At 43.7% G+C, this 144179-nt stretch overlaps 1 protein-coding gene across 2 annotated transcripts; it reads right to left on the bottom strand.

Annotated features, from left to right (window-relative positions):
* Positions 1–37876: 37876 nt before the first annotated feature.
* Positions 37877–109639, bottom strand: FAM107B (family with sequence similarity 107 member B). Of its 2 annotated transcripts, none has more exons than XM_064142605.1 (4): positions 109477–109639; positions 50326–50509; positions 44245–44398; positions 37877–41021 (listed from the first exon to the last, which is right to left on the bottom strand). In XM_064142605.1, exons 2-4 carry the CDS (start codon positions 50451–50453, stop codon positions 40905–40907), a joined length of 399 nt encoding a protein of 132 aa, XP_063998675.1. In that variant the 5' UTR covers positions 50454–50509; positions 109477–109639; the 3' UTR covers positions 37877–40904. The 2 variants fall into 2 exon arrangements, with proteins under 2 accessions (XP_063998675.1, XP_063998674.1); XM_064142604.1 differs by lacking the exon at positions 109477–109639 and adding an exon at positions 107461–107547.
* Positions 109640–144179: the final 34540 nt, after the last annotated feature.

Raw genomic sequence — 144179 nt, 5'->3', positions numbered from 1 at the left:
TCTATTTTGGTATTCTTCAGTCATGTAATTTGAACACCTGGCTTTACAGATGGTCAAGCAATAAAAAATGGAAAGCTATTCCTGGTACTTCTGCTTAAATATTTGCAAACTAGTGTCTCCTTATAAATAAAAGTATATGTAGCCTATTGCTAATATTGCTAATATTCTTCATTTATAATAACTTCCAAAGGCATCACACAGGTGATACTTGCTGAGTGCTGTGGTGGAGAGCACACTGTCTTGAAAAGCTCATCCCAAAGATTAGGGTAGATTGTAGATTAGGCTACAGAACTAGAAGGGGACACAGAGAGACACAGAAGAGGGTAATGGAGTACCTTGTTCACAGAAATTGTCAACTGAAGGGCTGGAAATGAGACTCAAGTCTTCAAACTGATCACTCTTTTATATGCCCCTTCTTTTCCTTTTGTCCATCTTCCTGGGTTTACTGGGATATCTGTTGAACAATACAGAAGTCCTCTGATGTTAGATTTTGCTTTTGCTAGAATTATGAAGCATAAAGTTACCATTTTTATCTTACATCATTAAACCCTTTATTTTCCATCTCTCCATCATACATGATTCTCCCTTGGATTTCTTCCTAGTACTGTATTTGTGTAAGGGCTGATGCTGAGCACCACAATGCTGCCCTAAATCCATGTGTCTGGAAGTGGATAGGGAAAACATGTTCTTGGATTAGTTTTATGCAAAAAAAAGCAATATTGCTGACTTTCAAAATTAAACTTTCCTCTCAGCAAAGCAGACTGGGAGCCTTCTTTGGAGAACTCAGCAGGAAGGTATTTGCACCAAAAAAACAGCAAATGGATATCTATGACACCAAGCTGTGTGGCACAGTCAACTTGCTAAAGGGCAGGGATGCCCTCCAGAGGAACCTGGACAGGCTGGAGAGGTGGGCCTAGGCCAACCTCATGACATTCAACAAGGCCAAGTGTAAGGTCCTGCACCTGGGTCAGTGCAATTCCAAGCACAGATACAGGCTGGGTGGTGAATGGCTGAGAGCAGCTCTGAGGAAAAGAACCTGAGGATCTGGGTTGATGAAAAGCTCAACATGAGCTGGCAGTGTGCACATGCAGCCCAGACAGCAACCATGTCCTGGGCTGCATCAAGAGAAGCGTGGCCAGCAGGGCAAGGGAGGTGATACTCCCCCTTTACTCTGCTCTTGTGAGACCCCACCTGGACTACTGTGTTCATTCTGGAGCCCCCAACACAAGAAGGACATGGAACTGTTGGTGCAAGTCCAAAGGAAGGCCACAAGGATGATCAGAGAGCTGGGGCAGCTCTGCTGTGAGGACAGGCTATAAGAGGTGGGGCTCTTCAGCCTGGAGAAGAGAAGGCTTCGAGGAGACCTTGTAAGTGGCTTTCCAGTATCTGAAGGGGGCCTATAGGAGGGCTGGGGGAGGGATTTACAAGAGCTTGTAATAACAGGATGAGGAGTAATGGGTTTAAACTGACAGAGGAGAGATTAAAACTAAATGTTAGGAAGAAGTTCTATACAGTGAGGGTGGTGAAACACTAGAACAGATTGCCCAGGGAGACTGTGGATGCTCTCTCCCTGGAGGTGGTCAGAGCTAGGTTAGATAAGGCCTTGAGCAACCTCTTCTAATGGAAGGTTGGAACTAGATGATCTTTGAGATCATTTTCAACCTAAACCATTTTGTGATTCTGTGATTCTATGATATTTGATTCTACTTGTAGGAACACAGGACAGCAGGGACCCCTTGACTCTATCTGGAGACAGACGTTGTTCTGGTGGGCAGTGGTGCCATATAGTCTCTTTCAACAGTTTGAATTTTCTGTCAGTTCTATATTTGGCAACCACCCTAGGTGGAGGAAAGAAGATTGCCAAAGCCAGAGCCTCAGGCAGGCTCATTGGATATGAAAAAGAGAACTCTCTGCACAGCTTTCTCCTGTCCCTGTCTACATGATAAACCAGTTACTTATCCCTTGACATATTCAATGAGTCTGCTATTTATAGCACAGTAGTCCCCCAATTCCATCTTCACATAATCTCTTCATCTCTGGAGAAAGTCTGACACATTTAACCTAAATACACACTTTTCCAGACAGAGGGGGGCTTCAAATCCACATAGCTGGTGTTTCAGGTATGAGAGTTAATGATTTTCCTGCATCTCCTGACATTCACTCTCCTTATATGAGCCCCACCCGTTGCAATGACTGGACATCCACTGAGCCCCTTGGTGGCTGTGCTATCCCCTCATATGCAGAGCACAGTGGTAGACATAAAAGCAGCTTTAAACAGTGGCAGCTCAGCTTGCACAAGTGACAGTCTGGGAGAGATCTGCTCACAATCTGGCATATTTTAATAACTCTTTCTCCTACCCCTGGTGCCTGCAATTGAAACACAACTAGTTTAATGGGAAGGCAAACCACAGGCAGAGTGAGTGGGGACTAAAGAAACAAATCTATTTAATATATAAAATAAAGCTTTTTATATTGTGGTGCCAAACAGATTATCCAGGAGAATGTGCTGAAAGGAAACAAGCATCTCCCCATTCAATATTTATACATCCCTAGATAACAGCCTTCATGGAGATAGATTTGTCAGAGTTATAGTGCTGAGCATCCTTTTATGGTTAGTTTCTCAGTTTTATGCCTAACAATAAATGGCAGCGACGCATTCTATTAGAAATGCACAACAGCTGGATTTGGCATGAAGTTCAAAATCTACTTCCAAAAATGGCAGCAATTTATGAAGCTTTGACAAAAATACATAATTGCAGTAAGAAAATATTGATTCTTCTGACTTGACTTCACAGATTTGACATGTGCACTTATGGCCCAATATAAATGAATAATAGCAACAGTAATAATGATTAATTTCCTTCTCAGTTTTCAGACTTCACCTTTGAAACTCTGCACAGCTTTTTCTTACCTCCATTACTGCTCAGATTCCCTGGCGTTAATCTTTTAATATTATTGGTTATATTGCAACATCTCCAGAGGTTGCAGGAGTTTAAGGCTTCATTGTAAAAGAATGGGATATATTTGTTCTCTATTGCCAACACATACAGTCTCCATAGCAAAGAGTTTATGACTTCACTACAGGTAAGATAGAAGCAGTCAAACACATACAGCATGCAAACATTTCCCATTGTCTGTTGTAATCTGCCGTAATTCCTTGTTTCTCTGTTTTATTTTACTTGTCACACCTCTCTTGGATGAGATGTCTTCTCATCATTGGTGTCACAATTTGCATTGGTTTAATTCAGACCTTATCTTAAAGTACAGTTCTTTGTAAAGCAACTCGTTACCAACAAACACAACTTCGTGCAGAGAGATGAATCGTGGTTAGGATCTTAAATTTGGATAGGATCTTAATTAGGACTTTAAATATTTGGCATCAGCTGGTCTTGGCATCATAACTTTACCTGGACAAGAATTTGCTTGTGACACAAATAAAATGTGAGATAATATTGACCAGAAGCGCTGATAAGAACCATTGCTTCTCGTTCCACAGTTTACTTTGAACAAATAAGCTAGAGTCTGGGGAATCTGCATTAATTTTTCAGCCAAGTTTAAGACAGTTTGCCCTGAGTGGTAACTTCAGCTGACTCAAAGAAAGAAGGAAAAAATTCTGTAGTTCTCCAGATCAAAGAGAAAAGCTCAAAGAAGCAAGATATATAAAATCCAGGAGATATATGAAAAAACACCTTTCTTTCTTATTTATCCTCTTAATTGTTGGACTTTCTGGATGCTTTTGTAAGGGCATAGATCTGACAGGATGGAAGTTCAGATTCTTGGTTTGGGAATCAAAAAGAACTTTAAAAAAACTTAGGATTTGCCACAATTTTTGTTGAGTTGGAGACTGCACAAAAACAGTGTTTGACTGGATGTTCTTGATCAGTGCTGAAAACAGGCAAGTCCATAGACATCCCCAGAAGAATTCATTAAAAAGAAGCCACGGAGCTTTTTTTTCTGACCACAATTGAAGAGTTTAGAACAAAGTCTTGTCTTTTTAGCTAGAAATTAGAGACTCTTAAAACTTGCAATTTATTAAAAAGACTTTAAAAGGCTGGAAAATTGACATCAAAGAAGAAGCAAATGAAATGCCCAAGAAGAGAGATGACTCGTAGCTTTTTAAAACATTGCTGAAATCCAACATACTGAATACAAATATTGCCATGAGGCTCAGCATTTCTGCCTTGTTTTTGGTGTGATGTCATTAACTGTCTTTCCTACACTTGGGGACAAAAATTGCTCCAAAAAGTGCTTTGATAGACTTATTATGTTTCTACTTTTTTAATAAACATTGAAATATGTTTAGAATATGCATCAAAGATTGCTGAGTCACTCTCTGAAACCACAAAGCAGAAGTACTGAATGTATTAAGACAGCAAAAATAATAGGCATCATATTGAGGGGAAGAAAGACAAAAGAACTTCCAGGTTTCTTGTTATGCACGGAGAGAAGAGAATCACAGGGAAAAATCCCAATTAATTTCTTTCTTTATGAGTTACCTTTGACTACATCAGAATGTTGCTGCTGAGCTGGAGGTGACAACTGCATCACATTTTGTCCACTCTGCTGATTGTTACTGTTTTCTTACTGCTCTCCTGGTAAGAGAGACAGTAGGAGACAACAAAAGCTCAGCAGTCAACAGCTTTGCAGTGAAATTGCTGGGTGCCTTTGGACTTCATTCCTAAATCATTCACATCCACTTCAGAGCAGCTTATTGATTTCATCCAATGCCAGGGGATTATTTGTAAGGTAGTTTAAGCTCCACCAACTGAAACTAACTTCTGGAGTGCATATAATGATTGGATTGCCTTTTGAGGGCAGATGACTGCCCTCAGAGAGAAGAGGAGGCTCAGGGGTGACCTCATTGCTGTCTATAACTACCTGAAGGGAGGCTGTAGCCGGGTGGAGAGTGGCCTCTTCTGCCAGGCAACCAGCAATAGAACAAGAGAACACAGTCTTAAGTTGTGCCCGGGGAGGTATAGGCTGAATGTTAGGAGGAACTTCTTCACAAAGAGAGTGATTTCCCATTGGAATGGGCTGCCCAGGGAGATGGTGGAGTTGCCATCCCTGGAGGTGTTAAAAAAAAGACTGGATGAGGCACTTAGTGCCATGGTCTAGTTGATTGTCTAGGGCTGGGTGCTAGGTTGGACTGGATGATCTTGAAGGTCTCTTCCAACGTGGTTGATTCTATGATTCTATGACTGCAAAACTCTATGTTTTAAACTATGATTTTAGAAAGGGAGAGAGATAAAGACAAGAATTTGACAGCTATGTTAATCATGCAGCTTGCACAACAGGTCTGTGGGTTTTTTTAACACGTCAGGTCTTTGTGGATGTTTCTGAGGGATCAGTTTATTCATTGGTATTCTAGAGGGGCTCTACAGGAGTTCAACTCATATTTCTTCCGTCAACACATTTTTCAGCAACTTCTTAGCATGTCTGACATATTATGAATACATAGTTGTGGAATCAGGACCGAAACGATCATGTCTGACACTCGCCATACAAACTGGAGGTATTTTACTCTCAGAGGAATCTCAGTACCCTTTCTAGAAATGTCAGTCATAAGAGAAGAGAACCCTGTACATTTCCTAGCAGGCATTTTCTATATTGAAAATAGTACTTAAATACATATTTAATTTCCTCTCAATTCCAGTAGCTCGTATAACACTCCTTTTGATTAGAAAAATGTGCTATTTTATTATAGTAATGAGGTTTGCAGTGTTGCAAATGTGAAAACAATAAAATCTTCTGATTCCATTAAATTCTGTTTTCATAGAATCATAGAAATCAACCAGGTTGGAAGAGACCTCCAAGATCATCCAGTTCAACCTAGCACCCAGCCCTATCCAGTCATCTAGACCATGGCACTAAGTGCCTCATCCAGGCTTTTCTTGAAGACCTCAAGAGACGGTGCCTCCAACACCTCCCTGGGCAGCCCATTCCAATGCCACTCACTCTCTGGCAAGAACTTCCTCCTAACATCCAGCCTAGATTTCCCCTGGCACAACTTGAGACTGTGTCCCCTTGTTCTATTGCTGGTTGCCTAGGAGGAGAGGCCACCCCCCACCTGGCTACAACCTCCCTTCAGGTAGTTGTAGACAGCAATGAGGTCACCCCTGAGCCTCCTCTTCTCCAGGCTAAACACCCCCAGCTCCCTCAGCCTCTCCGCATAGGATTTGTGTTCCAGGCCTTTCATCAGCTTTGTTGCCCTTCTCTGGACACGCACCAGCACCTCAATGTCTCTCTTGAATAGAAAGTGGTGTTTCATGTCACTGCTTTCTACAGAACTAGGAAGACCATGGAATTTCCTCCTACACATTTTTGCCTAGGTTTTAAAGCTAATTTGCTATCTGCTTTTCATGGAAATAAAAAGACCTTGTCTTACAAGTGAGTTGATTGAAGATTTCCTACAGAAAAAAAATGAATCTTTAGCTATGCCCCCTGACAGATTAGGGAAGCTGGGGGTGCAGTGATAGAAGCTGGAGTTAAAGGTGATTGTGTGGGGAAGAAATAATGAATATCCTGACTTTATACTGCAGCATTCATAATGCCATGGCATTTAAAAAATAGTCTTTCTTTACAACAAGATCTGGTTTGGATCTTGCTGTTCAGTGATTACAGATTTTTACAGTTTACAGAAATGCCTACAGTTTGCTAAGGAAAAATTGTTCTTAGTGTCTCAGGATTAGTCTGAGCAAAATTTCCTCTGCGGTGCAGTCTTTCCTTCCTAGAGAAGGCTGTGGGCTGAGTGTTGTGATTAGCTGGCTGGAGGATGCTGCCTCTGATTCAGTTAGAGGGCTAATAGTTTAGCAACTCAGCTTAAATTCAAGGCTCAGGCTTCCACTTACATTGGGCTTGCTAAGTTCAAGCAGTTAATAATCACTAGCCTAGATGTACCTGTTGTCAACACCTCATTCCCCTGCCTATGTATTCAGGCTGGAGTCATTCCTCTGCATGGTAAAAGCTTGGAATTGATAAACACAGGTTTTCATGGGATAATCATCACAGCAACTATCTTAATGGGTTTCTGCAGCAGTGAGGACTAAGATAAGGTTCTCCAATGTGATTTGCTGAAATGGGCATAAGACATTTGAACAGCCCTGATAGTTTGGACCAAAGTTCAGCTGATGTAGTTTTTTTACAGCAGCTAATACTGGATATTAAGAGAGGAGATAAGAAATTGTATGATCCTTATCTTTGGCAAGCTCCACAAGCAGCAGAGGCACTGCTGAATCTCACACTGCTGGTAGGCCATCGTGTTTAAGAGTGCAGGACAGATGGATTTGCCATGGACCTAGCTCCTTTTTGAACACATTTATACTTTTTATTCCTTGATAACTTGTTTCTACCAGATATTTGTTGGTGTTTTGAGAATGCATATTTCCATTGATAATTTTAAATGTACTGCTCAGATATTTTGAAGCCAGCCCCTGAGTACCATGCAATAAAAGTGTAAGAATGGATACATGGGTGAAGACCAAACAAGAGCCAAGCCAAATACTGTCTTTGACAGTGACCACAAGTTTTCCATGGAAGAGCACAAGAGTAGGACACTCAGAGGGTTGTAAACCATCCCTGAATATTTTTCCTAGACACATAAATCTGTGGTCTAAGGGCATGCTAACTCAGATGGGTCTTTGAATTTAAAAGTCTTTAATAGATTTTTCTTCTTGCCCAATTTCTCCTTGAACCCTTGTACATTTTCAAGATCGTCCTGCAGTGAGGAATAATTTAAGTCTATGTTGTGTGAAAAAAAAAGCTTTGTCCCTGCAATATACCCTTGCTGCTGTGGACTCTTAATGCATGGCTGTTAATGTGTCCTTCAGCTTGGTTTTCAGAAGCCTAGCACTTGCAGGTCTCTTTTGGTGCAACCTCAACATTGAAAGAGAAAGCAGGTGGGCCTTAGGTACCTTGTGCTTTCCACTGAAACTCTACAGCTTTGCCCAGCTCAGACTGCTCAGTTATTCTGTAGTCTAAAGCTCTGAGACTCCTGAAAAGCTCTGGGACATCTGTGATACATGATTTCTCTCTACAGAAGTCTTGCCTATTCTCCTCTATTTATTCTTGTCTCCACTGATTATTTTATATTACAGTTCCAGATGATTTTCTGGTCTGGAAATCAACTACACTCATCAGATGCAGTAGTAAACAGACATACTTGCACAGGTATAGTAAATAACTATTTCAGTCCAAGTAATAGTTCCCCGGACACCCCAGAGTCCTTTCTAATGCAGAACTGATTTTTAACAGGATTTCTCTGCTAGTGCAATTGATTGTAGTGATAGGCTACACAGCACTGCAGGTAGTTTAGCTATTTCCTACCAGAGTTCCTCTAAACTGAAAATCTCCTTTAGCTCACTTCCATCCACATACCCTTCAGAAGGACTGTAAACCAAAAATTCAGCAATCATTGAAGAATAGAGATACTTTTCCCTAGTGCTAAGTGTAAAGTCCTCTCTGGTCCCAAGCAGCTTCTGATCAGTACAGAAGAGCACGATCAGCGTACACTTGCATTCCATTATCAGAAGCAATTCAGGCATTTAGGTCCTAACTAATATCCTTTTTCACTTGAATCGTCATCTTCAGTGGCAAGTAATTGAGTGTGGAGGGATACCAGGAGATGAAAGCTGTCAGTGGTGAGACCCCTGTAATTCTACTACAGGCAGTTTAGGGCGATTCAGTTTAGTCCAGTGCCTTGCCCTGAAAGTTCCCATCACACAAGTGTCTTCAGAATATCTAGAGGGACATCATTGTTATCACTGGACCCATGAGGACATGGAGAGTGTTAACAATGGTAGCAGAGCTTGTATGTTCTCCAGAAGTTCAACGCAGGCACACCAAACCCAATCAGAAAACACCTTGTGGACTACCAATGGGGGATTCACTTCAAAATCTCACCACGGCTCTGAAGAAAACAGCTAATGTGGCTACACCTTGAGCCCATGCTCTTTTTGCATAGAAGTCTGTATTTTACCAAAGCAAGACTTTGATCCTTGCTGGGGTGTCTGCATGCTACTTTGGTACACATTGCCATCTCAAAAATGCCACTCTGTCTCTTGGGAGCAATGTTAGATCTGATTTTGCTTCTGTTTGTGCTAACTAAAATAGGAATAGCTCTATTTCCAGGGCCTAGAAGGAGTTCTTGCATCTTCACCTGTGCAGTTTATGGGATTTCTAAGAGGCTTGTAGAAAAATTCCCAAAACTCCCATCCTTATTCAACATCTTATTGCTCAACAGTTTCTTTATCTTGCCCAGTGTGAGTCCACATGGTTCCTATATTTATCCACATCTTCCCCATCAGAAAGCTGATCCTAGTGGGTGGCCTCTCCTTTGTTGGTTGAAAGTTTGCTGCTTTGCTAGGCAGCTTTGGAAAGAAAACTGGAGAGGAAACAGGGCACAGTCCTGTCTCCTTGAGTAGGAACTCAATAGCACTAAGATGACTCAAAAGCCTCAGATCCTTTCTCAGTTTTATTCTTTGCCACTGTCTGTTTCTGCAGCCAGCTGTAGGCATCCTGGGTGGCCCCAGGCTTCCTGCACTGTGGAAGGAGAGGTGGGTTTTCCCGTGGGGTAGGCTGAGTCCTTCTGGGTGGTAGATGTTAGGAGTTTCCTACGCCTCTCTGTTTGCCAGTCAGGAGGCCTGAGGCAACAAACTTACTTCCAGGCTCTGGAAACCCAAAAGAAATCTGAGCAGAGATGGGCTGTTTTGGGATCTTTTTCAACCCTTCAGATGGAGATGCTAGAGTTGTCCTAGGGAGACATAGGATACAGCTCTGCAGAGCTGTATTTGGTTTCTGTAATCACAGAATTAAACCCTATATGCTGTCCTTGCACTCACCCACAGCTGCAAGCAGCAAGGCAGGATACTCTCAGCTACTAACCCAAACTTACTCATTGCATTGCATGAAAATTATGATCAATCTGGCATTGAAAGTATTGTATCAGTGCACACGACAAGGATCAGACTGAGTTACAACATTCACTCTACTCTCTCCTAGTTTTAAAGGCCTCATTTCTTCCAAATAATGTTTCAAAGCTGCATTTTACACTCTATGTGCAGGAGTTACATATTTATGAACCCTTCCCTGTGCATCGTGGCCAGAAAGAGTAGGAAAGTGATCATGCCCCTGTACTCAGTGCTTGAATACTGTGTTCCATTTTGGAGCTACAAAAAAGGACACTGAGGTGCGGAAGCATGTCCAGAGAATGCCAACAAAGCTGGTGAAGGGTCTGGAGAACAGGTCTTATGAGGAGTGGCTGAGAGCTCAGATTGTTTAGTCTGGAATAGAGAAGGCTGAGGGGAGGCCTCATTGCTGTCTACAACTCCCTGAAAGGAGGTTATAATGTGGTGAGAGTCCATCTCTTCTCCCTAGTATCAAGTGATTCAACAAGAGTAAATGGCCTGAAATTGTGCCAGGAGAGGTTTAGACTGGCTATTAGGAAAAAATTACTGGAAGGATGGTGAGGTATTGGAATATGTTGCCCAGGGATGTGGTGAAGCCACCATCCCTGGAGGTGTTAAAAAAATGTGTAGATGTGGCACCTAGAGGTGTGTTTTAGTGGCTATGATGGAGCTAGGTCAGTGTTTGGACTCAATGATTTTAGAGGTCTTTTCCAACTGAAACAATTCTGTAATTCTATGATCTGCACCTAAAGCAACACTCTCTGTGTGTATCAGTTGCTTGGACCACTGTCCACAATGACAAAGCTTCGATACACTGAACCCTCCTCTCCTTTTGCAGACATCTCCTAATCAGTGGACAGCTCCTCAATAGGGCCAAAGGACAAAGCAGCTCTGCCACCTCCCTCAGACCCGCCACCATGCCAGTGTCCTTTTAAGAGTAAGATGTTCATGGATGACAAATAGGAGAGGGATAAAGGGAGCACAATGGGGGAGGAGGGAAAAGAAGAAAGCAGCAGTGCTCATTAGAGGCAGAGGGAAATGATGCCTTTCATACCTGCTTCGCTCCCTTTTGCTCCTTCCATTCTTCAGACAAATGAGATACCCACGGCACATGCTGCGTGCTGGCCTGCTTCCTCAATTATTAATGGGAGATGCTTTGTTTTATTTAATGCCATGGTTTTGATTAGTTTATTCTCCTGGGGTAGGCTTTTTCTCCCTCCTGTACCTTATCTCTTTGTTTCCTCCTCCTTTCTCTGGTCTACCTTTAATCCATTTTTTTTTTCTTGCACTAATGATGCACCTACTGTTGCTGCTTCTGCCATCAACTGCTTTGCTGAAGCCAGCTCTGGTGAGGCAAACAGGCACCATGCTTCTCCAAAAGGCCATATACTGCCAGATCCCCTTCTTAGGAGATGGTGAGGCTTGCTAGAAAATAATGAGAACTGGCAGGTCTGATGATCCAAAGCTGAGAAACATATGCCTGGCCTGCCTCTTTCATCTCTGTAATTGGGTTTTTCCACTCCTGTCAATTAGGGTTTTTTTTTCCTCTTCCTTCAGCCCCAGCATGTCTCCTTTCACAGAACACAGTGTGAGTGTCTGAATGGTTGATCACAAGGGTGGCCCTGGGGTAACCAGCACCAAGGTGATGTGCAGAGGTTAAGTCTGCATGGGATCACAGAAACTGCTGGAAAATCGTACAGATACTTTGACATAAGAAGGAAGACTGTTTCTGACAGAAAGTGATGACATCTCTGGGCACATGCAAGTGAAGGTCTGATTTTGTCTTCTCGTCTCCAGAACAGCCTGGGTGCTACATGATGACATATTTAAAGATGAGGCAAGGATTTTCCTACTCCTACTTTTCACAGTCATATAATGTATATGGTTTGAAAAGACACTCAAAGATCATCTAGTGTCAGTGCTCTACCACTGTGACTGAAAAAAAATCCTTTATATCTTCTCTAAATCCACCCTCTTTTAGTTTAAAACCATCACCCCTTATCCTGTCATAACAGACCCTGCTAAAAAGATTGCTCCCATCTTATAGGCCCCCTTAAATTATTTTAAGGCATTGATAAAGTCTCCTTAGAGTGTTCTCTTCTTGAGGATGAGCACAATCACAGAAACACAGTATTAGAGATTGGAAGGGACCTTACAAGATCATCAAGTACAATCCACCTGCCAAAGCAGGATCACCCAGGGCAGACCACACAGGAACAACCTCAGACTTCCAGTCATGATGCTTATTCCCAGTAATTTCGTTTTAGCTACAGCAAGTCCCTTGCCCCTGCCAAAGAGTGGCTTATTACAGGTAGCATTGCTTTTGGGAAAACAGTGTCTGCACAGGATGACTTCTTACCTCCCTTGACCTTGAGGCTACTAGCACCAAGTAAACCAACCTGCCAGAGCTGAGGAAGTCTATGGGAATTTAGCTTGTGTGAATGACGCATCCTGCCAATGGCCCATAACGACAAGCCAGGTAGAAAGAACTTTTCTTGCCCTGATTTTTATTTCTCAAGCCTTTTTAAAAATCACCAATTTCTTTCCATGAACCTGTACCCTAGTGGGACAATGTCAAATTTAACAGTTCAAAAGCCAATAGGAAAAGTATTTAAAATCTGAGCAGGACAAAAGCTCACTGCTTTATTTCCCATTGCAGTTCATTTCAAACTGGAATTCAGGTCTGGAGATTTCAGCTACAAGGCTGGAGGTAGTGACTCTGTGTTGGCTGCAGCAGTCACTACTCTGGTCACCAGTTCAGTCACCTGTGACTCAGCTCAGCACACATTGTTACCATTCTGCTTGTACTTTTTGATCTGATGTTCAGAAGTCTGCTGAAAATATCTGATAGTTCGTGATTCAGGGACCTTTCATAGAATCATAGAATCAACCAGGTTGGAAGAAACCTCCAAGATGGTCCAGTCCAACCTAGCACCAAGCCCTATCCAATCAACTAGACCATGGTGCTAAGTGCCTCAGCCAGGCTTTTCTTGAACACCTCCAGGGACGGTGACTCCACCACCTCCCTGGGCAGCCCATTCCAATGGCAAATCACTCTCTCTGTGAAGAACTTCCTCCTAACATCCAGCCTAGATGTCCCCCACCACAACTTGAGACTGTATCCCCTTGTTCTGTTGCTGGTTGCCTGGGAGAAGAGACCAACTCCCACCCAGCTACAGCCTCCCTTCAGGTAGCTGCAGACAGCTGTAGACAGTTTTGTGGGATAGTTCCCTTTAATCACTTAAGCTGTTACTCACACATCTTCATTCTCCTTTACCACGCATCTGACAGCTGGGTGTTTGCAGCTCTGAATCCAGATGGGTCCAAACCTTTCACAGCTGCCCAAATGAAAGGAGATCTGGGCTATATTACAATTCTTGTGGCCACTGTAGCTAAAGCTCTCCTCTCTTAACCAAATACATTGAAGTCACAAATTAGACTTAGAAGACTGCTTTATGCTATATAAAAAAGAATTCAGCTGGACTATGTCCATAAGGAGCACATAAGTGTGGATGGCTGTGCTCATCTGTGTCTGCAGCAAAGGAGATAGCACACAGGCTCCTTACCCTCCACCAATTTTTCATCTGAAAAAATGCTGAAATGACTAAATACTACTGCATGTCATATAATGCTCATCTTTGCACAAGTAAATAGGTTTATCAGAGTAGCTGTCAGCTGGGACCTGGATGACTGAAAAATGTGTCCAAATTCAGGCAGGAATAATTATTTCACAAGCTTCAACAACAATTAAATGTGTGTTTCATTTTCATATGATATATTGCAGGTGCTGTAAATAGAGTGAAGGGCATACTGCTGTCTCCTCATCTGTATAATTTAATTGATGAATACTTAATAAAAAGATTAAGGGGGGGGGAGGGGGAGGATGGGATAACTGCCCACCCTACTATGGGCCAGGAACACAGGCTCATTTAGTGCTTAGGAGAAAGGTTGACATGCTTACAAGTAATAGATGTTTATCTCATTTACATCAAGACAAGTACACAGTAATGCTTCCCAGTTTGGGGAGTCACTCTGGAATATACTTGGAAGTCAACTCTGCATTCAAAGGTGACTTTTCACAGATTGCTCTCCAGGTAGATCACAGCCAGTCTGCGTGCACATCTTGACTCTTTCTGAACAGTAGCTCACAAATAGCACATTCCTATTGAGGCCTTGGGCAACTAAGCCTAGTTTAGAGGCATCCCTGCCCACTAGTTTAGAGGCATCCCTGCCCACAGCAGAGGTGTTGAAGTAGATAATCTCTGAGATCCCTTCCAACCTAAGCCATTCTATATGTGATTTCCCCCCCAGCCTGATCTGATCCTCACCAGAAGCAGTAAGAGCAATACACCAGCAAAATATGGGCTGCTCTCCAGAGCTTTGCTCTGAGCACACATGCAGAGATGTGCTGGTTTTCCAGCTAGTCATAGGTACCAGTGACAAGGAGGCACCATTTGGAAGGCATGAAAAAGGGACTTCCCAGAAGTGAGCACTGGAGTAATTAACGTTTCTGAAGAATGAGCTCCAAGGAGTCTGTGACTGAGAATTGAGACGTGCTGACATGTCTGTCTAATCAGGGCAGAGGAAATTAAGAGATCCACAGAGTCCATATAGAACTAATTCCACTCAAAGGAGGTGACTGAAATTACACCAGACTCTCCCAAATCTTGAGGAATTATTCTAGTACTCTAAGAAAAAGAGTACCTGCAGATGACTGATATATCTCCAAACCTCTTGAGAGCAGGTAAAAATGAGGGAACTGAATGCTACCGCTGAGACCTTCTGCTGATACACAACTACATAGTTAGGCTAAAATCTTTAATGCAATGCCAAGATAAAGCACCTGTTGTTCTTGCCAGCTACTCTACCCAAACACTAGGAATGCAAAGAAAGAGCCACAAAATAGCTACTCTACCCAAACACCAGGAATGCAAAGAAAGAGCCACAAAATCAGAAGACAGCAGCTTGAATAATAAGCTCTAGCTGGTGTCATGCTGTCAACCCAAAGTGGTCATCTGTACTTTTTTTTTTTCTATTAGCAACAAAATATCAGTTGAAAATCCAACTTTGAATGTTTGTTAAGAGGAAATAAGGGTCTATTAACAGCTGGAATTGTATGTATTGGGCCTTCAGATCATAGAATAATAGAATCAACCAGGTTGGAAGAGATCATTTGCACTTTTAAAGATACATATAATAATTTTATAATGCTTTACATTTGCTCTCCCTCTCAAGCATTCTCATTTATTTTCTCTTCTTCCATCATCTCAATTATCATAGAAAGTGGATAAATGCCAGCAGAGACAGACACAGCTTATGACATCTCTAAATGCCCAAGAGGTGGGTAAGTCCCTGGGGAGTCAGGAGCCTTGAGTTCAATGGAAATTTCAAGTGAAGCAGAGAAAGAACCAGCACCTGGATCTTTCACACTCAAGAGAATGATCTAATTGCTGGCTGTTAGTCCTCTGTATAACTCAAAAATCTGGCTGTGCCCAATGCCTTTTCCTCTTACCAAATCTAAGCCTAGGAACTAATCACTGGAAATTGGAATTAGATGCTTAAATGGTGCTGTGGATGTGACAATAACTTTCTCCTCACCTCAAGCCTAAATTTCCCCTGACGTAGCTTGAGGCTGTGTCCTCTCGTTCTGGTGCTGGCCACCTGAGCATTTAATAACTGAGAAATGTGCAGCAGTCAAGGAATGGCTTTGAATTTTAGCCAGTCAGGATGCCCCTCTGGGTGGTTTTTTTTTTCTTTCTAATGCTCATTTTTTTCTTTTTAACTACAGGCATTTTAAATACTTGTGTGAATAAACAAGGACTTAGGAAAAGATCTGGTACCCCCAACACAAGAAGGACGTAAAGGAGAAGGTGTAGATGAGGGCTACGAGAATGATCAGGGTGCTGGAACACCTCTGTTATGAGGATGGGTTGAGGAAGCTGAGGTTGTTCAACCTAGAGAAGAGAAGGCTCCAGGCAGACTTAGTACCGACCCTGCAGTACCTGAAAAGGCCTACAAGAAGGCTGCAGAGGGACTGTTTACAAAGACCTGGAGTCATAGGACAGGGGGCAACAGTTTGAAATTAGAGAAGAGTAGATTTAGGTTGGATGTTAGGAAAAAGAGTGCAGTGGAATACTGAAGCAGGTTTCCCAGGGAGGAAACTGAGGCCCTATCTTTGGAGACATTCAAGGTGCGGATATCCCTGTTGATTGCAGGGGGATTGGACTAGGTGACCTTTGGAGGTTCTTTCCAACACAAATTGTTCTATGATCTGCCACAACATGGAAAGAAAATGTATTTTTATGCATCAGACCAAGAAATAAACCATGAGAAGACATGGTACAGCCCCCTCTCAATAGCAGCCATTCATAAAACCAGGCTGAACATTCACATTCTGTGGGGCACTTCACTGTCCCTTGGTGTACTCTACTATTTGCAGCTCCCAAATGAAAATGTTCTTGTGCTCAAAAGTCCCAGGGAGGAAATATCAAGAAAGGAAAATTCTCCCACTTGCTACCAAACCAAAAGTCAGAGGCAAGACACCCAAAACCCTTCCAAGCCTTTCAACAAGCTGTAGGGTGACATATAAAGTGCTCTTCCAAGATCTGAAGTCCAAGTAGTTACTAGATATTCTGTTATAATTTGGGAGAAAAGAAAAAGAAGCAGGGGGAAAAAAGCAGTTAAGAGATTCCTGCTCTACTTTAGAACATTGTCTTTGATTCCTAACTGAATTAAACATTAAAGCAAAATACAGTCTCTTCAAATGTGAACAATATTTTAGTTGTCTTTCCAGATTAGATTTTTTTTTGCATTTAAAGAAATCAAATCAAGGCAAAAGAAAGTGCTAAATTACTTAAAGCAAGCTGATCGATGTGTATCTGCTATAGACATAGCACTTACTCTTCTTTTATATCTTCTCCTTTCAGAATGTAGACCAGAGAAGAAAAAGAAGAGGAAGAAGAAGAGGAAGAGGAGGAAGAGGAGGAAGAGGAGGAGGAAGAGGAAGAAGAAGAGAAAGAAGAAGGAGGAGGAGGAAGAGGAGGAAGAGGAAGAGGAAGAGGAAGAGGAAGAGGAAGAGGAAAAGGAAAAGGAAAAGGAAAAGGAAAAGGAAAAGGAAAAGGAAAAGGAAAAGGAAAAGGAAAAGGAAAAGGAAAAGGAAAAGGAAAAGGAAAAGGAAAAGGAAAAGGAAAAGGAAAAGGAAAAGAAAAAGGAAAAGGGCTCATTAGGTGATGAAGAATAAATCAGAACTGCTCCAGTACTGGAGCTTGATGCATTCTGTGAGATTTTAAGATCACCTTGTGACACAGAAATGATTCCAAGAAATACTACACTTCATACTTCTGCAGCTGGATTAAGTGTTTTATTACTTACCACTGAGGACATTTCTGTTTGACACAAATATATTTGTTAGAGTATTTTATTAAATTACAGCAAACATCTGAATTCAGAGTGGGGCTATTGAGAAGCTAAATGTAAGAAGAACTGACATTACGACGTCTCAGCAGCAGCAAAGCTATAATCAGTTTTGACAGATCTAACTCATGTGCTTTATGCTCAATAAGAAGTTGTTCAGATACCACCACAGTGAAGCAGAAAAGAAAGAAATATCAGGAGCTCCCTAGAAATGCAGCACTATGGCAAAAGATGCTCCAGAGATTCTTCTCACTACTTCTTTAACACTAACAGCACAAAAGTGAGGGCTGCATGTAAATTACTGGTGAATACATTTTTATGTAGAAGGAACTGGCATATTTGCTAATAGTCTTGATCATGGGCCTTATATGACTGCATGGACAGCTTATCTTTCATTTCAAATCAGATTCTAGCCTCTAGAGCTGTTGACAAATTGTAGGCAGAAAATTATTCCCCTGAGTGTTTTTCAAGCTATTTTTGAAGACTTGTTTCATGAGTTTTGGATTTTTTTAATGATTTGGACCAATAACTTTAGGTCCTTTCAAACAAGAGAACTAAAAAGAGCTAGCTCTTGGTTCCTGCTGTATCCTAAAACAGTCTGCCACAGCCTAGAATGGCCAAGTCCCGGGTAAGGGCAGTTGAAGGATAGTGGCAGGTTCTTCTCCCTTGGACATGAAAGGGAGAAAGAGAAGTATAAAAAATAATTGACATCTCTCTCATTGCTGTCTACAGCTACCTGGAGGAAGGCTGTAGCTGGGTGGGAATCGGTTCTCTTCTCCCAGGCAACCAGCAACAGAACAAGGGGACACAGTCTCAAGTTGTGCTGGTGGAGGTCTAGGATTGATATTAGGAGGAAGTTTTTCACAGAGAGAGTGATTTGTCATTGGAATGGGCTGCCCAGGGAGGTGGTGGAGTCACTGTCCCTGGAGGTGTTCAAGAAAAGCCTGGATGAGGCACTTAGTGCCATGGTCTAGATGACTGGATAGGGCTGGGTGCTAGGTTGGACTGGATGATCTTGGAGGTCTCTTCCATCCTGGTTGATTCTATGATTCTACAATGAGTGATCTCTAGTGGGATCCTCTGCTCAGATTTAAGTAACTGTTAATCCCAGACTGGAAGGAAATTATATTCTGGCACAATTAGACCAGTGCTCTGTAATGATGGGATGCAATACCACCCCCAGCTCTCACATGAGAGCTATCATTCAGGGAACATTTTTCACCTCTGCAGTCTGTAGGAAGCATTTCCAAGGGTTAAAGTCTTCTCTCTCATCACAAGACAATGTATTTCCCAGAGGAATGTTCTCAAGCTCATCTCTTATTCCTTTCACTCTGCTTTACAATGCTGAGAATCATGAGAGCACAGGCACAGCTCAAGACATTTTTGAAATACCATAGGAATTACACAGCTGAGATTACTCCACCAGGTAGATCATTCCTAAAAGGGTTCCCCTGGAAAACAATTCCAATTTCCCCCAAGGCTCTTTAATTTGTCAGGGATCAAAATGCTTGTGATAATTGAATGAGCCCAGAGAAGAGCAATAACGCTGGTGATGGGGCTGGAGCACAATCCCTGTGAGGAACAGCTGAGGGATCTGGGGATGTTCAGCCTGGAGAAGAGGAGGCTCAAGGAAGACCTCACTGCTGTCTACAACTACCTGAAAGGAGATTGTAGCCAGGTGCAAGTTGGTCTCTTCTCCCAGGCACCCAGTGACAGAGTTACAGGACACAGCCTCAAACTGCACCAGGGCAGGTTTAGGCTGGACTTTAGGAAGGAATTCTTCAGAGAAAGAGTGATTGCTGATTGGAATGGGCTACCCAGGGAGGTGGTGGAGTCACCATCCCTGGAGGTGTTTAAAAGGAGGCTGGATGAGGCACTTAGAGCCATGGTTCAGTTAATTAGAAGGGTTAGGTGATAGGTTGGACTCGATGATCCTAGAGGTCTTTTCCAACATGGTTAATTCTGTCATTCTGTGATGAATACAGAGATGTTTAAACCCAGAGTACTTTCAGGTGGCAGCAGATATTTCTCCTCTTACCTTCATTTTTTTTCTCATTCTTCTTACCCATTCATTAGACCTTCACCGAGCCCAAAACTCAGAAATCTTTAAAGGGTTGCTCAGTGTCTTAGTGTGATGGAACAAACCAATTTCTCTGCAAAATTCACTTAGGCACCAACTGATTACCTGCAAATTGATGTTGCGGACAAGTTTGTTATTCATAGAAAACTTGGACTTTTATTTTCCCTACTCAGTTGTATGTAGTCAAGAGTAAGTCTTGCAGTGAGCTTCATCCCAACAAGCTCAGTGATGCAGGATTACTAGGAAGTAACTATTTATTGTGAAGGTGGTGGAATACTAGAACAGTCTGCCCAAAGCTGTAGATGCCCCTTCCCTGGAAGTGTTCAGGGCCAGACTGGATAGGGCTTTGAGTAACATGGTCTAGTGGAAGGTGTTCCTGTATATGCCAGATGGGTTGGAACTAGGTGATCTTTAAGGTCCTTTCCAACACAAAACACTCGATGAGTCTGTGATTATCGTCAGATGTCTGCTAAGGATCTGTTGAAATGTCTTGACCATAAGCATGCCCTTGCTGGAACATGTCCAGAGAAGGGCAGCAAGGCTGGGGAAGGGCCTGGAACACAAACCCTATGAGGAGAGGCTGAAGGAGCTGGGGTTGTTTATCCTGGAGAAGAGGAGGCTCAGGGCTGACCTCCTTGCTGTCTACAACTACCTGAAGGGAAGTTGTGGACAGGTGGGGGTTGGTCTCTTCTCCCAGATAACCAGCAATAGAACAAGGGGACACAGTCTCAAGCTGTGCTGGGTAGGTCTAGGTTGGATGTTAGGAGGAAGTTCTTCCCAGAGAGAGTGATTGGCATTGGAATGGGCTGCCCAGGGAGGTGGTGGAGTCACTGTCCCTGGAGGTGTTACAGAAAAGCCTGGATGAGGCACTTAGTGCCATGGTCTAGTTGACTGGCTAGGGCTGGGTGCTAGGTAGGACTGGATGATCTTGGAGGTTGATTCTATGATTCTAACAGCAGGTGCCAGGTGTATTGAACTAGGTACTACACATTTGCTTGTAATGAAACATCCTCTTCAAGCATCCAAAACCCTTGCGTGGTCAACAGAAAGATAATGGAAGACTTGGAAGGTTGGTAGGGATCTTGGAAGATTTCTAGGGATCAAACCCAAGTGAAGACCCTTGCTTGATCACATGTCCTTGAAAACAGACAGAAGTGGTCTCTTGTAAGGTTATTTGTCTTTCTAGATGGTCACAATAGATGCATGCTCCTGTTCCAGAAATTTCAAGACAAATCAAAGGCCCAGACCCAGATCACTAGCAAATTGCATTTTGGCCATGCACATAAGGACTGAGATTTACATAATGAAGCAAAAGCATTTCAAATTCTCTGATTGTTTCCAAATTCAGACAAACTGACAGCTCTTTGGGCTGGGTTTTCTGCCCAGTGCCAAGCACGCAGGCTATACTAGCAGGGAAGGAGCTGCTCCATTGACTATCTCCACAGGGAGTCCTTCCTCCAGACTTTGTTTTGTTGCTTCACAAAAATAAAACTGCTACAGTTCATGCAGGACCTTTAGCTCCTGGATGCCTCCCTCAAAATAAAGGTGACTGATAAAGTTCTGCATTGTTTTTCCTGGGTTTAGCCAGCTCTAGTCAATGTCACTGGAAATGATAGCACCGTGCAGATGAGTTCAAAGGTCTAACGCAACAAAGGACCTCTGTGTTCAGCTCTTTCTCTCCCTTACAGGATCAATGTCTTATTCTTTCTTAGTCTCCTCTTTGGAGAGAGCTTTGTTTAAAATTCTGTTTGTACATTTCTCTTTTTTTTGGTCTAGTGCCTTTGGGCCTTCAGAAATCTGGAAGCTCAAGAATTCAAACTTCAAGGAGGTTGTTTAGAAAAACTTCAGTGTGCTACAGCATTTTGTAAACCCCAGACACAGGCTGGTGCCTTTGATTATTGATGCTTGCCATTCTTTTTTATTTCCACATTATTGGGTGAAAATTCCCCCATCCAGCAGTTGCCTTGTGAAGCAGAAAACACCAGTGTTTGTGTTTGCTGTGGTGCACCTCCATCAGGACAAAGAAAGAGGGTCTGTGCTGGGAAATAATAGTGTGGTCAACCCTTCCTTTTCAGGTGGAAGATGCACCTATATCACATTTTTATATAATCACTGTAGGTTAGTCTCAGCAGAGAATAAAGAGCTTGAATTTATGGCTTGCCTGACTGTGCTTATTCCCTGCAGCTCATCATGTTCCACACTGTCACCCCTCCACACAGCTGAGGGCATCACCAGTCAGAGGAGAAACCCTTGGTCATGTTATAAACTAAACATTATACATGAAATATCTGTATTGTCATAATAATGACAGAAAATATTTATATATATATTTATATATATATATATATATATATATATTAAATCTCAAAAACTCCTTGCAAAGAGATTTTGACTGCTATGTCCTGCTCAGGTTGTAGCTCCAGTCTTGACCAAAGCTTCAGCTGATTGAAAAGCCAGAATCAGTGTAAGACCTCTGCTGCAGCTCTGCTAGTGCATAGCATGATGGACTGGCAGCATCTTCTTCCTTTTCACCCCACCCAAGCAGCATACATGTGAGCTCTTATTCACTGAACCCAAGCCTGGTGTTACCCACATGCCTCAAGCAGCAAAGCTCACCAGCTGGAAGGAGACTTGTTCCTTGCTGGTCACAGAGTACCTGTGAAGCTGCAAGGCCACAGAGACTTTGGCCTGGTTGCAGACACAAAAGATGTTGTGTCACTCTAACCTCATAGACGTCCACCTGAGTGGCTGTCCATGACCTCCTGTCATGTGCCTTAAGCACCTGCTTGATGCCAACAGATCAGCATCCACTACATGCAAGCACTTTTGAGATGCTTTCCTCCTTTGAAGATAGTGTCACCTCCTGCTATTGTTGCTTCCCAGACAATGGCCCTGAGAAAGTCCCATAGCATCCAAAGTCATGTCTCTTCCAGTGAGCCCAGAATGCACTTCCACAGCACCAGTGTTGTTGCAGAAGGACAGCACTACAAGGATGGTAACAGTGCTAAGCCAAACTGCTGCTTCCCACAGGTGCAGCCCAACAGCATGGAGATCTTCCCCAGGAATATTTTCTTGTCCTTAGCTGCTATATAACATTAAGCTATTCCCACACACAGCCCCCATGCAAGCTTGCAAGCCTGTGTTACCTGAAGTGACAGCCCCAACTGGTACTTAAAATGGTATCAGATAACAATGTTTAGGCAACTTAGATCAGTCAATGCCCTTACCTATATGAGTCCAAACAGGAATCCTGAAAAGCAAGAAAGGTTCCAAACTGAAGAGTGAAGAATGTCATGTGGCACTGGAGCAGTCTGCTCCAAGAGGTTCTTAAAATTTCCATTGCTGGAGATATTAAAAACTCGGCTGGAAGAAGATGTAACTTCCCCTAAGCTGACTCTGATTTTTTGTCTCACCAGAGACACACAGAAATCCCTTCCAACCTGAATTGTGCTACAAGACACGGTAAGTCAAGATGAGGACTACAGGAAGCACCGTGAGATTGGGTAGCTGGTGGTAGGCCTTGTGCTGGCCCCTCCAGAAGACAGAGAGGGAATCATAAATCAACCAGGTTGGAAGAGACCTCCAAGATCATCCAGTCCAACCTATCCCCCAGCCCTAGACAATCAACTAGACTATGGCACTAAATGCCTCATCCAGGTTTTTCATGAACACCTCCAGGGACGGTGCCTCCACCACCTCCCCGGGCAGCCCATTCCAATGGCAAATCACTCTCTCTGTGAAGAACTTCTTCCTAACATCCAGCCTAGACCTCCCCCAGCACAACTTGAGACTGTGTCCCCTTGTTCTGTTGCTGCTTGCCTGGAAGAAGAGACTGACCCCCACCTGGCTACAACCTCCCTTCACATAGATGTACATCTTTCTCAGTGTTGTGATATGGTTTGATTTTGTAGAGAGAAACTACAGCTTCAGAACAAGAACACTTGTTTTTCACTAGCTAGGCACAGGAACAACCCACATCATTTGAACCTTCCTCTTGCTTTGCAACTTTACAGACTTTTTTTCAGAAAGTTTCTGAAATTTAGAACTATTCCCAGGCAATCTTCCAAAACTCAGAAAGTAGAGAATATTGAACACTGCTGAACTTCCTCTAGATTACCTCATAAACTTTAATCATCAGGGAGTGTATTTTAAAAGGGCTCTCAGAAGCAGATGAATCACATCAAAAAGCAAAGGGATTTCCATCCCTAAACCCCCATGACCAGCTTTAAATCATACCTGAAGGCAGCTCGTTTTTTTTGTCCAGGAAAAGAACAAGACATAAGGAAGAGCTGTGGGTGCAGGCACGAGTCTGAAGCATTCTTACCTGAAGCATTCTTACACTTTCTGTCGAGGGAGGTGGTGCAGTCACCATCCCTGCAGGTGTTCAAGAAATAAGTGGACATGGCACTTCAGGACATGGTTTAATGGCCATGGTGGTCTTAGGTTGAAGTTTGGATTCGATGATCTTAGAGGTCTCTTCCAACTGAAATGATTTTATGATTCACAAGCCCTGTGAGGAGAGGCTGAGGGAGCTGGGGTTGTTTAGCCTGGAGAAGAGGATGCTCAGGGGCAAACTCATTACTGTCTACAACTACCTGAAGGGAGGCTATAGCCAGGTGGGGCCCAGGCAATCATCAACAGAACAAGGGGACACAGTCTCAAGTTGTGGTGGGGGACATCTAGGCTGGATGTTAGGAGGAAGTTCTTCACAGAGAAAGTGATTGGTATTGGAATGGGCTGCCCAGGGAGGTGGTGGAGTCACCATCCCTGGAGGTGTTACAGAAAAGCCTGGCTGAGGCACTTAGTGCCATGGTCTAGTTGACTGGACAGGGCTGGGTGACAGTTTGGCCTGGATGATCTTGGAGGTCTCTTCCAACCTGGTTGACTCTATGATTCTATTCTATGAACTAGGAAGGACCCCAGGACCTGTGTCACAGAATCACAGAATGGTAGGGATTGGAAGTGACCTTTGGAGGTACTGTAGTCCAAACCCTCCTGACAAAGTAGGTTTGTCTCATGCAGGCTGCACAGGAGTGCATCCTGCAGGACCTCTGCATAACCTGGTTGTTGCTACCTACTCCATGAAGCATCCACTCCACACACCACCAGAGGCTTGCTGGTGTCTGAACACAGGGTGAAACAACAGATGTTAACTCAGCAGGTGCACGACTGTGTAAAAAAATCCATCAGCCAAACTGCCATCTATCTTCTTAGCACTGCAGACAAAGTGTCACTTAACTGGAATTCTAAACTTGCCTTCTCGTGCTGCATTTTTGTTTTAATTGAACCTCATTAGTTTTTGCCTTCTTAGTTATTACAAATGGCAATGAGACACCCAGTTGTAAGTATAATAACCTCCAGTTTTCATACACACTCATTTTTTTTCACCCTGGATATGGGATATACCCAACATATTAACACCAGAACACTTGATACTAGAAGATTAAGACTGAAACACAAAAACGTTTAGTCTATTGACTTCCCATTAAACTCAGTCAGCTGTTCAGAGTCTTAATAGAAGCAAAGAGCTGCAATGGTTGGCTGAATCAGTCTCAAGGAGGCAGCCAAGACCACACAGTGAGTTAGAAAGAGTGCCAAGAATAAAACCCAGGAGCTTCTTAGCTCTTTGTTCCTCATTCAGCACATGGGGTCAGGCTTCCTCCCTCCACCAATTTCCTGTAAGAACAATAAGAGATGGCACCAGAAGGCTACATACACAATTTGGGAATGGCCTGTGCATCTTTGCAGTGACTGATGCTCCAGGTAACAACAGAAATTATTTGAGGGGAAGAATATACCCAAATCTGAACACACCTACTGGAGAGAAAATAAAACAGAGAACACAAAGAACTTAGGTTGAAAGATGAGATCTAAATTAATATAATCCATAGATCATATTATTTGGTACAGAAATATGTGACTAAACAATCATAGAATTGTAGAATGGCTTACATTGGAAGAGAACTTAGAGATCTTCTACTCCCACCTTCCTGCCATGGGCAGGGATGCCTCACAACTAAACTTGGCTGCTTCCTGGGCAATCTGTTTCAGAATCTCACCACCCTCATATTGAAGAACTTCTTCCTAAGATCTAGTCTAAATCTACTCTCCCTCAGCTTCAAACCATTCCCCCTTGTCCTGTCACTAGACACTCTAATGAAAAGTCCCCCTCCAGCCCTCCTATAGGATCCCTTCAGATAATGGAAGTGAGCTATAAGATCCTCCCAAAGTATTCTCTTCTCCAGGCTGAACAACCTCAGCTTCCTCAGCCTGTCCTCACAACAGAGGTGATCCGGCCCTTGGATCATCTTTGTGGCCCTCCTCTGGACTCACTCCAATTGTTCTGTGCCCTTCTTATGATGAAGACATCAGAACTCGCTGCAGTACTTGAGTTGGGGTCTCACAAGACCAGAGTAAGGTGCAGAATCACCTCTCTTAACTTGCTGGTCACACTCCTCTTGATGCATCCTAGGATACAATTTGCCTTCTGGGCTACGTGAGTGCACTGACAGCTCCTCTTTAGCTTCTCATCAGTGAACACCCTTCTCTTTCTTCAGAGCTACTCTCAAACCGCTCTGCACCAAGCCTGTATTTGTACCTGGGGTTGACCCAGCCCAGAAGCATGGACTTTGGAAAAAGTGACATTGGTGGATTTGCAGGACCATGTTTCCTCAACCCTCCTTATGAAACAGAAATGGTAACATACATAAAAAGGAACACTGAATTTTTAACAGAATAAACTGCTAAAGTGGCTGCTCATGACACAAAATCACTGATTAAAGCTTCTTTTCTTTTAGCACAAAGGAAACTAGCTACACTTAGAAGATGATCCAAAGAGGGACCTTTGCTTTGTTTCTCTTAATGAATTTTCTTGAGGCACACACACACACACAAAACTTCACACTGTGTGTATCATGCTTGTGCTGCTGTGGACTCAAGCCACATTTAAGCACAATGGGGAGTGCTGAAGCCACGTGTGCATGGAGCACCACCTGCAAACATCTCCAGCCTCACTCCTAGCAACTTAGGAAAAACATTGATCTTCATGCTGACTGCAGTGTAAATCTTTCTGAACTTCAACAACAGGTGAAACAGTTCTTAAACTAATACAATGCTCTTTCCCTGCACTAACCCGTCTCAAAAGAGGTGGAACCTGGGATCACAAATACCATCTAGTCATGGCCTTGTTACATTTGTGATAATCATGTCATTTTCAAGACAATGAGTGATTTTTGGAAGTTCCTTGACTGAATGCTGGCCTTTATGAAGACAGCTGCTTTGAAGGAGTTGCACATACAAAATGCCTTTACTGAATAACATCACTTAACTATGCAGGCATTTTTCTTGGATGCTTTCCCCTTATTTGGAAGTTAGACATTCCAAATATTTTCAATTTTAAATTACAGAGTCACAGAATGTTAGGAGTTGGAAGGGACCTCCAGAGATCATTGAGTCCAAACCCCCCACCAAAGCAGGATCCCCCAGGGCAGGTCGCACAGAAACACATTCAGGTGGGTTTTGAATGTCTCCAGAGACAGAGACTCCACAAACTCTCTAGACAGCCTGTTACAGTGCTCCATCAACCTCACAGTAAAGAAGTGTCTCCTCATATTGAGGTAGAACCTCCTGTGTTCTAGCTTGTACTTGTTCCTTGCCCTATCACTGAGCACCATGGAAAAGAGACTGGAACCTTCATTTTGACACCCTACTCCTCAGATATTTATAGACACTGCTAAGATCACCACTCAGCCTTCTCTCGAGACTAAACAGCCCCACTTCTCTCTGTCTTTCTTCATAGGAGAGATGTTCAAGTCCATTAATCATCCTTGTAGCTCTCCACTGGACTTTCTCCTGCAGCTCCCTGTTTGTCTTGAATTGGGGAGCCCAAAACTGGACACAATATTCTAGGTGTGGTCTCACCAAGGCAGAGTAGAAGGGGAGGAGAACCTCAGACCTGCTAGATATGCTTTTCTTGATGCACCCCAGAATGCTGTTGGCCCTCTTGGCCACAAGGGCACATTGCTGTGCCATGGATAACATGCTGTCCACTAGAACTCCAAGGTCTTTCTCCATGAAGCTACTTTCCAGAAGGACAAGCCCTAGTCTTTACTGATGCTTGTTGTTATTCCTCCCCAGGTGCAACACTCCACACTTGTCCTTATTGAACTTCATGAGGTTCACCTTCACCCAGATCTCCAGCCTGCTCAGATCTTGTCCAGATTTCTGCACGGCCCTCCAGTGAAACACTTCTTAGGTCTGAAACTTGCAGTGAGAGGATAAAAAAGGCACATGAGCTACCAGGGCTATCTTTTTCTCCTCCCTACTAATAACCATACATACCATGATGAGTTAAAAACTGGAAATGGCAAGAAGAACAATAACTTTATCACAGTATCACAGTACCACCAAGGTTGGAAGAGACCTCACAGATCATCAAGTCCAACCCTTTACCACAGAGCTCAAGGATAGACCATGGCACCAAGTGCCACGTCCAATCCTGCCTTGAACAGCTCCAGGGACGGCGACTCCACCACCTCCCCAGGCAGCCCATTCCAGTGTCCAATGACTCTCTCAGTGAAGAACTTTCTCCTCACCTCAAGCCTAAATTTCCCCTGGCGCAGCCTGAGACTGTGTCCTCTCATTCTGGTGCTGGCCACCTGAGAGAAGAGAGCAACCTCCTCCTGGCCACAACAACCCCTCAGGTAGTTGTAGACAGCAATAAGATCACCCCTGAGCCTCCTCTTCTCCAGGCTAAACAATCCCAGCTCCCTCAGCCTCTCCTCGTAGGGCTTGTGCTCAAGGCCTCTCACCAGCCTCATCACCCTTTATGTAGCCTGCTCTTATCAAAAGGGTCCTTGATTTGTGATTTAAGGTATTAAACTCATTTGGGGAATTGCTGGCTCAAGACAGGTTCTGCCCAATTCTTTCTGAAAAAAAATCAACAATAAAAACAAACAAAACCCCCCAAAACAAACAAAAACCCCAAACTACCACTCCAAATTTGAAAGTTTCTGCTAACACCCAAACTATAAACCATGCAATGGTAATGTCTTCGGTTTAATCTCACTGGGGTTGGAATAAGTTTTTAGAAGAAATCTTGGGTTGGCCAAGCAATAGATCATGGATTGGTAGAATAGGAAGCCCAAGATTATCCTAATCAAGAACCATTGAACGAGTCTATGGAAGAGTCTGTCCTTATGGGAAATGGTGCACAGCACCAAGTGGGTCCAAATACTTTGTCTATGTGACCAGGTGACTCTCAGGCGCTTTGTTGTGAGATCAGATGGGCAGTGCTCAAACTAAAGAGGAACGAAGGGCCTCAGGCTATGAGAGAGCAAGGATACTTTTCAGAAATGTGATGTTTTCCTCCAGAAGTCTTGAAAAGGCAGGAGAAAAGCTAGGATCCATTGAACATTCTTATTTGGATGGTCTCAAAGAAATTCTTCTTTAGATGCCTTCTCCCAGGAAAATAGGCTAAGCAGGAGCACTAGTGTCAAGGCAATATTATTGGGATTCCTTCTGTTTCAGTGGGTGAGTGAATTTTGATCAAAGGATACCTTCTGTGTAGCAGACCATGTCATTCCTTGGCTGGCTGCTCTTGCCCCTGTCTCTGGGAGGGCAGGGTCCCAATGCTGGAGAGGGCAGGTCAGCACAACTGAAGCTAGAGATTTGGCTGGCAAGTAGTAGATTTGTCAACTGATCAACGTTAAGGACAAGAACACCTGGGCTGGCTCTCTGCTGTGCAAGAGTGTACATTCTGGTCTCCACAGCTCCCTGCTGAGTCTGCTTAGGGGCATAGTGCACATCTCCAAGCCCACAGCAAAATACAGAAGGTCTCTGCTTAAGGAATTAAACCTTTGCCTGGCAATAAAATCTGTAGCACTTAGCAGTTTTGTTAAAGATACCCTCAGTTCTTTTTGGAGGATGGAAAACTCAGCACAAAGGGGCACCATCCCCCGTGGCCACAGGAAGAACATATGCTTCCTACTGATACAAGAGTGGCAGTAGCCACCCAAAACTTGTCTCAAGCCTTTTCCTAGTTATCAAAACCAGGCTGTGTGAAAAGCCCATCTGCACTCTGAGACAAAACCGTTTTGTACCTAAAAGCCAGTTTAGAAAGAGAAAAGCTCAGTAGCTTTGGAATAGGAGAGTTCTGGAAGCCAGCAAAATGAACAGAAAGAACAGTTCTTTAACCCAAAACTACATATATATAGAAGTAAATTTATCTTGTAGTTGAGGCCACAAACCCACCAAAATTATCTGTAGCTGATATGCAATTCCAGCTTCAGGCAAGACTGCAAAACCATCTCACTGCTATGAGGAACGGAAATTGCCCTGAGGATTCTGGCTATCTTTTTAATTTGATGTTTTTGAAGTTATTTCACTTCAGTTAGTGAGGATCAGACACAAATGTCAAGAAGCTGGAGAATTTAAAAATGCACACAAGTGTACTTTTGGGGAACAAGCGCTTATGAGGTCTCTTTGAATGCATCTAGGCACTTCACTTGTCACACAGACATGGACAGCACTGGAGGAGTGCAATACTTGAGGACTGCCAGCTCATCAGAGGAAAATTCATGATTTAATGTTTGTTTTGTGGGACCCTCAAATTTCCCCTGACCTGGAGCCTGGCATGCAAAATGCTCCAGGTAAAATGTGAGCTAGAGCACTTTGATATCCAGAGGTGATGAGATGTAGAGCACATGGTGTGGTGTCCTATCAGCCTGGCATGAGCCAAGGAGGCTGTCCTAGATCTCCTTCAGCCTGGTGGTCAGAAGTCCTTGTGATGAGCCCCATGAAGAGCAGCCTGCCCAAGGCAAGGGTAGAACTGAAGCTCAACAGGGATGAGGATCTTGGTGACGCTTTCCCTGCTGGAGAGAAACTAGATATTTTCCACCTGTGTCTTTCAGCCTGCTGCTGAAAGCCCTCTGAAAACCTTAGAGAAACTACTTTAAATAGAAGTCACAACCCAGGGTAGAAAAGGCACCACAACTACTTAGTTATTGCTGGGTTTCGCAAGGTCCAGAGCTCAAACATGGCAAAGCTGTTTTTTGCACTCTCTGCAGCAACAAGCTCTGTCTGCAGCATCCTCTATCTATCTTGCAGTCACCCAACACCAGCAGCTGCTACATGAGCTGGGTGTGAAGTTCAGACCACAGGACTGAAGAAGCCAGAGCCTTTGCTTTAGAATTACTTTTTTCTCCCCTGCATTTTTGTTACCTTCCAGCTTTCAGACTAGAACAGGATACATCCCTGGACACAACTTTTCCATGTTATTTCAAGCAATCCTCTTGTTTTCACGTATTCAGAACTTAATCTGTATGGGTTTTATGGGCTAAACCAAGTAGTGTTTTGGCTCAGAGGGTGTGTGGGACAGTAAATGTGGCCCATGCCATGTGTGTGGATCCATCTAGGGGGCTGAAATTGTGCATGGAAGGGGAGGGAGGCACATGGGAGTTGCAGAGGGCCAGCAGCCCCCAAAGGGAGAAATCAGCCCCTTATTGGCAGATGGTGAAGGCTTGAGGAGGAAGCAAGTGTGTTCACACATAGGGAGGTGATTTGGATGCAGGCAGGGAAGAGTGGCAGGGTCTGGTCGATTTGGCCAGGCTGCTGCTCGTTGTTATAGCAACAGGAGTAGTCTGCTGTCAGCCTAGAGGATGGAACTGAGGATGAGGAAGTGAGACATTTTTAGAAAGCAAAGGAGGGAGTTTGAATGGGTGACGAGAGGGAGACCAGCATGGAAACTGCAGAGGGATGAATGGAATATGTGGGAATGGATGGTTCTCCCCACCTGCATTCAGATGGTGTCACATTGATCCCTTCCTAGGGGCAGAGTGAGGGTTTATCCACGGTCTCTGTCCTGCTAGGAATGGCTGTCTGGCCATGAAGAGTACAGCAATGCTCTCCACAGTGGCAGCAGAACAAATACAGTTTCTGGCAGGGTAGCCAGTGGGAAGGAGGCAGAGGGGCAGCTGCACCGACATGTTGTGCTTGTTGCTGGAATTGCAATGGTAAGTAAATGCTCTGCAAGGACTCCTGAGTAGTTGGAGCTGTGACTTACAATAAAGGAACGGCCACTGGAGAAGGCTGTCCCAGCCACAACCCTGGTACATCTGGGCTTATTACACCGCCAAAATCTCCACAGCCATCTGGCAATGCAAAAGGGCCCTGGAGACTGCAACAGAAACCAAGGCACCACAAAATGCTTTGTGAATTAAGCTCCTGAGTTAACTGAGATCTTGAAACACACTTAAGGCTTTCCAGCATGATGTCTCACTGCAGTGGAATCATTAATGACATTTGCATAACAACAATCACTAAATAATCTTGCATTTCCCCAAGAAAGCACCAGCTGACAAGGCAGCAAGTCTCAAGAGCTCAGCACTGCTGTTTTTGGAGGAAAGCTTTGGCGAGGGAAGGAGGGTAAGCCTCTACAGGGGCATCTTGCAGGGCGAAGTCATCCAAGCCACTGGGTACGGTAGGGTAAATGGATGGACCTGATAATCTCAAAGGTCTTTTCCAACCTGAATGATTCTATGATAATGATTCTAACAGTACACCAATAGCAGCTTGCTTCCCTGTACAAACCTATTTGAGTTTATAATATACACAAGTAAATTTTGTGTCTCTATAGCGTTTCCCCTTTGCCTTTTTACAACACATCTCACACTCTTAATTGTAGCACAGCACTGCATGGTGTTGTGATGGCAATACCATTTTGCCTTACCTTAATGGTTCCAGAGGGTCCTGCAGTTGGGTCACAACAACCTCAAGTATCAGGCTTGGGAAAGAATGGCTGGAAAGCTGCCCAGTAGGGAAAGACCTTGGGGTGTGGATGGACAGATGGCTGAACATGAGCCAGCAGTGTGTTCAGGTGGGAAAGAAGACCAATAGCATCCTGGCCTATATCAAGAATAGTGTGGTCAGCAGGACCGGGGGTGTGATCATGTTCCTACACTTGGCACTGGTGAGGCCACATCCTGAGTGCTGTGTTCAGCTTTGGGGCCCTCAGCACAAGGACATTGAGCTGCTGGAGCAGGTCGAGAGAAGGGCAACGAAGTTGGTGAAGGGTCTGGGGAACAGGTCTGGAGGGTTTTTAAAATGCACAGAAATGCGGTGTTAAGGGACACGGTTTGGCGTCAGATAACGGTTGCTCTTGGTGGTCTTTGAGGTCTTTTCCAACCAAACCGAGCGTCCGAGTTTCCCGTTAGCACACCCCGCTCCGCACGGCTTCGTCCAGGAGATGGCAGCAGAGTGCGGCAGTGCAGAGCCGGGCGGCGGGAGCCAGCCCGGCCCCGGCCGCGGCAGGGCCGCTCGGGGCTCCGCAGACTGGTGCCTTCCCCTGGGGAAGCGGGAATCAGTAATACGCATCGTAAATCGCCCAGAGGTTTCTTATTGTGCCAGGGAAGACTCAGGTTGGACATTAGGATGAATTTCTGCTCTACAGGGATTGTCAAACCCTGGAAAGGGCTGACCTGGGGAGTGGTGGAGTTACCATCGCTGCAGGGGTTCAAGACATGCGTGGACACGGCACTCCGGTAGCGGTTTAGTGGCCACGGTGGTCTAGGTTGATAGCTGCACTCAACGATCTTACATTTTTTTCCAACCCAAACAATTCTATGGCTTCACCCAGGGATTGCCTCCATCTGTTTTTGGCTGTTAAACATGCAACATACTTCTTCCACCCTCCTTCACACTGCTTTTTGGGGGCTTTTATCATCATGGCCCTCCTTTTGAAGTGGGGCTGTGAGACTAAAACTTTGCTACAACCACACCAGTTCTCATTTCTGCTCACTCAAACATACACACAGGCATTTTCATTCCTAACAGCTCCATCCCCCTGCACTCAGTATTTCTCATTTCCACTCCCCACATGCCGAGGACTCTGGCTGGGTTTCCCTTTACTCTGCATGTCAGTGCTGTCATCAGCCTCGAATACCCATTTCATGATCTATCCAAGGATTGCTCACTAATTAAAAGCTTTTCTTTACAAACCATCCCTGGGAAATAATCCAAAGGCAGAGAGGCCTGAACAAGCAGCAAGAGCATGGGGTGAAACAATAAGAGAGTAATCAAATACACAAGGAGGCCTTGAAGGGGTAAAAAAGACTTACATGTATCAGATGTGAACACAGGCTGTGAATCATCCTCAAACTTACTATTTAACCTTGGGTACAAGGTGCAAATCTCCATCAGGCAGGCACTCACCTTCCACTGTTTATTCCTCTTTTTAGCACCATTTTTTCTCCTTCCCAGTCAGCAATCCCTGCTCTTCAGCATCACGACAGAGCAGATATGCCCACAAAGGGGGCTTCTAACCCTGTAGATAGTTTGCAGTTCTCTTTGGGCCTAGCTATCAGCACCTGATAGGCAGGGAATAGACTTCTTCACCTCAACACAAGGAGACACTTTATAGTGAGGGTGATGGAGCACTGGAATAGGCTGCCATGAGAGCTTGTGGAGTTTCCTTCTCTGGAGTCTTTCAAAACCCACTTGGATGTGTTCATGTGTGGCCTGCCCTGGTTGATCCTGCTCTGGCAAGGGCCTGGACTTGATCTCTGGAGGTCCCTTCCAGCCCCTAACATTCTCTAATTATTGGTGCAAAAGAGAAGACAAAACATGCACAATCTGTGCAATTTTTGCAGATAATTTCCTCTTTGATATTGAATGAGTTTGTACTGGAAGGGAGACAAAACTTTCCCTCACAAAGCAGTGGGTGTGGAATACTGAGCTCACAATGCTTAGAAAACTTCCCAAAGCCACCTTTTTGCTGAGCTCAGCTCATCAAGTTGGTACCCTGAGACTGTAGAGAGAATTCACCTGGCCAATTAGCATAGAAATAAAGCTGGATGAAGCTAAGTGCTGGGAATGTACCTCAGGGGAAATCACTCCGTATGGTCCATGAGTGAAGTGTCTTCTGGGTTTGACAGTGTACATCTGAAGGGCCTCTCTCTCTTCTGCACCTACTGACAGAAGCAAATTCCTGATCAGCTTTCCACTGGAGAATCTTTTAGGCTTCACTGATGACAGGAGAGTTCAGACATATGTCCTGTTGGACACAACCTCTTCTTCAGGGAGACCACTTCAGAGGGGCCAGCTGCCATGCCTCGACTACAGGCAGGGCTCAGTGCTCCTTAGGCCTCTCCCTCTGCCTTTCATAGAATCATAGAATCAACCAGGTTGGAAGAGACCTCCAAGATCATCCAGGCCAACCTAGCACCCAGCCCTAGCCAGTCAACCAGACCATAGCACCAAGTGCCTCAGCCAGGCTTTTCTTGAACACCTCCAGGGACGGTGACTCCACCACCTCCCTGGGCAGCCCATTCCAATGCCAATCACTCTCTCTGTGAAGAACTTCCTCCTAACATCCAGCCTGTACTTCCCCCAGCACAACTTGAGACTGTGTCCCCTTGTTCTCTTGCTGGGTGCCTGGGAGAAGAGACCAACCCCCACCTGGGTACAGCTTCCCTTCAGGTAGTTGTAGACAGCAATGAGGTCCCCCCTGAGCCTCCTCTTCTCCAGGCTGCACACCCCCAGCTCCCTCAGCCTCTCCTCGTAGGGTTTGTGTTCTAGGCCTCTCACCAGCTTCGCCGCCCTTCTCTGCACACCTTGCAGCAGCTCAGCGTCTCGCTTGCCTTTCAGTGAAGAGCAACGCATGCTTCAGAGTCCAGGGGTCCTCACACTCTTTAAGCAGGGGCCGGTCACTGTGCCTCAGACGCTGCCGGGGGCCGGACTACGGCTCGGCTGCAGCGCAGTGCCGGCGGGCGCTCGGGCGGCCGCGGAGCGGCAGAAGCGGCTGCTTGGTTTCCCGCCCAAGCCCCGGCGCGGTGGGGGCGGGAGGGCTCTGTGCACACCGGCAGGCCGCACTGACTGCCCTGGGGTCCGTAACCGGCCCGCGGGCCCTAGTTTGAGGAGCCCTGCTTTAGACCAACCCTGCTGAGGGCTTAGGCTTGCTGGGTGCCCTTTAATTTTCGAGCCCGATGAAGCAGACTCGGTATTTCAGCTGCATTATGAAAGGTTTGCTTCTGAACGGCTGCAGAGGGAGAAAGGAGAACATTTCTTCTTCCCACCTAATCAGGCTGAAGTTTCCCGGTGCCAGCCTCAATCTGTGTTAAATTGCTCATGCCCTCCACCGGAGAGATTAAACTTGGGTATATGAGAGAAGTTCATTGCAGAAGTGATTACGCAGATAATTAATTACTACAGCTGTAGTGAGAGGTTCTGGCTTCTGAATCTCTTTCTCACATGCTTTGTCCTCCTCCTTCCCTCCTCACCACAGTGGAGACGCTACCTTCCCTACCAGTGGCTAGAGCTTGGTCCCTTTTCCCCAGCCCCCTGGCGCTCTGTTCTCCTCTAGCATCTCAGGGGCTCCACTGAGGACTCCATGGCACCAAGCACAGTGGAGAGACAACAGCTCCTCATCAGCTTGTGAACCACACAGAGATTAAGGGCCAAGTTTACTAATGGTATTCAGGTGCTTCATCTTTCCCAGGGAGCAAAACCCCTGAACAAGAACAGGTGGCATTTGAATTACCCAGCTTCAAAGTCCTTGGAAGGCAGATGCTGTTTGCTCCTCGTCAGGCACAGCAAGATCCTTTGCAGTCAAAGAAGGGAGCCCTGCTCCACGGGGCTGAATTCTCTTCACTGATACTGATGAAATTACCTCAAATACATCTCTCTGAGATTCAGCAAAATGGACTCCTGGGTATGTACCCCAGTTAAGCATTTAACCTTGAAATGGCAATGCAAACAGCATGATGGATCCTGCACAGCCTCTACCTAGGTCTAAAGCAATGTCAACAAATGGTCTGTGAAAACAAGAACTGGAGTCAGGATGTCTGTGTTCTGTGACCATCACTAAATAGTTCATCTGGCTGTGGCTTCCACCACCTCCATCAAGGACAGGCATCCTTAATACTGACAAGGGCACCACAAACTTTTACTCCAACAGATGAAAAGTTTCAAGTAGAAGACAGTTTAATGTGGTGGGGAGAGGGAAAAGGTATCTTGTGTTTCCATTCTTCCAGATCTCATTAAGTGTTTCTGATCTTCCTGTGTCTTAGGAACCCAACTTATCCTCCTGTTCTTCACCTCAAAGAGATCAGGTCTGATCCCATGGAAACTGCACAACTGAGGCTGTTGTGTCTCCAGATATCTCATTCCTTTTCTTAAGTACAACTCATCACAAGTACCATCAGCCATTTTAGGCTGTGAATGCCATCCAGAGACCCTACAACAGCAGCCAGGAGACCTCGAGGTACTTAATCCCACATAGCTCTGGCATGACACAACCCACCTGCATATGACCACAGAAGCACAAGCAAAGCCCCCAGCATCTCAATGCTTGCATGACAAAATGTATTAGCTCAACACAACCCAAAAGAGCACATACAAGGAAGATCTTTCCTGCTGGACATGCTACAAAAGCAGCTCATGTGCCCTCACTGTTTTCTTTCTGGAGCTGGAGTGAAATATCAAAGAATAATTCAAACCACACTTGGATATATTTGAAGTAAAAGAGCACAGGGCAGTCTCTCCACCAGGCCAAAGAAACCCAGCCCTTATTAACTCTGTTGTTTCTTACCTCCGTCACATCTGACAGCTCCTGGAGCAGGTCCAGCACCATTGCGAGCAGTACTGCCAGAAGCCACTCCACATGCTAGGCAGTTTCTGAAGAGATAAGCATTTCCTGACACCTGTTCTGAATTCACTGCTCTTCTTCTCCACACTCCACTTTGTTTCACCCTTGCTCTTCTTCGGCTTTCCCTCCGTCACCACCTGTTCGCAGCTAACCAGGGATAACAAGAGCAAGCTGAGGATCTTTGTTGAGAATTGATGACCCACACCTGTTCCAGCCTGTTCCTCTGCCTGCTAATTTTCACTGTGCAGTTGACACAGGGTTTTGCTTTCAGAAATGGCACAGATAATCTGGCATTAACCCACCAAATAATTTTCACATGTCCAAATCTTCCCTGCTAGAACCACAGGTTTGAGCACTGGCTAAATTAAAAGCACCTTTGCAGAACTGAACCCAGGACCAGTCTCATTACCCTTTCCTCGATCCCCTTTAGGATGGAGCTGTTGCTCCATCTGGTTCTAAGACTGAATATTGCCTGGTGCACTGTGATGAAGTTTGCAGTATGGAGAGTTGTTTCTGATGGGAATCAAGTAATTGTGGAAGTTTCTCCTCATGCACCACCTCACCCTGCATTAGCAGAACAGCTCCACAGACCTTTGAAAAGTTTTCTGCTTCAAAAATATTCAAAGACAAAGAGACACAACAGCTTTTGGCTTGTTTTCTGACAGCTAATTTGCCAATGACTTTGTACATATAAGCAGGAATGCAGTTTGAAGGAACCAAAAGTCCTTGTGGTCTTGATAGCTCCCCTCTGCATTGCAGAATTCTAAACAACCTGGATTATCTCAGCACAGTCCTGAGGTTTTGGGTGTTGGCAGGAGATAAGAGACACCACCACAGACACCAAGCATGTAGCAGATTTTATTAAGCATAACTTTGGTTCTAAGTAATCCACCCTCATTCTCATAATACCTTTAGTTAAAAACAATTATCCAAGAGCAAATACAAAAAATATTAAATTATGAAAACAAATCCATTAAGGCTCCCTTTTTATATTTATGTATATTTATATATGTACACTCAAACAAGTGCAGATATTAACAGAAGGTTAAAGCCACCAAAAAAAAAAGCTAAAAGTTTTACTACTACACTATCGAAAGCAGGAGCTTTAAAAAAGTACAAAGTGGTAAGTTAGCCATTTTCAAATCACTGAAGTATTTGCTGGATTGCATCAAACCCCACACAGCTAAAGGGCAGATCAGGAATTCCTTATGCTCACTGGCAAGCAGTTTCCTACTTGGTTAGCCACACAGAACATTTGTGGTATGACCAGCTGACTAACCATTGAAGGGTTGCCCACTCTACCCCAATTCTGACTTTTAAAGGCGAGCTTTTGCCTCTCAAATTGCCATGGTGACTGGGATTCCTAGACTAAAGGGTCAGCAGAATTCAAAGATGTTCCATCACACACATCGATGTTCTGTTCACACAGAAAACTAATTCCAACTGAAAACAAAAAAACTACTTCGTGCTCTATGTACAAGGGAGTTTTCTGGCTTCCTGTGTTCAGAAACTGTTCTGAATCACAAGCTAATATGGAGAGAAAGCAGAATGACCAGCCCTGAAGGGTCCAATCCAACCCAGTCCCTGAAGCCAAAGAGAGGTCAGTGTCCTCTACTGACTCCAGTGCTATTTGGATTACACCAGCTTCATTTGACTGTTCATACACGGTAGGATTGCCATGTTCACCGAGGGGAAAACACTGAAAAGGTTGAATCAGAGGAAAGTTCCCTCACCAACTTCTAGACATTTCCATATTAAGCAGGAGTGGAAACCAAGAGGCATGAAGTTTGGTAGGCTGGGAACAGCTAAGATAAAACATAAGCATGGTGTAGAAAGTTTGTGTATAGTGCTGTCTGAACAACAAAAACCAAACTCCATCAGTGCAAGTGTTTGAATAATGTGCTGCCAGAAAGGAAGAGCCTCTCCTTCCAGAAGAAGGGAAGGAGAGAGGGAAGAAGTTGCAGCACTGAGGATGTTCCTTTGTTGTGAAAACACATGGAAGAACCTTACATTTGGCCTTTTGAATATCCATAATCTGAAGTCTGGTGGACCATCTTCACATTTAATCTTCTAGATATGAGTCACACTGCAAGTTTAAATCAATGGCAATACACTTATCACAATTCAATTTACTCTCAACCTGATTATGTCCTCATAAAAAAAATGCCAGGATCTTGACATACTGAAGTCTGTATCTAGGAAACATCTCTAACTGTGAGCGTTTTGTCCCAAGTGCTATGCTGAAATCGTATTTAAAATACCAAGCACAGGAAAGGCAAAAGGAACTAAAAACCAAACTAACAAACCCTCCCCCACCACCTTGTACAAACACATCACTGCTGATATTAATAGAAAAGTGTTCTCAAACAGGTATGTCAAATGTAATTACAAAGTAGAAATTATTTTGTTTAGCATCCTAAGGCAAAAACTAAGATTAGATCCTCAGCTGATACAGATGAACACAGCTTCAGTGAGAGCTAGGGCTGCGCTGACCTAAGAAGATGAGGATTTATCCCCAGCTTCTGAAGCTAAGATATCTGCACCCATTCACACCAGGTTAAAAATTCACTTCTATAATCCTACATGAGTAATCTGCCCCACTCTGTTCCCCTTTCCTCATCTCAGGCTTTCCTGGGTAACTAGTAGTCATAAGCGTGAAGGCCCAGGTTCTGCCATCCCTGTGCAAGTTAAGCAGTATTTTGTTTAATGGCAAGTCACAGGGGCAACTTATGGAAAGGCAGAAGGCAACAGAATTGGGCTCTAAGACTCAGTGATAACACACTTCCCTTCTTTCTTGAGGCTAAAGGAAGGATGGGATAAAATAAACCTCATTTTATGCCTCACTTTAGGGAAAAAATATCCATTTCAGTAGATTACAACGATCAGTTTGCTCTGGCTTAAATGCTGCTCCGTGCTGGAACTGCAACAAGTTCCTGCAAATGAAGAGCAGGAGCTGATGGCAGATCAGATTCCTGACTTCAGTCCCCGCAAATAAGTTTAAACACTATCAAGTAATGTGTCAGCACTGTACTCAGATCAGCATGTTCTTGCAGGAGAAAGGCCACAACAGCAAAGTAGGATTTCAATACAAAAAAGCAGAAGACAGGTCATTTTGCACTGAGAGGTAAGTTCACAGGTAGCACTGCACAGGCCTGTACACAATGGTGCAAGTTTAGAGACAGAGATCAATCAGCTTCTGGATTCTCCCTGGTGAGAGGATCAAGAGATTTCTGCTCTTTCATAGCCCAAATTCTGTATGCCAAACAGGGAGAAATGGGCTTTAAGGCTGCTTAACTTTTCACTGCTGGTGAATTTTAATCATTCTTGTCTTGCCCACACCTAGTAGGGATGGGCAGCAGTGACCAACATACCTCATGTCCTCCCCAGGTTTGATTAAAATCCCAACTAAACACAAATCAGCATGGGATACACACAGGCTGTAGGTCTAGATGGAGGAAATCTACCTGCACGGCAAAGCTTTGTAAGATATCACAGGAGGATTTTTGATCTGTTTTAAAGCAAAATATAATCTGTGTATCTCCACTAAATTAGGATCACAAGAGATAAAGCAGTGCAACACTGAAGGTGTTTCTCTAGTATCCCTGGTTAAAATCTCTGAGTAAGCACATCAGACTGGTCCATGACACTGAACTGACAAACAGACTCCTGATCCATCCATGCTGGGACTGCGTTTGGCAAGTCGATCTGTTTCTGGAACTGTCCTTTTAATCCACATGTCCCAGGAACTAAAGATCTCCTCTTCAGTGTCAGCTGAATGCCCTTGTTTTCCCTCTTGAGCGGCAAGTCGGAGACAACTTGCAAAAGCCTCTCTCTGCAGGAAAGCTGGAAGTCTTAGCAGGTGCTGGCTCTATGAGTCTGGTGCTTCTGTTGTCTCCTGGACCGTCCTCCTCAAGTTGCCCTTGACTTTGACAAATTCAGGTGCATTTTCCTGCTCTTCCTGTATCTTCTGTTGCTCCAGTTCAAGCTTAAAAGGAAAAAAAAATAAATGTATAAACCTGATAATTGAAATACAAGATGAAAAATTAAAGGCCATGCATAATTCTTTTAACAGCTTCCTTTCTCTCATGGAAAAGATGAACTTCCCTTTCTTTGGGAGCATCTGTTCTCATAAATGACAAATCTTTTCAAATCCTTGGCTCTAGCTTGCTCCAGATGTCCGTCCACCTTTGCCAGATGGACAAGAACTCTGCAAGCCCAGTAGAAGAACTTCAAACTAGAGAAGAGCAGATTTAGATTGGATGTTAGGAACAAGTTCTGTAGTGTGAGGGTTGGACTTGATGATCTGTGAGGTCTCTTCCAACCCTGATGATACTGTGTGAATACTGGTAGTGGAACACTGGAGCAGGTTGCCCCAGCGAGGTAGCTGAGACCCCATCCCTGGAGATACCCAAGGTCAAGCTCAACAGAGCCCTGGGCAACCTGATCTAGTGGAGGATGTCCCTCCTCACTGCAGGGGGAGTTGGACTAGATGACCTTTGGAAGTCTCTTCCAACCCAGACAATTTTGTGACTCTATAAGAACAAGATGAAGCATTTTTAAAGTAATGGTTAGGTATCTTCATTAAAGTAACACTAATTCCTTTCTCTGGCTTTTGCAACAGTGCAAAGACAAATGTGTGCTGTGAGAGAACACAAGCAAAGAGCCACTACTGAGCACACTTGCAGGATTTATTTCTGAGTGTTTAGGTATGAAGTTTCTGTATTTAACTTGAGCGTCTTTTGCTGTTATCTATTTCATCCATTGCAAACAGCAACTGAAAAAAACAACAACATAAAAATTCTCCTTGTCCCTCAGTTGTTCATTTTTGACATTCATAGACATTTTTAATGCAGCTGGAGCTCCTGATCATGCAGACACTTACATGGGAGGTAAGATGCTCTGCTCTGTGAGGCAAGGCCTCACAGTGCCCACATAGAACATGTTTTGCCCATCACAAAATAGGGATTACTTAGCAATCACAGAATCACAAAATATATCAGTTGGGAGGAACATCAAAGATCATCCAGTCCAACTCTTAACTCAGAACTGAATGGCTAACAGTAAACCATGTCCCTAAGCCCCAGGTCCACATGCCAATCGAACAACCCCCAGTGACTCCACCAGTGCCCTGAGCAGGCCATTCCAATGTTTGAGAACCCTTTCAGTGAACATTTTTTTTCTGATATCCTGCCTGGACTTCCCCTGACATAGCTTGTACTCATTTCTCCCAAGCAACCAGCAACAGAACAAGGGGACACAGTCTCAAGTTGTGCCAGGGGAGGTATAGGCTGGATGCTGACAGGAAGTTCTTGCCAGAGAGAGTGATTGGCATTGGAATGGGCTGCCCAGGGAGGTGGTGGAGGCACCGTCCCTGGAGATCTTCAAGAAAAGCCTGGATGAGGCACTTAGTGCCATGGTCTGGTTGGCTGGGTAGGGCTGGGTGCTAGGTTGGACTGGATGATCTCAGAGGTCTCTTCTAACCTGGTGGATTCTGTGATTTCCTCTAGTCCTGTCCTCAGTGAAGTCAGGTAAGTCAGCAGAAAGGAAGAAACAACCCTTTAGAAAATTAACAAAAGCTCCTCAAAGGACTGAAAGGAGCTTCTTGTTTTACTGTTTTTTTTTTACAGACCAAGGTCTCCTTGGTTAATGGGGACCACTTACAGCTCACCTAAATAAATCTGTCCTTTGCCTCTGGTTCACTGGCAAGGGACATGCCTTGTTACAGTAAATCATGATAACGTCCCTCCATGAGTTGTGTTGCTACTTAATGCCATTCCCATGACGTTTACAAAGTCATGGTGCTGTTTGCAAAGGCCAGGCTTTTCCTCCTCTAGCAGAATTTTCTATTCTATCTGTGTCCTTGGACAGCTCAGTTTCAAAAATCAAATCTTTCCACAAGCTGAACCATTTGAAGCTGGGCCCTTAAGAGCAGAAAGGAAAAGTGACAGGATAATACAATTAAACATATAACAGCTTTCTAAGTCCAGTTAAAAAAAAGGTACAATAAAAGCCCCAAAACAAAAACAATGATTGGATTCCACCTCACTTTCAACAGTCATTATTTTGGCTGAATTGATTTCCATTGAAAAAAATAGAATACAGAACAGAATACACTGTTTTAAAGCATTAATTTGTTTCAAAAGAAACGTGCTGCACAGTGATTTCCTTGCCTTAAGAGGCACAGAGACATTTGGCTGTCTGCACCTAGCAGTAAGCTTCACTACAATGAACTCAATGAACTCCAGCTCCACATCATCTCCACACTCAGGTCTGAGGACCTTTTCTTCATTTGAAACATCGGTGGGCTCATATGTTTGAAGAAAAGATCTTTTTAAAGTCACCTCATTTCTTACACAATCCAGATGAAAGAAATGTTTTGTGTCCATTTGGCATCTGTTTTTTATGCACTGCAGTCTTAAGGGCTGTTCTTAGTGGATTACCTCTTACTAGTTAGCCTAAAAAAGTTAACTAATGCACCACAGTTTAAATGGTTAAACGAGGTCAGTTCTCCACATACTCCTATTGTCTGGGACAGGATTCATTTGAACAAGGCAGACACCATATGCAGTTCCTATACAGTAAGTGACAACAAATTTGTCATTGTAGAGCGTGAGTTGATTTGCGCTCAAAAAGATGCCTGTGTGTCTTGGGTTCTACTTCAAATTCCTAGAGACCCTAATAAATTTGATAGACCCAATAACAATTTGTAGAGTGTCCTCCCCTCTTCCCCTTCTTTCCCAATGGAAGGGGATTAGATATAGGGAGAGGCAGAGGTAAACACACCCGAATAAATCAATCTCACTCGATTTGGAAGTTAAAAGGAAGAGTTTAACAATAACTTAGAAAGGTATTGGAGGTAGGGAAGTTTACAAAGGACAGGGAAGGGAAAATAGCAAAATACAAAAGGTATAAATACAACCCGAGTTGTGTGATGGTGGCTTTGTTTGCCTCGTGTCTGCCACGTGGTATGCTGGTATGCAGGCAGAGATGTGTAGAGTGCGCTAACCATCACCTGGAGTGTGACCCACCCCTGGGGAGGGGTCAAGACTCCTAGGGTCAGGTTCAGGGTTACTCCCCCTGGAGTGTTAACCCTATACACTGTGTTTGATCAGAAGAAGTGTGCCAAAAAGCAGCTGCTCTTTCCTTCTTGTATGCAAAGAGAGTAGCTTGGATGCAGATGTGTAAGGCAGTGTTATTCCCCATCTTACCTGCTCCAGTTTCTGCTGCCTTTTCAGTAGCTCTATTTCCAGGTCTGATTTCTTCTTTTGTGCTTCCTCCTCTTTTTGTTGTTTAATAACTTGATCTCGTTTCCTTTTCTCCATCACCTTCTGTAGCTCTGGTTTGTTCTGAGGTGCAAGGCCCCTTCAAATTCAGTGGGAAGAGTGGCAGTGGTAAAACAGAGGAAAAAAAGAGATTGGTTTTAATTAGCATAAATACACACATAATTGTAGGCAGGTTTTTCTAACATCAAGGTGTTACCTATGTAGACGCATTGGAACATAAATAGTTAAAAGGAAAACTCACATAGACATTTGCCTGGTTTCTAACCAGAACTCTAAATGAGAATTCAAGCCATATTATTACTGAGGATACGTCCCTTTAACATGCTCCAGTTTTATCCAGAATGATCCGGTATTTCTCCTAGATGATTCACTGTTTTGACTCTCATCTTTAGTTTTCCCTCTATTCTCTTAATCCCAGGCTAAGAGATGAATAAAAGCATCACAAATTGAGACTCTAGCAGAGCTAGAAACATACTGTGGACAATTAACTGGCTAATAACTCAGAGGGACTGTGTTCAGACATCCTGTGTAGGGTATTATACCTAAAGAAGTTTGCATGGACAGAACTACAAGGTGAAGAATCTCCCTCTGGATTTTGCTACATCACTCCTGGAAATGGTGGATTCTGTCCTTCCCTGAAAATGTGAGTGCTTTACTCATGCCTGTCTGTGAAGCTTTTTCCAGTGAGAGCTCCCAAGCTACACTCAAAGTCATAAAGCAGCTACAACAACAATCCAGAATAAGTAAAGTTGCAATCACCTTGGAGACCAGACAAAGACTGGAAGATTCTCCCTCTCACATGACTTTAGCTACTCTATCAACTAAGTGTTTCAAGTCTGTTCGGCACAAATTGCTTTCCAAGTCCACTACTCTGAAATGAGAAGGCTTTCTCTTTGGGAAGATGCATGACTATTGACACAGACACCCAGGGAGATGCACACCCACTCCTCCTTACTTTTGTGATTTCAGCTATCTCTTTTACCTCTCTTATGCTATGATGGTTTCAAAATTGTGTATGATAAGATTCAAAGCCGTCTCTGTTAGATATCAGCATCACTTAAGTCAGAGCAGAAAGATCTGAAACGTGGCTTTGTTATTCTCAGTTCAACTTTTAGTAAGTCAATTGTCTGAACAGGCCTTCAGAAAGTGTGATTTTTTTACCCTTTACTACTTGCTATATAGCTGTGCTTGCCTGATACTTGCATTAGATGCATATCTGACAGCATGTCCAATAATACTCTAAATTGCCATTTTATGGTGACATCAATGAATGACTCCATTTATTATGCAACACTCTATCCCTGTACATACTCTGACATCAAAATCAAATATTTAGCAACACCAAATGCCGTTCCCTAGGTCTGATAATAGATTTCATGGCCCAAGTGCAACAGAAGCTGGAAGATTGTGGTCGTATTTTTTGTTTATTGTTATTTTCATTACATTTTAGCACATAAGTCAGGCAGAGAAAAGCTGGAGTGATTTTTTTGTTACTACTACTACATGACCAGTGTGAGCTGAATCAATGGAAGCTTCCATGTTGGCAATCAGCAACCAAGATGTCCAAGGGCAAGCTGCTAAGTAATATTATTTGTTCCTGCTGCTTTTCAGTAAAGTTGCACCCTAGCAAAGCAGAGGCATGGGTCTGGCTTAGATGTGCTGTAGGCACAATAAAGGGGACCTGCAGAAGATTCCAGTAAATACAACATCTCTAATCAGGTGGAGGTGATAGGCAGATCTGTAACAGAACAACTGTAACACCAATCCTGTTTTTACTCTCCCATGTAAAATGGAAAAGAAACAAAGAGTCAGCTATTGGATTAACTCAGAGTCTTGCATCAACTCCTAGTGACTGTATAATAATATATAAATAAAAAGACCTAAAGCTTTGATACAGAGTGAGCCAAGTGTGCTACAACACAGGAGCAGGGAGGTCATTCTGCCCCTGGACTCTGCACTGGTTAGACCTCACCTTGAGTACTGTGTTCAGTTCTGGGCCCCCCAGTTTAGGAAGGACACTGAGATGCTTGAGCGTGTCCAGAGAAGGGCGACGAGGCTGGTGAGAGGCATTGAGCACAGCCCTACGAGGAGAGGCTGAGGGAGCTGGGATTGTTTAGCCTGGAGAAGAGGAGGCTCAGGGGTGACCTTATTGCTGTCTGCAACTACCTGAGGGGTGGTTGTGGCCAGGAGGAGGTTGCTCTCTTCTCTCAGGTGGCCAGCACCAGAACAAGAGGACACAGCCTCAGGCTGCGCCAGGGGAGATTTAGGCTTGAGGTGAGGAGAAAGTTCTTCACTGAGAGAGTCATTGGACACTGGAATGGGCTGCCCGGGGAGGTGGTGGAGTCGCCGTCCCTGGAGCTGTTCAAGGCAAGGTTGGATGTGGCACTTGGTGCCATGGTCTAGCCTTGAGCTCTGTGGTAAAGGGTTGGACTTGATGATCTGTGAGGTCTCTTCCAACCTTGACGATACTGTGAACACAAGGTAGAACTGACAGGGTTAAAACCTCTGGAAGGGACAGGATCAGTGCTCTGCAGAGCAGAAATTGTTTAAGGAAAGTGACCAGCACCTTGAGTCACCGCTACTGGGATCTTTGTGTGCCCCAAACAACTACCATCTCTGCAAGTAAATAGCTACATTGGTTCAAGACCCAACAGACAATGTGTTATCTGCCCCCCCCCCCCCCCTTATGAAATCACCCTGACTAGACTCAGCCAGGTGGAAATGAAGGTATGAAGCTTTATACTTGCAATTTAGCACAATATACAAGCAGATATTTACAATATAAACAGCTATAGAAAGAAATATACAAGTTAAAAAGTAATGCAGAAATGCAACAGCCCTTCCAGAAACCAGAGTCCCCAGGAGGGGCTCCCAACTCAAACCCCCTTCCCTGTCCCCTCTTTCCCTCTCTTCAGAAATAACCAGATCAACCCAGGTATATCTCACATGATAAATCTGGAGAGATCTGAAGTGAGATGTCAAAAAACTGACACGGAGTTTAGAGGAAAAAAAGGGTTAGGTCAGATTAGAGTTAAGGTAGAGACAACTACAGACACCAGACCACTAGAAAGAAGGAGCAGAACTGAGAGCTGAGAAGTGTGTGAGAAGTGTCTTATCTATGTTTTGACTAGTTGTGTTTCTCATCAGAAGAATGAGTGATATAGGGTACTGTTGTGGTTGGGTTTTTTCCCTTCTCACAGCTAAGGATTTAATTTCTCTCAGTAAAATATTCCAATTAGCCTCAAACCAGCACACACTGCTCATAGTAGGCATGGAGAATGATGGCACCAGCACTGTCCTCTAAAGATTCAGGAATGGCTGTTTAGGGCTGACTGGTCAAAAAAGTTAAGCTGCTGTTTTTCACAAACCAATAAGGTGCATGCTGAGCCAGATTTCTCTAGGAGCTCTAGAAGTTCTCCATACATAGCAGAGTTTGTAATAACAAAACAGAACACTAGCCCAGTATCTACATTACCAAAAAGCCTCACAGCAGAGCCCTGATAGGTAGCATGAAGCACAGAAGACTCACCACCTGCTCAGAAATACCAGACTTTCTGCTGGTTAAAGATCCTCAAAGTATTTCATTTCAGCACCAGTATATAGGAATCTAAAATTAAGAGCTGCAGCTAATCGAAATCACAGTAAGAGCAGAGTAGGGCTACACAACTCCTCTGTGTAATTGGATATTCTCCAAGAAGAAAAGAACTCCATACTATTTAAAAGTGCTTTATGCTTTCATAAAGTTACAAGGAAAAAAAATTAGCATTGATTTACTGCAGCCTCTACATCCTTCAGAATAAGATCATAAGTCAGGAATCTTCAACTATTGTTCTTTCAATGACTATAAACTTCTTGGTGCTGTGAACTGACTTTGATGTTTAATCCCATTAACAAAAAAATGGGACAAACACCTATTTAGGCCAGTTTCTTCCAATTCAGTCAGCATTCTGTTAAACACTTATGCTTCTTCACCACTAAAGAAATCTTTACTGTGTATGCAGTTCATTTAGAATTAAGTATCTAAGCCTAGCATTTGTGAGATCTTTGCTATTGCATGTAGAAATGACTGCTTCTCCCCCCAAAATACTATCCTGTAGAGAGAAGAAAAGCACCAAACAAAGAAACTTTCATAATGTAACACTTCAGTTAAACAGCTAAACCCAGCTGTGCTGGAGTAGCCAAAGCAACAGCTTCCTCCTCTCCTTCATCAAGACCCTGGATCTCCAAAAGCCTGAATGGGCTGCTACCAGTAACTGTTCTCAAATACGCTCTGAAATCACAGTATCAACAAGGTTGGAAGAGACCTCATAGATCATCAAGTCCAACCCTTTACCACAGAGCTCAAGGCTAGACCATGGCACCAAGTGCCACGTCCAATCTTGCCTTGAACAGCTCCAGGGACGGCGACTCCACCACCTCCCTGGGCAGCCCATTCCAGTGTCCAATGACTCTCTCAGTGAAGAACTTTCTCCTCACCTCAAGCCTAAATTTCCCCTGGCACAGCCTGAGGCTGTGTCCTCTTGTTCTGGTGCTGGCCACCTGAGAGAAGAGAGCAACCTCCTCCTGGCCACAACCACCCCTCAGGTAGTTGTAGACAGCAATAAGGTCACCCCTGAGCCTCCTCTTCTCCAGGCTAAACAATCCCAGCTCCCTCAGCCTCTCCTCGTAGGGCTGTGCTCAAGGCCTCTCACCAGCCTCGTTGCCCTTCTCTGGACATGCTCAAGCATCTCAACGTCCCTTCTAAACTGGGGGGCCCAGAACTGAACACAGTCCTCAAGGTGTGGTCTAACCAGTGCAGAGTACAGGGGCAGAATGACCTCCCTGCTCCTGCTGGCCACACCATTCCTGATGCAGGCCAGGATGCCACTGGCTCTCTTGGCCACCTGGGCACACTGCTGGCTCATGTTCAGACACTGCTGGGTCATGTTCAGATACACTGTCCTTACACTTCTGTTTTGTGGATCCCCACACTCCTACCCTGTGCAAAGTCCATTTGGAAAGTTTTTGATGCACCAAATCCTTAATTGATATAATAGTTCGTTTCTGCTTGTTTAATTGCAGGAGCATCAAAATGTTCACTGGCTTTTCCTCCATTGTGCAGTCTGGTGACCATTTTCCTGTTGTTTGATAAATTATTCCTTGTTCAAGACTTTTAATTCCAGAATTTCAGCTATTTTTAACCCAAAACCCTGTGTCTGAGGTTGATGAAATCAAGTTCCAGTTATTTACATCTTTAAAAGCAACATATAGAGCAACAGCTGTGCCTCCTATCCCAGAATGAAAGAAACACCATTTGCTTAACATACAAAGAAACACTTGTGAAGAAGCAGTGCAGGCACCAGACTATCACACTGCATTGCAAGAAATATCAAGTAGGCAGAGGACAGTTTCATATGAAATAAAACACATGATTTATTTGATTTAAAAGTGGCCTTACACCCAGTGTGCTGGGAACAGTGAAAACCCACAACTTGTATCATCCTTTTGGTAGCAGCAAAACTTGCTCAAATACCTGATAAAGTTAAAAGAGTTCAAGACAAATTATAGTGCCCAGATGGTGACTATGAAATATGCTTGGGGAGAACTGAACTTGTCCTCTTGAGACTGACTCTTTGTGAGTATTCACCAAAAGAAAAGAAGTCTTTTACAGCAGGCTTTTGCAGAGCAACTGCAATTCAAACAGAAATATATGCCAGAGTTAAGGATCATAGGATCACAGAATATATCTGATTGGAAGACACCTCAAACATCATCCAGTCCAACTTTCGACCCAGCACTGAAGGGTCAACACTTAAACTATGCCCCTAAGTGCCAGGTCTACACACCACTTAACACCTCCATGGACAGTGACTCCACCACTGGCCTGGTGGAATCCTTCTATCTTCAAGACCTGAATCAGCCAAAAGCCTCTGCTGAGTTGTGGGTAAAATGTCATTTTGATGGAACTAAAGCTCAAGCTGTGTGTTTAGGGTAGGAGGCTGACACGAGTGATTTTTAGGCTCTTACCTTTTCTGATTCATAAGCAGCTCTCTATGGAGGTCTTGATGATTCCGGGATGACTTCACAGGATTAATTAATTTCTGAGGTCTAATTAATTCAGGATTGTCATCATCTATGTAGTCTGGTTCAGCCATAATCTTTCTTGGAACGGGATATGGATCTTTTGGTTCAGTGTCCTTGTTCACAGTATCTGTAAAACAGGAGGAAAATGCAGTAAATCTGCACTGAAAGACCTTTTAAAAAGTATTAAAACATAAAGGCAGCATTGGTAACAGTTATGCTTTTGTTAGATTAATTTTGTCTGTAGTACACAAAGGCTCTCAGAGCAAACAGCAGCAACATCTTTTGAAATAGACATTAATTTCAAGATGACATCACCTCCAACAGCCTTCACCCACTGACTTGAAGACAGATTCCCCCCTTTTAAGAGGAGCTACACAGACAATTTAAGTTAAGCACATGAAGAGCCTTATTGATTTTAATAAGCCTATTCAGAGGAAGCATTTTTAGATGAACAAAGACATTTTAAATACAGTCAAATACTCTGAATGTGTACCAAAACCATACAGAGTCTCATTTCCTGCCATCAGGATAATGCCAGCTATGGAGAAAAACACCTTCTCCACGGCAAGCCCTGAACTGTACTTTACTGAGAAAAAGCTTCCACATGGAAATCATCAGATCTGCAGTTGTTGGGAGAGGAAACAGAATTCTGAGTGGAAAGTTAGGGGAGAAAAAGTTGGGTGAGGTTGTTATTTAAAGGCCACATTTCACCCAGTGAAAATCCACAGAAATCCACAGTTCTGAAGGTAGTGAAGTCTTGGTGATTTATCTCACATCTGGAAATGTGGCATCTCCTTGTCCTGCTATAGAAAACCTATCTGCCCACCAAATCACAACTCTTCTAACAACAGCTGACAAGTAAACTACATTTTTCAAATAATAGATATGTGACCATTCCCACCCCCTTCCATTAAGAAGCCTCAGCCACAAGAAGTTCCCTATCTAAAACAAAGCACATTCAGAGCAATTCTGTCTCCACTCGCTGTTGTGGAAACAGATCCCACACACAGAATCTGCAATTGTTGCTTTGATGGAACATTGGCCCTTCAAACACACCCCAAAAAATGATCCCACAGCATGTGGGTTTACAGAGATGAATCAATGGGACATGAAAGAAAAGGCAAGAGCCTGACTGGCAGAACAGCTGAATGCCACGCACTGCATGGTATGGCGCTACGAGACAAATCAGAGACTCACTAGGATTTACCACACATCTTCCAGTAAAAGCTGAATACATGCTTTAATTTAGAGCCCAGTTACCAGCCCTTCCCTCCCTCTCTCATTTCATTGGCTGCAAAACCCAAGTTTAGCCTCTGTTTAATTTCTAAACTATTTTCTTTCATTAGGAATCACAAGATTTTAGGGGTTGGAAGGGACCCAAGGAGATCGTTGAGTCCAACCCCCCTGCCGGAGCAGGACAATCCTATCTAACACAGATCACACAGGAACACATCCAGACAGGCCTTGAAAGTCTCCAGAGAAGGAGACTCCACAATCTCTCTGGGGAGCCTGTGCCAGTGCTCTGTGACCCTTACAGTAAAGAAGTTCCCACTTGTGTTGAGGCAGAAGCTCTTTTGCTGCAACTTACACCTATATTGGGTGTAAGAGAGAATCTCAAACTGTTGCTCAGGTCTGATTCATATTGTTGCTCAGGCCTTATTCAAAATCCACTTGGTGCAGTGGAAAGATTTCCACTGATAATTCAGTACATTAATATACTGACCAAGGCCACCACCAACCCACTTGGGCTGCATGTACACTTAGAGATGAAGAAGCAAAACAACGGGACCAAGTTTTCAGCAGATGCAGGCAAGACATTTTGGTTTTAGTGTGTCCAATGGACCCAATACAACCCTTTCAGCTCCTTTGTTTGAGTGGATGCTGTGAATTGTGTGCTTTATTGGTGCTACCTCTCACACACTAAGTTTCTACAGAGCAAATCTGATGAGAAACAGCTTACCAATATAAGACAGACTCAGGGTGGCCCTTGAATTATTTTTTCAAGGCAAGTTTACATGTAATGCTTCTGAAATCTCTGGGGGTGCTACTTCAAACAGGGACCTTTGAAACAAATAGAAAACTTGCCCACAGTTCAAACCTGTATAAGTGTATCGATGGACATGGCATAAACCTCCCACTGACACTGATCATGCAGTATAAATAATTCTTCTGTCAGTCCCCCCTGCTTTGATCAGGCAACAAGATATCACCACACATGCCAGATACATGTGTTCACTGAAAAACTGAGGTCAGAAGAAAACTTGGAAGATTACTAATCCAACCTCTTGATGAGAGCAGGAACAGCTATCAAATCAGACCAAGCTGCTCAAGACTTCACCAGTAAGATACTGAAGTCCTCCGAGGCTGCATAACCTCTGTGGACAACCCTGCTTACCGATCTTCATGGTGAACTTTTTCCTTATCTATTGTTTCAACTCATACCCATTGACTCTCCCCCTCCAGCCATGACAACACTGAAGGTACTTCCAGGATTGGGGGGCTGCTGTTAGGTTCCCCCAACCCTGCCTCTGCTTCTGGCTGAGCCAGCCCAGGTCCCCCAGCCTCAGGCACAGCGCTTGCTCACTGGTCTCTCTGCCCACCCTAGTGAGCCTTTCCTGAACTCATACCTCACACCCCTCAATGTTTAATTGCATACATATAATTTTTTATATATATATATGTGTGTATATATATATATATACATGTATATATAACCTCACCAACCCAAGCACAGTAAAAGCCCCAGGCCACAGCATACTTCTCAACATGTACCACTAAACCATTAATACAAAGTGGGTAAAAGTCCATGTACCACAGACAATGAATCAAGTATCTACAGGACCTTTCTTTTTCTAAATAATGACCAAATGATTCACTGAATCACAGAATTTACAGGTTGGAAGGGACCCCAAAAGACCACCCAGTCCAACCTCCCAGGCCACCTAGAGCAGGTCACACAGGAATACATCTAGACAGGTTTTGAATGTCTTCATAGAAGGAGACTCCACAATGTCTGTGGGCAACCTGTTCCAGTGCTTTGTTACCCTCACAGTGAAAAAGGTTTTCCTTATATTCACATGGAACCTCCTACACTCCAGCTTGCACCTGTTGCCCCTTATCCTATCATTGGACATCACTGAGGAGAGTCTGTCTCTGTCCTTCCAACACTCTCCCTTCACATCTTTATAAAGATGAATGAAGTCACCCCTCAAGCTCTCTCCTCCAAGCTAAAGAGCCCCAGCTCCCTCAGCCTTTTCTCAGAATTGAGATGTTCCACTGCCTTCATCATCTTTGGGGCTCTGTGATGAACTCTTCCAAGCAGGCCCCTGAGGTCTTCTTGAACTGAGGGGCTCAGAACTGGACACAGGATTCCAGATTCATAGGTCCTCAGTGTTCACATCATACTTATCACATCTAAAAGAACTCAAATGTTACAAACCCACATAATTCTACATTTCAGTATCCAACTTCCACCCAAAACAAACTTGCTTTGCAAATACTTGTTTTTCTGTACTCCTCTATCAGTTCTGTGGCATCAATGGGGCTGCAAGTTTTCTGGAAAGCATTTATCATTGACAACTCTCATCTACATCCAACCTGCTGCTCCTTTTGCTTAGGCCAAGATGAAAACCACAGAACTCCCCTACAACTGTCTGTCATAAATGATTGTGCTAGTTTTTAACGTGAGCCTCTGTAAAACAATTTGATTCAATTCTTTCTCACAAAGATTGATATAATATTTTGCAGGACATAAGATTGCTTATGTCAAGCCCATAAAATGAAGTCTATTTGTTCTCCTTCCTTCAGACCCATCTCTGCTTAAAAAAAAAGAAACCCAAACATATTCAACTCAAGAGGTCAGGAATCAGGGTTTCCTAATGTAACATGAACTCTATGGGCAGCAAACTTGAATGAGTAAAACTCCCTTGGGAACATAAGATGCTTTCTGTGTGTGATTAAGCTGCAAATTACTTCAGCTAGGATTTCCAAACGGAGGCAGTGAAAGAGGGCATCCAGTTCCCACTCAGTGAATCCTCTCACACCCTCTGCAAACCTCAGTTTGGCTGGAGGCCACTAACCCAGTCCTGCAGAGTCACTGCGTAATGTTATATGCAAACAATACAATTAAGATAGCAAACATTCACAAGAAAACAGCCAGCTTCACATAAAAAGGAGAGAGGCACAAAGGGTTCCCCACATCAGTGACAGGCAGGAATAGCATAGCTCCGGAGATTCGTGCTGAGATTCAGGCTCACACCAACAAACCAGGCAAGCTTGACAACAGAATCTCTTGGAAGTCCTTACACAAAGTACAGTGTTCAAGCAGTAACAAAGTATTAATTCCACGAGTCTCTAGTGCTCATCACCACAAAAGTCACAACTCAGACAGCTGCTTTCAGACCATCACTAGGTGCAGCAGTGGCATATTAATAACCCAAATAATCACGTAGCAGAAATGCGCTGTCGTAAGAGCATCCGAGATGCTCCCTTTAACCATCTGCTTTCACAGGATCAATTAAGAAGGCACAACCCTCTTACCTTGTTCCCAAACAAAGAGCTTTGGATTCGAGTGATGCTTTAGCTGAGCTTGGCTCAAGTTCAGCACACCCACTAATTTGGCAGGTGCTTTCCCAGGGGATTTGCTGAATTAGCTGTTGCTGCACAAGAGGCACAAAAGCATTTATCTACCCTATCTTGTACTGCCTAAGTAACTCTCACAGACTTTATTCGTGAGTTCTTAAGTACACATGGATTTTCTTGAAGAAAGAACTCCTCAAATAAAGCTGCAAAGCAATTTCAGTATTCCACTAGACGAAGAAAATGCTTCTGTATAAAAATAACTTCAAGTATACTCCCAGAGAGAAGTTTCATGTTTTCAGATATGAAGATGTTCTTAAAGCAACCAAGAAGTACCATACTTGTACCTCAGTCTTAGAGAGGCAAGACCAAATGGTGACATACTTCCAATTCTTATTTTCCTTGGAACAGAAGTAAATCTAGGGAGAATGGAAGAGACCCTTCGAGTTGATCACACTGAACAGATACAATCAAAGCAAGGTGTGCCAGAAGCATGCAAGTTCTTCTGGGGGAATATGTCCCAGTACACAGTTTTCAAAGTGCTTCCCCTTAGAGCCATGTGGATGTTGCTCCTCAGCCACCAGTCCTGGGCTTGGTCTGCTCTCAATCTAGCCAGGAAAGAGACCCTTTGTTTAATTGTTTTTTAGCACTCTTTTGGTGATGGTGTGAGAGCAGCTGAGATGGTACAAGGTCAGCTGCTGCATTATTTGGGTTTCATTTTAAGCCTCTGTTTATTTTGGTGACATAAGGCAGCATTGGATCGGTGTGTGATATTCCTTCTGTGCTCAGGGAAGTATCTCTGTAGGAACTAGGGTTCATCAGCATGGATTAGACCCCACTGAAACTTGTATTTAGAGCCACTCAGGTCTATAATTTGTTTCCCAAAATCAAAGAGGCTCTGTGGGGAGGTCTGGCACCAGCATCTGTGCCACAGTACTGCTGCTGCCTTCTCCTCATTCTGGGAAAGGGCTCCCTGGGGTGGTGTTGGAGGTGGAAACCAGTAAAGCAGGAAGGCTCTTTTAAGTGTTAGTGTTCTGAGCTTGTGGTACTTTCCAGAGGGACTTCTAAGGAGTTTCCAGATGGGTTTGAAGTTCAGATTGAATGATCTTCGAGGTCTCTTCCAACCAAATATATTATCTGATTCTTTTATTAATTCTTTCATTGTCTGTAAAGAGTTTTTTTTTCAGCAGTGTTGCAGAGGGGAAATTAATTAATGTGAGATAACATCTTTCCAAAATTAATATTGTTTATTAATGTTGCTATTCAGAACTCTCACCACCCCTGACCATTCATTTTAATAATATTTTGGTTCTTACACGGTCATGGAAACATTCTATGGATAATAGCTAGATCCAGTAATAACCAGCAAGATATTTAAACATTAATTGAACTGGAAGCAAAGATTCCCATGGTCAAATGCTGCTGGTGGTCAATATGCTGCTTGCCCACTAGATGGCCTCAAGGAGCCCTTTCTGCTCTATGGCAGAAGGCAATGGAGAATTACAAAGAGGCATTTAAGCATTCACTCACAAATTATCATTACCCAACTCGTGGGGGTTAGCCACAGTTGAGACTTAATTCTTTCTGGCTTCTGGGGAAAGAGGCAGACAATCTCTGACCTTGTCTCCTGGCTTCTCAGGTGCAGAAGGCAGATGTGGTGCAGCCTCAGCATGATGTCAGGCTGACCACACAGGCCGATTGCGCGCAGGCATCCAGGGTCTGCTCCTGGTAAGCTCGCAATAGTGGCGTTCACCAGCAGACAATGAGGCAGTGTGCAACTGCAGCAGGCAACGGCGGAGCAGGGCACAGAGCACAGCAGAAAAGCATGGCAAAGAGCAGGGAAGCAAAAGCAGGGTGTTCACCTGCATAACTCCTTTTATGAGTGTGGGCCGAGATTAATTGCCCTTTGGGCACAGAACAGCCAATCAGGATGGCAGTTAGCCAAACCTTACCATATTAGGCAAAGACACAGGCTCCCTTTTCCCTAATTTGGGAATGGCACAGGCCTTGCACTAGGCAGACACAAGCTAAGTGTGTGTACCTTACCACTGGACCCTGGGCAAGCCAGACACAGTGGCTACAGGTTCTTTTGTGTCCTTTTCCCATGCTTGCCTCTCTGGTGGAGCAGAAAAACATGCCCAGGCAAGGCAGGACATGTATAAGCCTATTTTGGGCATATCAGGCCTACCTGTGGTAGGCAGAAGTGCTTTTATGGCAGTAAGTCTGGGAACATGCAGACAAAGGGTTACAAGGAGCCACTAGTGCTTTTAACAGATTCAAAGTAGATCTTAAGAATGCCTGGTTAAGGATTCATCAGCTGAGGGAGTTTCTGCTACAACAGGGCTCCCATGGTGTCTGCAAAACCCCCTGGTGTTTACATGGCCTTGAGGGAATTCCTCAGACTAGAAATCACCCTCCACATATGGAATCTGAATATAGAAATTCCTGTGAGACACCGTGTATTTATATTACTGCACATATAGATGCCATTTTCACCCTCCAAATAATTCCCACAACTATTTCCAGCTGTGAAAGCAAAGGTAGAGTTGAGGCCCCTTAAAAGGCAGATAAATAAATGCCAAAAAATACTGATGAACATCGTAATAATAGACTAGCCCAGGAACCATTAAGGCTAAACTCAGGCGATTTCCTCTTTGCCATAATACATTCTTGCATTAGTATCTTCCACAGAAGCATTAGCTCAAACACTGAATACCTCCTGAAGAAGATTTTATTCTCAAAACAAGCTTCAACATCTGCTCTGAGCTGTGCTATAAACCATCAAATGCTATTATTTTTAAGGCTTGACATTTTTAGCTCTTTAAACTACAGCGTAGACTTGCGGCTTGTCACAAGTAACCCAAAGGCATTCTTTGAGAAGAAAGATAATTTTACCCTCCCCTTTCTGATTTCCAGAGGAATTGGAATACAAAAATCTTCATCACGTCTCTGCTCAGATGTTACACAACCAGCACTGACTCACATTGGCCAGCTTGGGTGGAAAGCAGAAAAGCTACTTAAATGCAGAATGTGCTTTTCCTTATCTCAGCACTGTCCATGTGTGAAAGCTCACCACTATTATCTTTTCCACATAGAATCCACATAGAATCAACGAGGTTGGAAGAGACCTCCAAGATCATGCAGTCCAACCTATCACCCAGCCCTAACCAATCAACTAGACCATGGCACTAAGTGCCTCATCCAGTCTTTTCTTGAAGACCCCCAGAGACGGTGCCTCCACCACCTCCCTGGGCAGCCCATTCCAATGCCAATCACTCTCTCTGGGAAGAACTTCTTCCTAATATCCAGCCTATACCTACCCTGGCACAACTTGAGACTGTGTCCCCTTGTTCTATTGCTGGTTGCCTGGGAGAAGAGGCCACCCCCCACCTGGCTACAATGTCCCTTCAGGTAGTTGTAGACAGTAATAAGATCACCCCTGAGCCTCCTCTTCTCCAGGCTAAACAACCCCAGCTCCCTCAACCCCTCCTCTCCTCCTTTATCTATGTGCTCATAGTGCAGTAAAAGGCTCTTGGCTAGGGAGATTAACTTGATTAATCCCTGATTACAGATATCATTAATAACTTCCCACAGCTCAACTTTTAATTCAGAGCTCCTCAATAAGAAAACAGACTATTCTTTCCAGACAAGATGTTCAAGCCAGCCATCATCCAATGGGTCTGTCTCTTACTCGCATCATTTTTCATGGCTGAAAGGGATAACAGGGTTTGGATCATGGCAAAGCACAGCCAGACTGCCTGCAGAGGGAAGTTTCCTCCCAGCCCCTCATGCTTTGTTCAAAAAGCCTGCCTTTTCCCAGCTACAATAATTTTGCTTCTAAATCAGGAGAGTGTCTTCACCTGCCTCAAAATCAAACATGTTTAGGGCAGCATGTACCTACTCTTACCAGATTACACTCCACAATATTAGTCTTCAAACAAAAAGAATCCTCAGACTTTTAAACCCTTTGGCAGGCATCTTGCTTTTGTTTATGTCTCCAATGGCCTTACAGTTCTTAGGTAGGTTATTTCAACCTACTTAGCTCACACAGACCAAAGAAGAGCATCTTAGAAACCATCACGAACTTCTGCAAGGCTAATCTCACTGCTTCTTGTCATGCACTTCAAAATCTTGAGATCCCAACAGGTAAAGTAGCAAGACTGAAAAACTCCTGTCCATACTATTCCAGAACTCAAAACACCTTCCTTATGCTGGGTATCATTAGTTAACAGCTTCATTGCCAAGCCTGGTAGACAACATAGACTTTGCTCGGGAACAAGGGTGTTGCTCTCTTGTTCAGAGCAGCCCAAAGCAGTCTCAGTGATGTGGAGGATATGGAGAGAAGCAGGGCTTGCTGGCTACTGAAGCTGTTCCTGTTGTCACTTCAGAGGATAAAATGAACTAATCCACTCAAAATCTCAAGGAAATCCAGTTAATGCTCATTTTCATTCCTTAAGTGCTGCTGAGGGTACAATATCAACAAAGTACAGATAAAACATCCACTAGATGAAAAAAAAAACCCAGAAGGAAAAGGGTCATTTTAAAGATGTTTGCATTGGCACTGACACCTAAGGGAGACAGTGCAAAATTTGGGGCAGTGCTCCACAGTTAGAAGTCTCTCAAAGGCAAAGGATCCTTATGGCTCCTGTTCAATTTAAACACCATCAGGCAGTCTCTGTTCCTGTGCTTTGAAGTTCAGTCAAGTTTTCAGTGTTAAGGGAAGAGCCTAGATGCTCCTAGAGGATGTGTGGTAAAGTGCAGTGCTGGTGAGAACAGGGTAGCTAGCTCCTCTTGGTCTCTAGTCTACTTGGAAAAGAGAGAAGACACAAACAGTTTTAAGGATAGCCTTCTGCTAGAATCACCAGGCCAAATGAACAGGAATTTGTGTTAATCCAAAAGAATTTCCCCCAAGTCTGCAAGATCTCTGGTGAAGCTCTCTGCCACTAGATATGAAACTAGTTGAAAAGACTAGCACTGAACAGCTACACTGCTTTCTTCTCTTGCTCAGTTAAAGTGCTGAAGAGGTATCAGTGCAGTCATATAATTAGAGGTGGATGATGAGAGAATGAAAGTGCCCCTCTTTTCCTACTGCAATAGGAGGTCTCCACGCAGGGCAGGTTGTAAGAGCACTGGAAGAGAAGAAGATGGAGAGCCTTGTTCACCACCACATCCAGACTAGATCCCCTTTTTGTAGATGCTGTCAAAATCTGGATGTAGACTTTTCTTGCAACAAGCTACTTGGCATCTTAAGTTTTAAAATAGGCAGTGGACAAGACAGAAAGATGGGATGAAGACTAGCAAAGGCATGTAATGAAATAAATATCTGTCTTTCAACAATACACTACAGAGGTAATTATTACACCGCAGTAAACACGACTGTCAGAAGATCACTGAAATTATGCCTCCTAGGAAACACTCCACAGCACAGTTTGCAACTAGATTAATTCTAAAAGGTAACTAGTAATTAATTTATACATGGGTCAGCAGTGACCCATATGTGACTCTGAAACGATGCATTTTAAGATTAGAAAAGCAAATAAAATCAATTTATAATCCCCGCAGCCACAGTGCAACAGCGATGTGCTAGAACAGTCAGTCTGGGAAACTAAACTAAAAATCAGGGCAGGTTTGGCTGAATCAAATTTAACTACAGCGGATTATGGAGTTTTATATGAAAACTGAGCCTGGATTCAAAATCAGAAGTCCACAAAGAGTCAGAGGACAGCTTCTTCAGGGCTTTGCCACAGTAAATGTTAAGAACTGTCAAACAGTGTCACCCAGTGGTAAAGGACTTCCTGCAGGCAGGAACGGAGTAGAAAATTCAGCAGGGACAAGAGGAAAGACTGACCCAAACCCATGTTCATCACAGAATGTTAGGGGTTGGAAGAGACCTCGCAAGATTATCCAGTCCGACCCCCCTGCCAAAGCAGGATCACCTGGAGTAGCTCAGGCAGGAAAACGATGTCTCCAGAGAAGGAGACTCCACAACCTGTCTGGGTAGCCTATTCCAGAGCTTTGTCACCCTCACAGTGAAAAAAGGTTTTCCTCATGTTCACCTGGAACCTCCTGTGCTCCAGCTTGCACCTACTGCATCCTTGTCCTATCACTGGACAACACTGAGAAAAGCCTGGCTCTGTCCTTCCAACACTCTCCCTTCACATATTTATAAACATGAATGAGGTCTCCTCTCAGCCTCCTCTTCTCCAAGCTAAATAGCCCCAGCTCCCTCAGCCTTTCCTCAGGAGACAAAAGTTGCCTTAAAGTCCTACTGAACTTAAAGAGCAGAGGAACTAAATCCCACCTCCGTTTTGCAGAAAGTCTTGCATCTAAGTCATTCTATTTCTGCAAACAGTATTACAGGACAGTCATTTTTCAATTATAAAATGTTTAACACCAAAGAGGTGTATTTCTGAGGGAAAAGGGGAAACACAAGGCAGTCAGTGGCTTCTTATTAGCTGGAAGAGTGGAAACTGGAAACACTTCAAACATCTAACTGAAGATGCCAAAAGGAGATTGATGAGTGTTCTTAGAATCTAGTTCAGAAGACTTTGGCAAGATTCTTCTAAGGAAGAAAGAAACAGGTTGATGATAATGACTGTTTCTTCACTTGTTCTGTATTTTCTTCACCAGATCTAGTGAGCAAGGTAAGCAGTGTGTCCCAGTGAGGCCAAGCAAGGTCTAGGAACAAGAGTGTAAGTCATACTCCTGAAACAGAAATCTTCTTTGGATGTTACCATGGAAGGCCCTAGTAATTATTCAACTGGGCAGAAGTCTACATCAGATTTAAGCCAAAAATGGCAAACTGACCTGTGATGAAATTTTGGAGCAGGTACTTGGCACCCATGTAAATACAACTGGCAGAGCAAACAACTTTTCTTATTTATGAAGAAAATAGAAGTTAAAAAGCAAACGGAGCAGTAACAGCTACAAACTGAAGAGCTGCATATTGAGGCTGTTCTAAGAGCTCTTTGCTCATTTGACTTTTAAGAAGATCAGCCTAATTATCCTCTAAGCAACAAATGTGACAATGATTTGAGAAATTTTGCTCATTGGAGACTGGGGCTAGAAGGGAAAATTCATAAAATAAGGTGCACACTTTTGAAGTGAGTGGAATAAAACTCCAGATGCAGCACAAGATTTATGTTCAACTGCACGGAGAGACCAAATTACAGGATCCTAATTATCCCTTCTAGTTCTACAAATGTATAAACCTATGAATGCAATTAACAAGCATTTGCAAGGGGGGGGGGGGGGGGGGGGGGGGGGAGCTGAAGACTGAAATCTCTGCACTAATCAGGTAGTTATGCATTCAGTAGTTATGACTGCAAAAATGAGACCAAGGAAGCCAAGTATTTCACACACTGCCTAAGTTCACCAGTGCTGCAAATCCCCAAGTTTTGCCAATGACAGCATTAGCAGGGCTGGTGAACCTCTAGATTTTGGGTTGTGCCAAGTGCTGTTCCTTATGGCATACCAGCATCCTGCCTGGGGTTAGGACACAGCACAATCTGCTGGGCTCTCACACCTCCCCTTCATGTGTTTCTGGATGACAACTTAAAAGGAATTCTACTGCCCATAAAGGAAGCTTATTTTCAAGCAGTTTAAAAAGCCTGACATAATGAAAACCACACAAGCCAGTGCAACTTGCCAGCTTCCTAAATACATTCATAGGTAGTTATGCAAAAGTTAAGTATTTCTTCAGATTGGGCAGATAAATATCAATTCCTTGCCAACTCAAGTTCCCTCCATTTTCTAGGAAGAAACCTCTTTCCTAGGAACTAGGGAAAAAAAAACTCCCCTCATCCTGCCCTCCCTCCCCAAAAAATAAAACCAAACACCCCACCCCACCCCCAAAGTCTGCCCTAGTAAAGATTGCTGCTTGTTTTTCTTCTCTCTTTGGTGGCAAACAGCTCAGAGCAAACATCTAGCCTCTGACTTCTTAACACAAGAAATATCTGTTCTTGGAAACAGAGAAAATGAAATGAAATCACATTCTTAAATCTACTGCTACTCCAGGCTAACACACTCCCAGTTTACTCACAGGAAAGAAATAAAACCTTCACCTCATTGAGTTAGTCTTGGCTCAGGCAACAAACTACATCCACATTCCAGCCTGCACTGTGTCCACAAAAAGACACCCTTCCCTGCCCAGACCTGTTTTATCCACTCTTCAGTTGGCTAAGATGTATTTTAGGTATGTGGCTCCTCACTGCAAGTCAGTCAAAAAGAGCACCACTACAAAGGCAAGAAGGAAAGACTTGAAGGAAAAGGCAAAAATATGGAGATCAATAAGACTGTTGAAAGGTGCGGTGGGGCAAGATACCCAAAAGAAAGCTGTACCACAAGGTACTCATGACCTCAACCAAAGGCACGAGGCCCTAATGGCTTTAAAAGGAATGAGGAGGTGTAAGAATGTATGTTGGCCAGGGGAAGCCTCCTGGAAATACATGCTACAGGAGTCAGGGCACACACAATGTTGGGTCAGGACAGCCAAGCCTGGTATGGATGAACTACAACAGTGATCAGCAAGAGTCCTGCAAAAGAACACAGGCATGCCACAGGCCATTGAGCAGAAGAACATCATCTTCTCACTCTTGATGGAAAAAAAGAAGAGTTTTGAAAACCAATAATTTATAGAAAACATAAACTGTAGAAAATGTTGGCAATAGGTCACATCTGTCAAAGCTTTTTACATGCTCTTTATGAGCAGCTTCAACGAGCAGCTTCTACTGCAACCTCAAAGGTCAGGACTGAGTATCAGTCAGTACACTGCACACAAAATGATAACACCTTGCTTCTCAGATGGCAGGGTGCTGCTTTTAAAGAAACATGCCTCCATCTGAACAGTGTATTGATTGATGGGTAGCCTTTTAGCCTCACTGGAATGAAGAACCCAGAACGTCAACACCTAAACCAAAAGCACTCACACAAGTTTAGCATGTACAGAGGGTACTCTTTAGCTTATACTCTGGCAGAAGAAATTAAGTCATGTATGGTGTTTCTAGGATGTTTTCTACATTGTCTTCCTTTCCTGTTTTTCTTAGAAAGGCTTAGAACTTCTTGAAGAGGTTCAGGAAGGGAGAAACTGACCACCACTCCCTAAGCCCTCCAGAGAAGAATTTCTCAACTGTTTCAAGTAGCTAACAAAGTAAGAAATCAGAGAGAAGGCTCCAGTCTCTCAATAAAGGGATTGTTTGTTGAGCTTGTTAGCTGGTGCCCAGAAAGGAATTTCCTATAGTTGTTGCCTATCTGCTTGACAGACCACCTAGGGGAAAGTCTTAGCCTGTCCTTCCTCAGCAGCACTCATGAAGGGGGTCAGCCATGCCACCAGAGCTGCTAGGACTTCTCACATCCTTCTGCAGAGGTTTTGAAAGGGCTTTTGCTTTATGCACCACAGAAGTGGAACGGAACTGGCCTTGAATGTGAGCTGGAAGAACAGTTCAGTACACAAGTTGAACTGGAAAAAAAAAATACTTCAGTTGTTCTTAGAGATCATCTACTTCAATCTCCTCACCGCAGGCAGGGATGCCTCTCAACTGGACTCAACTGCTCAAGGCCTCATCCAGCCTGGTTTTGAATACCCTCAAAGAGGAGGCATCCACAACTTCTCTGGAATAGGTTATTCCAGAGTCCCACCATCATCATACTAAAGTCTCATCAAGGAAAATAAGAAGTACATATTCTTGTCTCTTCATGCTCAAAAATAATAAAGAAAAACCTTTTTAAAAGCCACAAAGCAAAGGGCAGCAAGGCAAGACACAGAGAACCAAGAAAGGGACTGAAAGTCTTCGTTTTAAGATTCTTGCAGCAGTGGAACAAAAGTAGTGTTAGGTCACAGCTTGGCTAATGCTAGTCAAGGCTCACAAAGAGAGAGCTGTCAGGCTGAAGAGAAACAGCATTTCACAAGTGACTCGGCTTACAACTTTACAACAGGCAGGCTGAAAAGCTGTTCCCTAGTTCTGGTCTTAGCAGCAGCAGCAGCTTTATTAATACACTGAATACCTATTGATAAGCAATCAGAAGCACCAGCTGCCAGCCACACTTCTTCGTGCCTGAAGCCAGATCTAGCTTTTGTCCCTCTGCTGAACAGACAACTCAAGGCTATCTCAGCATCTGCTCTGCCTGTAATCAAAGAGAGAAACTTTGAAGCCAACAAACTTTATACACTGGGAATAAACTGCACGTTAAAGACTCCTTTAAAATGTTACTATGTGGGATCCCCAGCAGGCTCTCATCTTGCTGTCTCAGATGTTTGTAGAAATAAAAAAAATCACAAGAGGTGTTTCTGTGGTTCTCTTCCAGCTTTCCTTCCATAGCTAAATAGGCTATTTAAAAAGAACAAATACAGAAAAATCATAACTAAAATCCCATCCAGCCTAGATGACACCCACCCATGTTTTCTGGAAAGCACACCTCTGTTTTGCAATCATGAAACAATTCAACAAATGGTCACGGGTGAATGCTTGGCACTCCACAACACAACACTGCCCCGTCACATAGAATGGTCTGGGTTGGGGGGATCCTCTAAAGGTCATCTACTCCAAGCTTCCTGTAGTCAACAGGGATATCCTCCATCAGATCAGGTTGCTCAGAGCCTTGTCAAGTCTGATCTTGAAGATCTGCAAGGATGGGCCTCAACCACCTTCTTGGACAACTTGTTCCAATGTTCTTCCAACCCCATTGTAAAAAACTTGTTCCTGACAGTCAGTACAAATCTCCTCTTCTCTGCACAACCCCACCTACCTCAGCCTCTCATAAGAGAAGTGCTCCAGTTCCCTGATCATTTTCATGGCCATGTCCTTCTTGTGCTGAGGGTGCCAGAGCTGTATGGAGTACTCCAGGTGAGATCTTACCAGATCAAAGTGGCAGACTCACCTCTTTTATCTGCTGGCCGTGCTTCTTTGGATGCAGCCTAGGATGCAACTGGCCTTCTGGGTTGCAAGGGCACATTGTTAGCTCATGTGGCATCCTAGTGATCACTGCCTTTGGAGTTCCCCATCACTAAATTACTGATTTTCTCCATGACTGTGTAACCTACAAAGATGCTATGGACTTACCAGACAGAGAGAAATTGTCATAAAATCATAGAAACAGTTAGGGTCGGAGGAGACCACAGGGATCATATAGTTCCAACCCCCCTGCCATGGGCAGGGACACCCTACCCTAGATCAGGTGGTGTCTCTGTGATCACAGAATCAACGAGGTTGGCAGAGACCTCCAAGATCATCCAATCCAACCCAGCACCCAGCCCTGTCCAATCAACTAGACCATTGCACTAAGTGCCCCAGCCAGCCTTTTCTTGAACACCTCCAGGGATGGCAACTCCACCACCTCCCTGGGCAGCCCATTCCAATGCCAATCACTCTCTCTGGCAACAACTTCCTCCTAACATCCAGCTTATACCTCCTCTGGCACAACTTGAGACTGTGTCCCCTTGTTCTGTTGCTGGTTGCCTGGGAGAAGAGACCAACCCCCACCTGGCTACAGCCTCCCTTCAGGTAATTGGGATCAAGAGTGAAAGTGGAACTGGTATTCCTGTAGGCATCCCACACATTCTTGATTCCCCTGGTTGTGCTGTAAGTACAGGAAGGGTGGTCCTCAAACGTAAGCAGTGCTTCCAAAAAATGAGAAGAAGTGGAAACCTCTTTCCTTTACTGTAAATTCTTGACCTGATACCAGTCCCACAAACCTGAGTAAAAAAACCCAGCCTTCCACAACACCTTCAAACATTTTAACCCAAGTTGCTCAAGTTGCTCCAAACATCACAGCTTGTCCATCATCTTACAACACAATCACTTTCTCAACTTGCTTGCTTAACAAGTGGAGTTCCAGATTGCCCAAGTAGAAAACTACCATCTGCCTCTTTTTTTTTTTTTTTATTAAACAATCATGTTTTGCCACGATTCACTGAGGAACTATGTTTTAAAACTGAAAAAAAAAAAAAGCTACTGAGCAAGAGGCATTCATCAAAATATAAAGTGGGAGCTGTTAATTAGAACGGGCTTGGTCACTCAGCAGGAAAGCTGCCCTGCAATTACAGCAAGGAACCGAGTCGCGACAGAAGAAAGAGGCTCTATTCTCAGCTCTACTGAAAACTGAATCTGTGATGCTGAGCAAGTCACTGAGGCCTAATCTGGAACAGGCTGTGGTTGTCATCACAAGCCAACATGCTGGACACCAAATGCTGAGAGGGCAAGACAGGCTTTTCTGGATGAGCAAACCAGTGAGAAACAGGGTGAACGATGACAACGCTGGGCTTTGTTCTATTGCAGGCAGCGTTCTGCCAACAGTTCTGGCATTCTTTATTTAGGATTGAACAACAGCTTGTTTTAGAATCAAGATGCAAAATTCAAATAGGTAATTTGTTGAATCGAGTTTAGAAAGTGAAATTGCTGACGTTTAAAATAAGCTGGAAAGCTATGGACTAACAGATACACAGAAGAAAATGTAGAAAATATGTTAGAGGCTGTGAACTTCTTGATGCTGCAAAAGAAACGCCAAGATTTACAAGTTTTATGCCTGAAAGCCCAATGCTATTTCCACCTCAAGCCTATTTTTATGAATTTCTTCCTTTCCAAGTCCCTAGTGTTCTCTTTTTTTTCTGGTTGTTACTTGTCTACAGATTTATCACTTCAACAACAAAAAAGACACATTAAACACATGCTTTTGTGAGCTGTGCTAGTAAACATGTTCTCAGAAATGACTCCAGGATGAAGATCCACATTGAAATGCTGGAATGTGAGCTGGAAGCCTGAGGGCTTTCCTATCCCACTGGTGAATGCAGCGTGTTCTTCTTGAGCATGTTAGTAATAAGACAGAGACCCATTTATTGAAATCTGTCCTCTTTAAAACATCCATGTGGTCCTCAACAGTCTCAGTGCACAGCACAATTTAAATAGTGCATCTTCTTGTAGCTGCTATATAAATATCAGCTTCCCATGGACATTTGTGTTTAAAGTCACAGCAAATGTTTGCTGCAATTAAGACCTGTTTCATAGAGAGAATGTTATCAGTCATCCTTTAATATGAATGTTAATGAGTCAGCCATAGCTTTTTTTCCTACCATTGAGATATAGGATTCCTACCCATGACACTGAGCCAAGCAGCCTGACAGAGGATGTCCCACCTGCTTTACCACTGATCCAAAAAAAGCAGCATAGAAACACAACAAAGGCAGCATTCTCACTGCCAGACAGTAACAGGATACATTTCCAGTTTAGAAAAGCAAACAGGCTTTGAAAAGTAATCCAGGAGTCTGCCTCTGCACAAATTTGTCATTGATACTTTTTGTTCTCTCACCTACAGCTTTTGCCAGCTCTGCTCAGAGCAGCAATATCACAGGTACCAGTGTCACCAAATGACACCTGGAAAACCACTACACATGTTGAACATGGTTTGAGCACGGTGTTCACTCAAACAGATGTGTATCTTATGGATCCTTCCAGCAGATGACAGCTTGCTGCAGCCAGTCCCATATCAGCTGTGTTTGAGATACTGTGTGGCAACGATCAGCTCATGCTGCACTCACATGAGCAAACAGGGCCTGCAAGGAAGCACAATCCCCCAGGAGAGCCAGGCACAATCAGCTAGGATCATGCAACTTCTGCCAGTGCCAGGTCCTACTGAAAAGCAGCACACTGGTCAATCTGTATCAGTATCACACAAAGTTATTCCAGACCAGGAACAGCTAAGCCAGCACAAGCACACTCAGCTACTCCAACCCTACAGACAACTTGTAGAAAAAGGTTAGAATCTCTGTAACATTTAAGATCTGACTAAAAAGTGACATGGAAAAGTACAGTATCTCTGTTAAGGCCAGATCCCATGATACCTGCAGCAATGACAAGAAGTTAAAAAAGGCTGGAATGACAAGATTCCAATCTGTATTATTTAAAGAGAGTCTTATTAGAGCTCATGTTATATATTTATTTTACAAACATCGATTAGAACAACCTCATTGTCCACACACACTTGAACTTCTCAAGTCACTGCGCTCCAAAAGCTTGCAGACTACACAGAGGGCTGAATCACTGTCCCCATTTTATAGCTGGTATCTTCCTAGAAGCCATGGGCACTTGAGGCTTAGAAAATAAGAGACCCTTTGGAAATTTTACCTTTGTCCTCTGTCAGTGTTTTATCCCTCCAGAGAGACATGAACTTTAGCTTGTCTTTGGCACAACAGTAACATCCAAGGTTAGGTTAGGTTACTCAGACAAAAAAAAGATGCCAATCATCATTTTTGTCCCTAAATCTCACTTTGATAGGACTACTAACCTGTTTGCTGCCAAGTTGGGCTGTATGAGATGCAATATTAAGTGTCTTTGAGCAAGGTGACAGTCATCTCCACGAGAGTCTATCAACATGGCATCACCTTGGACGTAGCTACTAAGCTGACAACTACATAGTGTTGAGTTCAGCACACTCTCTCCCAGCCATTTCCCTCCACAAACACACTTAAGACGACATCCACCACAGGGATTGGTGGAAGAAAAAAAGTCTTTGTGGTTGTACAAGGGTGCAGATTTTGATTCAGGAAGTATATGTCTGCAAATGAATTTTGATCTGCATCCTGCTATGCTTGGTGTTTTCCTATGGCTTCTATTCAACATAAACATTTACTGCCATTGAAAACTCAGTGCTTTCAGGAAAACAATGTTCAGTTAAATTCACACAGTGATTAAAAGAATCACAAGACCATTAGAAGTTTGAAACCAATGAACTTTGCAAATCAGGAGAAGTGGGTTTACTGGAGTGCAGGTGAGCAAATGTGCCTGTCCTCCATCAGAAGTACCAGTCCCACCAGTAGGGAGATTAATAAATTAGTCATTTTCAACAGAATCAAAAGGGGAAAGTCTGTAGAGGCTAGGGCATGGGCTCTATCAGGGGAAAGAAGAGATTTATGCATCATTTCAGAGTTCTTTAATCTCGTCTGGGGAGCATCTCCATTGCTAGAGGATGCTAACGTCCATTTTAGAGCAAACCTCTGAACGCCCTTTTAAATATCCCACCTAAAAATAATTCCCATGAGACAGCTGAGTTATTCCAACCTGTGTCTTTAAAGCCAGGAGGAGACAGCACATTAAATGAGTAAGGCAGACACACAGAAGGCCAAGGCAACAAGAATTTCATCCAAATTCTCACATCTCATTCTCCCATCTTTACATCAGATAAATCACTGTTGTTGAAATGCAAACGCTTCCTATTAATCCCACCCTTCAGATACAACTTGAAGTCATCAATCACTTGCTTCCATCTCACTTAAGAGCTTTTGTATATCCCACTGTAACCCTCACTTATACCAGTATGATTTTTACCTAATTATAAACAATAGCTTCATTAAAACATACATATTTATAGAAGCAATCATGCCACCTACCTTTAGGCCTTTAACTGCTGTAGCTAAAATGGGAAAGCAAGCTCCTTATAGCATTAGCATGGCTATCCAGAGGGCAAATCAAAGCAGCTATGTTGAGCACTAATGTCAAATATCATCGCTTTCAAGCAGCTTCCACAGACACTTGCTTTCTTCTGCTGAGGTTATGAGAAATCCAGGGAGCCTAGATTCCCAAACTGCTTTTAATAGCAGTGGGGGAAATAGCTTTAAAAATAAAAACTGCCAGAAACTCCAGCTCAAATATTTCAAATTGCAGGGATATGAACAAATCAAACCTGCCAGTGTTTTGTCCAATATCTTCACAATGCCAATTGCTTCCAAGCTCTGCATACTGCATAATATAAAACCATGCCAAATACTCAGTTTAATCATTTCCTGTATTATTCACTGCATTGTTTGCAATGCCTTGTGGATTAATTATCTAGATAACAAAATGACTGCAAATGCCATTAATGTTGTCAATCCAAAGTTGACATCTACAGCATCAGAGCAAGATGCTTCTGCAATCTACAGCATGAGAGAAGCTGAGCTGAAGAAAAATTTGCCCTGCTTGCTACACAAAGGTGAAAAAACCTCATCCTTGGTCCCTGTGCTGGAAGGTGACTGAAACACTGTGCAGCTGTAGAAAGCCCGATGATTGGGAAAACATAAGAGATCAAAGAGCTTTCACACCTAGAAGCCAAACTATTGAAAAGATGGAGCAAAGGGTCACTAAGTCTAACAGATCTGATTCATCTTCATCTGAAATTCAATGAGAAGCCAGAACCTCCTACCAATCACTACATAAACTTATTATGCAGTAAGTGCTATACAATGAAAATTATTTCTTAGTCCTGTATGCAGAAGTGCAACACCATCAACGGTTGAACTCACTGTGGAGCCCAATGGATCCCCAGTACTGACTGCTCACAGGATGCACACACCCCATCTTCTCCTCAAGCACCCAAACTTGACCAGAAATGCTCACCTCTTAGCATAGAAGCAGATAAATATCAAGAGCACAGCATGTCTGGAAGAAAAAAACACAATCACTAAGGGGGATGACAGACTTTATCTAAGAGTGACATCTAAAAGCTATCACTCCCCAGACTAAGCTGGTCCAAGTCAATTTAGAGAAATGATTTGTTGGAGGGGGGACCAGAAGAGGACCATGGTAATGATCAGAAGAATGGAAAACCTCTCCTGTGAGGAAAGGTTGAGAGAGCTGGGGTTGTTCAGCCTGGAGAAGACTCTGAAGAGAGTATATAGATCATTAATACATAAAGGGGGCTTATAAGAAAGATAGAGAAAGATTTTTTTACCAGGGCATGTAGAGACAGGACAAGGGACAACAGTTTCAAACTGCAAGACAAGAGGTTTAGATTTGCCATTGGAATGGGCTGCCCAGGGAGGTGGTAGAGTCACTGTCCCTGGAGGTGTTCAAGAAAAGCCTGGATGAGGCACTTAATGCCATAGTCTAGTTGACTGGCTAGGGCTGTAGGATAGGTTGGACTGGATGATCTCTGAGGTCTCTTCCAACCTGGTTGACTCTATGATCCTATGATTTGACATCAGGAAGATATTTTTTGTGATGAGGATGTTCAAACACTGAAACAGGCTGCCCAGAGAAGTGGTAGATGACCCATCATTGGAAGTGCTGAAAGTCAGGTTGGACAGGACTCTGAGCAACCTGATCTAGTGAAAGCTGTCCCTGACCTGCAGGGAGGTTGGACTAGATAAAATGTAAAGGTCCCTTCCAACACGAACTCTTCTGTGATTCTATGACTGATCATTTTTATATAAGGATATAATAAGTAAGGTTTTGAGGGTGCTTGTAGTGATTGACAAAAGCAGTCCAACTTGGAAAGAGGCACCACGTCCAAAGTGACAGAGAACCCTTTTGGACAGAGGACACTCATGTGAGTGAAGAAAGCCCTCAAGTAGAATTACTGCTGCCCCTAACCACAGATGTGGCAGTTGTGCAGCACCATCTGGCTCAGCTTGCACAGCTTGAAACATTTCTGTGCATCCTGGTTAAGCAAAAGATTTCTGTTTGAAGGATGTGTGAACTGCACCACTGGAAACAGCAGTGGAAATATTGCTGTTATTTCCAGGCCACGAAACACTCCAGATTCCAATGTGAGAAATGCCTTTAATGGAAGCATACCAAACACCACTAAACGCAAACGTGCCTAAGCTGTGTCTCTAAGAGAGCCCTGTTTTTAAATTAACTTTCAGCATGTTCTAACCTAAAAAGGGAGGAGGGAAGAGAAGAAAAAAAAAGATGAGAAGAGGAAGAAGATCTCTTTTGTGGCACCTTTTCCTGTGAAAACAGGAAGAAATATGCATTGGTACAAGCAGAAAGGAAGACAGATTTGCATCTCCCAGTTTCGAAACAAAGTGCTATCAGCAAAAGTATTAGATTATTGATGCAGAGAGAGAGGAAGTTGCAAAGCTGCTTAACATTTCAAGAAGCTGTGTGGCTTTTCACTCAGTGCTGTAGCTGGGGAAAATAAAAATATTCTTTGAGCAGGATTTAGTAACTCAATAACAAAAGTCAAATAGATTAAATGCCGCATCTGTTGTGATAATTAAATTAACAAAGCACTGATGGAATCATGTATGTTTTCCCCTTGTGTACCATACCCTGGGCAAAGATGTGCTGTAGCTGTACACGATATTTCCTGTGTATAAATTAAAATACAAGCCAAACTCACCCTTCCTGCAATGCTATTAAAAAAATCAAGGAAAATTACTCCAGGGATAAATCTGGCCCAGAGATGTTTTTTAACAAAAGTAAGCTTCCAAATAAATTCTACCAAAATAGGTCTGTGTGGAAATACCTGAAACATTTTCATTTATGTTCCTAGAGCACCTCTTAAAAATATGCATTGGAACATAGAGTTCACAGTATTAAATTGGTGGACAATGTGAAAAGAGTGTTTTAGAATGCTCTTGCTTCCAGATGATCAATCTGATCATCTCATAATTTGGATTTGTGAGATGTACTTTTGTTAGTACTGTTTCCTCCTTCCATTTGTTGGGGGGGGGTTATTTGTTTAGGGGGTGAGGAATTGGGGGAGTTTTTTACTTGGGCTGTGTCTACTGGTTATTTTTTAAATATCTAAGTATCTGCATTCTTAAATAAAGGCTACTTTATGTGCAGTGAAAATTTGGTACCAAAAATTGAGGAGTTCAGAAATTACAAGTGTACTGAGAGAATCAAACTCAGGCATTCATGAGGTGTCAAATTTTTAGGCTGAGATTACACAATCAGATGAAGTACTACTATAAATATCACCAGGTTAGACTCTCAGCTGGCATGAGCTGGAGCCAGGCTACTAAAATCAATTAATCTTCCTTAGCTTATCTGACTCACTCAGGGAATGTGGACAATATTAATAATAGAGCTCTCCACAGAACTGACTCTGCAGAAGTGCTGGCAAAGGCAGTGGCCTCGGTTAACCTTCATGCACAGGCACACAGCACTGGACACCTGTATGAAAGCACCCATAATACTTCTCCCACAAAACAGTGCATCAACTAAAATGACTAAAACAGCCAAAAAATATACACCATAGAACCATAGAATAAAGCAGGTTGGAAGAGACCTCCAAGATCATCCAGTCCAACCTATCACCCAGCCCTGTCCAGTCAACTAGACCATGGCACTAAGTGCCTCATCCAGTCTTCTCTTGAACACCCCCAGGGATGGCAAGTCACACTGACTCTTCCCAGTCTCCTTCCTATTGGAGTCCAAGTCTTTCATTACTGATCTCAGTTCAAAACAAGATGAGATTTAAATGCAGTTCTTCATCTCATTTAAAGTTCCAGGTGCTAGCCTCTAATAATAATACATATATAATCATAGACTCATAGAATGTCTTAGGTTGGAAGGGACTTTGAAGATCATCCAACCTCCCTGCCATTGGCAGTGATGCCTTTCAACTAGGCTTTGCTGCTTACTGCCTCATCCAGCCTAGCTGTGAACACCACCAGGGAGGAGGCAATCACAACCTTCCTGGCCAACCTATTCCAGGGTCCCATCACCCTTGTACTGAAAAAATTCTTTCTAAGATCCAGTCTGAACCTACTCTCCCTCAGCTTCACACCATTCCCTATTGTCCTGTCACTAAACACCCTTACGAGAAGTTGCTCTCTCGCCTTCCTGTAGGATCCCTCAAGGGACTGGAAGGTAGCTATAAGGTTCCCCCTGAAGTCTTCTCTTCTGTAGGCTGAACAATCCCACCTCCTTCAGCCTATCCTCACAGCAGAGGTGTTCTAGCCCTTGGGTCATCTTTGTGGCCCTCCTCTGGACTCACTCCAACAGCAATGTGTCCTTCTTATGACAGGAGCACCAGAATTGGATGCATTATTTGAGGTGGAGTCTCAGGAGAGCAGAATAAAGAGGCTGAAACACCTCTCCTTCCTTGCTGGCCACACTCCTCTTGATGCAGCCCAGAACACAATTTGCCTTCTGGGCTGTATGAGCCAGCTCATAGTGAGCTTCTCATCAATCAGTGCACCCAAGTCTCTTTCTTCAGAGCTATATCCAACTGTCTGGCTAGTTCCTATGTGAATACAGAGCTGAGTCTTCACTAACACTGGGACAAGCATAAGATATAAACAGGTAGGATTGATGATTATTTTAGAGCACAAGTCAAACACAACAGAAATAAAAAATCTGTTCAACAGATCCTCCTTGAAGAAGATATTCTTAGCACATCTGGAAGAGACCACAGAGGTCATGAGAAAATCTGCAGTGCTCTCGTGGAAGCCATCCTCTCCATGAGAGGCACTGGGAGGCAGCGGGTGCACACACTCCTGCTGCCATACAGAAGAGGCCACTGCGTTCCCAGACAGCACTATTGTCTACAGTGTTGCTCTCACCAAGTCTGTTTTCCATCCTCCAGCTTTTACAGTTTTGTGTAAAGTCCCCTTGCAGTGGCCCGGGAGCATGTACTTCTGCTCCCCCCTGTTTTCCCACCAGCAAGTCACAGGCTCAGAAGAGAGTCCCACAGAGCAGACAGCTCCCAGCTCCCCTCTCTATCAGACCTCCTAAGATGGGAGTCTGTGGAGGGAGGAAAGGAGAAGGCTGGCAGGAAAAGTCATTAAACGTGCCATTTTGCAAAAAAGAAGCACTTGGATGGTTCTCACCATCACTGTGCCCAGCTTTCCAGCCCTCAACACAGGAAGGACACGGACTAGATGGAGTGGGTCCAGGAGGGCCACAAGCATGATCAGAGGGCTGGAGCACCTCTGCTACAAGGACAGGCTGAAGGAGCTGAGGTTGTTCAACCTGCAGAAGAGAAGGCTCTGGGCAGACCTAAAAGCAGCCTTCCAGTACCTGAAGGTGGCCTACAAGAAGGCTGGAGAGAGACTGTTTACAAAGGCCTGCATTGATAGGATGAGGGGTAATGGTTTGAAATTAGAGAAGAGGAAATTTAGATTGGATGTTAGGAAGAACCTCTTTAGCATGAGGGTGGTGGAACACTGGAACAGGTAGCCCAGGGAGCTGGTTAAAGCCCCATGCCTGAAGAACTTCAGGGTCAGGTTTGACAAGGCTCTGAGCAACACAGTCTAGTGGAAGATGTTTGTGCTGACTGCAGCAGGATTGGATTAGATGACTTTTGGAGGTCACTTCCAACCCAAACCACTCTACGCTTGTAGAACCACAGAAGGATTCAGGACTAAGGGCTAGCAATGGTCCTTCACTGATAAGGTAAAGGGAGAAGGGTCTGGACATAAGATGCCAGTCTTAGAAAAAGGTTTTAATTATTAAAGCAGGGCATCTACTCTTATACCAAGGCACTATAACTTATCTAAGGAAAATAACACACTAGTAGGAACTTTTCTTTTCCTTCCACATCTTCCAGGCATGGCATTGCTAGAGTTGGTTTGGAAATGTTTCTATTGCTCCTGCCACAGTCCTGAAAAGAGATGGCAAAGAGGTGTAACTCACTCTCCTCACTGAGATTCCAAATCAGAAGACAGGTTTATTCTTCTCTTTTTTTCCCCCTATACATTTATTTGCATGCAATTACTCAGATAAATCCTACTCCTCAATCTCCTGGGGCAGAATTTATTCCAATAACTGAGAGGGCTTCTATTTCTTCTCTGATGTTCTGTTTTTCAGGGCAAGGTTATTTTTTTGTGTCTGTGATCCTTTTTTCAATTATGCAAAACCCAAGGCAAAATTGTAATAAAAAATGCAACAACTCTATTGCTTATTTTTGTGGTCTGACATTTTCATTTCATGTCATAATGAGTCTAATCAATCTATCCTGCATTACACACATATCACATTCCTAACCACTAGCAATTACCAATACATATCAGATTTCTTTCTTCCAGAATTGTATAAAAATTAATGTCACTTGTCACAAAAAGAGTTCAGACTACAAAGAGCAGCATACAAAACACTAAGTATTTTAATCTGACACCATTCTTCACACAGTTCTCAAATCAAAAGCAACAATGTTAAATTCTGTTATTAGTCCTTCTGCTTGAATCATCACTCTGAATAAAGGCATTTATGAGAAGGAGGTCTGCAAAGCACTGTCTTAGAAGTCATCAAACAAAATTAAAGCTGAAACTGAACAATTTGGTCATCAAGATGAACAAAAAATACCCTCAGTAAATCACAGAATCACCAAGGAAAGGCTCAAGTACTGAACAAGGAGCATCTGTAGAGGCTCTGTTCTACTCTGCAGAAGTGACAGGCGGGCTATCTCCTGGGGAACAAATGCACAAGTCTTCCCATGACCCATGTTAGAGACGTTGTACCCCTGTGCTCAAGGAGCTGCACTGGCAGCTTTCCATCCCAGGGCTCAAATTCTCACAGCTGCCCATGCATGGGACTTTCCTGCTCCCCTCCAACACACTTGCCCTTATCTTCTGAGAGGCCACAAGCACAGTTGTCCCAGTTAAACAGAAGGTGTCCTGCACCACTTCAAGCCTTCCTGAAGACCCAACTGGTCTCACATTGGCAGCTGCAACAAAAACAACTGCTCCACTTCAGCAAGGATTGGCCAGTTGCTGCAACAGTCAGTTCTGCCCCAGCTGATGCAAGTGGAAATAGAAACAGCAACATTTCTTCATACTGGTTGCAGAAGTCTCATCTTTAATTTCACTTCGAAACTTGTCCCTGTCGATGGTGTTTGTGCACTTGCTATGTCATCCAAAAAACATCCCATGAGAGGAAAAAAAGGCTGTAGAAGCTGGAATACCACTGAGACATTCTGCAGCTATGGCTTTTGTATCTATATCCCTAGAAGTGGCTATATTCTATCTGGAGTATGTTGACTTACAATCTCCCAAGTCAGAGGGCTGCCCCAGTTTCAATTCCCAGTGCTGCCCATCACTCAAGTTGCGTGTCAAATGCAAAATAGCTGAGCACAGACACAGAGTATCAAAAATTCAAGCTTTCAACCACCTACTCAGATGTCACATCCATTTCAGAAAAACATCCACCTGTTTAGCATCTGTGTTAATGGGGAGAAAAAGTCGAGTCTTGCAGATGTGCAAAGCTCAGACAACAGTAAAACAGGTCACTGCTCAGATAAACTCTCAGGGCATGTTCTTGGTGAAAGATGAAACTAATTTTGTTTCCTCACAAGGCACCAAGACAGGCAGATAGTAATGCCTACTGCAAAACTGCCTCACAAAAAGCAAGTGACACAATGAGGCGTCCAGGACATTTGTATATACACTTGTTTAAGCTGGATCCCACATGGCATATACAGCAGTGGAGGTGCAAGAATTGTGTGCTTCAATCTTGGACAAAATGCCTGTGCTCAGATATCCCAGGGCTGACTTAAGAAATCCTAAGAGCTCACCAACTGCTACTGAAATCTACGTTCAACAAGAAGCTAGAAAACCACCAGGTGATCTCTTATTAGGTCCCAACTCACCACAGAACAAAGAAATACCACAGGGAGGATTCAACGAGTCTCCTTTATTCAAGCAATCTCTTGAGGCCCAGTCCCTACAAGAGGGACAACAATTATAAAGTTTGCAGCAGCAAACCATTAACCTTTGGTTGCAAAAACCCTTATGTTTACTTCAGTACACTAATTTCTTTTCATTCCCACCTAAATCCTTTATAAAATCTGTGTATCAGCAGGGGCAGATTGCTGGTTTTATTTTCACATAGTAAACTAAATAAAATTAAATCTAAATAGGAACCAAACATAATAAAATACAAATATAATAGGAGTGAAATAAAGAAGCAATTGCAGATTGCATACTGATTGTTATTCCTATTTGTATGTATCTTACAAATGCTGAGTAAATCAAAACCCAGAGAGAAATGCACACTGAGGGCCAGATCTGTCATCAGGTATAAGTCAGCACGGTCTGACTGACTCTTCATACATAATTACACTGCCAAATATTTGATGAAAAGAATTGAGTAGATGTCAACATATGCTTCATGTAAAACAGACAGGATGACCTTTGTCAGATGAGAATTGAATTAGGACTGCATCATACGGTTTAAAAGGAGCCCACACTACAAACACATGTGCAGACCTGAAAAGAGGGGTAAAAACACAAGGAGCAGCTGAGGTTTCCTCCATAGAAGAAAGGAGAGTAAACAGTAAGGGATACTACCACCCATTGCATCCAGAGAACTGATTTTGTACAGCTAGAAGGCTTGTTGCTCCAAAGTAGCTGCTTGAATATTTAGCTTGAAAGGCAGAGTATTCCTTGTGCTTTCTTTGGTTCGTCTTTTAGCTGAACTGCTCAACCGCTTGCCTTTCAAAGGCAACTGCAGCGCCTGCAGGCTGAGTGAATGCCTGGTAAAAGCTGCCTGTGGTTTATCTGGCACATCGACGGCAAGACCACAGCACTGCAGCAGTGCCAGAGGCGCCTGGTAGCTGTCACACAGGTTTTGAGCACATGGCTCAGTATCTTTGCATCAGCAGGGTGGTTGTAGAGGAGCCATTTTCAGTGCTGGCTATTTTGCTGCAGAAACAACGGAAGAAGCAGCTGGCAAGAGACAGAACCTGGTACAGTCAGGAGAGCAGCAAATGACTCACATACTGTGGAGATGCACGAAAGATTAGTCCGTGCCAGTCAGAGCTGAGTATTACAGATAATAACTCCAACAGCCTGCACTAGATAGATACCAGGTTTGCAGCCTACACATCTGCCAGTTTTCTTGCTAGATACTGAAAACCAGCAGAGATATATCTAACCACTCATCAGCAACAATTCCCTTTCCTGCTTCAATCTCTTATGCAGTTTCATCTGGTTAAAAAAAAATAACAGTATCTGATTTTTTTGCTGGAACAGTGGAACCAAATAACTGATGCACTTAAGTTTGTTTGTTTGATCAAAAAAAAGAGAATGCAAATAACACTGAAAAGAAATTCCAAAGCAATGATTCAGCTTAGGGTGTGATTTTCCACATACACATGCAGATGTCCCACATATTCAACTAATGCTACCTTGAACAAAAGATGTGCTCAGCTTCCCTTGCCCACCACGCAAGTATCTAGTAAACAGGCAACTGTAGTCTGCTACAATATGGCAATTCCAATCGAAAATAAAAGCTTACCAAAGGAGCATAAAACCTTCCTGGCACTTAGGCTGAAGCCAGGCATTTTCAAGGAAAGCTACCAGACCTTTCCTGGTGCAAACATTTGTTTTTTGAGAGAAAAGGGAGAAAATTATGTTAAAAAGCTACTCCAGAGGCACAAACTGTTCTCTTAAACGCTTTGCTTGAAATTAGGAATAATTCATTTCTAACACTGCTCAGAAAATCTCCAGCTCCCCATGTGAAACAAGAACTCAATCAGAAAAGCTGTGGACACACAGGTTGAGCAGTCTGGTTTTCAAGTGTGAGTGGCCTGTTAAAGGCAGAATCACATTTCCACATGGAAAACTTTAACATTATTCTTACTAAATATGACAGGCTTCTTCCCCCTATTTAATTTACAGTAATAGGTAATTTACAGTGTATGTAATACATATACAGTCACCTCTCCTTGTTCAGTTAGATAATAACAGGTAACAGAGTCAAAGTCATAACTAGAATAATCCTGGTCACTTCAGCTTTGGAGTTATCTGTAAGTATCCATTGTATTCTGGTGTTTAAATAGTTAACATCCAGTTAAGTAATTATTAGAAGAGGAAGAGAGGTTTTTAGAAGCTACTCTTAAAAATGCTAAAAGTAATAAAGACACAATGTAGGAGGCCTATGAGAAGGCTGGAGAGAGACTGTTTACAAAGGCTGGTAGTTATAGGATGAGAGGCAAAGGTTTGGAATTACAGAAGGTAAGATTTAGATCAGATGTTAGGAGGAACTTCTTTAGCATGAGGGTGGTGGAACACTGGAACAGGTTGGCCAGGGAGGTAGCTGAGGCCCCATCCCTGAGGATCTTCAAGGTCAAGCTTGACAAGGCTCCAACCAACTTGATCTAGTGGAGGATGTCCCAGCTTACTGCACTGCACAAGATGACCTCTGGAGATTCCTTCCAACCCAAATCATTCTATGATTCTTATTCAAATTGGCTTGGGATTTGAGCCTTCCCCTCCAGGTTCCCTGAAAGGCCACAAGGAAACAGGCCGGAAGGCAGGCAGAGGGAAGAATGGAACAGGAAATATCTGCATGTGCTTCTCAGATTCACCTGTATCACAGGTCTTGTCAAAATATCTGCAGAGTAGCCAAAATTCCCATATAAATCTGAAGTGGGGAAGAAGGAGGGAAAGACTCAGCTATTGGGATGTTCCTGTTCAAAAGCATCACTAAGAATTATAATTTACACTGGGAGAGGGGACTGAAAAAAAAATCATCCAAAAAGCATCTGTTTGATATGGTACTGAGATGGCAGGGGAGAGAAGCATTTATTCTACCCCACTGATACACTGTATACTTGAAGTCATCCCTGCTGCAGTGAATCAAGTGAAGGAAAGCATTGCTGCCTCTTCCAGCATTCGCTGCTACGGCACCCTCTGCCATCCAAAATTCCCACTCCTTCTCACACCTTCACAAAATGTCAGTGCAGCAACTTTCAAGGAATTTGGGCCAAGTTCAAGAATCCCCATCTGTGCCAGTTAGAGGGGAATGAGATCAGACTGTAAATGCGTGGCAGACTCCGAGGAAAGAGACAAGTGAGCACCATTTGGATGCCTAGGAAAGTCAGTCCCGGCTTTCTTCACTCCAGTTAAAAACTTCATGCTCACCTTTGTCTCGCTGTAACGAAGCATTCATATATTCAGTTCATCATCCATTTAGCTTAAGTGCATGTACAGGCAAGCACTCTCAAGACACTTCATTAATCTACGTTTACCTTAAAGATCTTTAGAATTGTAGACATGAAGGCACAAGATGAGGTTTTCAAGACTTCAAAGCAATTAGGTTTTGAGAAAAGTGGCTTTGGTAGCAGAGTTATTTAAATAAATTCAAATCAAATATGTGTTTAAATCAGTACAAGACTTCTCATTAGGCAAGAGTGTTTTTTCCACTTTTAAGAGCTTGTCTGAACTGTTGCTCTCTGTATTTAGGAGCATGTATTTATGAAGGTAGTCAGCTTGCAGGATGGTGCCCCTTGACAAACATTATAAGGACACACAGCTGTGGAGCGAGTCCAGAGGGGAGCCGAAAAGATGATCCAAGGACTGGAACACCTCTGCTGTGAGGACATGCTGAGGGAGGTGGGCCCACATAAGATGAGACTTCAGGGGGAACCTTATAGCTACCCTCCAATACCTGAAAGGACCCTACAGGAAGGCTGGAGAGCAACTTCTCATAAGGGTGTTTAGTGACAGGACAAGAGGGAATGGTGTGAAGCTGAGGGAGAGTAGGTTTAGAGTGGATCTTAGGAAGAAGTTTTTCAGTACAAGGGTGGTGGGACTCTGGAATAGGTTGTCCAGGGAGCTTGTGGATGCCTCCTCTCTGGAAGTGCTCACAGCTGGGCTGGATGACGTCTTGAACAGCCAAGTCTAGTTGGAGCTGCCCATGGTAGGGAGGTTGGAGCAGATGAGCTCTCATGTCCCTTCCAACACAAGCCACTCTATGATTCCATGAAAAATACACACAGAGATTCATAAAACAGTTTAGGCTGGAAGAGTCCTTACAGACCATGTAGTTTGAACCCCCCTACCATGGCCAAGGACATCTTCCACTAGACCAGGCTGCTCAAGGCCTCATGCAACCTGGCCTTGAACTCCAGGGAGGGAGGATCCACAACTTCCCTGGGTAACCTGTTCCAGTGTCTCACTATCCTTATTTTAAAGAATTTATTCCTAATACTGAGCATAAATGCATACACCCTATAGGTTCAAAAATGGAATTTACAATCCTTTGTATAACAATAGTTAGACATTCTAGTTCGTGACATTGTGGAAGTATACACAGAAGGACATGGCTTGTATCAAAATATCAGTCTTTCAAATACCTTGCAGGCACAAACAGTAGAACAGAGCCAAAAACTGAAGAGCACAGTGGCACACTCCCTTGAATCAAGTGCTGGAGAAAGCCTGTGTCAGTGACTCTGTGACTGCATGGAAGGAAGCAGTCAGACTAGACAAAGGCCACTTATGTAATGAAGAGTGTGTATGTCTGGAGTTGCCTTCTGGAAGTGTTTCTCCCCAATAACTATCATGGTAGTCCAGGGCTCAAGCCAGGTGCAGCACCATGCAGCTGTCCACTGAATACTTCAAACATCCTTCTTTGGTAAAATGGTGAGCATTAAAACAAACAACAATTCCAAACAACAAACCAGAACTAGGAAACACTCAAAAGTCCACACAACCAGAAATCAAGCTAGTGCTCAAAGCTGTATGAGAACTTTGGTAGAACTGGAAATTGAAGGTGCAGTGTACTCAGCTGAGACGTTTGACCATCTACTACACTTCTATATGTGCAGTACTGTCAAATCATGCCTTCTTAAACTTGAAGACTTGATTTTTCCATCACTACAAAAAAAGACAACCCTAACTCTAGCAGAAAACATTAGCTATCCTTATCATTCCAAGGGTCTTTCTTGCTTCCACCCATTTATTTTACTTTTAAAGTGCATTTGTGGACTTAAAATGAGAATTAGAAGTCCATTTCCAGGCCAAGTCCATTTCTTGGTCACAAACATGGCCAAGAAAAAACAGTGTGATTACATTCTGCAGGCGGTTAAAAGGCCTGCAGTAGTCTGCTGTTTTGAAACAACAGATCTTTATGTACACATATATATAGCCTTTGTTATCAGAACAGATCTCTTGATAAATCACTTCTATTTGATTGCATTTTACAGTGACTCTTGTAAAAAGCAGTCCTCCAATGTGCAAACTGTTAAGAAAAAATGTGGGGGAAAAATTCTGATTGGCAGACTCAAGATGTAGGCTGAATAAGACATAAGCCTTGTAAGCATTAATGCCTGAAGATTCCCTCTCAACTCCAGAATCTGACATACCATTTGCTTTATTAGCTCTAAATCAACTATTAATTTCATTTACATTAAAAATAGGACATTAGAAATTAATACAGATGATTTAAAACTGAAATAATGCAAAGACAGCACTTTCTTTTTAATAGACTTTCAGTTTGGAATTGAGTATTACTGCCTGCTGCTGAATTGCTACAACCAGGACAACACTAGAAGTCTGTTGATAGAGCCATTAAGACTTCATTTATTAATTATAACAGAGTTGATTAACTTAAGCTTCCTTTTCCACTAATTGAACAGCACAATCTGCTTCCAACTATTACAAGTTTAGATCCAAGTATATGAGCAAGGAATGGCTAGCTCATGCACCATCTAGAATTACAGCTTCACAGATGAAGGAAACTTTTTCAAATGGGGAAAGCAAAAGAAAAACTCAATGCTTTACCCTAGTCAAAACATCACTTCATCTCAGATTAACTTAGAATTCATGAAACTTGAGTCAAGAAACTGAAAAAGAAAGTTTGACCCTCAAAAGGTAAGGTCAGATGGTCCATTAATTTCCTCTTACATTTTTGGGAAGCACGTGGACCAAGGTCATAGAAATGTCAATTACAAGTCACAAATATGCCACCAGTAGAGACCCAAGAGCTTCCCTTCCACGCTGAAGACAATAACCCAACAAAAGAGAAGACAACACTCCAGCTGCAAGCTGAATCAACTCAGCCAGAGGTCTTTATCAGCAATTACACTTATTAGTAGTGACAACACAGAGAAACAGCTCTGTAGCCAGAGCCTGGGACTGGCACAGTGCACTGCAGCCATTAACTCTAGCAGAAGAAGATTACAGTCACTCATACCCCTTACTCATTTCAGGAGCCTTCCTAACATTTGTGTTTACTGCTCCAGGTCAACACCAAGAACATCACAGTACTTACCTACTGAAAAATGCTACCTTTAACCTTGCCCATGTTCTTCCAGTATTAGGGACATGCCTCTTATTGCCAGTATCCTAAACTTCATCTAAGCCTATTTTAATCAAGCACATCGTGGCTTTCTTACCTTCCAATACTTGTAGTGACCATTAGAAGAACAGAATATTATTCTCTTCTTTATCTTGACAAAACCTTTTTCCTCTAAGCACTCTGTAACGGGGCTGCTGCACAGCACCATTACTGGAAACGAGGGGTTTATAATGGAAATGGTGATGTAACCCTAAATACAGCACCAAGCTGCATAAAAACCTGTCATGCTTCTGGAAAGTAAATGCATTTAAAACCTAACAGGCTCCACCTTCTTCATAAAATGTATAGACTACTGCTGCATGCACTCAGAAAGCTTTATTAGATGGGTGCTCTCAAAAAAGCTTTAGTGGATGGGTGCAGGCACAGTGGCAACGAGCTGCAGTCTCCCCTGAACGTGTTCAGTGGGCTCATTAGCAGCAGCAAGAAGTGACCATCTGCGTGCTAACAAGGAAGAGAAAGGCAAAACCAGCACTAAATTAGAAACTTAAGGTTTGCAATAAGAAAAAGGGAATTAAACTAACGCAAACAGAAGCCAGAGTTGGAGTGTTGCTCTCACTACCTGTCCATTATATGCTCAGTTATTCTTTGCCCAGCATTAACACCTACTCATTTCTCCAAACTAGTGACTCTTATTATCCTCATTCTTTCATTGTTAGCAAACTAGCTGTCCTCTGGGGAAAGTTTATCAGCTTAAATGAACACTGGCCACTGTAATTCACATAAAACTTGGATATTTTCAAATTGAAACAGTAAATCACCGCTACTCTCTGCACATAAGGGACAAGTGCAGGTGTAACAAAGCTATAATGATGCTATTTTATTAAATCAGTAAAAGAAGAGAGATGAATAAGCCTTGGCCTTAGTGACCATCTAAAAGTTCATAATCCTGATAAGGCTCGGCCACAGTAAACATTTCAAAGCTAATGACCCTGATGAGAATTGCTCTTACAAAGGCAAAGGAATTTAACACAGGGGGTTTTGAATAAAATTATGTTTACACCTGAAGTGCTCTGGATTATTTAAAATGTATATAAGCAAGAAGCAGAAGACCACTGCTAATTAGAGAGATGCTACAATAGCTTCTGATGCAGGAGCTGTCAGTTTACTCTGTGCCATACAATGAAATAATAAAGAGATAAAAGGAAAGAGGTTGATATGGCAAAAGACCCAAGCAGAAGCGGGGTGAGGGAAGAATGTTTTAAAGACAAACTACCCAAACATTCAGTTGTGAAAAGATAACTCCCAAATTCCCCTCTCTTACTGCTGTGTATGCTACAGATGACACAAAGCAATGGAGAATAACAAGGCCATCTCTTTTGAAAGGAAAACTCCACCATCATGGGACAGTAATAAAGAGAATAAAAGCCATAGGCCAGTCCGAGAGCAGAGAATTAAATGTATTGATATTGATTCAAGAAGGTCATTTCTTATTCATGAATATCCTTTCCAACAGGTATCACAGAAGCATTTTATGCTTAATAGGTGTCATCACTGTGCAACTACTACCTAAAATAAAGACTGATTTATTCTCAAGTATCAGAAAAACTTAATGGCTTCATTTTCCCATCCAAAGCCTGCACTAAAGGATGTATATGAGGAACAGCAGAAAGGGAAACAAAGCTGGTAAAGAGTCTGAAGAACAAGTCTTATGAGGAGCAGCTGAGAGACCTGGGATTGTTTCATACAGAGAAAAGAAGGCTGAGGGGAAGACCTTATCGCTCTCTACAACTATCTAAAAGGAACCTGTAGAACAGTGAGTGTTGTTCTCTTTTCCCTAGTATCAACTGATAAAGTGACAGGAAATGACATGAAGTTGCACCAGGTTTAGATTGGATATTAGATTTTTTTTCTTTCCATAAGAGTGGTCAGGAACTGAACAGGCTGCCCAGGAAGGTGGTGGAGTCATTGTCCCTGGAGGTGTTAAGAAAACATGTAGAGATGGCACTTCAGGACATGGCTCAATGGCCACAATGGTTTTAGATCAACAGTTAGACTCATTGATCATAGAGGTCTTTTCCAACCTTAATAACAATGTGCTTCTACAATTCTATGAAATACACACAAGTCCTTTACAAAGATGTCATTATACAAGACAGCTATATGCAGAATTCAAGGAATGAATGTCTGGACCATGTGAAAGCCCTTTGATGTCAAAATAATTTAATAGAACATGACTGCTACCAATGCTGAAATACTGTTTTAATTTGCAAAGCAATTATTAAAGTTATGTTTTGATAGCCCTGGTTAATTTGTCAGTGACCCCTGACTTCTCAGAGGAGAAGGCACGTGTATTATTAACTGCCCTTCAAAAGGGTTCAAGGGAGAAACCTCAGCTGCATACACAAATCCTACTGTTAGAGCTTTATGGAAAGAGACACCAACTAATTCCTACTTCTCTCCCTTCTTTTCTGCTTCTGGTCCATATGTTTGCAATATGTATGTTTTGAATACTTATACCAAATTCAGTCTAGTCTACAGATAAAGATACATAGAATGGTTTGGGTTGGATGTGAACTTAAAAAAGATCATCTAGTTCCAACCACCCTGCCATGGGCAGGGACACTTTCACTAGACCAGATCACTAAAGGCCTCAGCCAGCCTGACCCTGGATTAGGTCTCTGACCTCCAGGGAGGGGGCATCCACAACCACAACCTTCCTAGGCAACCTGTTCCAGTGTCTCTTCCTCATATCAACCTAAATCTTCCCTTCTCAAGTTTCACTCCATTCTCCCTTGTCCTATTGTTACAAGCCCTCATCACAGGTCTCTTCCCAGCTTTCTTGTATGCCCCCTTCAGATAGCAGAAGGCTGCTCTATGGTCTTCCTGGAGCCTTCTTTTCTCCAGGCTGAACAGCCCCAGCTCTCAGACACTGTCCTCTCCTTTGGTCCTGCTCAAGCAGTTCAATGTCCTTCTTATGGTGGAGGCACCAGAACTGGATGCAGTCTTCCAAGTGACAGAGAGTACTCCAAGGGACAGGACTAGGGGAAAAGAAACACCTCGCTCATCCTGCCGGTCACACTTCTTTTGATGCAGCTCAGGATATACTAAATATAAAACTCTAATTAAGCCAAACTAAATCTCATTGTTTAAAATGCACAATTTAATTTATACTTAATATGCCACCCATGGCCTCTTTTGACTCCTTTTGCATAAATCACTCTCCCCCTTCTCCAGTATCCACGACAGAGAATGTGGTTTGTTGATGCTTTACTTTGTCAACTCATTAGCAGCCTCTTTTTCCTTCTCCCATCAGTTAGGTATTGTATTTAGATAGAAATGTCTTCAGACACTGCTTAGCAAAAATCACAGCAATCACATCCAGTTGGAACTGAAAATGCTACTTAATCTACTGTGATTGTGTTGATATCAAATATTAATAATAAAGGTGATGGTGGAGAAATTATTCCAGCTTTGGAAGGATGTAATGTACTTGAGACTTAGTCCCTTTATTTACCAAGCAAACATGCAGAGAAGCATGTGCTTCTGTTTAGTGAGCCAAAAAAGTCACCAGAGGGTCACAGTGACTGAAATGGGTGTCTGTGCATGAGTAGATCCTTCTCCTGCCTACGCATCTTGTGCATATCCATGTTTGTGCTGCAGGATGCTGGTCAAGCACAGACACAAGGAAAGCTGAGTAGCTCTGGAGAAAAAGACTTGGGGGTGTTGATTGATGGGAAGCTCAACATGAGCTGGCACTGTGCTCATGCAGCCCAGAAGACAAATCATATCCTGGACTACATCAAAAGGAGTGTGGCCAGCAGGGCAAGAGAGGAGATTCTGCCTCTTTACTCTGCTCTTTTGAGACCCCATCTCAAATAACACATCAAATTCTGGTGTCCCCACCCTAAGAAGGACACAGAGATGGTGGACTGAGTCCAGAGGAGGGCCACAAAAATAATCCAAGGACTGGAATACCTCTGCTGTGAGGACAGGCTGAGGGACTTGGGGTTGTTCAGCTGAGACGATTCCCCAGAAGACCTCAGAGCTGCCTTCAGTACCTGAAGAAATGCCAGAGGAAGGCTGGAGAGGGACTTCTCATAAGGGTGTCTAGCAGTAGGGCAAGAGGGAATGGTGTGAAGCTGAGGAAGAGTAGCTTTAGAGTGGATCTTAGGAAGAAGTTCTTCAGTACATGGGTGGTGGGACTCTGGGCCCAGGAAGTGTGTGGATGCCTCCTCCCTGGGGGTGTTTAAGGTCAGGCTGGATGAGGCCTTAAGCAACCAAGTCTAGTTGTATCATAGTATCACCAAGGTTGGAAGAGACCTCATAGATCATCAAGTCCAGCCCTTTACCACAGAGCTCATGGCAGGGAGCTTGGAGCAGATGATATCCAATACCCCTTCGAGTCCCTGCCATTCTATGATTCTGTGACCCCTTCTGCTTTCTTTAGAGGTACCATCCTTATACAAACTTTTTTGATGGCTGCTCTGGGGCAGGTGAGTACCAGTGGTTAACAGTTGTCTGTGCCAAAAGGAGCCAGGAAGCAGACTGTTCATGAAACCTTACAAATGGCATTCCACAAGTCCACAGGGCACTGGAAAGAGGCACTGGGGTACGATCAGCAATATTCTTTCCAAAAATAGAGCCTCACTGGTGCAGCTGATCTACATTCTCCAACTCTGTGTTGAAGGACTAGCCAAAACATGCATAAATAGTGGATCTGTATCACCTGAATCTACAGGCATCTCGTGCTGGCAAGAAGTTATCTCCTCTCCTGTACTACACCCTCACCAGCCACAGATGCTAAATACGATCCCAAACCACATCTGTTTTAACTTGCATAAGGCCCTTTACAGACCAGACTGCATCTTGCCAGAACCTCATGTTAGACTGCTGTTTATTGGTTCTGGTGGTAGGGAGAAGTCCAAGGTTTTAAATGACCAACACAACCCTCACCTTTGAAATCTAATTCAAACCAGTTTTAAGATTTCCTTTTTATGACTAATTCCCTTTATCCAGGCATCTATTAGATTTAAAAGGGAAAAAAAAAAAAATCACAGCAAGCCTCAAATTTCAAACTGTTTTTTAACCAAGGTAGTGCTTGTTGGAAAACCCACAGGAGTTCTTCATGATTTGCACATCTAAATATCTTCTTACAGAGCTAGAGGCAACTTCTGCATATTCAAAGTTTGCACTCTGTGGGTTTCAGTGTTTTACATCAAGAGCAAAGCACATGCAGGTTTAAAATAATTCTATGCCTCCATTTTCCACTTCAGTTAAAAAGGCCAAGAAAAGAAAACCCTGGTGGTGCTCATTTCTAGCACACAGATCACATGCTAAAAATGAAAACTATTTAAGCAGAAATCTTGATACTTCACAGTATCACCAAGGTTGGAAGAGACCTCATAGATCATCAAGTCCAACCCTTTACCACAGAGCTCAAGGCTAGACCATGGCACCAAGTGCCACATCCAATCTTGCCTTGAACAGCCTCAGGGACAGTGACTCCACCACCTCCCCGGGCAGCCCATTCCAGTGTCCAATGACTCTCTCAGTGAAGAACTTTCTCCTCACCTCCAGCCTAAATTTCCCCTGGTGCAGCCTGAGGCTGTGTCCTCTCGTTCTGGTGCTGGCCACCTGAGAGAAGAGAGCAACCTCCTCCTGGCCACAACCACCCCTCTCGTTCTGGTGCTGGCCACCTGAGAGAACAGAGCAACCTCCTCCTGGCCACAACCACCCCTCAGGTAGTTTAGACAGCAATAAGGTCACTCCTGAGCCTCCTCTTCTCCAGGCTAAACAATCCCAGCTCCCTCAGCCTCTCCTCATAGGGCTGTGCTCAAGGCCTCTCACCAGCCTCGTCGCCCTTCTCTGGACACACTCAAGCATCTCAATGTCCCTCCTAAACTGGGGGGCCCAGAACTGAACACAGTACTCAAGGTACTTAAGTATTTGTATAATTTTCTGTTTCAGTTATTCTCTACAGAAGAGTTGCTGTAGCATGAGCCTTTTGTTTGCTGAAGAGACAGGTAAATGACACCACTAATTGGCTGCATAGAACAAACACTTATTCAGATTCTTTATTACACATGGAAAATGATGCAGTTCTAATGTTTTAAGTGAACACATTTTCAGCTGTTGTTCCTATCAAAGTTGCACTAAGAGACACAAGTGGGGCCAGAGTAAGTTCACAAAGCCATCAAAGCAAAACTGATTTTACTTACTTGGATAAAAATCACTTGAAGCAGGCTGAGCACAAATTGAAACAGACATTTTGTTTACAGACCAGATTTATAAATTAATAATTAACCCAGGTCAGCAATTTTTGATCCCAACTCCAAGATTTTAAAACTATTAGAGTTATCTTTTTCTATCTCAATCATATTCTTGACCCTTCCTCGCTTTTTTAGCTTTGGAATAACTACTTATTGAAGTGAAATACCTAATTACTAAATGATTTTTTTTTTCTCTGAATTTATCAGGAAAAATTGTCAAATTTTGCTTGTTTCTGGAAAAAAATAAATAATAATTTAAAAAAAACCAAACCAAAACACGAAACCAAACCCCAAACAAACAACAACAACAAAAAAAAACACCAAAAGAAAGATTCTAACCCTATCAGTACATTTCAACACAAATAGTTGAGGCAGGGGAAGCATTAATGTGCTTACATCAGGAAGATAGACTACTTTACTTTATTATACCTAAAGTACTCATAGATTTTAAACTTACTGGTAAATTAAGTTTTTCCTCATTACTTTTATGTACTTCAATTCCAGTTTCAATTGCTATTTTGATCTGCATGATCCTCAAGAGCTACTCCTACATGTATCTTCCACTAAATACTCTGAAGATCTCTAAATGGACCAACCAAAACCATGAGGCATTTCTTCTTGAGCCAGGTCTTTGCTCTCTTGAATTTAGAGTTAGTGGTTATACCCTCAACAGAGAAGATAAAGTACATTCCTCTGACCTCTACTTGGACAAGACTCATTCCTGAATCACAGCACTGGTAGGATGGATGCTAACTAAACCGAGGCACAAATGTGGTGGATGCTTCCACTTGTCATTAAGCTAGCAGCTAACAGCAAAGCAGTGAAGACCACAGCACGGCTGCTTTATCACTCACTGGACACCCAGCACAGGCTCTGATTCATGTCAGATTTACATCCAGCAGGAAGTCCTGAAATTCTGCTCACCTGTTCTTCCTTGGAGAAGCAGAAAATGACTCCTCAAGAGGCACACTGTCCAAAGAGCTGACGTTTTCCTTTTCGTCCTGCTACAGCCCAGCTACTTGCATTTGGCTGCTGCAGACTCCTCTTTCCTGCCCACCTTTTGGCCTCCCCTTCACTGGCAACAACAGAAACCACCTGGCTCTCTAGATCAGATAGCAGCAGCTGCCACCCTCTTTCCCCACTTCCCCGTATCAGCCCTGCTGGCAAAGAAGTCAGTAACTGCATAGGGGATGACAGGGGCACACAGCTCCAGCTTTTAAGGTTCTATTGTCTGGAGCAGTACTGCATAGAGTGATGGAACCACCTTGTATTCACTGCCCGTGTTGGCTAAAGGATACAAAACAAAGCTTGGATTCCATGCTTCTGTACACACACCAGAACAGAAGGAGGCAAAAGATGGTCAAAAAGATACAGCTGTGTTAAGCAACCACAGGATCTTTGTGTGCAAATGAACAAGTGCCAGGGGGGACAGGCCAGAGGCTTGTGAAGCACAACAGATGGACAGCTAAGATGGGGTAACAGCACTGTAACAGGGAAACCTGAACTGGTTTAATTGGCTCCTTCTTATAAAATAGTTACAAAAAGAAATGTGAGATTACAGCACCAGCTGAAGCTGCTGTACTAATAAAACACAGGAAACTATTGATCTCAGGAAGAGCCATTTACTGAATGCATACAGAGAACTATGTCTACAGGGCTCTACTGGACTCCTCAAGTCAAGAGAGATGTTGAGATACTGGAACATGTCCAGGGAAGGATGATGAAGCTGGTGAGAGGCCTGGAATGCAAGCCCTGTGAGGAGAGGCTGAGGGAGCTGGGGGTGTTTAGCCTGGAGAAGAGGAGGCTCAGGGCTGACCTCCTTGCTGTCTACAACTACCTGAAGGGAGGCTGTAGCCAGGTGGGGGTTGGTCTCTTCTGCCAGGTAACCAGCAACAGAACAAGGGGACACAGTCTCAAGTTGTGCCAGGGGAAGTATAGACTGGATGTTAGGAGGAAGTTCTTGACAGAGAGAGTGATTGGCATTGGAATGGGCTTCCCAGGGAGGTGCTGAAAAAAAAACAGTCACCATCCCTGGAGTCGTTGAAGAAAAGCCTGGATGAGGCACTCAGTGCCATGGTCTAGTTAGCTGGCTAGGTCTGGGTGCTAGGTTGGACTGGATGATCTTGGAGGTCTCTTCCAACCTGGTTGATTCTATGAAAAGGTCTTATTATTTATTTTTTTTCTTAAACGTGTACAGTTCCTTATAAAAGTCAAGCACAGGAACTGAAGAGAACTCAGACCCAAATGATTCTGCAGTAACTGTGAAGTTCTGAAGATGCCAAAGCTTTTCCTGCGTTGAGTGCAAGACTGATCATTTTACAAAGCTCTTCATGGTCTGCCAAAGTAACTTACAGAACATCACCCCGCTTGAAAGAACAGAGGGAGCATAAGGACTTCGGGGGGGAGGCGGGAATTCAACTGAGGCCCCTTTACATTTAAGTATCATTAAGAGATGGCCACTAACACACAAAGCCAGAAAGCAAAACAAGAATACAAAAGGAGAAACACAGTTTACTTAACAGGGTCTGCAATAGATCCTGGCACATCTCTGCCTCAGGAAAAAATAAGATTCAACTTTTTTAAAGGTTTTTACCACAGGATTTTGTAACTATGAGAAGGTGCTCACATACCACTCAGCATTGCCTAAGGTTGCAAAAATCCACTGTTTCATGAGATCAGATGCATACACCTTAAGTTAGAAACTTAGGCAAGAGTTTGCCAGAATCACTCAGATGTTTTTCCTTTATTCCACAGCTGCTGAAAAGTATTATCAGATCCATACTCTACCACGTCCAAGTTTTCCTGACTTTCAAAGTGATCCGTGCTTCCTACTTAAAACTTAAGCTGAAATGGATATTTAACTCATTTCACAGAGAGTTTGGTTAGACATCTCCCTTTATGAAAAATTTAAACTGTTTGGCTAAGAAGCAGCATCTTTTTACCCCAAGACACTACCCCAGCAGTGGTTATGTAAATAACACAAAATAAAACCAGAGAAAGGGACCAAACTGTTTTGTAACCAACACAGAACGTGGATTTGGGTTGTTTTCATAAAGTTCAAACAGAAGAAGTTTTATGAGTTAAGTCAAGTGAGTGCAAAAGAGTTTGCAGAAGGAAGGTTTCCATTAAAGAGATCTGAACTGGTTCAACGGTAATTTGAGCTCTGTATGAGCTCACTTTTTGCTCTGCCAGTCAGCAGCGAAGCAAAAACTTCACTAAACACAGGAGGGAGCTGATGACAGATGAGAGAGCAAGAGGCAATGCAGAGGCCATCTCTGAGATAACTGCTAGCACTGTATTACAGCCTGCCATGACAGAGCCTTGCCCACATTTTTAAAGCAACAAACATAAACAGCACTTAAAAGAAATTTCACTTGAATATCGAACCAGGAAATAAAAAAAATGAGCTGAAAGAAAATGATGGATTTTCCTGTGCCCCAAGGAGCAGTCCTGGGAAGGGGTTCTCAATGTGATCTTCATGATCACGAGGGCTGCCCATCTGTACAGAGTGGGATGAAGTTGCCTTTCACCCACCCTTTGCTGGCTGTCATCTGGACTTTTATGTGGCAAAGCTCCCCTCAGGGATACAGTGAAACTGTAAAGCAGCTCAAAACAATTAACATCCAGTCAGACTCACCTGCTTGAGAGACTGTGTGAGAGACACCCTAGCTTAGAGTCATCATCCACCTGCACTTCTTGTAAGTCTGTTCTGATTCACAGCAAAATACTTTTCTTAATGGTGAACAGCAACTACTAAACATGCAAACTTGTCAACAGACACCTGAGCCTAAAGACTCTCTGACAGCATCTGCAGTTTATGGGAAATGGGCAACCAAGGAGCAGGCTTGGGCCAGGATCAGCAGTGGGTAATGCTGCCTGGAATTCATACCTGGCTGCCAGCACTCACATGACATAAGGGCAATCCGAGATGATGCAAGTGATCTTTTTGGAGAGAGGGCCCCACAATCCCACAGGAGGATGACCTGGGAAGAGTCACACCTAACCTGCAGCAGATGGGAAGTCCCAGCTCACACCCAAGTATCAGGGCTGTGCTAAAAGCAGTATAGATGCTGCCCCTACTCTCCCCTCAAAGAGGCATGGGACAGGCTCTGGGAAAAGCAGAGGGAAACACACTTAGCCAGTTGGGGAGCACCTCACCTCAGGCAGCATAGCAAGCCTCTCTTCTGACAGCTTACTGTCTCACCTGCAGATGTGCTTGGAATCAGCTCACTGTCAGATCTAGAGTTAAACCTCATTGAGCATGGAGATTAGAGTGAAAATTTGGTGGTCCAGGAACAAAAGGTATAGCAAGGCAGATGGAGATGCTGTTGCCCCTCCTTAGTTACTCATCACTGTAGTTACATCACTTGCCACCAGCACTGGTAACAGTTCAATCCCTTCTGTAGAGGTGAACAGGTTGTTAACGTTCTTCTGCAGAAAAAGTTAAGGACCACCAAAAACCTTACACAGGTTTGGAGCAAGGAGGTTTATTTCTCCCAGGGAAGGCCGAGACAAGTCATTGTCTGTACTGGCAGCCCAGCTGCCACTCAGATGGTTTAAATCTTGACTTAACCGATTTGAGCAGCACTTACAAAGACCTCATATCAAGAAGAACCAGGTTAATGGTACAAGAGTCCTCCTATACCTGCAGCAAGGCAGAGTTTTTGTTGCAGGGGTGTTCTTCTCCACAGAATTCTGCAGATGGCATCCTGCCTATTGTAGAAAATAGCAACAACCCTGGGCAGACCTTACAAACAAAATCAGCAGGAGTTCTGCTGCAGAATCCATACTTTTTGTATATACAGAGGTGATTTAAAATATGGGTTGGGTTGATAAAGGCGAGTTGGGCTGGTTTGAGGCTAACTGGATTAGATTATAGGCTGTGAAAAAGAAACAGTGGTGATTCCTACTTCACACATAGGCTTGCTGAGATGTATCAAAGCAAGAACACAAACATAGATAAAACAGAGTGTATGTCTCTGAGTGTGTGTTTCTCTTCTGCTTGGATCTGTGTAACTAATCCTTCTGCTTCTAAACCCCTCCCCTTGCCGATCTTCCAAACTCATATTGCACATAAGGTAAACTCTGAGATAAGGGAGAGGGGCAGAAAGAAGGTGGAAGGGTAGTTGGGAGCTCCTCCTGGGGACTGTGATTTCTGGGAGGGGTGCTGTGTTTCTATATTACTTTTAACTTGTATATTTCTGTATATAGCTGTATATATTTGTCATGTATCGTAAATACCTGCTTGTACATTGTGCTAAGCTGTAAATATAAAGCTTCATTCCTTAACTTCCAGCCAACTGAGTCTAGTCTGGGTGATTTCATAAGAGTGGGGGGGGGGGCAGGTAACTCCCAAACCAGCACGAATCTTCAGAATACCAGTGCAAACATACTAATGAAGGGAACCATAACCTGAGTAACCTTCAACTGTGTAACCTTTTCTTTACATGCAGACACTCACTGGCCATTTTGTCTTGAACTTCACTGTGGGATGGAAATGTAACTGAAAACATAAGCATGTTTGACAACAGGTAATGACGACTTAGGAAGGTCTCTTTGATTTCTATTTATTACATGGGCAAAAGGCCAGACAGAGCATTTAGTTAATTACTACTTTATTGATAGTAGTAAGTGGCACATTTCAAGTGTCCTTCTCCCCCACACACCATGTGGTTCTTAGCCTTCCCATTCTGTACAAAGAAAAAAAAATAACTTTGTAGCTGCCTACAAGACCCAAATGAAAAAAGCTACTGCTGAAACAAACAAACAAAACCCCCCAAATTTCTCTTCAATGTAGCCATCCTCGTAGAAAGATGCAGATGAAATAGGAAAGAACCTTGCCTAGGCTGTTAAGGGGATATGCTATATTGAAAAGGTAAGGTAACAAATAAATAAAACACCCCCACAACCACACAAACAAAAAAACCCAAAAGAAAACCAACCAAAAACCAACAAAGGCAGGAAGTAGAGAAAAATACTGAGAACCTTATACTGTGCAAGCTGGTTAAATGTATCAGGCCTCGTTCTATTTGTTTTTCATGTGTAACTCACTAGGCCTGTTGGTGCACTGGGAAGAACACCAGATAAAACATGTGGTTATCGGCCAGCAGAGATAATGCAGTTAGAACACAAGCTCAGGTCTGCAGCAGCTTTCCTTAACACCTGCTTCCTGTCTAAGCAAAGATTGATCCTACTTGATGTGACAGACCACTGATACAAAGAAATTGCTTTACAATGATCCCTGACTCTAAGAAAAAAACCCCACAGCCAATATATATTCACTGTGGGCTTACTGATTACATAGGGGTGTGTCTAAGTTTCCACTTCATGCAAAGCTGATCTTTATTTTTCAGTGACAAAACACAGCAGCAGGTTGAATTTAGTGGTTAGTCTTTCATCTCAAAGGCCTGAAGCTGGGTTACAAATAGCTACGTTTCCTCTCCCTTCTAGTTTTCAAGGCTTTGTGATGCACATGTCATTGAGTTACAGGAACTACTCATTCAGTTACAAAAACCTTCCATGAGAATGCAATAAGTGAGCACTACACCTTTAGACTTGTAACCAGACGAGGGGGGTCTTCCCTCCCAACTTCATCTTCACAAAATGTTAGTCAGAAAGTTATCAAGAGTGAAAGCTTATCTACTACTCCCCAGCTCAGGTCCCCACCAAATGACAGAGCTGAAGGAAATGGGTGTGGTTGCACAACAGGCTTTCTAAAATGGTAGCAAACATGCTGTAAAGCTTTGAGACACAAAGCAGAAATAATCTAGGGCACCACTCTGATTACCAAATCTCAGCTAAATTAGTATGGCTCTAGCAAAACCAGACTGCAAGAACTGGGCTACAAGAGTCACCACAGAGAGCTAAACTGCGAAGAGCATACCCAGAGAGAGACTTTTATAATCAAGAAGCAAATATAGGATCAGGCCAGGTGTTTTAGTTAAGTGACCTTACTAGATGTATTGTATGATAATTTAAGTGTGCACCCATGCATCTCCTCATAAGTTTTGGCTGGTTTCAGCCAAATCTTTAAAGTGTTTGAAGCCTCCAAGTTACAAAGAACCCCTAAATCTCGTGTACACCAGTGGCTGAGTAATGAAAAACTCCAGCCAGAAGTCCAGGCTCTGAAAAGGCTCATTCTGCTGCTCTTAGAAAACAGTCACAAATAACAACCCTTGGAAGCACTTTTTGTTAGGGAAAACAAACAAACAAACAAAAAAACCCAAAACACACACAACAACGACCAAGAACCAAAGCTAAGCTCTAAGAATTTGAAACAACAGGAAATGAGTTTTCAGGAAAACAAAACTAAGATTTACAAAAGGCCAAACTGGAGAACCTGGACTGACATCAGTGATTTAGTTACACAGCACAGAGGAGTTCAAGCTTGAGATGCTGGTGTGGAAGATTTGTGTAAATCCTTGTGCAGGTCAGATAGAAAGCCTACAGCTTCAGTTTGCAGCAGAAACATACAGGGTGCAAACATATATTTAAAAAAACCTCAAACAAACAGCAATATATTTCTGGGTTTGCTAGTTCATTTCATCTTTCTTTCCTGTGCAATACCACAATCTGACCCATTTTCTTCCCTGAGAGATCAGGCCAAAATTTATCAAATGTTAAAAAGATTAAAAGCTCAACTGTAACATACCCACCTGTTTGCATTTCCTCTGAAAGAGTCTTGTGATACGTCTGGCTTCTGTGGTGCACTTCAGTGAAAATAAAATCATAGAATCAACCAGGTTGGAAGAGACCTCCAAGATCATCCAGTCCAACCTAGCACCCAGCCCTGTCCAATCAACTAGACCATGGCACTAAGTGCCTCATCCAGTCTTCTCTTCAACACCTCCAGGGACAGCGACTCCACCACCTTCCTGGGCAGCCCATTCCAGTGGCAAATCACTCTCTGTGAAGAGCTTCCTTCTAATATCAAGCCTATAACTCCCAGCACAACTTGAGGCTGTGTCCCCTTGTTCTGTTGCTAACTGAAAAACTAAAATAACTAAACAACTAAAAAAAAAACCCTAAAATAAAAGCCCCCAAAGCCCAAACTATTCCACTTTTAAGTACAAGGATCTCTTCTATTAGGGAAAAACACACCACTGTTGTGATAAGCGTGATTAAAATTTCATATTCTTGCAAGAACCATTTTCACTCAATTTACAAACTTCAATGACTGACAATGTAGCCAAAAGCATCTTTTACTTAGAAAAAAAGAAAGAGAAACTAACCTCTAACAAATCACCTTATATGGGATATATACAAGGTCTAATATGGGATATAACAAGGTCTAATCCTGCTGCAATGAGAATAAATCTAGTTTAATCCTAGGCCAGTTATTCAGTTGAGTTCATCTCCTACTGCTGAAAGTCTTTCCAGTTACTGTCTACTTCGTCTTTACTTCTCTTGCTTATTTTGTTCATGCTTAGAGCAGAATCAGCCACGGACCCAGCTGCAGTCTAGCCTTAACACCTAGCTCTGGAAGATACCTACATGCTCCTACTGAGCCAAAGAGCTTCACCCTGTGCTTTACCCTTCACACCTCTGAAAAGCAATCCATAGAGTCCAGAACAGAGCTGGGAGGAGAAAAGGCCTGGTGTCACCACGAGTAACAGCTGCAGAGCAGCTCATTGTTAGTTAGTGCAAACATATGTGCACACCTTAGCCAAATTACAGCCAAAGGCATTTAACTTGCACGACCAGGTTTTCAGCTTGAAAATAGCTGGTTCCAGATTAAAAAAAGCCATATTCTTAAGCTATTCAGGCAAAGGGGAGAGCACTGTAAATTTAAGCCTCCCATAAAAGAGATGTGGAAGATAAGCACATCAGGAAAAAAAAAACCCACCACAATTCTCAGTAAAAGCTAAATTGTTAGAGCTGAGAGGAAGACAATAGAAAAAACCTGATCATTTAAACTGACCACCCTGCATTTAGTAGGTTTGTACTCATACCAATACTTCATATACTTCAAACCCCTAGATTCAATTACTAACCCTAGGCAAAGGACTGCTTTGAAGTCCTTAATAAAAGGGGAGTAACACCTAAACCACAGAATGTTAGGGGTTGGAAGGACCCTTTAAAAATCATCCAGTACAAACACCCTGCCAGAGCAGGATCACCTAGAGTAGGTCACACAGGAATGCATCCAGGCAGGTTTTGAGTGTCTCCAGAAAAGGAGACTCCATGACCTCTCTGGGCAACCTGTTCCAGATTTCTGTCACCCTCACAGAGAAAAACTTTTCCCTTATGTTCACATGAAACTACCTATGCTCCAGCTTGCACCCACTGCCCCTTGTCCTATCACAGGACATCACTGAGAAGAGCCTGGCTTCATCATCCCAACACTCACCCTTCAGATATTTATAAGCATAGCCTAGTCTAGGCTTTAGATGTCCCAAACTTTAGTGATTCAAGCTTTTAAACTTCAATTCATCTACTCTTCACTCAACAACTGGTTTATGGAAAGATTTTAAACTGTTTTGAAGAGCACCAAGGCTCACTGTAGGTCCTTTTGATTCTCCAGCCCACGCTATCACTTATTTACAGTAGGCTTTCCATTGCTCAAGTGCTAGCTAGCACACATCCGACCCAATCACAAGCACCAGAGCAAACAAGACTCTTAAGGCAAAGGAATCCAATGCAAACAGCATCCAGTAAACAACATATTTTTAAGACCAGAAAAGGAGGACAAGTTAGTTTTGCTTTATAAACTAGCGTTTCAAAACAGAAGATTATGATTAGGAAAGTCTGCAAATCGCTTATACAGAAATGCCACTAAAAACTCCCTTAGTTTTCTTCAGTGGCACAAAGGCACTGACTGAAAGCACTCAGTGTTGAGGTTAATTCAAATTACTTCCAAAAGCATTTCCAGAAAAGCAGAAGCTGGAGGGTAGAGAACCTCAAACCTACTACAGGACCACACTCTAAAATGCACAAAGACTGAAGTGGTGCAGTAACAGGGGGAAGTGCTTACCACCCCTCCAGCAGGCAATTCAGAGTATTGTGCTGCAAGATGCATCATCCTTTCCACTGAAATAAAGAAAGGCCACGGTCTTTGTCATGCTGAGCACTTCACAAATGCAAAAAAAGGAAAATGTTTGTTCTAAGCTCTGCCCAATTTTTAGTGAAAATCAACATTTGACCAGGACAAAGGGGAAACTGCAATTTAATGAAACTGCAGTTAGTTACAGCCCATAAAATGATGCCAATCACTTGTCTTTTAGTCAGCTGTACTTCCATATTTAGTGCAACTGCTTTTGGGTGACTCACACCAATTATCTATCTGGGAGATAAGTAAAGCAAATTTCTAGCATGATTTTGTCGCAGCGTTTCAAAATGAAGTTTATTTTGGCTAGTGCTCCTCATTTGAGCTGCCATCATCTGAAAATTTGATTTGAAGTCAAATTTGTCTTTAGGAATTTCCTCAGAAACAACAAGCTCAACGGGGACAGTGCAAGATGCACAACACTGGCATCATGGTCTGAACAGATCCCGATTTCAGTAAGAAGCAGCTTTCTCAGCCGTCTTCTTGCCTAAAGGCCTTTAGGAGGAGATGATTTCTATACTGTGATAGTGAGTTTATACTTGAAATGCAGTGTTTATGTTACCTATTCATTATGTTTCTGTTTGCAGTGTTTCATCCTGTTTGGTTTTTCTCTTGGTCCAAAGCCCCAAGTTCAAATTCTATCCTTGCGCTAACTGGTTATAGCTGCAGGCCAAGTCAGTTCAGCCTTTGTTTATCGATCTGTAAAAAGGAGGATAATCATACATATTTGTTTCCTTTAAAATACTGGAAGGATTTGTTTAGCCTGACACATTTTTGCAGCAGCTCCATAAAATTCTATGCAGAAATTACCTAGTTTAACCAAATTGACAGGAATAATTCTCGTTTTTATCAATGGATTTTCAGCCTTTCCCTCCTCAGGGACACTGCTTCCTAGAACAGGCTTCTAAGCCTCCCATTTAGTAAACTGTAATACCGTAAGCTGAGCTCAGACCATCTCAACTATGGCAGTATGGGGGGAAAAAAAGGAAAAGAACCCAAACCAAAATAACCTCAAAGCAACAGAATGGTAGTATTTTAGAGTACAGATTTTTTTTCCATTTTTCTTCCTGGAGGAAAATATCCAGTAGGAATGGGAGCTCCTTATTTCATTGCTTTTACAGGAGTGAGTTATCTCTGATAATTTGCAACATTCTGTATAATCTGGTGTTTCTAAATCAAATCTTTGCCTAACTTTGTAGTACTCTGAACATCTGCACTTCAAAAGTACATTAACTACATCTGTGCCTGTTTTAGCAGTCAATTAATCGGCTTCCAATTAAAAAGAAGAAAGAAAAAAAAGCCTAAACTGAAGTGTGATTCTGGAGATAAAATACAGATGAATCTCAAGCCTTGTGAAGCATCAAACTTGAACAGGAAGTCAGCTAAGGCTTCTTTTTATCTTAAAGCTTAAAAAAAAGAATAAATGAAGACATCACCAACTCAAACATGAATACTGAATTCGACCAGTCTTGATGTTACTTGCTATAACGAGATTAAGATTCAAAGGAAAATGGGAGAAAGGGGTTTAAATGATCCCTTAGAGCAGTCATTTAATGAAGCACCATTTTATCACTGCATGCTATGCCTAATTTGATAAGATTCTTCATTAAATTCGATTTCAGTCAATGCTGGAAGTGGTAAGCCCTTTCAAAGCACACACTCCTCTACCTTTATGTTCATTCTAAACCCCTGCCTTTCAGCATACCGAACAAATATCACAAAGAGAGCTTTCCTCCTATATGCTACCAGATGACAACAGTCAAAAGAATTAAGAACTAAAACAAAGCCTCTCACCAATACAGAAAAAAACGCAGAAGAGTAACACAGTTGATGGAATTGTTCTTCAGCACCTAGAGTCTTTTTTTCTTCAGTATTTCTGAGAAAGGAAAAACAGGCTCTTAGAAGAAAAATGTAATACTAGAAGTTGACATGGGGATGCTTCAGCAATCAAGAATTTGGTACATCAGACAACAGGATCTTCATTAGCATAGCATTATAAAACCTGGACATCTTTCTGGGTGCAAAGTTGAGTACAGCACTGATTGAGCTGACCAAAACCTCAGCATCATAGAATTGAGAGCCTCTATCTGGCAGACACTGGCTGCAGTCATCTCATGCTAGCAATGCCACAACAACTTTGAGGATATGATGAGATACTTTGGAAGTCATGGTAGTGGATTAGGAAGAGACCAAGTAGGTCTGAAGACAGTCTATTATGCCAAGACTATCATAACCAAATCCAGCTCCTCCACATTCTCTCAAAAAATTAACTAGCAAATCCCAGTGGCTTTGGACAAAAAAAAGGCTTTCTTCCTCTAACAACAGCCAAAGCTCAAACTGCATTGCAGCGTAAGCCCAGGCACCCACTCTTCCTTGAAGGGCACCAAGGAGCTCAACTACTGTGGCAACCCATAGCAGCAAGGCAGGGGGATACTTGGAAAGTAGTATTTACGTGAATGACACTGAAGAGGGAACTCTAACAACACTGAAGAGCAGAGACATTTCAGTTGAAACAGAAGAGCAGTGCACATATTTGAGAGGCTGCTCAGCAGATCATCCTGTTAGGAAGAAGAACATTTCCTCTGGCTCAAACTAAACTCCTTGCTCCTCAGAGGTACTAAACAGTAAAGCTTTTACTCTCTGGTTACATTAACATGCAAAGCAACTCAAGACCATCATTCTGATCCCCATTTTTAAGTGCTCTGCCCAGCAAGGGGTGCACTTCACCCATCCAACAGCATAAACTCCAGCTCCACCGAAATGTTTTCAGCTTGTTTAGAATCATCCAGCCCAGGCACTGGCCTAGATTAGGAGCGCAGTTATACACACACGAGTGGTCTTGACCCACTTCTCACCACATTGTCTTGACTACTCTGAGCTGTGAACTCTGTTTTATTATTAGCATCAGAACAGAAGCTTGTGTATATACATGAGGTCTTAGGAATGCTCATTCACTGTACAGGCAAGCAATGAAAATAATTGTTCTATTATTTCCTATCATCATCCTCCTCCTCCTCTCACCAATCCACTGAAAGACCCACTGAATGCCATCACTATGGAAATACCTGGAACTGGCTGTGTTTGGTTCCCATTCAGAGTAGACACCACTGGATCTGGTGAGTTAGCTGGCACCAGTGGGCACGAGCATGGTGAACTGAATGTCCTCCCGAGGCATAACAGAGGATTCTTAACATACAAGCAAGTAAAAGCATCTTAATATGGGGTTTCCCTCTACACAATGGTAAGCAGTGTCAGGACAGTTTCCCCTCCATAAAACACACTGTACTACAAAGCAGAGGAACTGCTTCTACCAGAATCAGACATAAGGGCAGTTTCTCCTTCAGAAGCATTTGCAGAGTTTAGCTCTCCAGCTTAAAGGAAAGGTGAGTCATTTCTGGGTTCAAAGTTAAAAAATTAGACCCATCTCACCACAACAAGCAACGAGGTTGCTGCCCAGAACATTAAAGCACCCCTTATAGCAAGAGTATGTTTCATGATTTGTCATCCTAAATACAGTTCTCTACAGGACTCTAATGCAGCTCATACAAGAGGAGCAGTAAAAGAGGCTGAGATTTGCCAAAGGACAGAACAGTGCATCCTGTAAACATATACACTGCCTGAAACTGCAGTATAAATGTAAAACTCTAGAAATCTATTTCATCTGCAAGAAAGGAATTTGTCCCACTGGTCCTCCAAAACGGTGCTGTTCTTTGAAGAAGAATGTCTATTTGCACAAAAGGCAACTTCAGGCCTTCAGGGAAATGTTTAAAATGTAAGCAAACACAGGAGCTTTGCTTCTAGGATAAATAAAGCTAAATGAGGCAAAAGTTATTATATTAGTGCTTCCTCCTGTTATCGTGAAACCAAGATCCTTGTCCCACCTAAGCAAGATGATGACCTCCTGAAGACTCAACTCCAAACCAAATTAGGTCTATAGTAGAAGGGAAACTGCACTAAACCACCACAACCCCTGGCCTTTCAGCTACAGAGCCAGGCTAAAAAGATCAGTGAACTACCAAATTCAAATATCATTTTAACAATGATACAGACAGTGGACAGAGTCTTACTCTTTTATAAACACAACTTGGAAGTGCTTCTTTCCCACCTGCAAGTTTCCTGCTTTTCACTGCACAAAATCTGCAGTGTTGGCCAAAAGACAAAATGATGTCACAGAATGGCAAGAGTTGGAAGGGACCTCCAGAAATCATCTAGTTCAACCTCCTTGAAGCATGTTTCAAAACTGAAACAAAACCTACAGCAGGCTTTGCAATACAACAGTCAACCACCAAACGCCATGCTGTAAGGAAATGCATTAAACACCTGGAGGTGTTCAAGAAAAGCCTGGCTGAGTCACTTAGTGCCATGGTCTAGTTGATTGGATAGGCCTGGGTGATTGGTTGGACTGGATCTTGGAGGTCTCTTCCACCCTGGTTGATTCTATGATTCAGTTGTCCCAGTGCAATGAAACACAGAGGTAACAGGTACCCTGTGGTGCTTTTGAGTTACACAAAACGGGGAAGAAAAGACCACATCCTTCCTTTTCTTGCAGATGTCAGTGTTTCCTGCTCATATAAACCCTGTATGATTTCTGGCACTAGAGAATTGCCACACAGTTTCTCACTATCATGCAACACACACGACCCTTCGCAGCAACACCGTGAAAAGGAAGGGCAGCTGAGCAAGAGCCGCAGCTACACGAGTGTCTTTGCATATCAAAACTAAAAGCAGCCACTCCTTCAGAAAATACCTTTAAAAAAAAAACAACACAAGCACAAGTCTGGTCTTTCAGAGTGCAGATCTGCACCCAGATCATTTTACCCAGCTGCTAGGGTCACAGGCAGGCAGTTCTGCTCTTGCCATGACCCTCATAGCTCTGTAAAGCTTTCCCTTCCCTTTTGTGGACACCTGTTGACATGCAACTCTACAATGAACTAAGAAATTATCTCTCCAAAGATCCACCCAGAGACCTATCTGTAAAAGCAGGCAGGTATAAAGGAGAAGAAAAATGTCATGTCCCTTACTGAGTTGAGTTTTCTTTTAACCTTACAATTACACTTACAATTAACACTTACAATTACAAAGCCATTCTGTTTTTCATAGTCTAACAAAGACCAACATGCATGTTGGTGGTGGAAGGATAGTCAACCACTAATTGCATCACAGTCAGGTAACCAAACTAACTTTCATATTGTGCCTTTTGGGCTATGCTTCTCTTTTCCTGCTTGTTCATAAAGGGGGAAGAAACAAGAGTTCCAAGTTCTATTTACTCACTTGTACTTTTACCTCTCATCTGCAAACGGAAGGTGTCTTTCCCACACCTTCCCACTTCAGTGTGCTTTTGAGAGGAATAATATAACTGAAGCTCACAGAGGTAAGCCTGACAAGAACATGCAAGATATAGAAAGAGGAAGTATCACTGAGAAATATTGTTCTAGCCAGATCATTTATTCTTCTCCTAAACATTTTTTTTTCCTACCACATTTGCAATTCTGTGTTCAGGTTAGCATAGGATCAACTCCCCTTCTACAGCTGCATCTTTCCTTTTTCTTATGTTAGAATTAGACACCAAAACACAACTTACATGCTCTTCAAGTAAACGCAGAAGAGTTGCAGGCTCTTTGCAACATCATGTTAAACTGCAGTTAAACAACACTTCTGTTGATACTCAGGAACACATCAGGTCTAGCCAAACCAGAGTAAACTTTAGACTAATCACTGAATTGATGTAATAAGCACACATTTTTTCCCCTCCAAAGTTAAACAGTGCTCTCTGATGCTTATGTTTTTGCTAGTGTCAGAACAGTATCAGCTGTGAGTTGTGGCTGACACGCTCTTTCTGTGTACATATGAGATGCAAACAGATCCAGAGATGCACAGCAGAAAGATGTCAGATACAGAAACAGATAAAGTCTCAGGAGAGACTCTGCAAAGCTCAGCACTGAAACTTGTTCTGCTTAAAATTACCACAGTACCAGAAAAGCCTCAGACCTGGCCACGTATACAGAATAGTGTTAACTGCATATAAAGATAACATAGTTTTATTCAATAAAATCTTTATTTTTTAAAACTTCCATGGAGCCAAAGCTCTCTTAAAGCAAATTACTGGTTAAACAGTTCCACACTTCTCCCCATCTCCAGTAAACAAGACTATTTTCTTCAATCTTTTCCCAGTTTTCTGTCTGCTCCAATTCATAGATGATTTTCCTGTCCTTACTTATGTTATGAAGGAGTGTCCTCAAAAGCAGTGGCTGCTGAATGTCCTAAGTACGGCATAATGTAAAAACTGAGTGACTCCCCCACCCCCATGCCATTTTGCTGCCTGCTCTACTGTGTGACTGTCAAACAATCTGCCACTTCAGCAAATGCTCTGACCATAGCCACCACACAAACCAGCTTGTAAAGAAGAGGCGTGTGCATGCGCGAGAAAGATTTCCCAACTGCAGCTGCCACACAGCTCCTAACTTACCAGTCCTGCAGGGCTCAACACAGTCAGTCTCAAAACCTTTAAAAGCCCAGGGGTGAGCTGATGTTCAGAGAAACTTCTTAATTGTGAAGAGAAAAAAAAAGATGCTAAGACTGAAAAAGAAGGCAGAAAGTAAATTAAGAGATATTAAGATCAGAAGCAGAAAAGAAAGCAAATGGGGAAGTGTTTTAAGGACCTGATGAGGTGACTCTCCTGTACCTCTTACTATTGGGAAGCATCAGTATACCGTTTTAATTAACAATGCTTGAGTGTTGGAGGCAAAATAGCAACATTACTCGTGAGCATTCTGGACTCTGAAAAACAGAAGCGACACTTCACCTGCTAAAATCATCCCTAGGAAAACATCAGTGGAACTACACCAAGCACGAAATTGGCCCACTGTTGCTTTAATACAATAAAGACATTGTTTTATGAGATATGGGGCATCTGTGGTTCTTTTAAACAAAGCCCAGCAAACAACTGTGTATTGTCCCTAAGCAAATATTGCTGACAGTAAGCAAGCAGCCCTCGCATTCACAGGACATGCTGCCTGCCCATATACTGCCAGAAAAACAAGCATTAATAAAGCAAGGGAGTCTCAACGTCCTGCTCATACCACAGGGAGACTAAGGCCAGTTTAAATGCTCTGTCAAACTGCCTACAAGACTCACAAGCAATCATTCCAGTTTTTAACAGAGTTCTTCCACGCTGCCATTTCTCTGCCAAGTCAATGAAAGTTAAACATCTTCACTGGGGCTACAGGACTTAGTGCATGCTCCTAAGTGCCACAAGACAGAAAAGTACTGCTCCCAAAGAGTGATTCAACAATACTCCCTCCACGAACTACACAGGGAGACTACATTATGCTCACACTGAAGCATCTTTTCCTCATTTTGTTGCGTTTCTGTCCGACTACGCAAACTTTCAACACAACCCAGAAAGTTCACGTTCCTGTCTCTTTCAAGTTTGCCACGAGCATTGCCCTGAACTTGAAGAACCAGGCGTTTCACACCACATTTGCACAATATCAATATATGCCACAACTCATTAAACTACGAAAAAATCCAATCTGGGAAGAAGTACACAAGTAGTTAAGCACCACAGAGCTCCTGCACTGCACCCTTTCTCCTTGTGAAGTCCTAAAACACACTCATCTGTACAGTTACCCTGGCCAGCTGCAATACCTTTCAATCCAACGCACTGGAAAACGCGGACATTTGGACTCTCATGGCCCTTGGAAACTGACCGAACCAGGACGGAGGGATGGAGACGCAGAAACAGCACAACTCCTCCAAGCTGGCCGTGCTCCCAGCTTTTACTTCTTCAGAAGGACTTTAAAGGGAACATCCACTGTCCACACCACAAGTTCAGCTGCTCTGATTAACGATTTTAGAGGGTAGGATGTATAGGACATATGTTTTACTTGCTTTTCACCTCTTCTTCCCATCCAACACCACGTGCCCCTGGTCCCGCCAGGCTGCACCCCACGGACCCTATCGTGCCGTGGGAGTGCCCCAACCTCAGCAAAAGTCACCAGAGAATAAAAGTTGCCCCATGTACAATGGCTAGATGCCTACCGGCCCCACAGCCCCGGCAAGCCGGGGGGGAACGCAGTGAAGCAGCTCCTGGCTCGGCCGCGGGGGTCCGCGGGCGCCCGGCTGGCAGGACCGGCAGCGTTCCCGCGACTCCGCACCCCCCCCGGGCACCCTCCTGCTTGGCTCTCGCCGAGTTCTCTTTTCGCGCAGCCACGATTAACCCACCCCAGGTTTCTTTCCGTACACGAAGCAGAGACGGGGCTCTCCGGACGAAGCACCACGAGCCAGTGGGGCCGCCGCCTCTCGCCCCACACAACCTTCCCGCTATCGGCACCCCGACAGCTCGGAGAGGGGGTGCGCCAGCGCGACACCCCCGCCTGACGCAGGGCACCCTCTGAGAGAGCCGCCTTCCCTCAGCCGCCCCGGGCTGTCCCGTCCCACCCCTCCAGCGGCGCGCCTTTGTGTGAGCAGACACAAAACGTACCTCGCCGGGGCGGCTTTCCCCGCCTGGCAGCGCGGGAGAACGAGGGCAGGGAGACCCCGAGGCACCCAACAGGAGGAGGGACGGAGAGGCCAGCAGCCGCCCGCTCCCTGCCTGACTGCCGGACCGACTGCCCGACAGCGCGGCCGCGCCACACGCGCGGAGCCGGCCCGGCCTCGCCTCAGGGGAGCGGCGGGGCGGGCCGGGGGCGGGCCCGCCGCTGAGTCACCGCCGAGGCCGCCCGGACGCCTCCTTTGTTGTCAGGCGGGGAGGAATCCGGGTTGAGTGTAAGGTGGCTGGGTAGAAACGGGGAGGAAAAGAGGGGCTGTGGAAGCGGAGATGAGTGCTGTGGAGCGGGAGGGCAGCCCGGGGCAGCAGGCCAGTCCCGAAGGTCGGCCCCCTTCGGGGAAGGATAACACGCGTGGGGTCCCCTCGGCCAGCTTGCAAACGCCTGCCCATGCCGTGGGTCCTTTTGAGTGGCGCCAGTCACCTGCAATCGCCACCCCTCTCGTAATGGAAAAGGAATCTCCCAGCTGTGCCCTCGCTTAACTTTCCCCACGTGGTTGCTTTCCCTCTCCGTGATCCAGAGCTCTGTCCTCTGTGGAATATTTCCACCCGTCAGCCCGTAGAAATTAAAGTCCCCACTCAGCCAGCGGACCCATCCAAGTAAGCAGGCAAGAAATCATGGCCAGCCAGTCGAAGAGTGTCTCAGTGTACCCCAAAATCTGTTTCCTAGTGAGTACTACACGATGGAGGTACCACCGAGAGACACTCAGCTTAGCAGGAACAGAATTTGGGAGGGAACCCCAAAATGGAAAAGACCTTTGGGGATGGAATGTGTTTATATACTAAGACTGAATCGGTTTCTGTTGTCTATCACTAAGATTATTTTGTGTTTCTTCAGAGCAGATGACTCGAATCACAGCAACTTGACTCATCCCAGGGATGGAAAGCTTCAGACTGGTTTGAAGAGCTCAGTAACTTGGGGATCTGAACACTGTGATTCAGTGTCACTTGAGCTGTGGAGACAGACCTTCACCTCCCCAAAACCCCGACCTCAAGAAGTCCTCGCAGGAAGGATGTCAGATGCTCAGTAGATGGTGCTATTTCTACCAAGTGTGTCCTAAATAACCCACTGCCCCAGCATGGTAAAGGGGAGCAAGTGAAAAGGGAGAAATATCTTTTCTTGAAGCAGGGCTGCAACCCTGGGTGCTGGTACATCCATCTCTTTCTTTTTGTGCAGCTCTTCTTTCACCAGGATCAAAAAAGCCAGCCTGAGTGAAACCTAACAAGTTGATGAAATCCAGAGCATGGATGGTCTATCAGTTCTAGTTCAATTTGAGCCTATTGCCAAGCACCAACACAGGCAATCAGGGCTATGCTATGAACAAATTAAATGTCATAAAATACTGGCATGCTTCTCAAAAAGTCACTTGTGGCAATGACAAGTTTGAAACGTGTTTGTGTTGTCCATGTTCACACTGTCATCAATAGAATCATAGAATCAACCAGGTTGGAAGAGACCTCCGAGATCATCCAGTCCAACCTATCACCTAGCCCTGTCCAATCAACTAGACCATGGCACTAAGTGCCTCAGCCAGGCTTTTTCTGAACACCTCCAGGAACAGCAACTCCACCACCTCTCTGGGCAGCCCATTCCATGGCAAATCACTCACTCTGGCAAGAACTTCCTCCTAACAACCAGCCTATACCTCCCCCAGCACAACTTGAGACTTGTTTTGTTGCTGGTTGCAAGGGAGAAGAGACCAACCCCCACCCAGCTACAACCTCCCTTCAGGTAGTTGTGCACAGCAATGAGGTCCCCCCTGAGCCTCCTCTTCTCCAGACTAAACAACCCCAGCTCCTTCAGCCTCTCCTCATAGGGCTTGTGTTCCAGGCATAGTTATGGGCAGCCTTGTTCCCCAACTGCCCTTTCTTTCACAGGACTGTTCTGAGATACAGTTGTTCTGTGTGTGGAACCCATCAATACTGTATGGAGAAAAACCTCATAAAAATTGATTTCCTTTTTTATTAAATGCAGTACAATGATGTGCCTAGATGAATGAGGGAGTATAAATATTGAATAGTTGCTTGTTCTGTGAGCAACCCTCCATCTGAAGCATGAAAGGGGGAAATGGTGTATGACCAGAGAATTACAAAAAGCAAAGGAAAAAAAAGGAACTGCAAGTGTAGCTGGAATGCTGGGTTTCCCTATCTTCTGCATTCCTGACCTTATGGACCTCTCCTTAGTTCTGTATGTACACATTAACCATTTGTATTCCAAAACCACTTCGTAGTCTTGATCAAGTTATCTCCAGTGACCTTAGACACTACACAGGCAGTTGTCCCAGCTCTGACATCTGACACTTTACATCTATGTTCCCCAACACTATCTCAGCTCAGACAGCTATTTTAGAGAGATGTCTTCCCAGCAGATCCTGCACAGCCACACCTTTAAATGGAATGTAACACTGAAGCTGCCACAAGTTCCTGGGTATCTTGCCACCGCGTTTCAAAGGAGCACAGGCATTTTTCGTGGTGTAACACTTTGTTCAAGTGTTACATGCATTTTAAGCGTCTGGGTATGCGGTACGGTTGGTCATACCCAGTGCAGATGTAATGAAGTCCTTCCCTACACAAACTGTCACCTTGTGCTCTGCTAAATTACTGCAATGTCCTGCAATCCATAAACTGTGTCCAGACATAAGAGAGAAAGAGGAAGAGCTGGGAGAGGCAGAAAGTTGAAGACACTCGCCAAGAACACGTTTGAGGACCAGCAATGGCTGAGATCAACCTCTTATCCTAGTGTCCTAATTCCTCACTCATTGCCTTATTTAAGAAATAGTGGTCAAATGACAGCTCTGAGTCAAACATCTCACAAGTGTGTTAAGGGATAGCTTGTGTCATCAGGGTGCCTGGTTTTGCTGCAAGAGCTGCTAGGTATCCCAAACCTAGCAGGAAGAGGGTGATTCAGTCTAGCACAACTCCAACCCGTAAGTGAGGAACAGGAACACATGAGGAGTCAGTATTGCCTCCCATGGGTAAAACACTCAGGTCCCTGGCATTCCCCTTCCTTCTTTAAAGCACATTGTATGTGCCTCATGCCTCCTGACCACAGGAAAATTACAGCACATACTTCATGTGATAAAGAAATTTGGCCACACCAGCATTTTACTCATGACAAACCACCTTCTTCCAACACTGTGGGTACTAGAACTCCAGCAAGCACTTGAGAAAGCCTCAGGGATTTTCCTCAATGAAAATAATTATATAAATGTAAGCCATTATAATTTTATTTTAAATTAAAAGCAGTGTATTGGAATTAAAAAAAGCAATAAACTGACTGCACTTCAGAACAGAAGATTCACTGGACAGACAGAATGACGCACTGGAAATACTTAGCAAGACAAATCCCTTTTTTAATAACATTATAGCCAAAAGTATAGAGTCTTTCTATTATATAAGGGACATATGTAATATGTAGTTTGGCATTTTGGTACCTTCTGAATCAAGTATTTGAATCAAGTGCTTTGATTGCCTGCTCGTGTTTGTATTTCTCTTTAGTCAAATTGCAGAATTAAAAGCAAAGTCATCCTTTATTTACTTGAGTTGTCCTCTTTGTGAGGGAAAGAGTTGCATTTTACTTATGTCAGCACCATACCTGGCCTTTGAGTCTTACCACAATGTAACCTATAATAATAATAATAATAATAGTAACAACAACAATTTTACTGTGTCAGAAACAAAGTGGAGTACAGAGTCAGCTTCTGTGGGATTCCCCTTGTTTAATTTTAGCTGTCTGAAAGCAGACATCTCATCTAAGCAGGTCAAGTAGGCTTGGGGAGAGATGAGTACTTCTAGAAGGAGATTCATGCCTCCTACCTGAGGTGTCTGTGTTAGAGTTGTATTAATTGCTTCTGGATGTCTTTCTGATGGTTATACAAGGCAGTAGCCTGACAAGCTTCAGCTAAACACCTTCCTCAGGAGTTCTTTAGCTACACTTTTACCTAAAGTGGCAAAATGCCTCCCCATTACCTGCTCCCATTTGTAAAACAAGAGACTGGTGCTGCCTGTATACCACTTTTATTGCTTATAACATGCTGAAGCACTCACTTACATTTACATTGTAGGAAAAAGTGGGGGGGTTATTCCAGTGTAGCCACTTGAAATGTTTGGATTTGGGATTTTTGGGGTTTTGGTGGTGGTGGTGGTTATTTGGGAGGGGGGTTTGGTTGGTTGGTTTGTTGTTAATTTTCCCCTAGGTTTTTAACTTAATCAAAGAAAATCAACTGAAATGCAAGCTGCTAGAAAGGCTATTCCATACCATAATTCTACAGAAACAGCAGGTAAGTATCTGAAGAAACATCTGCTATGCACATAGATGTATAAATATATACATAGAGGATCTGAACAATATGACTTTTGAATTTGCAGAGTTTTCTTTACACAAAGCCAGGGCATAAAAGGGATTTCCTCCAAGTTTTCCTGTGCATTAATAATGAAGATCAGGATGCCACCTTTGTTTCCTCCCCTTCTGAGCATACAGTGAAAGGAAATGGTTCTGGATCAAGTCACAAAGAGCAGTGGAAAAAAAACAGACTACAATCTATGCTGGCATTCAGAAGTTTAATTATCCAACGTGCTGCATCTTTATGGAAGAAGCAGACAGATAAATCCCATATGTAAATAGTCGGCCCCCTGTGGCTGACCTATTGCTCAAATATTCCATATTGTGATAAATGCTGCACACAGATACAAAATATGCTCATTCCCCATGATTTAAAAAAAAAAAAAAAAAAAGGAGATTTAATTTACCTTCCAATAGCAGAATTTCATTTGATCACTGTTTTGGAGACTACAGGTTGGCCTCTCAGGATCATAGAATCATAGAATCAACCAGGTTGGAAAAGACCTACAAGATCATCCAGTCCAACCTAGCACCCAGCCCTATCGAGTCAACTGGACCATGGCACTAAGTGCCTCATCCAGGCTTTTCTTGAACACCTCCAGGGACAGTGACTCCACCACCTTCCTGGGCAGCCCATTCCAATGCCAATCACTCTCTCTGGCAAGAACTTCCTCTTAACACCCAGCCTATACCTCCCCTGGCACAACTTGAGACTGTGTCCCCTTGTTCTGTTGCTGGTTGCAAGGGAGAAGAGACCAACCCCCACCTGGCTACAGCCTCCCTTCAGGTAGTTGTAGACAGCAATGAGGTCACCCCTGAGCCTCCTCTTCCCCGGGGTAAACAACCCCAGCTCCCTCAGCCTCTCCTCATAGGGTTTGTGTTCCAGGCCCCTCACCAGCTTTGTTGCCCTTCTCTGGACACGTTCCAGCACCTCAACATCTCTCTTGAATTGAGGGGCCCAGAACTGTACACAGTACTCAAGGTGTGGCCTGACCAGTGCTGAGTACAGGGGAAGAATAACCTCCCTTGTCCTTCTGGCCACACTGTTCCTGATGCAGGCCAGGATGCCACTGGCTCTCTTGGTCACCTGGGCACACTGCTGCCTCATGTTCAGCTACTACCTACCAGTACCCCCAGGTCCCTTTTTTCCTGGCTTCTCTCCAGCCGTTTTGCATTTCTTCAGCTAAATATCCAGCTTCTTGTACAGCCTCCACTGCTGGCTTGCTGTACAACCTGAAATAGGCCATCTTGCCTCAGTTTCTGGTCTAGCAGAATAGTGAAAACAATAGTGACTTCCTTCCTGACACAATCTGAGATATGAAGTCATTAAGCAAGGTTCATCATCAGACAAAATTAGATTCTGACATCTAGATGTCTCACAAAACTAGGTCAAAAAATCATAGCTGTGCTTGGATCATATTTTTCTGGCCATCTTCTCCCTTTATCTTGCAATTTTTTTATGGCATAGATTGTGTTTGCTTTCTTGTGTCATCATAGCAGTCTTAAACTGTTCTCTTAACATAAAGTGTACCACTGGCTCCAGCACAGAGAAGCAGGCACCAAGATTTCTAAGTCTGTTTGGCTAGTTTGATCTTGAAGGCCACAGAATCTGTAGACACAGTGCACATCCCATATATTACAAATATACAATGCAAAGCTCTCCATGGCATTTTTCTGGAGAAATCAGATCCTCAAACACTCAGTAGTAGGTGAAGTCAGAGTTGTCAGGCAGAACCCTTTAACAGACTCAAACAATGTGTCACTGGCATCTGCTATACCTTGAGGTGCTGCACTTAATAATATTAGAATTCCTCCTCATTTGACTTCTCTAGAGTCAAGTCTGACACAGTATCTAATTAGAGCCACTGCCAAAATTGCCAAAGCCCTCAAGTGAGTTTAGACTAAGCCCTTATTTCTGCCTTCCTCCTAGATGAGATGAAGCAGCAAAGCCTGATGAAGTCTTGGAAACTACTTCTGCTCCTGTGGAGATCACAAGGAATTTTGCTGGGCCTACAAAGGCATGCCCAGATGTCTTCCCAGAGATGACACAGAAAAGTCTATAAAAATACAGCTGTCATAGCTGGAGACACAGAAAAACGTGAGACAAGGCCTCTGAGGAGATGTGTCCCTACCTCCAGCCAGGACACATCTGGACTGTTACGCAGGCTGGGCAATTTTTTCCACTTCCAAGCTGGTTTATTTACCAAAGATGACAGGCTGTTAGCAGACTGGATGTTCTCACAGCAACTGAAACAGACAATCTTGTATCATTTCCCACTAAAGCAAATAACCAAGTGCTCTTTTCCCCCATGAAAGGGAAGGCAGGCAAATATTCTCTGTGCTCTGAGACAGAGAGTACATGAAATTGCAAGTGGCAAGCAGTTTTTTCACGTATTAAGATTACACTTCAAAGAGTTTCCATGGGCCACATACAGGCTTGCAGAGGAACATGCACAGGGACCGAGTCTACAGCATCTTCCATTACAGGATCTCAAAGCGCTGGTTAAACCTAACAACAAGAACCATGCCATTTCCACCATGTCTATCACCAGAATGTCTAATACAGAGATAGAAAACTGCAGATGTTCATTTTCCAACAACTGCCAGCCCTAGCTGAAGTCAGTGGGAATTTTAGAGATCACTACAACTGAAAATGAAGTGGAAAGAAAACCCCGACCACATCATATCAGATGCCGTTTGACATCTAAAAGTTTAACCTGAAGGTGTTGAGTTCCCTGTATTTCTATGCAGGATTTCCTATGCAGAAATCCATAAACATGGGCCATGCTGTGCAGAGTCTTGTGTAAGTTCAAAATCTCAGAACTTTTGTGTGAATTCTGCAGAACCAGTAGGCACATGCACAGGATGTCAGAATTGTTTTGAGTGTGTCCAAGTCCCCTTGCATGAACGGATTATTGCTTCTCGTACTACAACTGAGATTATCCTTGCAACTCATGCTACAACTAGGCTGAGCCCCTATAAATCCTTATTAGCCAAATTACTCTGATTCTTCATGAATTCCTAAAGCCCAGGAAAAGCTACAGGACTACAGATGACTTAGAGAAGTGGTAGATTCCACAGAGACATTGAAGTCAAATACTAGTAGGAGTTCTGAGAATGGAGTCAGAGCTTCTGACTCTGACTACCCCAGTAACAGGTAGGGTACTGTGCTAGTTTGAAGCAAGCTAGAATGTTTTGGTGAAAAGAACTAGATAATTTAGCTGTGAAAAGGAAAACAGTTGTGTCTCCTTCCCTTATCAGTCTCGCTGAGAGTTCTGGGAACAAGAAGTAAAACATTAGATAACATTCTCCATTTTGTTCTCACTCTGCTTTTGCCTTCAGACCAAGCCACATCTCCTTAACCTCACTGCCACTAACCTTCCTTCTTAACCTCTTGGCTGCACCTCTATTCTTTTCTCAGGATTGGGGTAAGGTTGAGAGGGGCCAGGGGAGGTGCTGGGGTGGTTGAGAACCCCTCCTGGGGACTCAGGTTTCTGGGAGGGGAGTTGTGCTTCTGTATTACTTATCCTTTGCATATTTCTGTATATAACTGTATATATTGTAAATAGCTGCTTGTATATTGTGCTGCTGTAAAATAAATAGCTTCATTTATATTCCTGGCATCTCGTCTGAGTTAGCTGGGGCAAATTCAAAAGTGTGGGGGGGTGGGTAACAGCCCAAACCATCACAGGTACACACTGGAATGTGCCTCCACGCCAGAGCTGGTTCAGGTCTATGGTCTGCTTGTGACACCTCTGACTCACTCAGGCACATCTTTGGTAGTGACACCATGAAGTTCTGCCTGCACTGCCACAGACCCTGCGTGCTACCAGAACTTCTGGGGTCATTCTTCCTGGGGAAGTTGTGCTAAAATAAGTTCAAAGTCTCTCTGATTCTCAGTGAGTCATTCATTCACCATGGGAGTGCTTATCTTGGTGTCCTAGACACATCATCATGGGAGTGCTTGTCTTGGTGTCCTAGACACATGGGGGAAAGTATGGGAAGAAACTGTAGAGACAAAGTGAGCAAGTTAGCATCCCAGGGGAAAGAAGCATGGCCTGTGCTTCCAGCTATGGCCTCAAAGCTGGGTGAGAGCATACTGTAAATGATCAGGAAAGAATATATGGGGAACACCATGTCTGAGCCTTCAACAGGGGATAGTGAAGGCACAGCGTGAACACAATAGATCTATTTCAGTTTAATCAGTTTGGGATCTCAGCTGAGTCACTAGTCACCAATTCTAATACAAATAATAACAAAGAGTAATGACAGCCACACAAGCAATTAACAGCAAAAAGGGCTCAACTTTTTACCTGATTTCCACTTGAAATAAATAATTACTGTGTCCACCCCCTGTGGTTTAGTAACCAGCTGGCATTCCTTATGAAGAAATCAGCAGGTTGATTGAGGCTGTGGCTACCCTGAAGTCCTCAGAGGCTTTCTTATTGACTGACCATATCTTAGATAAGGTTGCTGGTAAATTATAGCTCTGCTTAAGAGCATTTGCCTCAGGGCTGCTCTCCCCTCATTATGAAACCTGATCTAATCCTGCATGTCTCTTCAATTATTGGAGAGTACAATTCAAGAAATGGCTTTCTCAGTGAACATAAAATGACATAAACTGTTCCTAAGTAAGGTAAACATGAATGCTGAAGAGAGAAACTAAGCATTTCCAGACCAGCCTCCTGCTGATTGCCATGTGGTTCCCAACTGAATGACATCTCACTACTCCTGTTAATATTGATTGCTATTTCACCACAAAAATTAGTCAAAATTTGGATGTCCATACACCTGCCAGGAGAACTACTTGCATTTCTGTCTACAAGAACAATTCAGGTGACAACTCTAGGAAAGGTACTGATTAAGTCACTTGCTTTAAAATGTGCCTTCATGGATGCTTCCTTTCCACGCCAAGATACAGAAAGACATTTCATTTATGAGATCAGTGAATGTCAGAGAGCAAGTGGAAAAAGAACAAGCTTACGATAACATTTTTATGTGTTAGGGAGATAAAGTATGTCCTGGATTGCAACATGAGTTCAACACAGCAATGCTGATGGAGATGAGTTAGTCCAACTTATAGGTCCATGAATAAAAACATCTCACATTGTGAAGGTATCCCATTGTACCAAATAAAATGTGAATAAAGGAGCCAGTTAGTGCTGCTATTTGGTCAATACCTGGTCCAAATTTCAGTAACTGAGATAAATGCCATCACTTTCTGAGGCCTTCTCTGTATACTGTAACATCAATGTCCAGCTTTGAAGGCCCTGCCTGAGCTCTGGCCTTTCTTAAAGCTCACCTTTGGTAAGTACTCTTTCACTGGAGACAGAATTAAGTTGTCTTTATTCACATTAGGAGGAAGTTCTTCACAGAGAGAGTGATTGGCATTGGAATGGGCTGCCCAGGGAGGTGGTGGAGTCACCATCCCTGGAGGTGTTCAAGCAAAGCCTGGATGAGGCACTTAGTGCCATGGTCTGGTTGATTGGACAGGGCTGGGTGCTAGGTTGGACTGGATGATCTTGGAGGTCTCTTCCAACCTGGCTGATTCTATCATTCTGTGACTCTATCATTCTATGACATCTAAAAAAGTGTGTTTGACCACTAATAGGTAAATTACTTGTATTTACATCTTTTTGTTTTCATCTGGATAAATAGGAAGAAGAAAAAGGACTGATCTCATACAGGGGCAAACGTGTACCTAGCAACTAAATTAATCTGTGAACCCACACCAAGGTTCTGTGGCAGTAACTCAACATAGCATTAATTACTTTTTTCTAATTGGGCATTCAATCCCCAGATTATATTAATTCCACAGCATTTCTTTCTGTCTAAAGTAAGAGTATTACTCATTCAGTTCCCAATACAAAGTAAATTTTGCCATTTGTGGTGGAAATGAACTATCTGTCTCATTGCTGGTACCATCTATGTGTGCTGTTCATTGGATTGTTAATCTGTGCTAAGGAAGGCAAACTAGACTGGGAATCATAGAATCATAGAATCATAGAATCAACCAGGTTGGAAGAGACCTCCAAGATCATCCAGGCCAACCTAGCACCCAGCCCTATCCAGTCAACTAGACCATGGCACCGAGTGCCTCATCCAGTCTTTTCTTGAAGACCTCAAGGGACGGTGGTGATAGGAGGGGCACTGACCTGAGGACATGGTGGGACTACATGCTGATGATTCATTTGCAGCCTCAATATACATCCCCAGCCCAAGGAAACACTGTCTGTCCAGTGGACAGACCTCATAGGATCCCCCTGGATCCTATGCACTTCCTTCTGATCATTCATGGTATAGAGACATTAAAAGACTGTGAGGGCTCAGCCTGCAGTATTCACCTTTCAGATCTGCCTAGATTCATCTCCAGCAGCAAAGAAATGTAAATAACCAGGGAACACTACAAGAAAAGGACAAACATACATGACGCCCCGATCACAGCCTTCAGTCACCCACAGCCTCCTGAGCTGGGTGTAGATTTCCACTGATTTCTACAAATCATTGTAGATTGCTATAAATAATTCTCAATAGGTCTTTTTGCTTTGGGCATTCCCAGCTTCCCCTTAAATTCATGTAGGATTTTGGAACTGTCTTTTGTGATCTGCTCTGGGTGACACAGCTCTGGCAAGGGGGTTGGAATAGATGACCTTCAGGGGTCCCTTCCAACCCCTAATATTCTGTGTGTGATTCTGTGCTTCTGTGAAATTACAAACCTCAGTAGCCTGCTCATGGGAGGGAATGAGAAGACTGCTCATGAGAGGGCATGTAAATATTGATCACTATCACCTAGTACAGCTTTTCTTGTAGGAAACACATTCCTATAATCCATGTAGGGAAAAATCTGTGGGTTTCTCCAGTGATGGATCTCAGCAGTATAGTCTAAATCAAGCCCCCTCAAAATCAGCAAGAGATTCTTAAATTTTAATTAGGTCCAAAATTCCTGGCTACCAAAAAAAATTTTTTTCTAAGTATAACTTAGTCAAAGTGAGGTTTAACCTCTCCTCAGTAGCCAGTATCCTTTAATGCAGTTCTGGCTTTGTAATACTGCTTGGGTTTCCAGCAGGATTCTTCAAAACACTGATTTCACTTCACAAAAAGCTACAGACTATTTCTTAAGGAAAGATGAAAGGATGCATGGGGAGTGGGGCTGCCTCACTACCAATTAGAGAAACAAATAGGTCCAACAAAAAGCTTTGCTCTCATTTACATAGCTACAGCACTCATGCAGCCAAATTGTGTCCCCTTTTATCACAGGATTTCAATCCAGATGATCTCTTTGTAATTCCCTCAAATTTATACTCTTTGTATTCTGGGTTTGATCAGCTAATTTTCTACTCTGCTATTAACTAAGGCAGAGGTACCCTGTAAATACAGTATGCTTCAGTGGAGTCCCTTATTTATGTAGTTACAGCTTCAATATTTCCCCAAACTAGATGTGCCACCATGACCCATATAGTCCATATGTATTGCATTTGCATTCTTGTATAATGCAAGTCAGTTGTAGAGCTACATACAAATAGACCTCAGGGGGCCCTGGCATCCCAGCTGTATTAAATAAATCCCCTTAGCACAAAAGAGGAAGAAAAGGAAACAAAAAGCTTCCTGCTAGCTTTTCCTGGAAGCACAGAAGTGAAATAATTCACTTTAGTGTCCTGTGGAAATAAAGGGTAGTTTGAAAACATCAGAAATGAAGCTTTTAAAAGCTGCAGTCCTGAAAGTGAAATAGTAAATGTGCCTGTAGAGAGGAGTGGAGTTTTCCTAGCGCCTTCACTCACCATCTCAGACCTGCAGAGAGCACTTAAATCTTTCCTTGGACTAAATGTCCTTGTACTGTGCAAATCACAAGGGGAAAGTCTATGCCTTGGATGGACATAGTTATGGGATGGGGTTTTGGCAGTAGTTTGTATAAACTGCTTTGCTGTGCTTTACTGAGTTGCAAATTTGGGTCTTCATTGGTATGCACACATAAGCTGGCTGATCTGATGAAAGGAGCTCTTTAGGCATAACTTCTGTTTTTCTTGCAAAGCATTTGCATGAAAACTTGAAAATCATCTCAGTTTAAAAGAAAACCTTTTTTTTTTCTTCATTATTTATGTATGTATTATCCAAAACCCATATGCTTTCTAAAGCTTTTGACAAGTATTTCCATTTAGCCTAAAAGCCTGTTTCTGGGGAAAAAAATCTTCTTTTGGAGATTCCAGTCCTAAAATATCTGATTTTAGACTTATTGTCATCCTAGGCAGCCCCTGTAATATGGGCAATTCTCAGTTTGTTCCTCTTTGTGGGCATCTTACGGGGCTCTGCTACGCATTAAGCCCTGGAGAAATGGCATATCCATTGCCTTTAACACCAAGTCCTCCCTTGTGTGTATTTCATTGTGTTCCTGCATTTAATAGCAGTGGAGGAATATTTCATTCATCTCCCATGATGAGTGGTGTTTTTCCATATGTTCCTTCCCAGAAAGACACAAAATGAAAGATCAGTGGGGGGTTTTGTTTGTCTATGTGTTGCAGAATGGATTGTGGAGAGGGAAGTTCGGTGGTGTTTAGTCATGGCCCTTTGGTTTTTACCACTGATTTCATTGTCCTGGTCTCACAGCATCCAGAGTTGAGACACTCATTTTGTAAGTAATTAAGTGAATGGAAAAAGGCTGGCAGAAGTTTGGTCCATGACACATTTAATTTACAGACCATTGGGATCAAGGGATCACAGAGAGCAAGCTGAAGCTTACCATGTGTCACCAGCTCTCCTAGGACCTGCCATGTCTTGCATATAAACATGATTTTGCCAGTCTGAGAAGAGAATCTGAAGCCCTGTTTGTGTATGACACCATATGTCTGATAAGTATTGTTTTGCAAAACCCAGAATGGCAATGACTGAGATGTAATAAAAAATCCCTGACCAGGAAGTGTTAGATAAGTGGTTCTGGTTGCAGTCCACCTCCTCTGTTAATCTTATTAATCACTGACTGCTTAGAGCTAACCCGTGCTCATTTAAACTAAACACATAACCCAATTAAAACAATCCTAAGCTATTTATAGCTGCAGAAGCAGGCAAAATTTAAATGCTTCTGACATTGTAGGTAGTTCAGATCTCCAGAGCAAGAATATTTATATTATCAGTTTATCTTCTCTCATCTCAACTATGATTAATAAATTGCACGTATGGGTCAGGAGGATCTCATATTTCATGTATGATGCAATGTGCTAGTTTGAAGCAGCGTAGAATGTTTTGGTCAGAAGAACTAGATCATAGTCTGTGAAAGGTAAACAATGGTGATGTCTACTCCCCTCAGAGTCTTGCTAAAGAAGAAAGGAAAACATTAGATAACACTCTTGCCATTTTGTGGCACTCTGCCTCGGGTTGCTGGCTGAGCAACATCTTACTCCCTAACCTCACTTTCCATTTGGCCTAACCCACCTTTGCTTCATAACCTCTTGGCTGAACCTCTATTCTACTTTAGGACTGGGGTAAGGTTGAGAGGGGCAGGGGGAAGGTGAGGGGTGGTTGAGAGCCCCTCCTGGGGACTCAGGTTTCTGGGAGGGGAGTTGTGTTTCTGTATTACCTTTTACCTTGTATATTTCTGTATATAACTGTATATATATTGTAAATACTGCTTGTATATTGTGCTAGCTGTAAATAAATAGCTTCATTTATATTCCCAGAGCCAACTGAGACTAGTCTGGGTGATTTCTAAAGTGTGAGGGGGCGGGGGAACACCCAAACCATCACAAGTTCCAGCCAATTTCCTTAATAAACCAGCACCTAAAGAAATGACTGGATACCAAAATCCCCTGGCATGACTCTGTCTCCAACTACAGGATACAGAACTTGGGTCTGCAAATCCACTTGGATGCCTGGGATCATGGGAACGTACCAAAGTGATGGCAAGAAAGGATGGAGCAAAAGGGTGGAGTTGGAAAGGTCTGGTCCATCATCATGACTTTCCTAGCAGAGCTGGAGCGTAACCAAAGGCCTGATGATTTTCTTCTACTGTAGGCAATATTGGCTAACTAGAGAAGGAAGGAAACAAGAAGCTGGTTAGATTGAAAGAATGAAATTATTTTCTCATCAACTGTACTTAAATCCAACTGCAAGTTGATCTGTTTGCTAGGAACAGGCAAGAAAGGTGCTTTGAGGGAATTCTTACAAGGTTGCAGTTGAAAGCAAGGAATGCACAAGATATTAGAGTGAGAACTTAAGCAAGGGCGAGAAACTCATGGCAAACACAGAGCTCAGCAAATAACTCCAAGCATAGAATTTCTTCCATGGTTTTTGTGCCATTTCAGTTCACAAACTGTTTGTGAACAGACTGTAAAATTAAAACAAGCAAACAAATGAGAAAACATTTATCCATTATTGAAATAATTGCTGTGCAATATGTTATGAGTTAGAGGGAAGCCTTGATCTACTCGTTGTGTCAGCCAGGATTGTGTGACTGTCATAATCTGAGCAGTGTAACTTTGTTGCTCAAGTCAGGTGTCTCTGCAGGATTTAAAACCAACACAGTTCATCTCAGAGGAGGACAGAAAAGGTCTGACATGTCAAAGACAGTGCAGGACCTCATGGAGCTAGGCAGAGAAAAGCAACTGAAGTCAAGGGTGTGGAGCAACTGCCTTGCAAGGGAAAGATTGGGAAAAGGCTGGGGAGAGATTGGGGAAAGGCTGGAGAAAAGGCTGATAAGAAAGGGTATGACTGAAGTCTATCAGCTCACAAAGGTGGTGGGTAAAGTTGGGCTTCCTGGGGGGGATCCACTGATCTGATGCACTGCTACTAAGGGTACTCTGCCCAGAGACGTGACAGGACCAGGGAAACCAAGCAGTAGCTGTGGACAGAAGATGGTGGGAAAAGACTTGCAACTGGACCACTGCTGTGAGCATTTAGGCATTTCTTGTGTCCTTACTCCCTTTAGTGTGGGGTGCCCTTCACACTGGATAACTGACTTGCAAAAAAACAATTAGTCCAAGTTGTAACAGCTTGCACAGGTGTGGAACAATGTGTGAATGACACCATCACAGATCTGCCCACCTTGATTTTTGGTTTGAACAGTTCAGGTCAGGCCACGCATCTCTGGTCATGTGCATGGATTCCTTGCACATTCCTTGCTCAGCAGGAGCTGAGCTTCCCAACATCAGAAATGCTATGAAATAAAAGTGGTTGAATGAGTAGAATTCCACTAATTCTTTTAAGATGAATGAAAGACACTCAAAAGACAGTAAATATGATTTAAAGGCTGAGCTCTGGGATATTCTTGTGCCCATCTCTTTGGTTAGGAGCAGACATCAAGAATGAGGAGTTCATTAATCAGCATGCAGCTGCCCACACTGTTTTGTCTTCTCAGTTTGCTTTCCTGCTTTCCCAACATGGCTCTAAACTACTCATCATGTGGATGAAGGTGCTTCTCTTTCTCACCCACGCCTTCTACCACTCCCTGTGCTATTTCATGCTGCTTGAACCTGTGCTAGTTTGAGCCTAGCTGGGATATTTTAGTGAGAGGAATTAGATCATAGGCTGTGAAAAGGAAACGATGGTGATGTCTACTTCACTCATAGGCTTGCTGAGATGTATGAAAACAAGAACACAAACATAGTTAACAGAGTTGCTTGCTGGCTCTGTCTGCCTCCCTTTTCTCCCTAACCTGCTGTCTGTGTAACTAATCTGTCTGCTTCCTAACCCCCCAGGCCAATTCTCCAAACTCACCTTGAACATAAGGCAAAGTCTGGGATAAGGTAGAGGGGTGGAAGGGTGGTTGGGAGCCCCTCCTGGGGACTCTGGTTTCTAGGAGGGGTGTTGTATTTCTGTATTACTTTTTTTAACTGTATATATTCTGCACAATATCTGCTTGTGTATTGTGCTAAGCTGTAAATATAAAGCTTCTTTCTCATTTCCAGCTCAGCTGAGTCTAGTCTGGGTGATTTTCTTAAGTGGGGGGGGGGGGGTTGTGTAACACTCAAGCCATCACAGAACCTGACAGGCACAGGTCTCTGCTCTGCAATGGGACCTTGATTGTTCTTTTCATTTCCTTTTTTAACTTTTTCTACTTTTGCACAGGCAGATGACTCTCTGTGTGTGTTTTTCTGGCATCAGTTGTACAAGGAGTATAATTTGTGCCTCTCAGAGAGCTTATGAAAACCACAGGCACTGTTTCATTTGTGCCCAGTTTTGGTAAACAAAATGCACCTGCATTTAGATACCCATGAGTGCAAATTGTAAGGATAATGCTTAGACAAGACTGGAAATTTTCCAGTGAGGTGGCTGCTGGAAAACAAAGAAAACAAAACTGATCTACCCCAGTTGAAAGAGTTCTGTGGGAATGTTCACAGCAGTTCAATGATGGCATTTCTGGGAACAAGCACACAAAATGGTAAGCAGGTTTTCCCACCTCAGAGCAGCAAGAACTCAGAATTTAGAGCATTCACTTAAACTGTGGGGGCCTAATGTCAAATCTTACTTTGCCTAATTGGTTCTGAGGTCATCTCCACTGCATGTGCTGCTTGCGAGGCTATCAAAGATTTCTTCCCAGTGTCTTTAAAATGGTCTCATCTGAAACATTGAGTCTGCTCTAGGAAGTCTGGATGACTGTCTCACTGCTCACAAGAGTTATTAAGACTGAGGGTCACAGCTGGGTCTTCATTTAGACAGAGTAAAATCCCAGATGGTGCACATCTAAACCTTTCTGACAAGAAGTAAATGACAGAGTTGAGATTCTGGATGATTGCCTCCCTCCCAGTGCTAACTTGGAGCTCTGGAGGTGCTTATGCTGAGCAGAGAAGCTCCCAGTAGTCTTCACACCTTGTGCAGTTACCTAAAGACATATTGCCTTCAAGCAAAGCCCAGAGATCTGACTTCAGAAGAAACGTTTCAGTCCAAAAGTGGTATAAAATGACCAAAACACTGAACACATTATGCATCACCCCATCTTCTTGAGGCAGAACAAAAGAAAGCTTAGCTGGGGGTGGTTTCCTAAACTATCTGTTACAACCCACTTCCTTCTTCTGAAAAGACTGTAATCACCTGAAAAAAAACCCAAAAAACCAGCTGGTCTAGCCTCCAACAAATAACTCTGGCCAGCTGTAGCTGAAGGAAGTGAAGCTATATGAAGAGGTGTTTGTGGGTGTACACCTGGCTGCTGCTTCATTTTCCATGCTGCAGCACAGCTGAGGTGTGGAGATGAGGCCAAGGCAAGGAGTGAGACATCTCTCACAAGCTTTTACTGATGTGGGTCCTTCATCGTGGGTGTCCTCTCAGATTTAGCCATGCTGCTCTACAACCAGGACCACATACAAGCACTTTCCCCAACTGAGGCTGCAGACTAGTCCTGCCCTATTTGTAAATATGGTCTTGAAAAGCTTAAGTACAAAGAATGATGAGTTTGGAAAGACTGTTTTTTTTTATTGTAAAAGTCTCCTACTTCCTTTAGAAGAACAGGATGAATCTTAACTTGGCCACTTCTAAGTCCTCTGTGGTTTATAACTCAGTGATAGATGACATTTCTCCCCCAGCCCTGTCAAAAAAGGAACAGCACTAAACTGAAGCTCTGTCTCATCCTGCTTCATTAGAACATAATGAGGCAAAAGTACAGAGTTCTCTGGCACTGCTCAGCAATTCAACACCATGATCCTCCCCAAAATCAGCAAAGTGAAGAGAGCTACCAGCAGCTTCTGGCAGTGGCTCAGGGTCAGGGCAGAAGATCCAGTAAGGCTTTTCTAGGGGATCTGCCATCATGCCAACATCTGACCTACTAACCAAATGATAAATAGCCTTAGAGGGACCTAGGCCAAACAGTGTAGGTGTAGCAGCCCAAAGACACTGGAGTAGAGCTGCTCCAGCACTGCCATTTCTACAGGCTGCAAAGGGTGTTAATGGGCCCCATGTGCTACAGGAATTTAAAGCTCTGCGTGGGCTGGGAGATTTATGCTTTTGACATTGGAGAAACTTCCTGACTAAGAGCCAATTGCTTTGGACTGTGTCTCTGCTCCAGATTACTGTAACTTTACTGAACAGCAAACCTAGGAGAACAGCAACACTCTCCTCCTGTGTAAGATGCCACTCCACTAGTTTAACTTCCTATTTCTGAGGATGTGGAGGATGCAGGTTTTGGTTTGGTTTGGTTTTGGTTCTTTTTAAGAACTTCGTATTTTGTTGCCATATTAAGTTGTTCTAAAAGGATGAGACTAGTCTCATTATGGTTGTTTTCAAAGAATTCTAGAATAATACAGGTTGAAAAAGAACTTTGAGAGCATCGAGTCCAACCTATCACCTAACACCTTCTAATTAACTAAACCTTGGCACTAAGTGTCTCATCCAGCCTTCTTTTAAACACCTCCAGGGATGGTGACTCCATCGTCTCCTCAGGCAGCCCATTCCAATGGGCAATCACTCTTTCCCTGAATAATTTCTTCCTAAAGTCCAGCCTAAGCCTGCCCTGGGGCAGTTTTGGATTGTGTCCTCTAGCTCTGTCACTGGTTGCCTGGGAGAAGAGACACACCTGCACCTGGCTACAACCTCCTTTTGGGTAGTTGTAGGGAGCAATGAAGTCTCCCCTGAGCCTCCTCTTCTGCAGGCTGAACAACCCTAGCTCCTTACAGTGCTTATGCTCCAGCCCACTCACCAGCCTTTTCTAAGTTTATATCTTCAACAAGGGCCAACAGTGAAGGTATGTGGAAGAGCATAGGAGCAGAGCAAACCTGTGATGTTTTCCTAGTCCTCAACAAGCTATGGCTTTGTATGTTAGTAACCTTCAGTTATATCATTGATTTATATGAATTCTGAACTTCTGTAAACTGCTGGCAGCCCAAACATCCCACAGCTCAACCAAATGTTATGTAAAGAACCATCTCCTTTTGTTTGTTTTGTGCTTGCTGTTTGCCAATCCCTACACTTTCTACTTGGCATTTTGGTGGTTGTACTGGTTTTAATATAGTTTAATTGACAGAATGATGTGCTTGAGACCAACAGGGTAATATACTTGAGACCAGACTCAGAGATCTAGCTCATTCTTTGTTCATCTCTGGCTGCTGACCAACAAACCTGAAGCTGAGCTCCTTCTGAGGAAAGAAACAATGTGAAGGATCTGCTTGAAGTGAGCCCACCTGAAAATACAGATAGTCAGTCATAAGCTCAATGGTCTAAGACATTTGCTTTTATATGTGTGACTCTAAGAGGCATTCAACAAATGTTTGGATGCTCAAGCATTGAGGAGAAAGATGAAAGCAAGTAGAGAGGCATACTGCAGAAGGAGAAGGAAACATCTCTGTAAGAGGCAAAAGAAATGACTGAGAAGATCTGGAGGAGGCACATACCCAGAGTATAGATGGACAAATGGGTGGAACGGGGGGAGAAAAAAGAAGCATGATGTTCAGTGGTTTAGGCTGGTCTGTGCTCAGTCTGCACTATTGTGGTTTGAATGTGTACACAGAAATAAGGAAGCCATGGACTGCAAAAATGACAAAAAAATGAGGAAAACAATGTTCTTTTTGGGGGGATTCACCCCCTTACCACCACATAGTTAACAGAACCTTTACTCTTCAGCCACATATTAGCTCAGAGTTGTCTACTGTGAACGTTGAATGCTTCTAATTCATTCCTGTAGTTCCCTGAACATCCAAACAGGACAGAAATTTAGTGAGGTAACTTATTTAGGAAGGCCTTCTCTTCTTTCCTGTACTGCTCACATTGCAGCATATTGCTGGCATTGTTGGAAGTATTACTGGCAAAGAATATTGCTTTGTGCATTATAAATAGAAGTCAGGCAGCAAATGAAATTAAATGTGGACTGAAAGGCACAAATTCCTGAGCAGAACAGTCTGTGTGTCTGACAGGAAACAGTCAAACTTTGTTAAGTTTGGCCATGACCAACCTAATTTGATCATGGAATTTTATGTTGGGGTTTTTTGGTTGGGTTTTTTTTGTTGTTTGGTTGGGGTTTTTTAGTATAGTATTACATGCCTACAAAATGCAACAGCTTCTTAAAACTGAAAATGAAACCACCAATATAAGGTCTATCCAGGTCATTCCAAAGTGTTTTAAACTGAACTTATTTGACTTCTGCTTTTCCAATGTCCTTTTGCAACAGACAACAGCAAACAGCAGGTTTAAAATATAGAACATCAGTATTACAAGGGAAAAAAACTAGCAGACTTCTGTGAAGGACAGGTGAGCAAGAAATCCCTACTTTAGTTAGAAATGCCTTTCACCCATAGGAAAGACTGTGATGACAGGACATTCTTTGATGACCGGAGCCTGTTAGGAAGGCCTGAGATCCACCTGTCTAGAAGACTTGTGTCTTCAGCATCTTTGGCAGCAGGCTGGCCAACTTGGTTAGGTTGGCTTGAAACAGAAGGACTTAGCTGATAAGGTCCCAAGTGGCAATGATCACACCACTGCAACCAAATGCAGACTCAGTCCAATCAGAGCAGTGACAAATGTTCCTTGGTTGTCTGAGGAGATGAGAAGCAGACAATCAGCTGCCTCAAGTGCATGTACTCCAGTGAACTTTAGGAGAGATATGTCTCACTCCTTACTTTGGCCTCATCTCCACAACTCAGCTGTGCTGCAGCATAGAAAATGAAGCAGCAGCCAGGCATACAGCCACAGACACTTCACATGCCTGGAGGTTGTAGCCAGGAGGAGGTTGCTCTCTTCTCTCAGGTGGCCAACACCAGAACAAGAGGACACAGCCTCAGCCACTGAAATAATCTCCCAAGGAAGCAGTGGAGTCCTCAGCACTGGACACTTTCAAGATTCAACTGAACAGGGTGCTGAGCCACCCTATCTAGACTATGCTTTTCCCAAGAAAGGTTGGACTAGATGATCCTTGAGGTCACTTCTAACCCAATATTCTATGATTCTATGACATTCCAATTCCTTAAACTATGTAACACATTAACTGTGGTACAATCCAAGATGCCCTGCAGTGAGCTGGTAGGGAATCACACCCATCTTTCAAAATGTTCACTTGCCACCAGGTTCTGTACTACTCAGGCATCTTCCACATAAAATATGAAGCAGATGTGAAAGTCCTCACTGAACTTCTCAAAGTCTTCAATTTATGTTTCTATCTGCTGATTCATTATGGATTAGTTTTAGTTTTGCTTCCAGCTCTAACTTTCTAAAAAGAATATTGTAGACATTTTTGGTGGCAATTAGAGCAAAGAATGTCAAGTTTCTGACAGTCTCTGTCCTCTTCTGCTGAGAAAGTGAGGTCTTTTGGAAGATTAATCTTTTGTGCTTCCTGGCTCCTAAAGATAGCATCCAGGCTCCCTCATAACTGCACTACAAGTTCATTCCATATCTAAAAGCTCTCTGTTATCAGTGATTCATTCTTCCTCCTCCCTTGCTTTTTCCTCAGCTTACTTCCTCTTTGGCATTTTAGAGAAAGATTTACCCACCTCAACAGTTTCCATACTCAAGATGAGTTGCATGAATCCAGTCTGGTAATTGCTTACTGGATGTTTTCTCTGTAAGTATCTTTGGAGCTTTTTGTAAGCCCAAAGAATCAAAAAATGTTGGGCTAGAACCACATAATTTTCAGTTTTGTATTGCAAAACATAAAACACTACTATTTTTCTGTGAGATTCACATCACAGAAGTTTCTTGGAAAGTGCATTTCCTCCAGAAACATTTGGGTTTCGAAGAAGTTTAGATTTGCTCTCCAGTTCTGCTGTAAAAGCAGTAGGAACTGATATCAGCTTTGCTGGGAAAAGCTATTGCAAACTCTGCTAGAGGATGAAGGGCTGCCTATATCCCCAAGACACAAGAAGTACATAGATATCTGAGCTCTTTTTAACTTGACTGGACATGAACATTTCCTGACCTGAAAGCCAAGCGATTAAGCACTCCCAAACTCTTTGTCTTCACAAGCCAAGTGCTCCTTGTTTTCCACTTTGTGTAGCAAAGGGAGACAAGTGTAGACACTCAGCACGGGTGGAGCACTGAGGCACAGAAATCACGAAACTGTTATGGCTGTGCTGAAGTGAAAGAGATTCCTGTGCAGACCTAAAGATCTGGAGCTTGTTTCATGACTGAAGTCCAGATCAGTGCAGGTGATCCTACATGTATGGCAATGCTCTCATTGATATTCATTATATAGGGTGAGGACAGGAAAGAGCTGGGACTGAGCACACAAGAGAGCTTTATACTTGAAAGGAGGCTGTAGCCTGGGGGGGGTTGGTCTCTTCTCCCAGGCAACCAGCAACAGAACAAGGGGACACAGTCTCAAGTTGTGCCAGGGGAGGTATAAGCTGGATGTTAGGAGGAAGTTCTTCACAGAGAGAGTAATTTGCCATTGGAATGGGCTGCCCAGGGAGGTGGTGGAGTCGCCATCCCTGGAGGTGTTCAAGAAAAGCCTGGATGGGATACTTAGTGCCATGGTCTAGCTGAATGGATAGAGCTGGGTGCTAGGTTGGATTGGATGATCTTGGAGGTCTCTTCCAACCTGGTTGATTCTATGATTCTATGATAACTATTTTAATTACAACTCTTTGCTTTTAAAATGTACCCAAGATCTATGGCAGTAATGTTTACTGCAGATGTGTAGTAAAAGTATTGCCCAGTCAGTGTGACACTGCAAATGGGAGTTTAATAGTTGCTGATTACTTATGAAATGTTGTCTTGTCAAAAAGACATAGAAATAAGAGATAATTGAGGGTGAAGGGATTATTGCTGTTGATTTAAATGCTTGCTGAGGCAGATTTGAAATCCCAAGGCTAGAGCATTTGTTTGAGCAAATAAAAACACAAAGAACAGACTGATTCAAGCAACTGGCAGGCAAGTAGCAATAAATCATGAAAGAAGAAATTCCTACACTTTCCCTTTTAATAAACTGGGTGTTGTTTGTAAAATAACTTGGGAGAACATGTTAATACAGAACTGCTAGCTAGATGATGAGTCAAATCATCTCTGCATCTTGACTGAATTGCACCAGGGATGATTTTGGCTCCGTCTCTCTATAAACATGAATCAAGCTGTTTGCATTTTGTCATTTCACTACCCCTGACCCAAGAGAATACATGTCCTTGGCAACGACATTTAAAAGCCTGACAAAACCACTCTACATTATCTGCAAGATTTTTTCCCTCCTTAACAAAAGTTGTGTTTTCCCACCCCTGCCCCTCCTTGAGGAAGATTAAGGGGCCCATCTAGTTTCCTTCGAAACTGAAGAGAAACTTTCCACTGTTTTTCATAGCTACAGCAGAGCTTTCCGCATTTTGCAGTTGTGTATTGGATTGATAGCCTGAGCCAGGCAGCAGTCCCAGCTCTGTTGGCTCTGGTACTTGCACATACAAAACTTGTCCATGGCACAAGGAAGATAGCTGGGGGCCTTCTGGGCTTCCAGGTGTTTGGGGGGGGATATGACAACAGCTAACAGGGGTTTCTTTGGGAAATTCAGCAGAAGTAAGAGCTACACAGGTACTTTGAGATTGTCTCATATTTAACCAAGAGACAATATGCTTCAAGGCTTTGTTACAATCAAAATTCTGGAGAAATTGATCCTGTCTGTGTAAAAGTGACTCTGCTGGCTCTGCAAAACAGCTGGCCCAGGTTTTGGATTCTGCTCCCAGAATTACACCCTTAAATACAGAATGCTTGTATATCTCGTAGGCATTACATGAAAGAATGCTACACTTTGGCTGGGATTGCAAGCTCAAGGTGAGCAATTAGACTTGACGATCTCAAAGGTCTCTTCCAACTTCAACAGTTCTATGATTCCTATGATTCTGTGGTTTATGGTTATCTCTGCCTGACTGAATTTGTCATTGGGAAAATGAGGTGATTGCTCTTTCCTTTTAATAGGCAGCGAGATCTTTAGGATTATCTCCCACTTTGTATCTGTACCTCAGGGTCTGGATCCTGGCTAGCCCTTTAGGAGCAGATGTAATCTTCACCACCACCCTTCTAAAATGACAAACACAGAAGAAAACCAATCCATATTCTCAGTAATTTTTTTTTTTAATTCTCTATGATGTATTTTTATTAATGTAAACCTGCTCCCAAATCTTTAGGAGACTTCTCCCCCTGATCCAATACAAACCACGACTATAAGTGTATGGCTAATAATTGCAGGTATTTCCATCATGGCTTTTCCCAGCAAGGTATTACATGTTAGGATGAGAGGAGCAGCAATGCGTATCGTTTACAAGACACTGCCTGTTCAGCATCTGCAAGCCTCTGCTCAGAGCTGTGCAGAAGGCAGTCTCTGTCTTTGTGGAATTTTGTATGCAAAAAAGCTTGCAGTGAGCTGAGCTGTTGACAGTGCAAACTGACTGTAATGAATGCTCACCTCTGCTTCTGCTCACTTCAGACAGCTGAACCTAACTCATAGTCTCTTATCTGTCATTGCAAGGAAGCAGGTAACAGTCATCACATGCATCCACTGCAGTCAGTGGGACAAGAAAACAAAATTTCCAGTGACTGCATCTGAGAAACCCACTGAGGCACCCTGTGAAGTTTTTACCTGATTGATGCTAAGCCAGAAAACCAGCAACAGAACAAAACAAAATCGGTTTTCTTCCCCTCTTGCTTATTTGTGTGGCAACATGGTAACCTCACTATCAAGATCCGCAGCCCTTTTCCGTTAGCAAAACTAAACAGTCATTAGCACCACACCGTAAAAGAGCTGGAATCTGCTTTTTGCTGCTTTTGAGCAATGAGTTCGGAGATATTTTCCACATCTGTTTCCTCCATTCACCTCTCCTTCACTGCCGCAAGGCAGGAAACGCATCGCTCCGTGCACCAGCCGCTGACCCCGCCGGGAGTCAGCTTGCAAGCTGAGCTGGAAGTCCTTCACACTTCATCTCATGGAGCTTTGAAAACATGGATTGCTATTAAACCCAGCCCAACTTGCTGTGTCAGAGCAGGAGTCTGAAAGGAGAGTGTGTTTACTTTGGGTGTAGTAAAGAGAAGAGGAGGAAAAAAACTAAGTCAGTGAAAGGAAGGGCGGGGGTGGGGAATGAAACTTCGCCTCACCAGGAATAGCTGTGCATCTCAGTGTGAACTGGCTCTCTTGTGGCTATGCCCTGGCTGTCCTGTCATACTATGCTACTAATCAGTGCTACCAAGAGTACTCTGTCTGCTTCATAAATCTGCTCCAGACAGGTCCATGGAGACCTGTCACCCAGATGGAGGACCTCTAATGCCTTCCCTTGTCACACTGCAAAATGCCCAGCTCAGAGACCAGGTCAGCCTCTCTCTGCCCTCTCAACCTGACTTCTATTAAGGTCCCTTCAACCTGTACTTTGGTGGCTTTGGGATGCCACCAGACAAGTGTTCTCCTCCAGCATGATCTGTCAAGAAACACTCCCACTCGCTCCAGTGCTTCCTTGTCATGTGTGTCTTGTATCTTGAGACCATGTTGGCCATAAGGAGGAAGTCTCTTTTTTTCCAAGGCTCCTAAGCAAAGAATCTGCTTCTGGTTCTTCCCTACCATCCTCTCATGACACAGAATGCTATGAGCAATGAAAGATAAACACTTGTCATTCAAAACCTCTTTTCCCAGTAACCTCTAGGCATCTGGTCCTTGTTTCATACTGCAGGGCCAGATCAGTTTCTTTCCTGATTTCATCCAGCTCGTTTTTACCCTTTCCAAAACTTGAAACTTGCATGATGAAGAGCCATTGAAACTGATTAAAAATAGTCTCTGTTAAGCAAAAACACCATCCAGGTCTTCACTGTGCAACAGCCTGTCCCAGAATCTCACCCAGCATCTTGCCAGCATGACATATGAAGGGCCCTACTGAATGCCTACCCTCCTCATCAGCAAGGCATAGGAGACAAAAGGGGAGAAAGGTTGTAACTGCAAGAGATTTCTAGCTGGTTCTCTAGAAAATGAGAAGACAACACTCCAAGGTAGGCAGAGTATACAGAGACACCACTGAGGTCTTCCTAGCAATGCTGTGCCCTTCTACACAGTGTGCACAGCTGCTTGCTTTTGGGTAGTAGAAGAGAGTCTGTAAGGCTAGCAGGAGAGCAAGAGATGCAAACTGTAGTAGCAGAGCAAGGCCACAAGGTACTGCGAGATAATATTGTGACACTCTTCATCATTTGTCACTTCATAAGCAAAAAATCAGTGTTGCTTATCACACACTGGGAAGGATGTGCATTCATCCTCACCTCAGCCTGGCCATTTCACCCCCAACATTCTCCCTAACAACATGTGCTCTGAATGCTCAGCAAACCTGGTGTATAGGGTTAACACTCCTGGGGGAGTGACCCTGAACCTGACCCTAGGGGTCTCGGCCCCTCCTCAGGGGTGGGCCACACTCCAGGTGATGGTTAGCCCACTCCCCCCCACTTCCTGCGGTATAAAAGACAGGAGTTCTCCTGTCTCTTTCTCTTTTCGCCCTCTTGCTCCCTACCTGCGTTCACGAATACACACACACACTGATACTGCATACCAGCCACGAGGCAGAGACACCATCACACTACTCGGGTTGTATCCATCCCTGTTTTGTATTTTGCTGTTTTCCCTTCCTTATCCTTTGTAAACTCCCCTACCTCCAATCCCTTTTTTCTAAGTTATTGTTAAACTTTTCCTTTTTAACTTCCAAATCGAGTGAGATTGATTTATTGGGGGTGTCCCTACCTCTTATCTCTCTCCCTGTCTTTCGGGGAAAGGAGGGGGAGGAGGGGGGGGCACTCTATAAACTCTATAAATTCTATAAATTGTCATTGGGTCTACCAAATTTATAAGAGTCTCTGGGAACTTGCATTTGAACCCAAGACAATTTATTTGGCGTCTCAACGTGGGGCTAGGTAGAAAGAATTCTTTCAGAGAAGATTTGGAAGTTAAAAAATGGATATTCTGAAAGTCTTAATCATTAACGCTTTTGCATGGCTGTTGTGGGGCTGGCTGTTAAAGTTTATAAGTTACCATGTCTTCTGGATTGTCATTGATATGCTCTGGGAATATTCTAAGCATTTGCCTGCCCGAGTCTATGCCTATTTCCTGAATTCTGTTAGTAATATCACGGTGTTTAGAAATGTTTCTGGAACATGGAATCAGTCTGAGTATATGCATTGGAGCACAGAAGCTCCAGATATTTTGGGCGAGAAATGGTACTGGATAGCTGTTATTTCACTGTGTGTAAATGTGGGTTTGGGAATTAATAAGATAGCGGTGAACTGGGACACGTGGAAATATCGAGTGGGCGCCGCCATTAGGGTGCTTAGGGGGAGGGGTGGTCCTCACTGCCCGAGCTGCAGTTGCGGGGGTTGGGCGACAGGTCAGGCCGTTCCGGCCGCCCCCAGCGCAGGCACCGCCCCTAGCGCGGCTCCGCCCCGAACTCCGCCTCCGGTCCCGCCCAGGGCAGCCCCCCGGACCCTGCCCCCTCAGCCCAGCCCCCTTCACCTAGCACCAATTACGACGCGGCCAGCAAGATCAAATCAAAACCCTCCCGCAGATACCGATCCAGGGCAAGGGACCTCTTCGGGAACCAGCACCCCCCAGCAACAGCAACCAGCTGGAAATGGACCTGATAATGGAGTGATCCTTATCAGCTCCACGCCCAGAAAGGAAATCAGGCACATAAGGCAGGAGTATGCAAGGGCAAACGGACAGTCCCTTTTAGCCTGGCTTTTGAAATGCTGGGATGCAGGAGCAGAAACAGTGGACCTAGATCACAGGGAGGCGAAGCAGCTGGGATCCTTGTCGAGGGATGGAGGTGTGGATAAGGAGCTGGGAAGGCTCGATGGTACCCACTCACTTTGGGCCAGGCTTCTGATAGCTGTGAGGTACAGGTACCCGACTAAGGATGACATGATTTTCCATCCCCTTAGATGGACAGATATGGAACAGGGTATCTCATACCTGAGGCAAATGGCGGTTCAAGAGATAATTTATGGAGCCGACCAGAGGCCCTCGGACCCTGATGATGTCCGCATGAAGCCAGCCCTCTTAAAGAAACTGACTCAGTGTGCCCCTTCCACATATGCCCCCACATTGGGAGCACTGCTGCTGGGCAGAGACCCCAACAACCTTCCCACAATCAGGGAGTTTGTGAATGACCTGAGACAGTTTGAAGACAGTTTGTCGAGGAAAACCTTAATTGCCACTGTAGAGACCCTCACCCAAGAAATGAACGAGCTGAAAGCCTCTTTCTCTGAAATGCAGAAGGCAGAGGATGACTGCTCTTCACCTTCAGAATGGGTGCAAGTCTCAGCTGTAAGGAACACACGCCGCCGTGCTCCTCCTCCTCCCCGCAGGAGACCAGCCCAGAGCAGACAGGGTACACACAGGGGGTCACTCTGGAGAACACTGTGTGACCATGGGGAAAACATGGATAGATGGCATGGCCAGCCCACCTCAGCTCTATGGGCCAGGGTAAGGGAACTGCAGGGGACAAACACAGGGAATAACTCCTCCAGAAGAGGGGTTGCCCCAGTGTCCCGCAGGCAGCGCTCTCGCTCAAGGGGTGGTGAAGCCAGTAACTCAGGTCCATGTGCCTCATGCAGTCACACTGCTCAGAATTAGAGGTGCCCTGTCTCCAGCCAGGCGGAGGCCAGGGATAACAGAGTATATTGGGACGTGTTTGTGAAATGGCCTGGCACTTCTGAAGCCGAGAAGTACAGAGCGTTGGTAGACACCGGTGCCCAATGCACTCTGATCCCCTCCAGCCACAGGGGGACAGATACTGTTACAATTGCAGGAGTCACAGGGGGGTCTCAGGAGTTGACTGTGCTGCAGGCTGAGATAAGCCTCACCGGGAATGTGTGGGAGAAGCACTCCATAGTAACTGGCCCTGATGCACCTTGCATCCTGGGGATTGACTTTCTCCGGGAAGGGTACTTTAAAGATCCGAAGGGGAACAAGTGGGCATTTGGCATAGCAGCTGTAGAGACTGCAGACAAAGAGCAGCTGTCTATCATGCCTGGCTTGTCAGATGACCCTTCCGTGGTTGGTACCCACAAGGTGGAAGATGTCAAGTTACCTATTGCTTCTCGTGTAGTTCATCGCAGGCAATACCGCACCAACAGAGACTCCCTGCTACCCATACAGCAGCTGATTCGCCGCCTGGAGCAGCAGCTTGTCATCAGCAAGAGCCACTCACCCTTCAACAGCCCGATATGGCCAGTGCGAAAGGAGACAGGGGAGTGGAGACTCACGGTGGATTTCCGAGGCCTGAATGAAGTGACTCCTCCAATCAGCGCAGCCGTGCCTGACATGTTGGAGCTGCAGTATGAACTGGAAACGAAGGAGGCCAAATGGTATGCCACAATTGACATTGCTAATGCTTTCTTCTCCATCCCCATTGCAGAAGAATGTAGGCCGCAGTTTGCCTTCACCTGGAGAGGAGTCCAGTACCACTGGAACAGACTGCCTCAAGGGTGGAAGCACAGCCCTACAATCTGCCATGGCATCATCCAGACTGCACTGGAGAAGGGTGGAGCTCCGGAACATCTGCAGTACATCGATGACATCATTGTATGGGGTGAGACAGCAGAGGAGGTCTTCCAGAAGGGTGAGAAGATCATTAATATCCTGTTGGATGCTGGTTTTGCCATTAAGAGAAGCAAAGTGAAAGGGCCTGCCAGAGAGATCCAGTTCCTGGGAGTTCGCTGGCAGGATGGCCGACGCCACATCCCTATGGATGTGGTGAATAAAGTGGCCACTATGGTGGAACCCACTAACCGGAAGGAGACACAATCCTTCCTGGGGTTTGTGGGCTTTTGGAAGATGCACATTCCCGGGTACAGTCAAATTGTGAAACCCCTCTTTGATGTTACAAGAAAGAGGAATAACTTTGAGTGGGGACCTGAGCAGCAGGTGGCATTTGACCAGATCAAACGAGAGGTGGTCCATGCCATGGCCTTGGGACCAGTCCGAACCGGCCCAGAGATTAAGAACATTCTCTACACAGCAGCCGGTGAGAATGGTCCTAGCTGGAGCCTATGGCAGAAAGCTCCTGATGAGACAAGAGGCCGCCCACTCGGGTTCTGGAGCAAGGCGTACAAAGGCTCAGAGACCAAGTATACCCCCACAGAGAAAGAAATCCTAGCTGCCTATGAGGGAGTCAGAGCTGCCTCTGAGGTGATTGGGACGGAGTCACCACTCCTTTTAGCTCCAAGGCTTCCGGTCCTGACTTGGATGTTTAAAGGGAAGGGTTCGACTCCGCACCATGCCACAGATGCCACTTGGAGTAAGTGGATGGCTCTGATAACTCAGAGGGCTAGGATGGGGACTCTCGAGCGTCCAGGCATTGTGGAGGTCATCACCAACTGGCCAGAGGGCACTGACTTTGGAAAGCCAGCAGAAGAGAAGGCAGTGACCCGTGCCGAGGAAGCCCCCCCATACAGTGACCTTCCTGAGGAGGAAAAGGCATATGCTCTCTTCACAGATGGATCCTGCCGCCTGGTAGGCAGCAAGCGGAGATGGAAGGCTGCCGTCTGGAACCCCACACGCAGGGTTGCAGAGGCAAGAGATGGAGAAGGCGAATCCAGCCAGTATGCTGAGGTGAAAGCCATCCAGCTGGCCCTGGACATTGCAGAACGAGAGCAGTGGCCAATGCTATACATCTACACCGACTCGTGGATGGTAGCAAATGCCTTATGGGGGTGGCTGAAGGAGTGGAAGAGAAATGATTGGCAGAGAAAAGGGAAGCCTATTTGGGCTGCTGATCTCTGGCAAGACATTTCTGCACGCCTGGACAAACTGCCAGTTAAAATCCGACACATCAGTGCTCACATCCCAAAGAGCAGAGCCACTGAAGAGCAGCAGCATAACCACCAAGCTGACCAGGCTGCCCACATCTGCCAGATTGACCTGGACTGGAAGCACAAAGGTGAACTGTTCTTAGCTCGGTGGGCACATGACTCTTCTGGTCACCAAGGAAGAGATGCCACATACCAATGGGCCCGAGACAGATCCGTGGACATATCCATGGAGGCCATAACTCAGGTTATCCATGAATGTGACATCTGTGCCACCATAAAGCAAGCCAAGCGCATGAAGCCTTTGTGGTACGGGGGAAGGTGGTCAAAGTACAGGTATGGGGAGGCCTGGCAGATTGATTACATCACTCTGCCTCGGTCTCGTAGTGGCAAGCAGTATGTGTTAACCATGGTGGAGGGAAGCACGGGGTGGCTGGAAACCTACCCAGTACCTCATGCTACTGCCCGTAACACCATTCTGGGCCTGCAGAGCCACATCCTATGGAGACACGGAACCCCAGAGAGAATTGAGTCAGACAATGGGACCCATTTCAAGAACCACCTTGTAAGCAACTGGGCAAAAGAGCATGGGATAGAATGGGTTTATCACATCCCATACTACCCACAGGCTGCAGGAAAGATTGAGCGACACAATGGCCTGCTGAAAACCACCCTGAAGGCTATGGGAGGTGGAACTCTCAGAAACTGGGAGAAGCACCTTGCAGAAGCCACTTGGCTGGTGAACAGCAGGGGATCAGTTAACAGAGCTGGTCCTGCTCAGTCTGCCCTACTGCCCATAGTTGAGGGAGATGGAGTTCCTGTAGTCTGTGAAAGGAATCTACTGGGAAAGACCGTGTGGGTTGCTCCTGCCTCTGGTGGGGGAAAACCTATCAAAGGGGTGGTATCTGCAGAGGGTCCTGGTCACACATACTGGGTGATGATGGAAACTGGTGTTATCGAGTGTGTCCCTCAGAGAAACCTCTCTTTAGCTGAAAAGGTTTTGAAATCTCAGAGTTGATTCCATGTGTTCCAGATACTTTCAGGTTATCTTGTATTATAGTTGTATCATAGTTGTGCAATACTTGTATCATAGTTGTGCAATACTTGTATCATAGTTCATAAGGGGTTACAAGTTGTTTTTGTAGTTATACCCTCACCACTACACGGCGTCCAACAGAACCTACATGACAGCAGCAGCTATCCAGAGTCCTACAGCATCGCATCACACCACGGCGTCCAACCAGAACCCTGCATCTGATTCGTCACTGATGCCCTGCAGTGAGAGACTGTTCCTGATTTCCCTCCAGAGGATGTCTACAGCCATCTCATCTACACCTGTTCCCCTGATGCCAGACATGAAGAGACTGTTCCTGATGTTTTCTTCGCAGAGGGAAAAGACTCTTTTCCTGAGTACCAACAAGAACTGTTCCTGCTTCACTGACTTTTCTTCCGTTCCTGCCCTGCTCACATCTCAGCAACCTGCACCGGACCAGAGGAACACATCGCCTTGGGATACAGCCGGGGACTGAGAAGGACTAAAAAGAACTCTTAACCCAAGGACACTTTTCCCATCTTTGGAGAAGAAGACTGTTCTTAGGAAGGTGGAAGTGGTCTAACCAAGGGGTGGAATGTATAGGGTTAACACTCCTGGGGGAGTGACCCTGAACCTGACCCTAGGGGTCTCGGCCCCTCCTCAGGGGTGGGCCACACTCCAGGTGATGGTTAGCCCACTCCCCCCCACTTCCTGCGGTATAAAAGACAGGAGTTCTCCTGTCTCTTTCTCTTTTCGCCCTCTTGCTCCCTACCTGCGTTCACGAATACACACACACACTGATACTGCATACCAGCCACGAGGCAGAGACACCATCACACTACTCGGGTTGTATCCATCCCTGTTTTGTATTTTGCTGTTTTCCCTTCCTTATCCTTTGTAAACTCCCCTACCTCCAATCCCTTTTTTCTAAGTTATTGTTAAACTTTTCCTTTTTAACTTCCAAATCGAGTGAGATTGATTTATTGGGGGTGTCCCTACCTCTTATCTCTCTCCCTGTCTTTCGGGGAAAGGAGGGGGAGGAGGGGGGGGCACTCTATAAACTCTATAAATTCTATAAATTGTCATTGGGTCTACCAAATTTATAAGAGTCTCTGGGAACTTGCATTTGAACCCAAGACACCTGGCGTGCACAGAACTGCAGTGTTCACTTTAGCTCTAGGATTATACAATTAGTCTGTGTGGATCACATGTAGAGGGGATGTGGACTGAGTGAGGATTACTAGCTGGGAAATCAGATACTCAGTGAGAGGGTGGGGAGCTAGGATGGAACAGGAGAGAAGGCCAAGTGGAGATGCAAGAAAGCACCAGATAAATTGCCACTGGGATGGATTTTATAATATATACCCTCAGCTTCCTTGCATTAGCTATGTCCTGGGAACCTACAGAAACATCTGACCTCATTGCAGTCTTACATGTTTTTTTTCCTCCACATCCATGTTAGCAAGAAAAATAGCATTGTCTTCTATTAACACTGAGCCAGCCACTAAGACACAAATTCGGTGGTGATGGTCAGGTATGCTGAGCTTCACCTCCTGTATGTCTTCTCTATGTGTTCTGCTGCTTTGGAGACATCAGGTTTGGATGTCTCTTTGACATAAAAGCACATGGTCCTCTAAACATGTCCATTTTGTCCTCTTAGTTCATACATTTGACCTGTGGCAGATCAAAACCTGAACCATTGCTCCCAGGCCATTCTTCTAATCTATGCTCCCACCCTTTTTTTTAACAGTGGCCTGCTATTTCCAACTTATTGCCAGGTGTGGGAGTATTCCTAAAGAAATCAGTACCTATTTGACATGCCACAGTGAGTACTTCTTACATGGAGAACAGAAAAATGTCCTGTTTTGTTCCTCTTGACATACCCTGCAGGCAACTGAGCCCAAACGTAAACCTGCACCAGTGCCAAGTATCAGAGACATGCACTAGGAAGATTATTTGTGCCTCCTCAGCCTGAGAGTCATGACATAAAGACTGATTTTCCTGGGGCAAATCACAACAGCATTTAGTTTATAGCATCCTGAGCTTTAATATCCCAGGGTTACCTGGGATGACATTACCTCTTCTTCTTTTCTGCCTCCCTGGGGTACTCTCCAGGATGGTAGATGGAAACATCCTTTGTGAACACTTTCCATGGGCTCTGCTAGAATGTGGTGGCCATGGACAAGCCTTGGTGGATCACTCCTCATCTTGCTCCATTGTGTTGAACCTTGCTTTGCCTGGCACCAGTGTCTTGGAGCCAGATGGTCCTGTAGCTTGTTGCTTCTTGCAGTTGGGCTCTGCCAGCCTGAGCAGACAGATTGGAAGGGCCTCAGCAAGAGCAGGAAATGTTTTTGCTGAAGCATAGGAGCTATTTTAAACACATCAGCAATGTCTAGCACGGAGAAGACCCTGCTGCCTAAGAAGCATATTTAGCCAATCTGATACTGAAACCTGACCATATTTTGCATAGTATATAATTTACCCTGCTGCAGACAAGGGCCAGAGTTGGGAGGCTTCATGCAGTTCCAGCCCTTAGCAAGCAAGCCTGTGAGGGAAAACATGGTTTTCACTGCATGAACTGGAAAACTAAACACCTAAGCTCACCTACTGCCTTAT

This window comes from Pogoniulus pusillus, chromosome 4, assembly GCF_015220805.1.
Source record: "Pogoniulus pusillus isolate bPogPus1 chromosome 4, bPogPus1.pri, whole genome shotgun sequence".
Classification (NCBI taxonomy): domain Eukaryota; kingdom Metazoa; phylum Chordata; class Aves; order Piciformes; family Lybiidae; genus Pogoniulus; species Pogoniulus pusillus.
The sequence above is the reverse complement of the archived record's forward strand: the minus strand, read 5'-3'. Positions and strand labels throughout refer to the sequence as shown.

Excerpts from the sequence above, each read along its gene's own strand:
- FAM107B (XM_064142605.1), bottom strand. The coding sequence starts at position 50,453 with ATGGCTGAACCAGACTACATAGATGATGACAATCCTGAATTAATTAGA. Across the intron at positions 44,399-50,325 it reads CTGCTTATGAATCAGAAAAG|GGGCCTTGCACCTCAGAACA; the intron begins GTAAGAGCCTAA and ends CTGAATTTGAAG. Across the intron at positions 41,022-44,244 it reads GGCAGCAGAAACTGGAGCAG|CTTGAACTGGAGCAACAGAA; the intron begins GTAAGATGGGGA and ends TTTCCTTTTAAG.